Source organism: Microtus oregoni, unplaced genomic scaffold (genome assembly GCF_018167655.1).
Source record: "Microtus oregoni isolate MIOR12 unplaced genomic scaffold, Mior012 000038F_ref0000394, whole genome shotgun sequence".
NCBI lineage: Eukaryota > Metazoa > Chordata > Mammalia > Rodentia > Cricetidae > Microtus > Microtus oregoni.
Window position 1 is genome coordinate 21,531,490 of NW_024543097.1, and position 144,179 is coordinate 21,675,668.

The window sequence follows — 144,179 nt, forward strand, 5'->3', positions numbered from 1 at the left end:
AGCCACTATGTGGTTGCTGGGAATTGAACTCAGGACCTCTGGAAGAGCAGACAGTGCTTTTAACCACTGAGCCATCTCTCCAGCCCTAATAAGTCTTTCTTTATATGTTAATTGGTCATTTTCCCTTTTGCTTTTAATATTATTTTTGGTCTTTATATTTAATGTTTTGACCATTATGTGATTCTTTTTTTTTTAATTTATTTATTTATTAAGGATTTCTGCCTCGTCCCCACAACCGCTTCCCATTTCCCTCCCTCTCCCCCGATCAAGTCCCCCCCCCCCTCATCTGCTCGAAGAGCAATCAGGGTTCCCTGACCTGTGGGAAGCCCAAGGACTGCCCACCTCTATCCAGGTCTCGTAAGGTGAGCATTCAAACTGCCTAGGCTCCCACAAAGCCAGTACGTGCAGTAGGATCAAAAACCCACTGCAATTGTTCTTGAATTCTCAGTATTCCTCATTGTCCGCTATGTTCAGCTAGTCCGGATTTATCCCATGCTTTTTCAGACCTAGGCCAGCTGGCCTTGGTGAGATCCCAATAGAACATCCCCATTGTCTTAGTGTGTGGGTGCACCCCTCGTGGTCCTGAGTTCCTTGCTCGTGCTCCGTCTCCTTCTGCTCCTGATTTGGACCTTGAGATTTCTGTCCGGTGCTCCCGTGTGGGTCTCTGTCTCTGTCTCCTTTCATCGCCTGATGAAGGTTAATATTCCTGAGGATGCCTATGTGTTTGTCTTTGGATTCACCTTATTTAGCTTCTCTAGGAACATGAATTATAGGCTCAATGTCCTTTATTTATGTCTAGAAACCAAATATGAGTGAGTACATCCCATGTTCCTCTTTTTGGGTCTGGCTTACCTCACTCAGGATAGTGTTTTCTATTTCCATCCATTTGTATGCAACATTATGTGATTCTTTTCTGGTCCAGTACATTTGGTGTTTTGTATGCTTCTTTTACCTTGATAACCATTTCCTTCTTTAGATTAGGGAAATTTTCTTCTATGATAGTCTTGAAAATATTTCCTTTGCCTTGACTTGGGTTTCTCCTTTTTTTTTTCTCTATTTCTTGTACTCACAGATTTGGTCTTTCCATGGTGTCCCTGACTTCCTGGATGTATTATGTCGGAATTTTTTTAGATTTAACAATTTATTTTACCAAGGTGTCCATTTCATCTATCTTGTCTAAAATGCCTGGTATTCATTGTTTCATAAATTTTATCTCTGGGTTTGATCAGCAACAGTGCTAAATGAATGAATGAATGAATGAATAAATAAATAAATAAAATATCCCCAAGCATTAAGGAAATGAGAAAGAAAGTTACGTCATATTACCAGCAGCTAAAAACTTTATCAAATTTCTCAAATTAAAAACAGGAGAAATAGTTTTAAATGATAATACACACACACACACACACACACACACACACACTAATGACTAGATCAGTGGACACTCCTCCTCTGGTTTAGTTTACAGTCAATTACAAATTAAAAATATTCCAATTCTTTTATTTTTGGTTGTGAGCCTAGCCTTTAATGACTGAGCCATCTCTAAAAAAAACAATACCTCCATTCAGTAAATGTGCATACAATGGTGATTTGAATAAGAAGACGGGTGCATATTATATAAAATGAAAATGGAAGGCCAATATTAAACACATTTTCACTGACCACTCTGAAAAACAATAAAAAATTATTGGCAATTCCAAGCTTCTTGAAGGCGCTGTTTGAAAAAGTTCTAGAGCTTGGCCAAAATGGAATGACCTTCACTACCTTTGGTGGAATTCGCTACCCAGCTTTTGCTTGTGTCAGTCAAACTTAAATAAAGACATCTATCAAATATTTCTCTAATTGCAAGGCTTTATGACACCAATTTTAACGAAAAAGACATTGAATTAAAAAAATGGTTTTTATCATAGTTAGATTTTAGTTCTCATGAAACTTGCTATCTGCTCATTTTGTTTCTTTAATTTTGGCATGCTTACGTAATCAAAGAAAATTTTTAAAAGGTATGTACCATGAAAAGACTTTGTAATCAATGATTAAAATCTATGAGGAAATGATTTTGTGTATGAATAAACCCGTGAAAGACGCATGCATGTTGTCAGAGTAGGTCAAGCCAAACTGAGTTGTGTTTCTTCTCTATCCATCTCTCATAAAATAAAACTGAAGTATGTCCTGTGCCTGATTCTCCATTACTGCTCTTGCCCCACCTACGTCAGGCCCCGATCTCACCTGGAGCTGGCAGATTATAACATGAAAATTAACTAATCGAGGGAAGTTAAAATTTTTAAAAAGAATAATCACAGCATGCTGTGAAATAACCCTCTTGCTCATGGAGAAGATATGTTGCTCTCATTGTGAGTAAAACGCTGATAGCTAGGCAGGAGTTTGGGGGCCAGAGAGAATGCTGTGGAGAAAGGCAGAGTTGGAGGAGACACAGGAGACACAGAGCAAGCAGGATGGGAAGTGCATACATGAGGTAAATGAATCTCAGGACCGAACACAGATAACTAGAAATGGTTCAAGTTATAAGAACTAGCTAAAAATGAGCCTGAGCTATTGGCCTAGCATTTATAATTAATATTATGTCTCTGCGCCGTTATTTGGGTAGTGGCTGATGGGACAGGCTGAAGATCTCAACAGAAAATTCCATCTACAACAACATGTAGCATGGCCCATTTCATAAAGGGAAGTAATCCATTAGAATCTAACAATGGTTCTGTTATCCCAGACAAAAGCCTAAGTATTCCAATACTTCCGATAGAGATATGACCCTTATTTGGTTCTTAAAGAACTGATTATTATTTGACATGCTTAACACCATTACAAGCAAAACTCCAAGTTTTTCTTATGTTCTAATAGAAGAGAGAAACTAGGGGTTCACTGAAAATTTTTAAAAAATGTAAAGCATAATAAAAAAATCCAAGCCATCAAAATACAGATACTTCCCCTTAAAATTAAACCTTATATACTACTCTTATACAAATAATGCAAGATATTGTACTGTTAAAGTAGGGCAAAGGATGGCATGATATTAGATAGAGAGAAAAAAAACTCTTGGGCCACATATATAAGGTCTGAACAACATGGCTGCTAAATTTCAGCTGAACAAGAATGACAGCAATGGACATACCAAATAGGGTGCAGGAAAGCCCAGGAGACCCCAACCCTATAGAAAGAACAGCAGGCAATTGAGAAAAGCTATGGGTGAGAGAGGTAACCTTCCCTAGGGAAAAAATACACTATGTTCTTTCTATTCAGTGCCAAATGGCTATCCCACATGACATACAGACAAGGAAAATTATATAGAATTAGCAGGTTACACACACATATGTATAAAAGTACCTAAATGTATATAATAATAACTATATGTATGCATCAATAACAATTGTTGGAAAAAAGGGCCATGCATCTGAAGGAGAGCAGAAAAGGGTATATTGGAAGGTTGAGAGGGAGGACAGGAAAGTGAGAAATGTTGCAATTATGTTACAATCTCAAAAAAAAAATAAGATCCAATGTTAAAACAAAAACAAAACAGAAAAATATTGCAACATAAAGATAAGAAATAAAAGTGGATAAACTGTAAACAATGTGGAATGAATGTTAGGTAGAAAATACCCAACCAGAAAAAATCGATTTATACTCATTATTAACTCCAAGGGAAGAAAGTAGACTGTAAAAATATTTACAGTAGTACTGTACAACTGAAGAGAGAAAAGTTTATCCAAGTTTCCGTTCGCTAAAGGAGAAAATGCAAGGATAGTGATGGTGAGGAAATTTTAGAATATTAAAGATCAGGTAGGGATTCAAGAATTCCCAGGAGAGGAAAAAAAAAACTCCATACAAACCAAAATTAATCAAATTAACATGAAGCTAACTGCGAGACCATGAATGCTCCTACATAGCAATGAACCCTGTATGTAACAATACAATCCTGCTAGGCAACATATGCCCACTGGTGAAACTGGTGACAAAATGGATGAGGGTAACCAACATCTTCTGATTAGATTTGGGGCTTGCTTCACAGAAAATAATTTCACAACAGGGATTCCAGAACTATTCCAAAATCTGTTTCTCAAGATGTCATAGGCACCAGGGTGGCGCTTACAATGGTTATTCATCTTAATGATCATGTTGTCAAATTACTTTCCAAATACTTGTGTTTATGGTCTTAAACCAAGCTACACCCAACCTTTGTCAGAGAAGCTTCTTTTTTTTTTTTTTTTTTTTTTTTGCAGTGGGCATCAATAATTTAGAAACTCATGACTAGGCAATGTCCTGAGAATAAGTATCTGTTTATGACTCATCACTAGAAGGAAAACCTTTCTCAGTACCATTGTTCCATCTCCCAGTTCAGGGAATCTTGAATGAACATAATAGAAAATGAGGCAAAAGGAAAGAAAGTGCCAGAGGATAGGAAAAAGTGCTGTGTTTTAGATATGACCTGGCTATTCCACACATGACTTCATGTTAACACATTTACCTTCACAAATTTAAGTCAGCCAAAATCTCAGCATAGTCTGGAGAGGATCTCATGAGGCAACACTACTTCCTGAGCAGTTATAGGCAGTTAATAATATTTGGGGTTGAAAAATTATTCATCTTTGAGAGTATAGCCACTGGCATATGTCCATGCTCTGGTGGACAGACAGTATTACATGCATGTATGATCACCCCAAGAGAACATTGTTGATAATTCAAGAGAGGGGGCCATGATGTTGGGAGATAGATGTATTTGGAGCATCAAGGGACCCTTGATGCTTGATCTGAAGTTAAGTCCCTATTAAAATAATGTTATTAAAGATGATTTTCTAAGTTTAGGTATTATAGTAATAAACTAGAAAGGATTTAAGGATGGCCTTGAGATGAGGAAGATTATATAATGTAGTGCCAACACCTCTCTTCATTCTGCCTTTCTAAGACAGAGAGAACCAAGGTAAGATTGGTTACTGTTCTAATTTCTTGGTCAGAGTCATAAATCAAATTTTCATGCTTCTTTTCCAATAACGTAAGCTTTTATAACCACAAATTTTTCTTAAAATTACTTAATATTGCATAATATTTTTAAATCCATAATTATTTATCAATGAAGAGTTGTAAAATCAACTGGATATTGAAAATCAAAAATAGTTTCACATGTAACACACTTAAGAAAATTTTAGTTCCAAAAAGATTTATGTGTGTCTGTCTTTGAATATATAACAATAATTGTGTGTGAATATAGATACATTGCAATAGTTTTGCACATTTCCTGTGTGATGGCTAAATACCACGAATTAACAAATCAACCATCACACAAAAATTATTTCTTTTTAAAAAAACACTTGAAATTTACTTTTGTAGCAAGTTCTACTTAGTATTACACAAAATAGTAGTGATAAATACTCCAAATAATTCTATACCAAGTATGACATTGTTGTTCATTAGAAGAGCTTCTTTGTCCTTGAGTTACACATAAATACATTTTCAACTGCCAATATAATTACTTTTACACACAGAAATAAAATCTGATTGATTTGGAATTTGGTGAGGCATGCATTGTGATACATTATGTACTCAATTTTTTTTTTTTTTGCAAAAATTTCAACAAACTTTATGGTGTGGAGATCCTTGGATCTCCACATGTTAGAACAATACTAGCTCCAGGTCTATTCACTTGTTTTATTTTCTGCTTTCTGACTGTTTGAAGCCTTGAAAATATTCTATCTATATTTTCTTATTTGGTTCAATGACACATAAATACCTATCAGGGTTTCCGAGAGTCAAGGGTATTAGCAGGTGTTTATTTCAAGCTGGTAATACTATTCTGTGTTGCATTTGCAATGTAGCTTCATAGTCATAAATATCTTTGCGACAGCCCAAAAAAACTGTGCATTCAAGCTTGATGAGTTCTGCCATTTATAAATTGATGTAAAAAAGTTTTATCTCTAATTTTAGTCACTATGAAGAGGTAATTATGCTAATATGCACTCAGCTATATTGCAGCAAAAATCAAAACAAAAGCTAAATGTTACAGAAGTAGACTAAAAACTTTCCAGCCTCATATTGACCACCTAAACTGATTAGGGATTACACAAATGCTGGAGAACATTGATACAGTAAAGAGCAAGACATGGTACAAGACTTATTACAATCAACCAGGGAAGATACACTGCATTAAAGCACAAATGCTAATAATTGAATGGGACTGAGATGGGTCATGAAGATGAAGGCACAGGATTCAATTTCTAATAAAGTTTGGAAGAAATTCTCCTTTGGCAGAGAAAGATAAGGATTAACACAGTGTGGTGACATTTAGTCCTTCAAATTAATAATTCATGCAAAATCATTCACATTCATTGATAAGGCAGAATTTATAATAGTGATTTACTTTTCCCTTCAGGAATGAGGTAGCAGATGCATAGAAAACAGTTCTCTCCAAGAAGAACAGTTGTAACTATTGTGCAAATTACCTTGTCTCTGAAAATAAGGACCTGGTGATATAAGAATTTGTGTGCCCAGAAAAGTAATATGAAGGAAAAGATTGGAGGCAAATAGCTATTTTTATAGCATAGGCTGACTTGCTACTGCTGCTGCTGCTGCTGCTGATGATGATGATGATGATGATGATGATGATGATGATGATGAAGATAAAGTCTTTAAGTTCATAATGCTTTCTACTCTGTGAGAGAATGCATTGAATTTGAGACATGAACTTTATTTTTGAAAAATTTAGATGATGAACCAAGTGAAAAACTAAGAAAGAAAATGTATAAACCTCAACTGTACCTGTCATTCCATGGGTGAAGTATAGTTGCTGACATTTCCTAATTGAAATAATGGGAATGCCAGTCTAAATATGGATTACAGCCAGGCAATCTTTCAACATCATCTCTCTAAGGAAATAAAATATGTACATGTGTCATGAACTATTATTCTGTAGAAAAAAATCTAATTCTATTCTGTAGTTTTATGTGCTTGACATGGTTTCCAGTTTTAATGTTTTACCTAAATATGCAGTAGTTTACTACTGTGGTAAGTAGTGTGTGGTCATACAATCCTGAACACACCTGACAATCTCCTTCCTGGGACTGAAAATTACCAAATTTCAGAGGAACCAGTGAACAACCAATCAGCTTATTAACCATCAATAAACAGTTATGTTTAAGAATTCTAAAACTTTGTGAATAAGTTAAACAGCCAAAGTCAAAAGACAACATACTATTATGGGTTTGTTATTTGCCAAAATTAAATATGTACACATATGTGTCTATTTGCTAAATCATTAGTATATATTCACTATATCATATTTAATTTATATCAATATAAAATTATGTATTCCACTGATGATAGAATAAAATTTGAGTTGTTATTTTGTTGAATTGGTATAAATATAAAACAAAGCAAAAAATAAAGGAAATTCAAAGACTGTTAAATTTTACTTCAAAAAATTGAATTTTACATGCAAATTTTGTCTATATGTTTCTAGTTGTGTTAGAAAAAGATAATCACGAATGTGGTGTTCTATGGTGAATTGTAACATTTTATGGAATGTTCAACTTTTCAAAAACCAACACTCACATCTTTTATCAAGTTTCTGGAAGTTTGTCAAATAAATAATACACATTATTAAGTATCTTAAACACAAAGATTCACTGACAAACAAATAAAGACTTTTCTTCATATATTTCATCTTCAAATTTGAATTTTTGTGTTTTAAAGGGAAAGCTCCCAGCAGTTTAATAAAAGATATTAATGTGCCACAGTAAATTTTCTTCAATTAATTTTTATAGTAAACATAAATGATATAAAGATAATAGTTATTCATCCTTCTAAAATTACATAATTCAAATTTGAAATTGAAATAGGCCCAGAATGTATTTGTGACAAGTTTATAGATGTAAATATATACTATCCTCATCTTCACACACATTTTATTTCCTTCCCAAAGAGTCTGCACCTACTTTCATGAGCTTCAACCTACTTTAAAACTAGATGGAGGAAAATGTAATATATCTGTATCACAGTATGATTTGCTTTACTTAACACATTATATTCATTCCATTCATCTCCTTACAAATAAAAAATGATTTTTTTTGCTCTTCATTATGGTAAAATGGTAAGCTCCTAGGTTTATTTCAAATATAGCATTAGATTCATTTGAGTATATACTCTACACCCAGCACTGGTACCTCTGGGCATATGGTAGCTGTATGTATACGTTTTTAAGCAATATCCACACTGAGTTTTATTGTAACTGGTTTAATTTGCCTTTCCTCCAACAATGTAAGTATTCCTCTACCCTCATTTCTCATCAGTGTTTATTTATTGTTTGATTTCTTGTTGATAGCCCTTCTGATTGGGGTAAGATGGAATCTTGATGAACATCTATTTTGCATTTCTCTACTGCCTAAAAATGTTGAACTTTTTTTATTTATTGGCCATTGTACTAGCTCTCATAAAGTGTCTCTTTGATTAATTGGGTGCATACTTGTTTGAACAACTGTTGTGTGTGTGTGTGTGTGTATGTGTGCATGTGCTTAAATTTGTTCGAATATTAACCTAGTTAGGGTTTCTATTGATGTGATAAAATACCATGGCCCTAAGCAACTCGGGAAGGAAATGTTCATTTTACTTCCACATCACAGCCTATCACCACTAAAAGGAAATAAGGGCAGGAACTCCAGTAAGGTAGGGACCTGAAAACAGGAACTGATGTTGATGCCATAGAGGGATACTGCTTAGTTGCTTGCTCTACATGGCTTGCTCAGCCTTATTCTTGCACCTCCCATTACCATCTTCCAAGGAATAACACAAAGCACAGTGGACTGGGTTCTCCAACATCAATCCAGAAAATGAACACAGGTTCGTCCACGAGCCAGTTTGATGGAGACATTTTTTTCAACTTAGTTTTCTCCTTCCCAAATGACTCTAATTTGTGTCACATTGGCATAAAGCTAGCCAGCACAAATGTTAGCCTCATCACATAAACAGTTGACAAATATCTTCTCCCATTCTGTATTCTTTCTTTTCATTCTGTTTAATATAATTCTTTTATTTGGGGAATTATATTATAATTGCACCATTGTTCCAACTTCTCACTCCTAAAATTGTTTTCTTTTCTAAATTAGAGGCTTTCAAATTTGATGACAACATGCTTCTAGTCCTTGCTATTATTTCCTAACAATGGCAGGTCAAAATGTTTCCATGTAAGTAATAAATGAAGTCAAGATCATTACAGAAACCTTGAATATGATCATATTGCAATATTATTTTTATATCTGCTTAAATTGCTCACATTTCATGGTTATCCTTATACCTATAAATAAATATCTTTCACCTTCATAAAAGAAGATTCTTTTTCAGAAGACAAAAGCCATCACAAAAAGTATTTTACTTAGAAAACTTAGAGGGAAACATGTTAAATCTTTTCATTCTTTGATGTTTAATATTTAAGTTGATTTTACAAAGCCTGTTATTATCATCCCAAACTTACTTGAGAAAGATCATTACACCTTCGTCTTGAATCTTACTGTCACTGTTAATTTAGTGCTGTCAGTTGACAGTGTATTTTCTGTGGTTTATTGAATGCTATAAACAAAAAAACTGTTTTTATGCTCAACATATAATCATAAGAGTTCACAATGACAATAGATTTTGGCTTGTTTACTGTTGGAGTTGTTGAGCTTGTTGCAAGTAATTATTTTACAATTGTATAATTATATTTTAGAGCACAAAGCTGTTACAATGTAGTTTAAATTCATACACTCATGCAAAGCAAGTAAAACATTGTCTTTAAATTATCTAAGAGTTTGTTTACTGTTAAGCAAAAACAATGGAATTGAGGCATTTTGTAGGAATAAATATTTTATTTAGATGAAGAATCATTAAATATATTTAGAAGGAAATAAACATATCTAGTCACTTAATGATCAAGTCATGAAATAGAATGTGTGATTATCTGAAATGCTCATTGGAGAGGATTTGAAATTTGTTATTACTACTAGATAGTAAACATATATCATGCATTTAAAGATGTGTACCAGCTATGAATATGTTATCAAATGATAAAATAAATGTAGAAACAGTGAAAGAGAAACACTGTACTAAATCCTAAACAAGTCTGTAATTCACTTAAGAGTTAGATATCTACCTAATTAGTTGTGCAATACAGAAAATCGCTATCACATATTTTGTCTCTTTGTGCATGTACATGTATGTACCTGTGTACAGTGTATGTCCACATGCGTATGGGTACCAATGTACATGCATGAAGTCTAGAGGAGGTGTGTCTTGTTCTATCACTTCCCATGCCATTCTTTGGAGACAAAGTGTCCTATTGAACCTGGAGATAGTCTGGCAGCTAGCCAGGCTCATAGTGTTCCTGTGTACGCACGTCAAAGTGAAGAGGTTACAGACACTGGCGTGGCTACATCCTAATGTTTGTTTGCTTGTTTTACACGGTTTTTACTTCCTGAAACCATACTCAGTCCATGTTTGTGCAACTTTCACACTTACACACTGAGTCATCTTTCTGCTCCCTTGTTTGTCTTAACAGTGACTGAAAATCTTGCACAGTGAAATTCCTTCATGTGTTTATATCACATAAATGATGGTAACTGGAAGTTTCTCTCTCCCACCCACTATTTCCCAAACAACCACTCTGAGGCTTAATAACAATTGCAAACTCTTTGGCTTGTCAGCTCAGGCTACTTATTAACTAGCTCTTATGGCTTATATTAATCCATTTCTATTCATCTGTATATCGCCAAGTGCCCCATGTCTTACCAGTGATGTAGGAGATGATGTATGCTGTGAATATGTTAAATTGCCATTGGTTAATAAAGAAGCTGCTTTCAGCCAATGGCTTAACAGAGTAAAGTCAGGCTGGAAAAGATATATAGAGAGAGTAGGCAGAGTCAGTGAGAAGCCATGCAGCCACTACAAGAGAAAGATGCCTCCACCGAAGCCCATCAAAATTTTGCTGGAAGGCGTTGACCTCGTGGTGATACACAGATTAATGAAAATGGTTTAGTTTAGGATATAATAGCTAGCTAGCAATATGTTTAAGCTATTGTCCAAACAATATTGCAAATAATATAGTTTCTGTGTGGTTATCTTGAGTCTGGGCAGACAGAATGAACAAACATACCAGTAATGCTCTGATATCTTATTCCTTCAGCAGTTGCTGGTGTCTTCCGGATCTTGCCCTTTCTCTCCCTATATGTCTGTTTGGATTTTCCACCTGGTTCTAGTGTGCTCAGCTATTGGCCAACTCAACTGCTTTATTAAGCAATGGCAATAAAACATATTCACTGCATACAGAGAGACAACCCATATCAATTGATTATCAAATAATACAATAGAAATGTGTCTAACTATCTAGCTTTCTGGAAGGCAGCTGCACACCAAGTTATAGCTACTAAGAAGTGTGGAATGTCTACCAGCAATGTATGCTTGAGGATCATGGATATTTCACTGATTTCTGTCCTGACTTTTGTTTCTTTTAGTCATTTTGGTTTTTCAACATTTTGAGTTGCAGCACTGTCATGCATGTGTGACCTTTCTGGATTTTTAATGTTAGCATGCATAGCAGTAAGTTTCCCTTTGCAGAACGGTGTTCAGTATATTCCAAAAGTTTTATTGTGCTGTGTTTTCCTTTTCAATTAGTTTGAAGAAATTTATTTGTTTATCTATTGACACATTCATCATTAAGTAGTGAGCTACTTGATCTCCATAAGTTAGTGTTTTTACTAGATTTTTTTCTGCTGTCAAATTGAAGTTTTGTTGTATTGTGCTCTGATAGAATGAATGGAATTATTTCAGCATTTTTAATTTTGTAAAAAGTTGGTTATTATCTCAAGATGTGGTCTGCTCTAGAAAATATCCCTTGAGCTTCTTAGTAGAAAATATATATGGTATTTGGGGGGAATATTTTGTACATATCTATTAAATCTTCTAGATGTATGATGTCAATTAAGTCTGATGTTTCTCTGCTAATTTTTTTTACTGGTGACCTGTAGTAATAGGAGCGGCGGGGCTGCGTCCCCAGCACCCCGGCTGCCTGGCTAGCTGATGCCCCAAAATAACAACACACAAATTGTATTCATTTAAACACTGCTTGGCCCTTTAACTCTAGTCCTTACGGGCTAATTCTGATATCCCGATCAACCCATCTCTAATAATCTGTGAGCACCAGTCTTACTGGGAAGATTCTAACCTACGTCCATTCTGGGTAGGAGCTTCATCATGTGTGTCTGCCCAGGAGCGGGGCATGGCGTCTCTCAGGCGTCTGCCCCCGAGAGGAGAGCTGTCGAGTCTGAGCTCACTTCCTCTTCCTCCCAGCATTCTGTTCTGTTTACTCTACCCACCTATGTTTTAACCTATGAGGGCCAAGCAGTTTCTTTATTGCTTAACCAATGCAATCAACAGATTGATATGTGACACTCCCACATCAGTGACCTCTGTATCAGAGAAAGCGGGGTAATGAAATCACCTATTATTAACGGATTGGTATTAATCTCTCTGTCTTAAGTCTAGTAGTACATTTTTATGAAATTAGGTGCCCCAGGGGTTGATTGGTATATGTTTATGATAGTTATGCCTGTAGACCAGACTGATCTGAAATTCAGAGATCTTGTGAGTTTTTGAATTAAAGGCATGTGTCACCACTGCCCAACAGGTTTGTTTTATATTCATTTCTAAATCTGATCACACTATGGAAAGTTTTCTTTCCTCTTCAAATATGGCAATGTTTCTTTGTGTCATTCTTAAACTTCTTGAAATTTTTGATGAAGATTTTATTGTTCTTATAAATTCTTTGTTCAGGGATTCAATGGGATATTCTTATTGAAATATTTCTATAGGACTGTAAGTTTTTGAAAACAAAGATCCTAGATTAAAATTTTATACTGTTTATATAGTTTTGATAAAAATTTGGGCAAATGGATTTCTTTTGCTTGTTGTATGTCTTATATGGACAGTTCAGGTTGGGGCAGAAGGCAGGATATGTAGGCAGTTTGGACCTAGATGTCAGAAGTGGTTTGGATGGAATCAAGTCATGTGGGCAGGGGCCATTAAGCTGTTGTACATGATGTGTCTTTTGCTTCAAGCCTGCAGTGTAGAGAGAGATATGGCTGGTTGCAAAGATTTGATGCAGCACTGGAGGGGCCTGTAGGTTGGAAGATATGTAGCAAGGGTCTTGGAGGAAGCAAAGAGGTTAATTGTGGCACATCCAGCTGTGACCATACTAGGCAAAGGCACTGGCTATGGGGCCTGGGCTAGATCTGGCTGGTTGGGGAATGTCTGCATGGGGAGGTCAGGGGGAGTCACCAGGCTAGTTCCTGGAGGGGACATGGTAGGTCTGTCTGGTTGGAGAGGATCAATGTGGTGAAGAAGAGACCTGTGGGTGGTGATGAATAGGGCCTACTCTTTACTTTTCATCTCTCTTTTATCTGAGACTTTCTTTTTCTTTTAGAGTGACATTATTATCCTTTTTCTAAATTTCTCTTCATGTTTGAAATATTATTACTTGAAAGGTGATCATTTAAATGTTGCTTTATGACCAGATCCCTCAAGTGAAAAAAATCCTTCCAGTGGCCAACTCTCAACACCATTGATTATAATTTGACAAATGTATTTTTACTAAAGGGACACTGTTTATGAGCCTAGTTGAATATCTATGGAGTTTTCCTATTACATTTTATATCCCTACTTATTAGTTGGTGGCACAAAACTTCAACCTACAATTCCACAATGTTTTCTCCTATAAGACATGTTTAATTAATTATTGCTCTCCATTCCATTACCTGAGATAACTCTAATTTTAGGAGGTGGTGTCTGTTGGAAAAGAAGAGTCATAAACAATTTTATCAAGCTCTGAAGCATACAAGCTACAATAACACTGGAATGTCAAGATATGTTGGCCTGTGCAACAGTGGGGAGAAAAGGTCGTTTCTAATTTGGTTTAAGGACAGCTCCACAGGATGGAACTCATGCTTGATATGTAAACTTAGGAACACCTGAATGTGGAGAACATAGACCCTAAGTTAGATATGGGTTGCCCTTTTATATGCTACAAATAGGTGTTATTTGTATTGGTTGATGAATAAAACTGCTTTGGCCAATGGACAGACAAAAGACAACTAGGTGGGAAGTACAAACAAAGATACAGAGAAATAGAAACAGAAGATGGAGTAGTCATAGGAACAGGGAGATGCCATGTAGCCACTGAAGAAGAGAGATGCCAACAGCACCCTAAGGAGAAAGATGCCAGAACAGAGGTAACATCATGGCCATGTGCCAATTCACAGATCAGTAGAAATGATTAATTTATATAAGAGAGAGAGCTAACCAATAAGAAACCTAAATCATTGGCTAAACAATTATATTTAACATTTAACCTCTGAGTGATTATTTCATAAGTGTCTGTGGGGACCTGGTAGGCAAAGAAAAACTGGCCCAGTGGCCCCATGGGATGGAGAAGAGCCATCTCAACTACCTAAGTGTGAACGTAGTGCTATTATGTTGCTAAATTGACATAGTACCAAACTTATTCATAAATATTCACCTTTATGCCCAAAGATTAGGGTACCTCTCAAACTTTACCAGAGAAGTTTCTTTCTGTAGTGGATGTCAGTCAACACCCGAGACTTAACTTGTAATATTGCAGATAATAAGTGATTATATAGTGTTCAATCTCAATAAAATATCAATATCACAAACCCTCTCCTCAAGGAAGAACATCATGAGAAAAGGGACAGAAAGATTAAAAGACTGGACGATAAGGAAGACTGCTTAAAATTAATGTCTTCTGAATATGATAGAACTACCGTATCCATGAACTCAAAGCAGCTATATTTGTTTTCCCAAGATCAAGTCAATCATTATTCCCACATGGAAAAGTGAATGAACAGAGCCCTTAAAGCCCCAGCCCTAGATGAGAACTATTGGTGCTTAACGGCTTCTGTGAGAGAAAGAGTCAGTTTCCTTCAGGGTTCTATCCCCTAATAAGTTGTCCAAGATCCAGTGGAGAGCACTGCACCTGTTAGAAATATATTTGAGCCCCCCCTCAATAAAATGAAGTGTCTGGACAATGCATACTTTACCCTTATTCAATAGTGTGTGCTCAGGAAAAGAACTATGTTACATTTCAGAGTGCAGAGTAAAGGAACAGAAGAAAGAAAGAGACTAGACTCTGACCTCAACAAGAGACAGTTTATTTCAAATGACACTCGCCCATGGATTGGAGATTTTGAAATGGAAAAAAGCTGGCTGGTACCCCTTATGAGGCTGTGTTACGACTTAGGAATGGAAAAGTTCATGCAGTTGGGGGCTACGTGTGGGTCTGTGGTCTTTTCTTCCAGGAATTGAATCCTCAAGTAAGACAGATTATTCTGAGAGACAAGTTGACTCAGCAAACATTCCTCACTGGGTTGTGGCTGACCGATAATAGATGATTAAGGTCAGCTGTAATCTCGTAAGAAATTTGTTTTCACAATTGAAGCAATATGTCAAAGAGTATTTGACTTTTATTCTAACTCAAGTGGTGGCTGTATCTTTTCTCCATTGACTGGGGTCAACCTCACAATTTCATTCAATTGGCTATTCTGAAAAGACTTAGCACACTATGAAATGAAGAAAAAAGTGAAAAGGTTTCACTACTCCAGTCCATTAAATTCTAGAATAAAGCAGTGGAACTTTGCGTAAACAAAGGTTTTACTAGGATGGGAGTTTTAAAACATTTGCATAAAAGTCATACAAGGTGGAAGAAATATTCAGATTTTAATTCTTATCCTAAGCACAAGCTTCACAGTATTAGATAGAAAAGACTCATATTTAGTATTTTCTATATGCTCATGCACAGATGGGCGGCATCATAATCAGTGAGTTAAATAAATATATAAAATAAAGACATCAAGGTAGGAATGTGGAGAGTGGTATCTAGGAGATGTATGGTGGGGGAGAGGCAGGTAACTATAATCAAAATTCACTGTGTAAATATAAGAAATGCTCCAAGCATAAATACATTCTTGAACATTAGCTCTACCAACTTTTTAAGCTGATAGATTTCTCCTACTTTGAGCTTTTAAGATTTTATCTGGTATTTTTAAATAAGCTGATGAACTAAACCTGCTCATGCCATCAGTCTGATCTTTGTTTTGTTTTGTTTCACCTACAGGGGAGGCACAAAGGCCCTGAGACCTAAACCTCCCCACCTAATATAAGACAGGCACATGCGAAGAAGAGGAAAGACTTGGTCCTTGTTGTGCCTAACTCTAAAGCTCATTGCTTTTAACTGCTATGCATTGGCACCAGTTTGTGCATTGCTCCTTCTCAGGCTGGTCAGCACTCTTTATTCATAGCATTTAAAGAATTACCTTCCTGGATCCTTTTTGTTTCTGAGGTGACACAACAATAGAGTTCAAATTCTTGTTAGCAAGAACGCACCATTATTATCTTTGTGGGATACTCAGTTGTTTTATTGACATGTAGCAATCATTTGGAGGAGATTACTCAAATAAAGATATATGTGTGTGTGTGTGTGTGTGTGTGTGTGTGTGTAAGCATAGAGAGACATATATACAGTGTGTCTGTGTGTTTATAAATGTGTTATGTATTTGTGAGAGAGTGTGTATGTTTTCTAGTAACACACATAAAGATGAATAATTGCATTATTATGTGATTGTCATTATTTTAAAATTTAAGTATATCATGACAAAAATATATTTGGCCAAAAGCTTTTATTCTAACAAAATTGTGCACTTTATCTAGCATGTGAAACACAGTCATTCTTTAGCTCTCACGTTAGTGATCTATTCAACTTAAATTACAATCAAATAGAAATGTGGGTTAAGAAATTTTTCCCAACTGTGTTGATCTGTAGCCCTGTGACTTTCTCTGCTGACCCTTAAACAACTTATTTCCTAACCTCTCTGATACTTTCTTTGATTTCTATGTAAGTTTCCACCAATAGTTGTTGCATAACCATTTCCTCGAGAGGCCATCTGTATATTCACTAAACCCGTCTCCTTTCCATATATGTAGCTTACCAGGCAGTTAACTCAGAGCCGTTCAAATGAGCTCTGGAATGGTAACAAATTTGCCTGTGCCTGCATTTCTGGCAAGAAATCCATTTATGGCTCTCTGTCCTCTCTCATCTTCCTGCTGAGAAGCATGACAAGTAAAAAATTGCAGAGACAGAAAAGCGGAAGCCTTTCTCTTTTCTTTCTGCTGAAGAATGATGTGAGATGAGCAGGAAATACCTGCTCTGTTAAGAAACTGAGATTTGACAGCAGTATTGCAAATGCTAAGCCTATTAACAAGTTCTTCAGAAATTAACATTTAAGATTCCAATTGGTTTGCTTCTTCATGAAAACTATTACATTTCTCCTTGATCCGTTGTATTATAATGCCTTATTTCTCCTCTCTGCCTCTAACTGTAATCATGAATTCTGCTCAATTATGCTAGTTTTTCTAAATCCTTTAAATTCCTTGTCTCTCTAGCCTTCTGTTCAAATATACTCTTGTCGATAGATTACTTTGGCCTATTTTATTGTGGTTTATACTCTAAGCCTTGTCAATGAGAGATCATGATTTTTTTTCACTGCCGTCTTTGCTCTTATTATTTATCTAGTCATGCGCCAATGACTAGATAACTTATTTGGTCCCAAGCTCTCTGTTCTCAAAAACAAAATGAAACAAAACTGAGCAAACAACCCCGCCCCCCAACACACACATTCACATTTTGTCACTAGGAAAGGTTGAAATCTTTCGAATTTCAATCATCAGGGAAAACTGAATCCAAAGCTCTTTAAGTCATCTCCCATTGAATTGATCTAAGAAACAAACCCTCTTCTTCTTCACTTTAACTTATTTTATAAATAAATCTCATCTAAATGAATTCCAATTAACTTTAGTCTATGCTCACCTTACTTGTCAGCAATATAAGTGAAGACTTAATTTAATAAAAAAGTTTCAACACTATTTATACTAACTTTCTCAAATACCCCTAGGAATTAGTTATTCCAGCAAACATACTTTCTTCTTCATATCTTTTCTTCAGTCTGGAAGTGTGATGTTTACCTCAGACTTTCCTTAAACCTTTATAAAGTTTCAAAGCATCATTTCCAACCATCTCAAAAAATGTTTCTATTCTTTGAGATAATTCTGTTAGATACAATTCTTTGCCACTAATCTGAGCTAAGCACTCTGTTATCTTCACTGATGTCATTTAGAAGCAAATGGTTCAATAATACTAACAATGTTTTATACCAATATTTAATTTTTAATACATTTTAACTCAGTAAACAGCAGTTTCTCTTAATTTAGGGTTTGTCAAGTTGAAAAAGATAGTGAGGTTGATTGACCCTCCCTGTTGTGTAATGAGCTTATGGAGTCAGTCCATCAGCTGGAGGCCAGTTGGCAGGAGAAAATGCCTACCAGATCTTAGTGTTAAGCTGCCAGGCTTTTATCTCAGATCAGGAGGGTGAAGAAGAAGCCAGCCAACTTGGAAGTTTGCCACCTTTATTCCCAAGTCATGGCATCTTTCCCTGTCTGTTTGCCTATCATGAAGTCTGTCTAACTCCTAGTCTCTATATTATTAAAACTAAAGAAATCTGTACAACAAAGCTTCTACAAGGTAACAATGTAATGTTTTGTAGAAATGCCTGGTTTCTGAAATTAAAACATAGTGAGGGGACATTTATTGTGTAAGATGTAAACTAATATCCAGATATAGTGGCTGACAAAGAATCAGACCAAATATAGCTCATGAATTTTCACATACATACCCTATTTTCCTAGTGTCTACTACTATTTTATATTGATTATATTTGCAAAAAACTATTACATTGACACAACAAAGAAGTTTGCAGATTTTAAATTAAACTTCATATATTGATCTATTATGAATTTATTTAGTTTTAACTACTAAGGGTTAATTTCATCTAAATTATATCATATGTTACCATTTTTACTGGATGCACCATAGTCTACTCACAATGACATATTTTCTGACACAAAAATATTAAAGATAATGAAAAAGTGATTAAAAATTTAAAGACCTAAAACCTCAGAGCCTTACCAGCTTAATCAAGAGAATATCTCAGTTGAGTTCCAAAATTGTAAATAGAAATCTTTCAAATCAGTTGTATTCCTGCAATAGAACCCACTCTGCCACTGGAAAGTTTTTGTATTATGAACTCTGGTTCAGAGACCAGCAAATGAGTCTCAAGTCCTATAGGGTTATGAAAGTAGGAATTTATAGAGGGTTATTTCTCATCACCTGTTTTAATAGTTTATTTCTTCTTATGCTTTATTTTTAACCCCATTTCTCCATTGTGATTCATGGAGTATAATTTCAGCTGAAATTTCATTATCCTCTTATGGACTGCAAGTAAAAAGTAACCACAATACAAATAACACAATCTCCACACACATGCCTCTTCCGGTGTTCCAAATGTGGAAGTGATTCTTATGTGTACATAAAATCAATAGTATCAAGGTAACACACCCCACTGAGACATTGACCAATGGAATTGCATTGAAGACCTGGATATTAATCCACAAACCTATCAACACCTACTTTTTTACAAAGAAGCTAAAATTATACAATGAAGAAAGACAGCATCTTCAACAAATTGTGCTGGCATAACTGGATGTCAACCTGTAGAAGAATGAAAATAAATCCATATCTATCACCATGCACAAAACTCAAGTCCAAATGGAATAAAGACCTCAATATAAATTTGACTACACTGAACCTGATAGAAGAGAAAGTGGGAAGTAGACTGCAATACATGGGCACAGGAGACTATTTCCTATGTATAACCTCAGTAGCACAGATAATAAGAGCAACAATGAATAAATGGAACCTCCTGAAACTAAGAAGCTTCTGTAAAACAAACGACACAGACATTAAAACAAAAAGGCAACCTACTAAATGAGAGATCTTCACCAACCCCACATCAGATAAAGGTTTGATCTCTAAAATATATAAAGAACTCAAGAAACTAGACATTAAAATTCTAATTAACCCAATTTAAAAATGGGGCACTGAACTGAACAGAGAATTCTCAACAGAAGAACTTCAAATGGCCAAAAGATATTTAAGGACATTTTCAACTTCCTTAGCTATCAGGGAGATGCAAATCAAAACAACTCTGAGATACCATCACCTGTCAGAATGGCTAAATCAAAAACACCAATGATAGCCTATGCTGGAGAGGATGTGGAGTAAGGGGAACACTCATCATTGCTGGTAGGAATTCAAACTTGTGCAACCACTTTGTAAATCAGTATGGCAGTTTTTCAGGAAATTGGGAATCAACCTACCTCATGATCCAGCAATACCACTCTTGGGAATAAACCCAAGAGATGCCCAATGATACTACAAAAGCATTTGTTCAACTATGTTTATAGCATCATTATTTGTAATTGCCAGATCCTGGAAACAACCTAGATGACCCTCAATGGAAGAATGTATAAAGAAAGTGTGGAATATATATGCATTAGAGTACTACTCAGCGATAAAAAACAATGACATCTTGAATTTTGCATGTAAATGGATGGAAATAGAAAACACTATTCTGAGTGAGATATCCCAGACACAAAAAGATGAATATGGTATGTACTCACTCATTAGTGGATTCTAGCCATAAACAAAGGACATTGAGCCTATAGTTTGTGATCCTAGAGAAGCTAAGTAATAAGGTGAACCCAAAGAAAAACATATATAGATTCTTCTGGAAATTGGAAGCTGACAAGATCGCAAGCAAAAATTGGGAGCATGGGGGTGGGGTGGAGTGGGGGTAAAGGTAGAGCGGGAGAAAGAAAGTAGAAGGGGGGTTGAGGAGAGCTTGAGAGAGTGGGATGATTGAGATGGAGGAAGGACAGATATGGGAGAAGGGAAGGAGTTATCTTAATTGAGGGAGCCATTTTGGCGTTGGCAAAAAGTTTGGCTCTAGAGGGGTTCCCAGGAGTCCACGGGGATGACCCAAGCTAGGACCCTGGGCAGTGTAGGAGAAGGTGCCTAAACTGGCCTTTCTCCGTAGTCAGACTGATGACTATCTTGAATATCATCATAGAACCTTGGTCTGGTGACAGATGGAGATAAAGACAGAGACCCATATTGGAGTAGTAGACTGAGCTCCCAAGGTCCAGTTGAAGAGCCGAAAGAGGGAGAATATGAACAAGGAAGTCAGGACCACGAGAGGTTGGTCCACCCACTGAGACAGTGTGCTTGAGCTAATGGGAGCTCACCAAATCCAGCTGGACTGGGACTGAATGGGCATGGGGTCAAAACTGGACCCTCTGAACGTGGTTGACAATTGGGGCAGACTTAGAAGCCAATGATAATGGCACTGAGATTTGTCTCTACTGCATGTACTGGCTTTTTGGGTTTCTATTCTATTTGGATGCATACATATCTTGCTAAGCCTGGATGGAGGGGGGGCTTGGACTTCCTGCAGGGCAGGGTACCCTGCCCTCTCTTAGGATTGGGGGTGGAAGGGAAGGGGGAGTAAAGAAGGGGGTGGGAAGTGGGAGGAGGGAAGTGGAAATTTTGATTGGTATTATTTATAAAGTAATAAAAATAAATTGTTCCTCAATGAGAAAAAGAAAACAAAAAATACTATCAAGGCTGGTCGCGATATGATATCCATTGGGCCCTTATTAAAATCTGTAGTTTATATATATTGGATGACAAAAGAATCTATTTTCAATAATGAAAAATAGACTATTACTCTAATTGAGAGAACATAAGAAAAAATTCACCAAAAGGTGAGAACACTGAAAAGAGAAGTGGACACAAGACCCCATCCCTAACCCAGAAGCTATCTCTAATTGATAATCATTCATAAATGACATTCGTTTTCTCCAAAGAAGTCTCACTGGAGATACAAACAAATCTTAAGAGCATGCCCCCATGCCAGCAGTGGATGGCTGTGGAAGACCACATGTGACTCAGTTTCAGTTTGGAATCATTTCTGACTTAAAGAAGTCATTTTAGTTCAAGTTGCCTGCTCTGCCGGTTTTTCCTATAATCTTGAGGGCTATCAGAGATTTCTGAGTTAGCCTGTGAGAAAAGAACACTCTATCTAGTAGACAGTATACTGCTGACGACAAACCTCAGGAACATCAAAATAGAAAGTAAGGCTGCTTCTGAGAAGCAAGCACATGTTGGAGAGGAGGCTGCTCACTCAGGGATAGAAATGGTCTTGTGGTTAGATATTGACTGACTGTCTGTGCTGTGCTTTGTTCTGCTTCTGTATATAAGCAAGTTCTGAAATAAACTCTGGGCTGTTTGGCTGCCTCAGCATAACCAGACAGACCTCCTGATTCTATCCTGTCTTCTGTTTCTGCTGACTTTTCTTTGGCCTCAAGGATCTCCTATCCAGACACCCTAGCTGACTTTGTAGGAGAGGGCTCCTACAGACAGCCAACACCAAAGTGAACTCAATGACATCTTTGGCGGTTCTTTAACTCATTGACTCATTGACAACTTGTCAGTCTTTTCTTTCTTTCTTTTTTCTTTCTTTCTTTGTTTCTTCCTCTTTCTCTCTCTGTCTCTCTCTCTCTCTCTTTCATTCTTTCTTTCTACCTGTCAGGTCATTTCCATACATGTTGAAAATATCTTAAAACTCAGAAATTATTTAAATTAGTAAGTGAATGCAATTATTATTTCTATAAAACTTAACAGTATATATAAATGTAATATACACAATGCTAAAATGTCTGTTAAATCATTGAGAATATCAAATTCTATTTTGAAAGTATCAAATTCTTATAAATAATGTAACAAGCAGTATGTAAGCCTAACATATTTCATATGAAGTATGATTCAAATACATTGACAGTAGAAGACTGTCAATTAAGTAGAAGACTATATCATTATCTTTGAAAGAGTGATTTGCTATGTTGAAAATTTGATACCAAACTGATCCACAAGAACATAGTACTTACATAAGTACAAACCTTGATCAGAACAAAAAACACATTTTTTTTCTGTTTTTCATACTATGTAATCTCATCACAGTTTCCCTCTCCCCAAAACTATCCAGATCCTCCTGTCTTCCCCACCCACCCAACACACACATTTTTTCTCTCTTTAGAGAGCAAATAGACAAACAAAAAATAAACAAACCAGAATAAAAAATAAAACAGCAATAACAACAAGATAACAGAGAGAGCACAAAAGGAAACATGTGCATGCATGCATACACACACACACACACATACACATATCCAAAACCCATATAAATACAAAATTAAAAACTGTAACATTTAAGCAAAATAAGACAAAAAATGCCAAAATAAATTAATGTGAGACAAATATTCCACAAAACTGTCACTGAGTTCATTTTGTATTGGCATCTTCTATTGGGCATGGCCCTCGTCTTATGTGTTGTTAATATACCAAGTGAAACATCATTGGAGAAAACTAATTTTTCCTTTTCCAAGTAGATGTCAGTTGGAGGAAGTTTGTTGGTCAGATATGGAAGCTCATGTCCACTTCCCCTTTCAGCACTGTGATCCCACCTAGCTTGAACCTGTACAGGCATTCTGCCACAGTCTTTATAAGTTCATATGTGCATCATTTCTATTGTGCTTAGAAGGTACTCTCGTCCATCTATTCTGGCTTTTACACTCTATTCTGCCTCCTTTTCTGCATAGTTGTCTGAGCCATGGGAAGAGGGTTTTGATGAAGACATTCCTTTAAGGACTAGGGTATTTCTTAAAAATGTAAAATAAAAATAATTTCAGATCTACAGATTCCACAACCTACCAAAAGCATAATAAATCTCAAATAACATTAAGAAATGAATTTATTGGAAGGGACAAATTTTTGAAAACACTTTTTACAAAGAAAAGCACTAGAACGATAGTGTAAGAAGGGGTGGGCTGCATCCAGTTGCCTGGATAGCTTAGCCACAAAATAATTACACAGAAACTCTATTCATTTAAACACTGCCTGGCCCATTATTTCTAGCCTATTATTGGCTAACCCTCACATCTTGATTTAACCCATTTCTAATAATATGTGTATTACCACGAGGTTGTCGCTTACCGGAAAAGATTCAGCATGTCTGACTTGGCAGCTGGCTCCATGGCGGCAATCTCTGACCCTGCTTTCTTCCTCCCAGAATTTGGTTCTTTCTCCCCACCTACCTAAGCTGCTGCACTATCAAAAGGCCAAGGAGTTTCTTTAATAATCAATGAAAGCAACACAAATACAGAATGACCTCCTACACCATTTTCTCTTTTCGGTTTAAACAAAAAGGAAGGCTTTAACATAGTAAAATTACATATAACAGGTATCAAGCAAGAATGACAGTTACAATATTTAGATCTATTTCACCTTTTATCATAACAAAGGAAAACTATAACTATTTATCTATTCTTCAACTCCATCAAAGACTCCAGAAGGATATAATATTACCTAAGTAAACAAGAAGTACATTGTAAGCAGCTTCCAAAACTCTAGAAATGATGGAGATATCTTGCTGCCTGTACAGTCTTTTGTACTGTTGGGGCATCCATCTTCAGCCTACAGGCCCATAGTATCCATCAGAATTTTCCATGAAGCAAGAAATTTCAAAGACAGTTCAGTCACTTTCTTTTGTGTCCTGCAGAATGTCTCGCATACTCTTTCATGAAGCAGAAACCCCAAAGGATCATCTCCCTTTAGGCAAGTTCAGCAGTCCTCTCTCTGTGGGTTTTTCCTGTCCAGTTTATGCAACAGTCTAAGCAAGAGCAGTTTTTTACCCAAATGTCTGACCAATCCATAAGGAGCCCCTTCAATGCCCATCTTCCTCTTGAAGTAAATTGGTGCTGCCAGGAGCAGATGTTTCTCATGTCATGAAAAGCCCTAAGATATTAAAACATTAAATGCCATATTCTGTAGTCTTTGAAAGATGAAGAATGCCTATCTAGCTGAAATATATCTCTACATATTTAGAAAATCTAACTAACATAACTACAAACTTGACTATTATCGGTGATTATCTATTAACAACTACATTTCCTAATTATACATTACATTTTTAAATGGGCTACACAATGACAATACCTTAATCAAGATCAGAAATACATATACATATAACAAAATTGACCTTAAATTTGTATCAATAAGTCAAGATTTATACCAATGCAAATTATTCATACCTATGTCATATCCCCCTTTAAATGTAAAAATATTATTTATAAACAATATTTGGGAGTATGGGCATAGTTATTTCTCTCCAAACTACTTCATGCTGAATGGGGGTGCAGTTAATCAGGTCTTTCATGGTATATCCGATGTGCTTGGTTCATCTCAGTCAGCAGTTGAATGAAGTAATTTTCTGAAGGTGTTTAAGACAACCTTTCAGGAGGGTGTGATCTATCATACCATATTGGTCTAAAAGCAATCCACAGGGTCTCATCATCTGTGAAAACAAAAGAAGAACCTCTTTTCCAAAGCATCATATCCTTAGACCCAAATTCTGAAGTCATGCTGGCTTAGCTTAGCCCATACAATGAAATATCTCTCTGTACTTATCTCCTTTACAGTCAAAAAATTTAAAGAAAACACAATAAAACACATTATCCAGACTCTCTGTGAATTTTCCATTTTTACATGACTTATTTTTCTTTAGTCTTTTTAATCTATTAATATTTTACTGCTTGTCTCTTTAAAGACTTTACTATTTGTAAAGCATTAACTTTATTTTATGACTCTCTATACTCCTTTTCTTCTCTCCCAAGCCTACGTGAATTTATCCAACAGTGTGACCCATTTAGAGGTGGTCACTTATGTCTGAATCTGTCCTATTGCATTGTCTGTAATTCTCTACTGTCTTGAAGAGCTTTTAAAATGCGAAGCTCTTAAGAATCTAAACTACAACAATCCCAGGTCAAATACAGGTACTGCCTGCTAGCCCCACCCAATCCAACATGGCAGAGCTGCTTGTGCCTCTGAGCCATGGCGTACAAAGCCCCCCTTTCAGGCATACCATAGCACTTTACTCACAAACCCCATTTAAATGCTCTGTCTCCCACAAACAGAGGTCGCGCTGGCGGCACAGCCCAGAAACTGGTATTTCAAAACAGCCACTTTTTAGTAGACCTGATCCTGCTGCCTACCCAGACAGGGAGCATTGAGCCATGGGCATGGTCTCAGATACTTTCCTCCCAACCCTGAGTGGGCACAGAAACATCCAAGCCCACAAATGCTCCATAGCCAGAGTTTTCAGTGGTGGCAGGGCCCAGGAAGCCTTGTTTTAAAATGGTGTGGCTTTTTTTCTGCTGCTATTGCCGAGTCAGGAAATCTCTCTGTGGCACGCCCCAGCAAACAGCAAAAAGCTGTGTTCAACTCTGTTTTTTTTTTTTCTGTGTGTCTAGAATTCCTTTTCAAGCCCTCTCAGGTTTTATGTGGAGTTAGTTGACCATGTTGAGGTGCCAATCTGTAGTAGGATGAGTGGTGGGCTGTGTTCTGCCAGCTTATACCTGAAATAACCACACAGAAATTGTATTAATTAAATCACTGCCTGGCCATTAGCTCTAGCCTCTTATTGGCTAACTCTCACATTTTGATCTAACTGGGAAAGATTCAGCATGTCTAACCTGGTGGCTGATTCCATGGCGGAAATCTCTGACCCAGCTTTCTTTCTCCCAGAATTCAGTTCTGTCTCCCCACCTACCTAAGCTGCTGCCCTATCAAAACGCCAAGGCAGTTTTTAATAACCCATGAAAGCACCACAAATACAGAAGGACCTCCTACACCAGAAAGAGATATATTTTATATTGTTTATTGTAGTTAGTTTGAATTAGTGTTTGAAGCTAAATCTTCAAAATCTGTGAATACAAGCAAAATTATATTGAACACTTTATTTATATTCTTTATAAGCATGTGTGACACTAATTAAAACTAGATATTCTAAGTCCATTCACTTTTGGGTTAATTTTGTAATTTTATTTATAAATAAATATACATTTGTGTTTGTCTAACTTGTTGAAAGGGAAACAAGAAATGATGAATTCCAGATAAGGAGGAAGAGCTAAAATTAAGCAATGAATCCAAGTCATGAAAGAAGATACCAGGCTAATTGCTTTCCTAATTTTAAATCTGCTATGAATTTGGTTTTGGTGGATAAGTTCTGCAAAAGCATTTGAAAGTGAAAGAATAAAGTCAAATGTTAGGCTGTAAAAGCTCAGAATGGCTATTCAAACTGTAGAGAAGTTCCATTATACAGATAGATTTGAGTATCATTAATTTCATTGTAGTGTGCTTTTGTTTGAAAGTTCTTTATAATAAAGTTTCATTAAAACCAATAATCAAAAATAAAGACTTCTGTTTATTTTTCTTTTTATTCATTCAACACATACTCATTTTATATGTGTATAATATGTGTTTTCTTTACCAGAATCTCTGAAAAATTCTCTTTGTGTCATTTTACAGGATATGTAGATTTATATAAACAAAAAAATCAACTGTCATGTTTATTTTTTGCCAAAATTAAAATTCTAAAATTAGTAGCTCTCTGGATAGTCTAAAACTCAAAACTTCCCAAGCTTTGGAAAAACTGAAAAGTGAATACATAATACAAATCTGTAGGGATTGAAATGCAGAGGTTTTGCTAAAATAATACAAATAAAAGATATTGGGGGAAATCATGCTAACAGTTCTTTATTCCTAACCACTAACAGTATTAATTACAAATAAATTTTCTGGTTCAATAAAAAACTCCGAAGTTAACTAGCTTAGGCTAACCTGTGATGTTATTGCTGTTCCAGAAGAGATTTACTAACCATTCAAAATGTGTTTCTAGACTGCTGGTAGAAAGTTGAGTAGTTTTTATTTCAAAATAATGCAAGAATATTTTATTAAAATCCTTTATTGTTAAAATGGTCTAAAATGTCACTTTTCATGTTCTCTTTTGTTAGTTCAAGCCCACTGCAGTAGTGCTAAGCTTAGAATAAGGATATGTCAGTCATTTCTAGAGAATACATAACAAACAGTTTAAGCAAATGTTGCATCATCCCTTAAGAAACAAACTAAAAGAAGGTTGGAGAGATGGATCGGTTCATCTAGTGGTTGGTCTATAAGTAAGAGGATCTGAGTTTGTACCTCCAGAACCCAAATAAAAAGCTGTACAACTATAACCCTAGAACTGGAGCAGAAGGAAAGGGGGTGTGCAGACCTTGAAAGAACCGTACTCATACTTCATATGAAAAAGCAAAAAAACCAGAATAGCCAAAACAATCCTGTACAATAAAGGAACTTCTGGAGACATCACACTCCTTGACTTCAAACTCTGCTACAGAGCTACAGCACTGAAAACAGTCTTGTATTGGCATCAAAACAGACAAAAAGGACCAATGGAACCAAATTAAAGAACCATACATTAATTTAAACACCTACGAACACATCTGATTTTTGACAAAGAAGCAAAAAATATAAAATGGAAAAAAGAAAGCATATTTAACAAATTGTGCTGGCATAACTGGATATCAACATGTTGAAAAATGAAAATAGATCCATATCTATCACCATGCACAAAACTCAAGTCCAAATGGATCAAAGACGTCAACATAAGCCATACACACTGAGCCCCATAGAAGAGAAAGTGGGAAGTACACTTAACGCATTGGCACAGGAGACCACTTCCTAAATATAAACCCAGTAGCACAGACACTGAGAGAAACAATTAATAAATGGGACCTCCTGAAAGTGAAAAGCTTCTGCAAAGCAAAGGACACAGTCAACAAGACAAAAATTGCAGCTTACAGAAAAGATCTTCACCAACCCCACATCAGAGAGAGCACTAATCTCCAAAATATACAAAGAACTCAAGAAACTGGTTATTAAAAAAACAAATAATCCAATAAAAAATGGAGTATAGCCCTAAACAGAGATCTCTCAACAGAGGAATCTAAAATGGCTGAAAGACACTTAAGGAAATGTTCAATATCCTTAGCCATCAGAGAAACGCAAATCCAAACAACTCTAAGAATACACAATAACAAAATTACTGATGACAACTTATGCTGGACAGTTGTGAAGTAAAGGGAACACTCCTCCATTGCTGGTGGGAGTGCAAAGTGGTACAGTCCCTTTGGATATCAGTACAGCAATTTCTCAGAAAATTAGGAAACAACCCAGCAATACCACTTCTGGGTATATACCTAAAGGATGCTCAATCTTACCACAAGGGCATGTGCTCAACTATGTTCATAGCAGCATTGTTTGTCATTGCCAGAACCTGGAAACAACCTAAATGCTCCTCAACCAAAGAATGGATAAGGAAAATGTAATATATTTACACAATGGAGTATTACACAGCAGAGAAAAATAATGACATCTTGAAATTGCATCTAGAAAACATCATATAGAGTGAGGTAACTCAAACCCAGAAAGACAAATATCATATGTACTCCCTCACAATGGTTTTAGAAAGAAAAAAACAGCCTACAATCCACAACACCAGAGAACCTAGACAACAAAGAGGACCCTAAGAGAGACATACATGGAACTAAACTACATGGGAAATAGAAAAAGACAAGATCACCTGAGTAAATTGGGAGCCCATGTGAGAGGGTAGAAGGGGAGGGGAGATGAAGAGAGAGAAGCAGAGAAAAATATATAACTCAATAAAATCAATAAAAAAATTAAAAAATATTAATTTTCTACCAGACCAAAAAATGAAAAAAATAATCTGCAAAAACATTTGTGAAGAAAAACCTTGGACTTTTTCTCTGAGATATCATAGGACATGGAGAACCATATGAAATTCTAAAAAGTACAATCTAAGAATCTAAATCTTGGAGTCCCTGGATATTCTCTTAACTAGTGATGCTTCTCTTGGTTATTGTCTTGTCACAACTTCCAGTCTAGATCAGATGACCCTCTGTAAAAGCATGTGACTGTATTAAAGGAGAAACAAAAGCCCAGCTTTTCCATCAATAGTGAGCAAAAGTCAGGAGGCTAGTCGTACTTCATAGAACATAAAGTAAGTCTTATAAGTGATTTACATGAGAATCAAAATGAGGATTTCATGTATCAACACAAGAAGTTTGATGAGAAGATTCTGAACTGCATGACCAAACAGGTTCCAGTACTACCAGTACTAACAGAAGGTGAAAAGACAAAGAAAATGGAGGAGAGCAAAGCAAAGCTTTGTATGAGAGAACCTTTGTGAGCTCATGAATAAGATACAACCCAAAAGGATTGAGAAGGTGACATTTTCCAATAGGCTGTGTTTTCAACCTAGAGGTAATCGTGAATACCCTAGTATTTTAAGAAAATCTACAATAAATGAAATAATGGCTCAAAACAACACTTGGAGGTCAGCTCTGGCCTCCTTATTACGGCTGACAAAATAAACAGGCTATAGAGGCCCAGTATCAGTGGTATTAGAAGTTCCTCTTCTCTCTTCTGGCCTCAATTCTTGAGGATCTCTAGACCCATCCCAATGAAATCTATTGCATGATCAAGTTAAGCCTAGGCCCATGAAGATGAGGTGCACAGAAGCCCAGTTCTGCTTTTTCTAATGAGATCACTCTGCTTGAACTTGTTGAGAAGGCAACTGTTAATGGAAGAAATAGACTGAAGTTCCCAATAAAAAGTCTATTTCTTTAAGAAAAATACTATATACTCTGTATATAGTTTGACCATGGTTTCTGCAACAGCCTTGAATAACCTTGGACTGTTTGGTTCCCTCTGCCGATACCTAGTTGATTATTTTTTCCTTCTATCCTCTCCCTGTGTCATCTTTTTTTTTTTGAACCCAATGTTTCTCTTTTTTATTATTGATTTTTATTGAGCTCTACATTTTTCTCTGCTCCCCTCCCTGCCTCTCTCCTCCCCCCTTCAACCCTCCCCCAAGGTCACCATGCTCCCAGTTTCCTCAGGAGATCTTGTCTTTTTCTACTTCCCATGTAGATTCGATCTATGTTAGTCTCTCTTAGTGTTCTCATTTTTAAAGCAGAAAAGTTTCCCTCTGCACCTAGTAGCACAGGTAGATTCTGTGTAATAGAGTCTTTTGTTCTGTTTATTTTGTTATGGATTTTAAAATGAAACTGAAGAATATACCATTGTTTAAAAACATTTTTCCTGCTTAGAAGCTCGTCTAAACCTGTTATCTGCAGCAACATCAAAGCTTCTTCAAATGACAAGCACCCAGGAGAGTATCAGTAGTTCATAATTATAGGCATCTGTCCCACTCATTACACATGCAATAATTTAAAGTCATCTGTCTTGTAAATTTTCTTCTATAAATGCTCAGTCTGTATTTTCTATCTTCTGCAATATTAAAAGCAAAGCAGTTTTAGAGGTTGAATTGTTAAATCAACCTTTCAATAACTAGGAATTAACAGCATCTAAGTAGCCTATAAAATTTAATGAGAAAACCAAGATGTCCCAGTTCTATAGAGTTTATATCTGTAGGCTCAGAGGCTCAAAAGACCAATAAAGTGAGAAAGCAGCAAGCGAAAAATTGTGTGTAACTTTACTGGGTCCTGTTCAGAATTAACCATGATACCCTTCCTATAGTTGTAGCAGTCACCAACTCTCATTATTCCAAATTTCCTCTCCCTTCCTAGATACTTAGAAGACAAAATTTTGCAGTCCTAGAATTATTTCAGATATTATGATTCTTTCTAGTGCATGTAGTGTAGACAAAAATTCCATTGGCTGCTCATTGCTGACACATTGAAAAGCCTTTGTTTCATACTTCAGTTTACGGTAACCAAGATAGTAGCCTTGGAAGTAGCATGCTGATAATGCAAAACCACAACAAAGTGAACTTACAAATCTCTCATATGGTATTCCCTGAAGAAATAAATAAAAACCACTAATATTTCAAAGCCTACTTGATACCTAAGAGTGGCTTAACATAAAAACCACTAATATTTCAAAGCCTACTTGATACCTAAGAGTGGCTTAACATAAAAACCACTAATATTTCAAAGCCTACTTGATACCTAAGAGTGGCTTAACATTATCTGACTAATAACCCAGGCCAGATGTCATTATTAGTAGATGACACTAGAAATTATTACTTCTCGGTAGGTCACTAGTGACAAAACACACCTAAGCAACGTGACAAACTAAACCTACTTTAAATAAAATAACTCTGTTTTCCAAACTAGCTGTAAAAATGTGACCTTTATAGGAAATCACACTGGATTTCAAATTTGAAAGATTTAAAGAATATAGCTTTTTCATCCTCATTCTTATGATACTAAGCATCATGCACACCTAGTAATAAAAAGTTTTAACAATCTTCATGGACAGGATAATAAAGCCAAAATTCACAAGCAGAGTAATCCCAATAACATAAAGTTGAACCCAAACACCTATATGCTGTCACCCTTGCTTTTACATTAATTGCAAAATGCAATAGACTATTTTTCCGTGTAAACTGGCATTCAGTTATGGTCTTTATTCAATGAACTATGGTGTCACAAGGTCAAAAATGTTCACTAGACACAAAATCTTGCTTCTTCCCTATCAAGGGAGACAAAGTAACATCTCAGTCTTGTCAATCAAGTCAGAATCTTTTATGACAATTCTCAGTTGTTCAGCTGATTGGAAAATTATACTATCAAAGTTAGGGAGCTATGTAGAGGGATTTTCATCTCTGTAGTATTACTCTGACAAGGTGCCATTGGTAGTTCTTATGTCATTCAATAAAGAAGCAAATATACCAAGAGGTCTGTGGGCACAGATAACAAAGTAAACCTCAACTAAACCTCACTTGTTTCTTTTGAACTTATTTTTAACCAAATAAAGAAAAGTCATTTGGGATTAGGCTTAAAGCAACTTAGAACATTGTCAAATGTAATATAAACACATAAAGTCATCTAAAACACTGTAAATTTGCATGCACGCACACACACTTAACAATAGCATAAATGGTGAACAACTGTAAATCCTCTTCTTAACTCTTCAAAGCAATTGTTCATCTCCCTTCCTTCCCTCCACTGCTAGAACTCAGGACTGCTCTCTGTTAAGACGGTACTCTCATCTGTATCTCCCTCCCCTCATTAGATGGCCATATTGGTGCCATATCCCATTGGGTCATCTGCTTCTAGGAATCTAATTTTAGCCACATACTGATTGTTGAGTCCTGAATTTCTACTAATGTCATTTTTATCCCAAAAGCCTACTCTAGAAATAAGATCCTTATAAGTCATTTGTGTACGTGGAATTGTCTGGAATGAGGGAAGGGAACAAAATACATCTATGAACATTTATGCTTTCGTATAGATTGTATTCTTTACAAACACAGACACACATGCATATGAATCTCGTATTTTATCAAAATTATTTTAAAAGGCCATGTCATAATGAGATAATCACGCAAGCTAATTATTTTAACGTTGTAATTGCTTTTATTTTAGAACATTTTCCATCTCTGAACTCAGTTAATTATGTCAAAACTATTCCATTCCAAAACATTCTTAAATAAAGACTTCAAAGAGTATAAATTACCTAAGGTAATGTTTATGTGAATTATGGTTGACAGAGTCTTGGGCAGGAATAAGGAATAAGTCCTCTTCAGAAGACCTGTCACATATTAACTCTTGCATCATCTCTCTTGGTTTTATTTTGTTATTGACATCTGGGTAAAATATTCTATTTTATAAGCTCAAAAAAATACTCATGACATTACTGTGAAGTGACAAATTTCCAATCCTGTGCAAACCACTTATGTTACTCTTGATCTCACAGCAAGGTTGTAAATCTGATTCGCTAGAAAGCAAGTCTTTCCATTTTTTTTCAAGTATCTTCATATGAGTGTGTTTAGTGTATAATCAAGAATCATGTATCATAATGCATGATGAAGCAATGAATAGAGAGCAGAATTCAGAATTAGACTTTGTAACTTCACATTAATGTTTCAGTCATTTATTACCCATGAGATTTAAAGAATATTATTTAACTTACTTTATATCTTTAGATTATCATAGGTAAAATGAAAACAATTACTTACTAATTTAAAATGTTGTTTGTTACTATAGTAGTCTAATGTGTCAAATATGTAAATAATAACCCAATGTGACAGGGAATCTTTACATGGGTCTCAACCTGTAGATCATGACCCCATAAGGGCCAAAAGACCCTTTCACAGGGATCACCAAAACCTTTGGAAGACCAAGATATTTACATTATAATTCATAAAATATCAAAAGTACAGTTAGGAAGTTGCAAAGAAATAGTTTTATGGTTGTAAGTTGCCATAAAATGAAGAACTGAATTAAAAGGTCACAGCATTGGGAAGTTTGAGAACCACAGATATGAATTATTAGAAAGAAAATTGGTATTTTTCTATTTGACATTCTATGTGACAATGTCTATTAGAAATCCGGAAAACTGATTCTACTGACAAAATATGGGAAGTTCTAAATATAGATTTCATATGTTTGCAAATAAGAAACTATTTCATATATGCATTCATGAAGGTTTTCTGATATTGGCCACATTTTCCCTATGTTATAAATATCATTGTTATTTGATAATCAATAACATTTCTTCTGATTTTTTTAAGGTTTCAATAAATAGCTCCTAGTTATTGGATTTTATGAAACACTATAATAGCCACCTATTCCTCCATGTGTGGTGTGTGTATTTACTAAAAATAGTCAAATTTTACATGTCAAGGACTTAAGAGTCAACTTCCAAAGTTTAATTGAGTGGAAATTCTCTATTTTTAAGAAACAATAAAAAAGAAAAAAAAACAATAATTAAAAGAAATATGATCAGTTGATCATGGACTCGAAAGAGTCCCAGATTTCTTTCTCTGAAACCACATGTACACAAAACGTAGTGTGCCAATGGAATAAATAATGTGCTTCCCAAATACATACTGACTGAAAATCAGTCAGGAACATGACTTTTCTATTAGACATGAGCTCAAGGGATATTAATGATATAAGCATCTTAGCAGATAAAAAATTGTCTATAAACACATGTTTTCATCCTACCAGCTACCAATCAATAATATTCAAAGTAGTATTTTCAAATGCAAACCTCTATTTTAGTGCTCCATCTTTCCACCTACATTCTGGCTATTTTCATAGTTCCTCTCCTTACTCTGATCTTACAGTGTGACTGCTCATACACATCAGTGTCAGAATCGGATTTCTAATTTGCATGGAAGCACGCACTCTCAGAGTTTAAAAGAACCTTGAAGTCATGTATTCCAACCATCCATCAGATGCACGAATTATTCCTACTTATGTCTACATCCATTCTCGTGGTATTCTAAATATACCCTAGACATTAGCCCTATAGCCAAACATTGCGCCTGACTCTAAATGGAATTCTTAATTCATCAGCACTTTTAAAACTTCCCACTTGTAACAAGAATCTCAATTAAAGTGAACTTAACTACTATTTCCACAAGATGACTGATTCTCTGTATTATATATTGAGCAAGCTCTTCATCAGTACCAAAGTCACTCTCGTGTATAAAATTAGACGCTTAGGGAGTTGAATTAACTCTCTTTCAGACAACCACAGCATGCTTTATTGTGCTACATATAGTAACTGTAGTAAAAAACTATCCACAGATGCATGAATGCTAGATGGCAAAACAAGAAGTAAAAAATATAGAGCAATAGCCAAAAAGAACCCTGTAAGAATAGTTCTTTTTAGTACATGTCAAATATGAAAAAACAGATTATTAAATGTTGTGAGCCACCAATTCAATGGAATGTATTGGAAATTTAAATCTATATAGGCATTCACTCTCAGAAGTATCACATTAAGACAGAATTCTATTGCCTGTTATAGATCTGTTACTGACAGAAAGTTGTGATAATGGCAGTCATTAAAATAAATGCCTAGTCAGGTTTTAAGTGATTGGCATTAAATTTGTGTGGATTAACCACTAAGTTCCTTTTAGTGTTATAAATGAAAAGCACTGAAATTCCACTTTCTTCTTTGGATTCTCCTTATCATTTTCTTTTGGATCATTTTGTGCAGGCTTACAACTGATATTAACATAATCCAGAATTGGAACCCTTATTATATTTACACAGGTCTATATTTAACAATTTTGTGGGAAAAAATGAGAAACCTTGGGCTGGATAGTTTTATCCCAACATGACACAAGTTAGATTTATCTGGAAGGAGGATATCTCAATTGAGAAAATGCATAAGATTAGGTTGTAGGGCATTTTATTAATTAGTGATTAATGGAGGAGGACCCAGACCATTGTGGTTGTAGCCATCCCTGGGACTGGTGATCCTGGGTTCTAAAAGAAAGAAGACTGAGCAAGCTATAGAGAGCAAGCCAGTAAGCATCATTCTTCCATGGCCTCCACATCAGCTCCTGCCCTAGTCTCCTTCCCTGTTTGGGTTCTTATTCTGGTCCTTCAATAATGAGATAAAATGGAGAAATATAAGCAAAATGAAACCTTTCCTCCTCAACTTGCTCTTTGGTCATGGTGTTGTGTTTTGTCTCAGCAATAGAAAACTAAGTCAAATGTTCATCACAAAACCCTACCAACCATGCTTACACTTATGGCTACTGAATGCTGAATCATTCCATATCCTACCACCAGTTTATTGCTGAGAAAGAGTTGGGGAAGAACATTTCTTATACAATTGTGTAAATTTGAATTGTTCTGTTCCTTCGAAAAGTATTCTTTAAGTATGTAACACAGCAGTTTCACACAGTTTAACAGAAAATGGTGAAATAGATAAATTGCTATAGCCCTAAGAAATAAAACGAGTGTGCAAAGTTTTCACGTCACTGGTTTGCAAAACTTGTGGTCCTAAAGCACAAGATGAAAATTATTTTCCAAGTCTTTTGAATTAGTTTTTTTTTTAATTTCTGCCATTGTAAATTGCATAAAACTTTCTGGTTTACACAAGAAACATATCAGTTTTCTAAGCTAAGATTCCAGAAGTTGGTACGTCCAAATTAAGAGAAGGTAGCTAACACTGCTCTTGCTAGAGGCTCTCAGGGAAGATTGCTAGGTTAATAGCAGATGTCAGTCAGTGCAGGCTATAGCTCCAAATCTATCATTTTTTCTATTCATTGTCTCTACAGGGTCTTTCCCAGCATCTAGAGTTGCTAGATTCCCTTACTCGTGTTCTTCTTTTATTTTCAATACAAACACCATGAATTCCAAGTCTCTATTACTCTTTCAGAAATCATGCCCAGATTTCCTCCTGTAGAACTGAGTTTTTCTGCTCCTCTTGCTGTGGTATATCTCCAACTAGAGCACAACCAAGCCGTGGCCCTTCTGACTGTGGTCAGCTTAGCCCTGTGTATTCTCATATCGCCTCAGCTGAGCTTTATATTTAAACTTTTAAGACTGATGTATCAACCATAACTGGAATTTTACTAACCATTTAGAAAATAATATCCCATTCTCCAAACGGATTGAAGAAAATCTCATCACTGTAGTAGCAAAACCTAATAAAGATATTGCCAAAAAAGATTTTTAAACACACGTGCAAAACCTAAGTCAAATAGTATCTATTACAATGGGTTCCCCTGACTTTCTTTCTCAGTATAAGCTTTGGGGTTTATTTTCTTCATTTTAGCATAGAAATAAAAAAGTCTGCTGTACTCTATTTTTCTTTGTCAGACTTAATCAGTATTTCAGGGAGCTACTTTAACAAGCATGAAAAATTGACTTCTCAAATGTTGTTTTGTATTCTCATTTTGTTGTTCTTCATATGACTTTAATTTCTTCAGTAGTAAGGTCATTCTGTTTCTTTAGAAGTAGAATTGAGCCTGGTAAGCTGGCTAAGTGGAAAAGCTACTTGTCACTTAGCCTGACGACCTGAGTTCAATTCCAGGACCTAGATAGTAGAAAGACCAACTCCTGCAATCTGTCTCTGACTACACAAATGCTACCACACACCTCTGAAAACACACAGACACACACACACCTGCATGCATGCTTGCATGCATACAAAGTATAATCAAAATATTAAGAAGTAGAAATAATAAAGTAAAATATAGTAGTTCCTATTCTAGAACCTTGGTGGAGACAGAAAAGAAACAGAATCAGACTCTACTCGAGAACAATGACCTGTGCAAAGAGATTCCTACACGTTTTTACTTATTTAGGCAGTGGTTCTCATTCTACCATTGTTGATCTCTCCACTTCTGACAACAGGCAAAGATACAGACTGGGATTCCACAAGATGGTTTCTTTGGGGTTTTATATCAATTTGTTTGTTTAAGTGTTCAGTTGAGTGAGTTGCTTGGATGAATTTTTCTCCTTGAGGAAGACTTCCCCCGGAGAGCCTTCATGTTGTCTCTAACCCAGCAATCAGAAGGAGGAAGTTCCTGTTCTGGTTCCTATTCTTATGTCAGGACCTTTGAGAGAAAGAGAGGGTGGGTAAGATACACTAAAAGATGTTATTTGAGGGGTCCCTACAGTTGTCATACAGAGAAGTAGTTAAAATATCAGTGTTAGTTTTTCCAGAATTTCTTGCATTTTATAATATACACCCTCCCCCATCTCTATTGTGCTCAAGACTATTGAATAATTTTAATTAAAAAAATAGTACGTGAGTTTCAAATCATAAATCTGAAAGATGAGTTTGGTTTGTGAGAGAAACTGGGATACTGGTACATCACTGGAAAAATACTGGGATACTACTTCTTTTATAGAATGGGGGTGGAGAAACAAAGCACAATGCCTGCACATTCCCCAATCAGAAATAAGATGCAGCCTTTGCCCACTTCATCAGTATCAAATGAACTGTGAGTTCCATGCAATGCTATGCATACCTTTCCATTATCACAAACCAAGTAAATGAAGCCCTGTTACTTTCACCTTAATGTTTCATTTTGGATGGCTTCCATTATAGAAATATTACCAGTGGCACTGTCATACTCGTAGATTACCCCAGTACATTTTGGATATCACTTCTTAACTTCATTTCTAGTACATTTATTTCTATCTTTTAGTATTTGGGGGGCTTATGTAACTGCTGCCACACATCTGGAAGTCCAAATAACTTCATTTGTTTGGAAACCTTTAATAAGCACTAATTGGAATGCAGAAAGCACTTAAGGTATGTTATTAAAGTCTCATAAGTAAAGTGACAGAACCATGAGAAAGGAATAAAAAGACATGAAAAAGAGGGTAGTAGATTGTTTCAGATGTTAGGTAACTGGTAAACAAATATTCAAGGAAGATGTTAAATACAGTTTGGTGCTTTCTTTCCTTATATTTAGGTTACCATTTTAAAATAAATGTATATGTTAATTGACAAAAGTAAATAAGATACTTATATTATATATTATTATATCATATTTTATTATACATATATTATAGCAGTGGGTCATTGTCAGAAAACTGAAATTTGTGTAGTCACATTTCAGGATTCAAGTATGCCTAATATCCACCTACAAAATACAGAGAATAGAAGTTGGATAATGATTATAAGTGATTATGAAAAATCAGAGGAAAGATATGACTGATTTTCTAGTGTTTTCTAAGAGTATATCCCAAAGGAAAATGTGTAAAGATCCGCAGCTGCCTTTCGGCTCTGTGCATTTCATCGGTGACATTCTACATGTCTACCAAACAATTTCTCCTGTGGAAATAATTACAACACAGTATTAACTGTGAATTCATCCATCACAGTGTCATTTAGAAAGGCATGCTGCCTAAAGCCACAATGATAAATAAGAAATGTTTGTCAAATAAACTAGAGTGCACATATTCAATGGAGCACTTTACAATTATATTGCCACTCTAGAGAATTTATAATGATTAAAGGAGACAGATCTTTAAGTGTTTAGAATTGGCTCTGTACCTTTCATCACTGAATTAGTACCACCTAAAATAGCTTATCCTTGTTGGCAACATAAATATATGATAAACAAACAACCAAAGAATGGCCCAATCCCACTTAAATTTGTCTAACGTATTTTTACTGGTAAAATATTGATCAATGATTAACTGATGCCTATTTTTCACAACTATTTCTGCTTATTTTTATTTTACACTAAAATATTTAAGACTGCATGGCGTATTTGTTTCATTCTTGTTATGTTTATTGTTAATTGTTAAGTTGACAGAATTTTGATCACCTGGGAAATTAGTTTCTGGGCACATCTATGGAGAATTATCCTCTTTACTTGGATTGAGGGGGAAAGACCCACTAACTCTGGCTGGTACCATTTTCCATGTAGGTCATCCTGTACATGGATAATGGAGATGATAAATTGCATAAATGCATTTGTGCAAACACTGTATCCTACCACTGATGCATAATATCTGTCCATATTTTACTATTATGCTGACAATATTTTTTCATGTAGTATTTACTGGTATATAATTCATTAAATTATAGACTTAAAATGCTTTCAAATGAAGAACTAACTTGAAATTTTTATGCTTGAATACATTATAGATATATCAAAAACAGTTTTGATCTATAGAGAATCGTGTGACTTTGTTTTTGTTCTTAGTTATAAAATATTTTGAGTTCTTTCTAACTATAAATATGTAATTATTTATGTTTGTAGTCAACTTTAAAATAAATATCACTGAAAATGTATATTTAGATTAGCTGTTGCAAAGGTTTAAAGAAGAATAGTGGGACAAAAAGGTTAAATCAGGGAGAGGCAGGGAGGACAAGTACAGAAGGGGATTCAGGGAGTGAAAGCACACTAGAGACCTTTCAAAAAGTTACATGGACCTGGATGGAGGTGGGTGGTCCTTGGACTTCCCACAGGGCAGGGAACCATGATTGCTCTTTGGGCTGACGAGGGAGGGGGACTTGATTGGGGAAAGGGGAGGGAAATGGGAGGCGGTGGAGGGGAAGAGACAGAAATCTTATAAATAAATAAATAAATAAATAAAAAAGTTACATGGAAAATTACTATAGTAAAGAAGCTTTCCAAAATACATGCATATGCATGCATAAAAAGAGTTATAATGTCATTACCCTATAATGGGGGCAACAATGACTCTATTAGACATCATTATAGAATAACAAAATAAAAGCCCACCGTCAGAAATGTTATCTTCTAATGAGGTTCAATAGACTCCCAAATATTAAAGACTATTTCCAATGCTATTGGCTATCCTCTTTAACTTGAGAGTGGACCTGTTTGCTGAAGAGAGAAAAGGCAGAATGCTTAGCCCTAGATAGAACATTTATGCCATATGCCTGGAGAGTCAAGTTGGGTGCAAAGATCCACCAATAGACAGAATGTATTGCTAATTGTGTGCTGCTGCGAGAGGAAGAGATGTTTTTCTCTAAAAGCGTAGCTTCTGGTTAATTGAAACATATTTTAGTAGAAGACAATAAGTCTAAGAATATTTGAGAAGCACAAAATGGTCTTGATGGGTGCATAGGAAAGGAAAATGGGTCTGGGAGCAGCTGGAAAAGGAAATGAACATGATCAAAATACAATGTATGAAATCCTCAAAGAACCAATAAATATTATAAAAGACTATTAATGTGAAAATAAATAAAAGGGCTACAATGAGTGGAATTTTATTTCATTTGGAAAGATCTTTGTGGAAGAAGTCACAAAATGGAAAGTTGATTGATTCTTGAGTTGATCGCACGTTACCAAAGTGAACCTTTTTTTACCCTTTTCAGATGAAGCTAAAGTTTTATGAGAAGCTGAGCACACTAAAGGACAATTTCTGCGTCTCAAGCAGCTTTCTGGGACATGGTTCACTATGATTTTGTTCTCTGTCACTATGAAGTTTCACATCTGAAAATGGAACATTTTGTTCCTCAAGCATTGAAATCCCAGAGTGCAAAATTGTGATGCTCAGGAGTAGTATCTTATTGGGTAGTAATGGCACAAGCTTTTAAGCCCAACAGTCAGAAGGGAGAGAAAGGCAAATCTCTGAGTTCAAGGCCAGCTTAGTCTACAGAGCACATTCCAGGATAGCCAGGGTTACACAGAGAAATCTTGCCTCAAAAATAAAAAATAAAAAAAACAATGCCATTGTCCTTGGCTTCTCATCAGCCCTCATTGTCTGCCATGTTCAGAGAGTTCGGTTTTATCCCATGCTTAGGACAATGGCACTGGGTTTTGATCCTACTTCATGTTCTGGCTTTGTGGGAGCCTAGCCAGTTTGGAAGCTCACCTTCCTAGACCTAGATGGAGCGGGGAGGACCTTGGACTTTCCACAGGGCAGGGCACCCTGACCGCTCTTCGGACTGGAGAGAGGGGGGGAGAGAAGTGGGGGGAGGGGGAGAGGAGTGGGAGGAGGGGAAGGGAAATGGGAGGCTGGGAGGAGGCGGAAATTTTTTTTCAATAAAAAATAAATAAAAGAAGTCATTGTTTTTTACCGCAGCGTAGTACTCTAATGTGTATATATTCCATACTTTCTTCATCCATTCTTCCATTGAAGGGCATATAGGTTGTTTCCAGGTTCTGGCTATTACAAATAATACTGCTATGAACATAGTTGAACAAATGCTTTTGTCATATGATAGGGCATCTCTTGGGTATATTCCCAAGAGTAGTATTGCTGAGTCCAGGGGTAGGTTGATCCCGAATTTCCTGAGAAACCGAAACACTGATTTCCACAGTGGTTGCACAAGATTGCATGGAATATATAAACATGAGAGTCCTACGCTTCGGTAAAAATCAATGACTTCTCGAATTTCGCATGCAAATGGATGGAAATAGAAAACACTATCCTGAGTGAGGTATCCCAGATGAACATGGGATGTACTCACTCATAATTGGTTTCTAGCCATAAATAAGGATCACGGAGGCTACAATTGGTAAAGGTAAAGAAACTAAATAAGAAGGTGAACCCAAGGAAAAACATATAGTTATCCTCTTGGCTATGGGAAGTAGACAAAATTGCTGGGGAGAAAATTGGGATCTTGGGGGTGGGGTGGGATGGGGGTAAGGAGAGATGGGGAATGAAAAGTTAGAAGGGAAGGAGGGGGGGGAACTTGGGGAAACAGGAGGATTGGGATAAAGGAAGGTTGGACAGGGGAGCACGGAACAATTCTTAGTTAAGGGAGCCACTTTAGGGTTGGCAAGAGACTTGACCCTAGAGTGGCTCCCAGGAGCCCATGGTGATGTCCCCAGTTAGTCCCTTGGGCAGCTGAGGATAGGCAACCTGAAATGACCCTATCCTATAGCAATACTGACGAATATCTTGCATACCACCATAGAACCTTCATCTGGTGATGGATGGAGATAGAGACAGAGACCCACCCTGGAGCACCGGTCTGAGCTCCCAAGGTCCCAATGAGGAGCAGAAGGAGGGAGAAGATGAGCAAGGAAGTTGGGACCACGAGGGGCGCACCCACCCACTGAGACAAGGGGGCTGATTTATTGGGAACTCACCAAGGCCAGCTGGACTGTGACTGAAAAAGCATGGGATAAAACAGGACTCTCTGAACATGGCAAACAATGAGGGCTGATGAGAAGCCAAGGACAATGGCACTACTTCATGTTCTGGCTTTGTGGGAGCCTAGCCAGTTTGGTTGTTCACCTTCCTAGACATGGACGGAGGGGGGCGGACCTTGGACTTTCCACAGGGCGGGGATCCCTGACTGCTCTATGGACTGGAGAGGGAGGGGGAGAGGAGTTTGGGGGAGGGGGAGAAGGGTGGGAGGTGGGGGAGGGAAATGGGAGGCTGGGAGGAGGCGGATACTTTTTTTTCCTTTTCTCAATAAAAAAAAAAGAAAAATAAATAAATAAATAAAAGAATAAAAATAAAAAATAAGAAAAACCAAATTGCTGTATCTTTTCAAACAATAATTACTAATGAGACTATGCAGGCAGTAATAAAAAGATTCCATACTTTCATTTTTAAAATATTTATATTTCAGCTCATGATTAACCAGCTCCATTACTTTAAGCCCAAAATAGACAGGAGCTGTCCAAGATACTGTACTGGCTTACTTTGTATGTCAGTTATACAGAAGCTAGAGTCATTAGAAGAAATAGCCTCAGTTGAAGAAATACATCCAGGAGATCTATTTGTAAGGCGTTTTCACACTTAATGATCAATGGGGGAGGATATAGCCCATGGTGGGTGGTGCCATTTTTGGACTGGTGGTACTAGGTCCTTTAAGAAGCAGGCTGAACAAGCAATATAGTTGAAACCAATAAGAGACACGCCTCCACATCCTCTGCATCAGCTCCTGTCTCCAGAAACCTGCCTTATTTGAGTTCCTGTCCTGACCTTTTTCAATAATGGACAGAAATATGGATGTGTAAGCCTTATAAACCCCGTTCTCCTCAGCTTGCTTTTTGGTTATAGTGTTTGTCACAGCAACAGAAACCATAAGTAAGATAGGTACTTTTTTATTGCTATAAAGAGACACTACAATCAAGGCAACTTATAATACAAAGCATTTAACTAGAGATTTGCTAACAGTTTCAGAAGGCAAACGCATGATCATCATGGAGAAGAGTAAGGCGGCAGACAGATAGCATAGTGCTGGAGCTTACATCTTATCCATAAGCAGCAGGCAGAGAGAGATGGGTGGTAGAGGAAGGGAGAAAGAGACAGAGACAGAGGCTGTGCCTGCCTACTACATGGCATGGAATTATGAAACTTCCAAGCCCATCCTTCAAGGCCACACCTCCTAATCCTCCTAATCCTTCCTAAACAGCCCACCAATTTAGAACCAGTCACAAAGATGGGGAAACCAAGACAACAGAAGCTCAAGGCAGCTGGTCACTTTATAACTTCAGTGGGAAAGCAGAAAAATATAATTCTTTAACTTAAATCACCTACTTTTAGTACTGTCAGAATTCCAGTCAGGAACAGTTCTACTAACGATGGGTGAATTTCCCTATATCAAATAACAAAATCAATATAATCCTCTCACAGGCACGCTTTGAGATATTACAGATCTCACCAAGTTGAAAATTGAAGTTAAGCAGGACTCAAATAGTATTTAATTTTAACCATACTATCAAAAATATAAAAGAACAATCAAAAAAGTAATAAGATTATTAATATCTTTGGCCTTGAATGATGTGCATGGTTTCCAAAGTAAGGACATAATATCTACAAAATAATTGCTTATTTAATTTTAAAAATAATATATTTTATAGCACTTGAATTTTTAGAAGTTAAGGAAAATTTTCAAGGATTTATTTCTTTTCCTAAGAAAACCAGAAAGGGATACATCCTTTATGATAATCAATTTCTAATCTTCCACTGAAGGAAAACTGAGTTATCTTTATATATATGCTATGTTTGTCTTTCTGAGTTGGGATTACCTCACTCAGAATAATTTTTTTTCTAGTTCCATCCATTTGCCTACAAATTTCATGACATCATTGTTTTTTACAGCTGAGTAATACTTCATTGTGTAAATGTACCACATTTTCTTTATCCGTTCTTCAGTTGAGAGGCATCTAGGTTGTTCCCAAGCCAAAAGGGTACAATGGAAAAAGGAAAGCATCTTTAAAAAATGGTTCTGTCATAACTGGATGTCAACATGTGGAAGGTTGTAAATGGATATATATCTATGCCGTGCACAACTCAACTCTAAATGAATCAAGGACCTCAACATAAATCTAGTTACATTGAACCTGACAGAAGTGAAAATTTTTGGAGTTTTTAAGCTGTATTTTTGAAATTTTTATCTGGTGAAATCAATAGGATTTATGGAAAGTAGGATAATAAAAAGATTGCAGGGCCCTAGGCAAAAAACTAATGGAGGACAGTGCAAAGTGTTTATTGAATTCTTTAAAATAATTTTTATTTCTCTTATATAAATTCACATTCTTACATACACTTGACCAAGCTTGCTTTTATTTTTACACGTGTTTGTGTGTGTGTGTGTGTGTGTGTGTGTGTGTGTATAAAATTGTCACACAAGACATTCTGGAAAATGGGCAATATTAAATTGTCTTTAAAGAATCTTTCCAGTGGAGACTGGATTTTATTTGAAGTGTGAAATGTCTTTCTCTTCCTTCTGTTTGATGAATGTATTGAACAAGACAGTGAGATGTTGAATATAATAGCTAAACAAATTGAAAGGGATGGAAATTGCAATTTCTTTTTAACTAAGTTTTTAATAGTTAAGTTGATAGATATGAAATTAACTTTTCTTAAAGGAAAGAATTTTTTAAAACCTCAAAAATTTGATATCCTCTAACTTTATTTTTTTAGACATGGGGCAGATTTAAATATTTATATAATAAAGTAAAACAAATTGCATTTTTGAACTGAACATTGTGATGTGTATTTATAGCTCCAACCATTTTGCTTGCTGACACAGGAGAATAGCTTGAGCTTAGGACTTTCAGGCCAAACTGGGCAACATAAATGGCATTATCTCAAAACAACAATGATAAAAAAAAAGTTGCATCTGTTCATATATTGAATGAGAATTTAGAATTCTATTTGAAAAGAACTTAATGCCATTACTGAATAGGGTTCTAGCTGGCTACTAACCAGGTAAAAAAAAAAAACTGTATTTCATGAGCTAATTTAAATTTCATTGAGCAATTTGTGCAAGGATGTAGTGACTTGGAAAGTACTTCCTTGTAAAAAAGACCCTATGAAGGAGAACTTGCTGCGACTTGACTTGAGGGCGCTAATGATTCATTCACTGGAGCAGGAGTACAACACCATTTCACATATTACCTTTTTCATTTATACACAGGAATTAAACGTGAGGTGACTCTCACCCATTTCCATTAAGTTGTAAAGAAACGCGCACGATGTCATTTACTGATACTTAAGACAACCAAGGAGCAATTTTCACACCTCATTGCTACAGGTAAATGAGAGGTAAAATGAAATGAGAGACATGTAATCAGAGCCCGTTAGGCTCTCTGGTTACTAATGCTATGGCTTTTCTCCCTTTAGCATCACACTGGTACCCTGCTTTATACCCCAGAACAAAAAACAGGCATTATCAGAAAACTGGTAACCTCTTTGAAACAGAATCAAATGTTTTTCATTACACAATGTTTAAAATATCATAATTCCCTCATCGGTTATTTCTTTTGAATGTTGATGAAGCCAATAGAAAGAAAGACAGACAGGAAGGAAGGAAGGAAGGAAGGAAGGAAGGAAGGAAGGAAGGAAGATATGTATAGACATATACATATATATTTGTACTATGACTAGGGTGTTGATTAATCAATATGTATTTATCTGCATTAGAAATAACAGTTCAGCCTTATCTAAATAACTATCTTCAATTAAAAATAAGTTAGGGTATTATATATATATATGTATATATATATATATGAATCATTTCTACTTTGTACTAGTAGAGTGAAATATATTTGTAATGTTTGATAAAATTATCTAGTATAAATTCAATTCTTAACATGCTTTTTAGTCCCTGACATTAATTGGAAGTGTGTGGTAGTTACAAATTCTATAATAAATTATAACTTTTCACATTTTGTGGACATTAAGATAAAACAAGCAAGTTTCTGGGGCCACTCTCAACTTGTGCTTGATCTGCAGTGATTTACTATCTCCCTGAGCTTCCATTTGGTTATACAAACACATGAATCCCAGCAACTCTCTCACAGAGTTGTATCATTAGAGCAGATAAAAGAAACGGCAGCCTTCACTGAGTTCCTAATATATGAGCAATAATATTAGACTTTCCTTTTATTATTTATATTAAAACATATCATATTACACATACAATGGAACTTTTAAGAAGAAAGACTATTGTCTATATTTGGTAGCATCAATGACAAACAAATAAGCAGATAAGTATTCTTGAAATATTGACTTTCTAAGCATATATAATTTCATAATATATATTATGCATTAGAGCAATGTTTGGTATGCTAATAATAATTATTTAAGCAAGTTGTCTGGTTGTTAACAGTTATTGTCATCAGACTCTAGTACAGTATTTTTATATTAATTACAGAAATATATATCAAATGTAAAAATATTCTGAATTTTTCATGGAATGTATTAATCTCTCAGTTAACAATTGTGAAAAATGACAACTGACCAATTGTAAATATAAACTTCCCATCTAAGTATAGGAATTCTTAAATTTTTCCCAGGAGATTTCTTCCTCCTTGCCTGGTATGCTCTGCATGTCTGTGGCTAACCTCCTGTTTTCTTCTGTTTTGTAACATTCATCTCAAATTAAAATAGCAGTAGCAGTTTCTTAAAGTCATTCAAGTGAACAAAACTCTTTGATACCTCAAAGAGACCAAAGGAGCACCAAGAAGAACTGGGTTTTGTTTAGTGGTAGAGTTGTGCTACTGTGTGCCTTTGTTCAAGATGAGTTCAAAAACTCTTTCAAGACTCTCCTATATTCCTTCCATCGTACATATATTTTCATTCATCATTATTAAGTATTTGGATGGACATCTTAGCTCTCAAATGCATTCCAATTAAGTTGTGATGTAAGATTTGTTTTTTTTTAAGTAAGCAGCAAAAACAAAATGTCATCAGAAGAGAAGGTGTATTTGAAATTTGACATTAAAAAGTGTATATTAAAGTTGACTGAGAGGTCTCTAAGGGGAAGAATTAGGGGATGCTACATTCTGACCAGACTTAATAGCAAAATGCTCCAGTCTAACACTTGGTAACTACAATATTTTTAATTTGGGGTTTTTAATTTGAAACTGTTATAAAAAACAAAATCAGACCTCCAGGAAGCCAAAAACCACTGGGAAAGCTGGAAAACTCAGTTTCACTACAGTGATGGCTCAGCCTTGCATAACTCTACTTCCTTTCACACTGTGAGCCAGCAAGCCAAAGTGATGAGGAACTGGGCCATGATCTTACATTTATGCACTGTACAGCATCTTTCTAAACTTTTTTTGTTATCTATGAATTAATGGTTTGAATTTTAGCCTACATGACAAAGGACCATAAGTAAGCATGTTTAGAATAGTTATTTCTGTTTCTCCAGATGAGGGTTGTTGAGACTAGAAGGAAGCAAGACCACAGAAGCAGAACACAGCATATACTCCTCTCAGTCGTAAATGTAGTAAAAAAGTAACTTTCTAATTCTCTTCAAGGCAAGGTGGATTTAGGTGCCTGAAACACATCAGGGATTCTTTGGCCTGAAAGACTTGTTGCACCATTGTATGACATTTTTAAAAAAAGGTAAAGTCCTGGGAAATGATGTGTTCCTAGACCCAACTGAAGAAGATAAGCATATTTACTGTTTAAAATATGCAGGCTCACACCAAAGAATGATCTTGCCCCGCCAAGTCCAACATGGCAGAGCCACTTGTGCCTCTGAGCTGTGTGCATTGCACCGCTAGGTTGGAGGAGCTGCGTGTGCCTCTGAGTCACTTGACCTTCTGATCCGCGGGTGCAATGCCTCCCTTTTAGGCCCACAGCGAGTCCAGTTGCCATCAAACAAACCGTGGCACTTTAGTTACAAACCCCATTGAAATGCTCTGTCTCCTTCAAGAGACAGAGGTCATGCTGGTGCACAGCCCAGAACTGTATTACCAGCTGGAGTAACTCAGAACTGTCTTGTCATCTGGAGTAGCTGAGAACTGTCTTATTATCTGGAGTAGCCGAGAACTCTCTTATCATCTGGAGTAGCTGAGAACTGTCTTATTATCTGGAGTAGCCGAGAACTCTCTTATCATCTGGAGTAGCTCAGAACTCTCTTATCATCTGGAGTAGCTCAGAACTGTCTTATCATCTGGAGTAGCTCAGAACTGTCTTACCATCTGGAGTAACTGAGAACTGTCTTACCATCTGGAGTAACTGAGAACTGTCTTACCATCTGGAGTAACTGAGAACTGTCTTACCATCTGGAGTAACTGAGAAATGTTTATCATCTTGAGTGTAGCTCTCGTACAGTGACTTTAAGATTTTTTAACTAGAAAGTGCTTTTATCTTTCCTAATTGGAGACACTTCTTTAATAGTTTTTGGATGGATTGAAAATTCAACTAAAAGTGACTGCAGCTGTTTCTCTGCTGCAGCTTTGAGTCGGAGCCTTGAGTAAGTTACTTATCTGCTTTGTTCTCTTACGACAGGTAAGCAAAGTTGATCATTTTTACCTCAGAGGTGTTCGGAACTGATATAAACAGATCACTTATCAAGGGTGACTGATCAGTTAGTTTAAAGAAATGGAATTATTAAACTTTCTTCTATTAATATCAATTAGATGAACATTTTATTTGGTTATTAATATTATATAACTATTAAATACTTTGGTTGACATCCAACAGCATTCAAAGCAGTTATTCTTGAAGTGTCAATTCTCCATAAAAATTTTTTTTAGAGAAAGAAAAGTCAACTCTGAAAATGACAGAGAACTTTGATATTTTGAGCTTGTTTTGTTCCTTAAAGGAGATGGTATGCAAATTAACAATATAAATTCTAACAAAAATATATATCTGCTAATATTGAGCATGTTAGTAAACCATACATAGACAAAGGACGACTCTGCCTCAGCAGTGCTAATAACTTCTGCATCCTCTTAGAATGGTCCTCCATCTGCAAGAGGAGAGGCAGGAGTGCATGAAGTGTCTGTCTCAGCAATCATAAACAATGCCTAGTCCTATTCTAAACTAAAATGACATTAACAAATTTAGGAAAATTGAAATAGTTTGTTGATGAAAACAAAATGTATGACACTGTTAACCTTTACCCCAGAATTTACTAGCAGAATTTAAATAAAATTTAAATTATTATTGTACAACAAATTGTGACAAAAAGTGAAACAAAGAAATACTTAATGAAATAGCAAAAGATTTTTAGTGATGTTGTTTTAAATAGTAAAGCTTGTGAAAACATGAAAAATCATCATACTACTATTTGAAATGTTTAAGATATGAGAATATGGTATATAAAGTAATTAGTTCAGAAATTTTACTAGCCTAAAATTGATACATTATATGCTATAGTTTATTAAATTTCACAAAATAATTCTTCATAGAAAGCATTATATATATGCACATATATATAATTTTGAGATGTTGATTTAATTAAGAAGAGCTATTAAACAGTTTTCTGTTAGGTAGCATCTGTTAATGGTGAAAACTGTTCACCTTGGTATTTTGTCAAAATTTCTATCAAATAAAGCTGACAATAGAAAACACACACAAAATCTCATATATATTCATGTAATAAGACTTTTTAAATTATGTACAGTACATACACAAGTATATACATTTGCATGTATCATAACAATACATCTGGAATTTACAAATTATTTTTTAGGAAAAAATATTGAGCAGAATTGAGGCTTCTTAAAGAAAAACAAAATAAATATATTCATTTTAAATATTGTATTTTTGACTGTTGTAATTTCAAGAAGATCTAATAACCCAAATTCTTTCTATCTTACTCACACCTTATAAATGCCTTCTTTTTCAGAATTTATAATGGTTCTCTGTCTGTAGCCAACACAGCATGGCAGAAATACTGGTGTATCACTTCTGAATTAGTGATAAGCTACAACTTAATTTTCACTCCTAACTCCCTCATCATGACTTTGGAAAAACCCATTTATTGTAACTCTATGAGACCCATGTACTGAGGAACCAGAACCTTCCAAGGACAACCACATGAGTGATCTGGAAATTGGACTCTTTCCTCTTCAACTATTCAGATGCTGCAGGCTTGACTGGCATCTTATTAATAATTCCATAAGAGACAGAATTAGAACCACAGAAAGTGTGAGGTAATGAATTTCTATTGTTTTAAAATACTAAATTTTGTGACATCTGTGACTGTGACATTGTTGTAGACACCATCACACAGGGATGATTAGTTGAAGATGAAAGGCGAAAAATAAGGTCCAACTATTGCTTGTGTTTTTAAATTGCAGTAGTAACAATGCTGAAAAGTTTTATAAATCTTCTAGTTGATTTCTCATATAGAAATTTGCTTTCTCAGCCAGAGGTGAATATTCTTGCTGTCAGTTTCAATGGTATTTTTCCATGGTTCAAGTAATTACGCACCCACATTTTCATCCATCGAATCCCTCAAATGACATTTACCTCTTCAGAGGTGTTTAACTCTGATTTCCTTCTCTTTTATAAAAATTGTGATTTATGAGGTACATTTTTAGGAGATTTGTACACTTGTGAATAAAGAGTAATCTACCCACACACAAATTCTATCATACCAAGGATATTAAAACATCCAATCAACTCACACACCCACAGAGACAAAGAATTATAAACACAAACAAAGGTTAGGAAGAAACATACAGTAAGTTTTGTTTTAAAACCTTCTTTTATCTAGAAAACATTTAGGTAATAGAAACCAAAGCTCACAGTTCATACTGTATGTGTGTGTACATATATACATGCATGCATATATATATATGCCTAAATATATACAAAAATAGTATAAAATCTCAAAATTTATTTATCATATACTTTCAATAATATTTGCACTGATACATTTGTAAGAATACCCTTCTGCAACATGCTTCAGCTATATTTTTAGAAGCTAGTATTTTGTGAACTTGTAGCAGCAAGAGGCCAAAAGTTACATCTGAGCAAAAGGTCAGATCTGACAATTTTTGAAAATAACAAAATATTCGAACAATGGAAGGTCCACTTGTAAGACAAGTGACCTTTTTCGAAATGATGGCATGAAGCTTTCTTTTTGTACCAAAATTACAATATACAAGGTTAAATTGTTAAATGAGTTGTACATTGTATTAGTTGTATTAGAATATTTATAACAAAATTTAATACTTAAGGTTGGTATGAAACAGAGTGTACATATTTTGTCAAAATTTATATAATGCATTTAAGGAAACATCGCTTTTATTTTTGTTTTCTTCGGGGTTGTTGTTGTTGTTTTTGCCCTAGTTCTCAACTGTCTTAATGTTGCAACCCTTTAATACAGTTCTTTATGTCATGATGACTCCCATAAAATTATTTTCATTGCTACTTCATAACTGTAATTTTGCTGCTGTTATAAATTGTAATGTGAAGATTTTTGGAGATGGAGTTTTGCCAAAGAGGTCACAACCCACAGGTTGAAAACCAGTGCCCTAAAGGTTTTCTAATTTAAAAAAGCATCTGAGGCAGGATAAGCACCTCAGTAGTGAGTGCTTGCTGACTCTGAGAAGGCTTAGTTAGTATCCGGTACCCATGTCAGGAAGCTCACAGTTCATACTGTGTGTGTACATACATAGATACATACGTAGATACATACATACATACATACATACATACATACATACATATATACACACACACACACATATATACATATACTTGTGAGTATATAATTAATTAATCTAAAGGAAAGATTTGTTCTCTACCCTTGAACTGAGATACAGTATGAAAGATACTTCCTCCGAAACTAACCCCTCTCATACCACATGTACACATAGATTAATCAGGGCATACAATGTGCTCTATCTTGAATGTAGTAGATTTATAAAATAAGGCAGAGAAGTTTTGCTTATGTGCGAATATGAGCATAAGATAATGGCATCATTCAAGTATATATGTGTGGGTTTTATATATTTTTTTCCTATATTATGAACTATGATTACTAGTACACAAACCTATTTCTCTCCCTAAGTGAAATTTACTTCATAGCATTTATATAATATATGATTATTAGTCCTTAAGTTTTTTTCTGTAATCTTCTTATAAGTAGTCTTAGAAGTGATAAAATATGATTATGACTGCAGACTGTGAGGCCACTGGCAGTGGCACCAGGATTTATCCCTCCCGACTGTTTATACTGGTTTTTGGAACCCATTCTCTTTGTATGGATGCCTTGCTCAGCATGGATATAGTGGGGAAGGCCATTGTCTTCCTTGGAGAAATGTCCCTTTCCCTCTCTGGAGAGTGGTTGTGGGTAGGTGGGAAGAAGGTGGAGGGAATGAGAGAAGAGGGAGTAGGAACTGGGATTGATATGTAAAATGAAAAAAGATAGCTTGTTTTCTTTTTTAAAACATAAAATAAAGAGAAAAAATATAAATATATTAAAGTTTTTGTTTATCTTGTAGTTGTATTCAAGTTCACCATCATGTTAAAAGATTATCTGAAGATGCCTAAGGTAGCAATTACAGAGAGCTGCTCACACCATGACTTTCGGGCATATTAGCTTCATTTGACAATTCAGAAATGCATAAGAAAGGATCTTAATTGAAATCTGGAATGAAAGATTCACCCATCCGAACTTTGCCTGAATTACTAACTAACAATAATGTGATGGTTCGGTGTTTGAAGCTCTGTGGAAGTTTGTTACATACTAATGACAAACAGAAAGATTTCATGCCTAGAAGTGAATATTTCAAAAGCCTATAATGTTTCACAGTAGCTTTTATGCTGAGCAGTAGACATGATGTGGAAAAGCCTCTAGCTGATGGTTAGAGCTGGATATGCCAGGATAAACCTGTGATTCTATTGCTCAGGAATAACATTGGCTTGCCTGTATATTGAGACTGTCTTCAAACAAAAAATAGCAGAACCTGAGAGATGCTTCAGTAGAGGATGAAGGACACAGATTCTCTGGATTCACTGGAATGCCCTTGCTAGACAACGGAAGAAAGTTTGGCAGTCTTTATTCTTAAAGTAATATGGAAGCAGAAAGGCTATCTATCAATGATGGATAAGACCATAGAGAACAGTGTATAAGTTGTGTTATGTTCCCCGAATCTATACACATTTTATGATGGATAAGAAATTAAATAAGTGTTAAGGATGGAAAAAAATTATATTTTTATTGTAAGATATTTTGGTTATAAACTTTTCAGTTTGTGGATAAGACACTAGACATATCACAGTAAAAGTGTAGGAGTGTCTGGTTTCTTCTTTATCACTGATAAAATACTAAATAAGAACAGAGAATCGCATAAATAATTAAGCATCTGAGAGGAGTTAACACAAACTTAGAAAGTATTTTCTATACTAAAAAAATTGGTTGGTTTTTCTTGATTGGGTTCTTTTCACAAAGTTTTATCAATTTAATAAATGCCTTCAGGGAGAAGAAAAAAACCACATGAGGGGCTGTAAGGTATACCTCTGCTGGTGTTTCAGCAAGCCTGAGGATTATGTTTGACTCTAAGATATTATCCATATGCCATGACACTCACCGTTTTAAGTGTATCTGACAAATTTTAATAAGTCTGTGTTTTCCAGTCATCTTTCATCACCAGCACAGATGAAGCCTGGACCCCAGATGAAGCCTGCACCCTGGAACGTCCTTCTACTTTCCCGAAACATCAGTTCTCTTTGCTTCCAAGTAGATATGCTTGTCTTGGGCTTTTCACATAAACTAAGTAATATCACTGTGTTCTAACCAAAGATGAATAATAACTCTGATTACAAGATTATAGTATTTGGCCATTTTCTCTTCCACAGTGCTCCCAGTATCTGTCACTACATTAACCTGCCTAAGAACATTTTTTTATTAATGAAAACATGTTTTCATTGTGATATATTTTATTTATGTACTGTCTCCATTACAGTATCTATTGCTGTGATAAAATAACATGACTAAAGCAACCTGGGGAGAAAAGGAAGCATCTCACCTTGTAACTTATGCTCCATCAGGAATGGATATTCAGGGCAGGAACCTGGAGTTGGGAACTGAAACAGGCCATGGAAGAATTCAATTTACTGACTTGCCCCTTAGTACTGGTTCAGCCTTCTTTCTCATATCATCAAAGACCACCTGCCCATAGGTGCCACTGCTCACAATAATCTGGGCCCTTCCACCCAACATCAATCACTAATTAAGATAAAGATAATGTCCTTTGGAATTACCTATAGGCCAAACTATGAAGGAATTTTCTCAAATGTAGTTCCCTCTTCTCACACAGGTCCAGCTTGTATCAAGTACACACACACTACACACCACGTACACACACACAAACACACAAATGTGAATACACATGCACACACACAAATCAAAAAATAAAAATAGGGCATGCACTTATAAGTTGAGGGTCATTGTAATATTTTTGTCTTATTGTTATAAATTGTACATCTAAGAAAATTCTTGTAGAAATTTTTACATTGTGTATATTTTACACTTTCTAGATACTTAGAAATGAAATTTATCAAAAATTCTCCCAAATTATATAAAATATTTAAACATTTCTCACCATATTCTATGAAGCAAATATTACCTGTATACCAAAACTACACAAAATAAAACAAGAAACTACAAACCAATATTTTTTTAACTTTTATTCTTTCCTCATACATTGTGTAACACCATTTACTCCTCCAATCCCTTCTTCCACCTCCCCTCTCTCCCATATTAACTCCTCCTCCATTTCTCTCTCCAGAGAGACAGAGACAGAGAGAGAGATGAGAGAGAGAGAGAGAGAGAGAGAGAGAGAGAGAGAGAGAGAAAAGAAGACCTCCTAGGGATATTCACTGAGCATGTACTAACAAGATACAGGAAGACTTGTGTGTGTATGTGTGTGTGTCTGTGTGTGTCTGTGTGTGCCTGTGTGTGTCTGTGTTATACTTCTTGTTTTGTTTCACAAGTTTCTTTCCTTAATGTATTTGTGGATTCCATAACCCTTGTGTGTGACCTCTAAATCTGTGATTTAGTGGTCAATTTATTGACCACAGACTTCTTTAAATTCCCTTGTCATTGTTGAAGGGTTTTGAATACAGAAGGAATATACTTTTAACACATAGTCAGGCAGTTTGAATCTCTGATTGAATCTTCTCTTACTGGTGCCTATAGTGATAAGAGGTAAGAATTCAAGACCCTTTCAAATCTCTGTTGATTATACTTACTGCTCGGGTTATTTGTACTCATGTGGCTTGCCAGATTCCCAGAACTGCAGTAGAGGTTTTCCAAGTCCCTGTGGATGTTTACTTCCTTTCAAACATGGTTAATAATTCATATGCCCAGTTCTTTATCCATTGCTCTAAGGGGTCATAAAGTAAACAACTCATTTAACAATATATTTGACTTCAATAAATGCCTATTGGGGATGAAACTTTTCTACGTGTGTGAGAGCTAACTCAGGCTAATGCAAACAACCTTGTAGGCGCAGGTGAAAGAGTTTCCACTGCTCTGACAAGACTTCAGAGACTTATATTAAAGGAACTTTACTTAGGATGCTATATTGAGAGCTTTCAGCCTATGCTGAGCTTGGATGTTCATCTCTGACCTGGGCGAGGCAGATCACAGTGGAAGAGTGTAGAGTACTAAGTTGCTCACCACAGGGCATCTAAGAAGCAGAGAAAAACTAGTTAAAAGGCCAGAAACAGGGCAGGAACTCCATAGGCATTATGCTATGTATCATCTATATCTCTAACCTGACCCCATATTATAAGTGTTCAATCCCTTGAAGCGTAGTACCACAAACTAGAGACCAATTCTTCACAGGAACCTGTGTGGAATAGTTCATATTCATGACATACCAGTAAAGTTTGTCTGAAAACCGGCCCTTCATATGTTGAGGAGGGCTATGGTTATTAAGTCATCAGGACCATATCAAAACTGTATTAACTTGAGCATAATAGTACATAAATATCCAGATATTACCCTCAGGTCCACACTAAACTCTTTCTGTTCATTTCTAAATAAAGAGCTTTCTGTTTTATCTATTACATACTCCTTCATTTTCATCAACCACTTGAGGTTTATAAAATGTGTTACATCAATTTCTAATTAAAATGTAGCCCCTAATTTAGGAACGCCACACATCGAAACAATCAAACCGCAAGGGAAAATGGGGAGCAAGTTGAGGTGCTAGGTAGGACAGAGTCATAGAGCTCTGTCGTTAGTCTTAGAAGTGAGTCAGTAAATGGATTCCATTTGCTACCGAATTCTTTTGGACATTTTAGAACACTTTGAGTGGTGAGCTCTGAGCTGCCCCTTGTATACCTGTCTTTGTATGTGCTGTCACTCATTCCTGGGGTCACTTTCACTTCTACCCTCAGTAATAACATGAAGAACATGACAAGCACACTTCAAAGGGTCCAAAATCTTGCCTCTGTATCAAGACTCTTCTGAAAGCAAATCCCCAGTGATCTTTGCTGAGTCCAATTTTGCCTTATGCCCAAAGGCTGAAGTCAGTGAATCTAGTCAGAAATGTGACTGAAGTCAGCTGACAGTCAGGTCGTGAGGGCCAAGGGTCTTTCAGTGCTACTTTGTTTTTTTCTCAGCTTCCCACCGTATTCAGTATCTCTTTCAGGTGACCTTGCAAAGGAGATCTAACAGAGTGGAAATGAAGCTCAACAAAACTGACAGGATTCTCCTGTCTTGAGACTCCCTGCTGAGTATCTCTGTCACTAAAATATGGTAACTTATTTCCCACAACTTGTATTTTCCAGTTGACATAATCTTCCATAACAGCACACGGGGCCAACTTCGCAGTCCTGCCAGCAACATTTGAAAGTCCTCTCCATATCACACAGTGACAAATTGTCCTGCTCACTTTTTTCTATAGAAACAATGCCCATAAAGTCATCAATCCAAGTCGACTTACTCCCGCTGCTTCTGAATTCAGAAAACGCTTCACTAGATTGTGATGAAAGAAGGCGAAATTAAATACCGTGTGTGAAGAAAGCAAAAAATATGCACTAAAAGCCACTTCACAAAAATCCATGTAATGTCAGACTGAATATTTTATGGCTTTGTAATGTGAACTATGGGTTGCATAAGGAGGAGACCACTTTGCTATTGACATATCTGATGAGTGTGGGATTTAATGTTCTCACTTCAGTCGTATTCTTAATAAAACAAATCCCTCTTGTACTTGCAGAGTTCTTTGTGCATAATTGTCCTACATAACAGTACTTGGGCAATGCAATAATTCTACTCAGCATGGCTAATTGAAACGAGCCAGCATCCCCTCCACTTACACAAACTCCACCAAAAGATCAAGTACCGGCAGCAGAGCTCGGGGACACATTTCACTTGCAATTTTTTAAATGTAAATGATTATAAGCCAGGCGTTCTCTGTCCTTCACGTGCCCTCCAAGTTTCATGGGTGATGACACAGGAGTGGATTCTTCTTCCACTGTGAGAATTCTTCACTGCTGGCTACTAATCCCAAGCCTTTGGCAGAGTAGTTCTGTTGCCCGAGGCCGCTCTTTCATTCCCTGTCACTCTGACCTGAAATAATCACTCAGAAACTATATAATTTGCAATACTGTTTGTCCAATAGCTTAAGCATATTGCTAACTGGCTCTTATATTCTAAATTAACCCATCTCCATTAATCTGTGCATCACCATGAGGTTGTGGCCTACTGGCAAAGATTCTGCAGGCTCCAGTGGAGGCATCTATCTCCACTGGTGACTACATGGTTTCTCTTTGACTCTGACTACTCTGTCTTTATATCTTTTCCAGCCTGGCTATATTCTGTTAAGTGATTGGCTGGAAGCAGCATCTTTATTAACCAATGGTATTCACAGCATACAGAAGGGAATCCCACATCACACCTCAGTCCTGCTAGTCACACAGTTGTTAAAAAAAAAAAAAGATTCACTGCTGATTTCAGATTTCACATTTCCCTCCACTACTTTTACAATCAGTTTGTCTTCCTAGGAGGGTAAATTGTACACCCTGTTCCAACATTTTCCATTTGAAGTCATAGCACTCTAATAAAACACACTTTAAAAATCTAATCAGTAAAAATAGAAAATCTTATCAGTGTAGATATTTAGAATGAATGAGTCATTGAATAAAGAAGGAGTCACTTTAAGAAGTACCATTGTCATGACTGAGATGTACAGAAACCTCCATCTTATAACCCTAATATTTATATGTCTTATACTTAACATCCAAATTTCTGAGTTTTTGGTATTTTTCTGACTCAGCTAAATAGGAATCCTTTTCCCTGCCTCCATCCTTACTTTTTTCACTGTTCCTCTTAGTTTCCTTTGGGTGACAAAAGTATTTCTATTAGTCAGTCACATGAAAAGTAACAATTTATTTTAGGAGGGTCACATGAAAACCCCTACATTGGGAGATATTAGGAAGCTGACAATAACCATGTATTTATTATAGGCTATGTCAACAACTTTAATTTGTACCTGTAACCTTAACATAAGTCATTAGGGTTATAAGTAGCTATTTCCTCATAGAAAAGGATGTCGTATCTATGAATGCCCAACAACATGGTCACCTGCATAAGACTGACACAAGACTAACTAGTCAGCATACCAATTTTGGTGGGGACAATTTGCATAAAGCTACCATACTAGATGAATATCTATTGGCAATCACAATCAATGGGTACTAAGGGAGGGAGATTCGGTTTTGCCCAGAGTCTATCTCCTTGATAGACTTCCCAGTCCTAAGTAGTGGATTCCAAAAACATGTACACAGAAACAACACCAATTGGATTCAGGAGAACATATATAATACATTTCAAAATTATAGGTCATGAATTTGAGAGAGGGTAATGGGACATGAGAAGAGTTAGAGGGGAGAAAGGGAGACATGAAAATTACATAAATGGTGATTTATGGAATTATGAAAAGTGTATTTATATGATACTATAAAAATTTTTAAATTACAAATAAGAAGTATATCTTGTGTGATAGCAGAACAATGGAACAACATAATCTTCAATGGTTATCTCACAGACATAAACATCTACTTGAGACCAGTTGCAACTATTTTTTTTTAAATTATCCGCAGAGACGTGGTCCTCACACAAATAGTCTACTTTGAGACTTCAAGACAGAAAAGATGTGTTAGGGATCTACCATCTCATTACGAAACTGCCTTCCACAAAGGACCCTATTCTTAATTCTGTCAGTGTCCATATGTACATTTTCCTCTTTGGAGGTGAAGTTTTTACCAGAGTGAACATTAAGTGCCAGAGAATAAAGAATATCTTTTGTTAAGCTATCTGCTTTGTTTTTTGCTTTCTTTCTATTTGAAATTCCTTAGGAGGATTTCCTATAGATCGATGGTTCTCTACCTTTCTTGGGCTGCAACCCTTTAATACAGCTCCTCTTGTTGTGTGGCCCCCCAACCATAACATTATTTTCATTGCTACTTCCTAACTGTAATTTGGCTACTGTTATGAATTGCAGTGTAAATATCTGTGTTTCCCAATAGTCTTTGGCAACCCTTTAGAAAAGGTTGTTTAACCCCAGAGGGGTTGCAACCCACAGCTTGAGAACTGTTGTTTTTCCTACATCAAATATTCCTACCATTTAGGCTTTTTCTCCTGTGTGCATAAAAACTGTGTGGTGGACTGAAAGGTTTTGTGCATAAAGTTAAGGTAAACTGTCAAAAGCAGGTTTGTGTAAGTCAGTGTTCCTCTCCGTTAGCCCACATTATCCCTGTTTGGTATCATAGCCTCATGGTCTCTTTTAGTAATCATAAAGTGTTTCCTCTTTCTAATCTACTTTAGCATTAAGATTGGCCATTTTAGTCCTACGTATTCTTATCATTTTTCAAATTTCTGTCAATTTGTAGAGTAAAACATGAGTGGGATTGGTCTATAGTTTTCTCTTTCCTGTCATGTCTTGCCTAAGATAGGTGTCTTCAGTATTTTCTTTCAAAGCATTAGTTCATTGATGAGTATTTTTAAATTTGTCAGATATTTTATTGTTGGTGGTGGTAGTGTGTGAGTGTGTTAGTGAGTTTACAAATATATTAGCATTTTTCTTTAAATACTTGATAAAATTTATCATTGAATCTTATTCATTCTCTCTTCATTCTCCCCCTTCCTGGACACCCTGAAATTCTAATACATTAGAGCATGGTATCGCCTTTTCAAGCAGTGATTATGCCTAATGACCACCTGTCCATTTCTCTGCTCTCCCTCTGAACACTCTAATTACCCTCCTGGTAATACTTATGAAATTGTATTATAATTTTTAGCTTTCTTTTAATTTGTTTTCATATTTCATTTTGGATACTTTGATATCCCAGTATTACCAATCTTCTCTTCTGTAGTTTCTTGCTAGTCTATCATTAATAACATCCTTTGTACTTTTGCATTAAATTAATTCTGCTCTTATTTTACAAATATCTAAATATATCTTTTTAACATTTAAAATCACTATACTACATAGTGATAATGAATGTATAAAAGTTCTCAGCTTTCAATTCTAGTGTCGTTTCAACTCTGGACTACTTTTATTGTTTATTTTTCTTTTTGCAAACTTGTTTTCTTTGTATGCCTGGGAAGATCCATTCTTTACACTACAAGTCACTCATACTCAAATATTCTAAAAATCTGGAAAGAAATACCTATAATTTAAATCTTTTCTGTCTCCAACAAGTTGGGCTAAGAACTGCAGGCAATTACTAAGAGGGGGTGCAAGAAAGTTCTCCTCATAGAAAAACACACCTCTGGTTATCCCCATAAAATGGCCAACCCTGAAAACCCACCGACATAACACAATACAGGCTAAGAAGGCAATATTTAGGAACATATATGTACTTAATATATGAATGTGCAAGTAACAACAATTAATAAAAATGAGCCCTTGAATTTTAAAGAAAGCAAGAAGGGATATATGGGAGAGTGTGGGGATAGGAAAGTAAAGCAAAAATTGATGTAAAAAATATATTAATCCAATCAAAATTCTTATTTTTTTCCTAATTTAAAAAAGTAAAATCCCACCAGCAATTCAGGAGTGTTCCCTTTCCCCCACAACCTCTCTAGCATAAGTTGTCATCAGTGATTTTGTTCTTAGCCATTCTTACAGGTGTAAGATGGAATCTCAGAGTTGTTTTGATTTGCATTTCTCAAATGGCTAAGGAGGTTGAACATTTCCTTAAGTGTCTTTCATCCATTTTAGATTCCTCTGTTGAGAGTTCGTTGATTAGTTCCGTACTCCATTTTTATTGGATTATTTGTTCTTTTGATGACCAATTTCTTGAGTTCTTTGTATATTTCGGAGATTAGGCCTCTGTCTGATATGAGGTTGGTGAAGACCTTTTCCCATTCTGTAGGCTGCCATTTTGTCTTGTTGACCATGTTCTTTGCTTTACAGAAGCTTCTTAGTTTCAGAAGGTACCATTTATTAATTGTTTCTCTCAATGTATACACTACTGGGGTTATATTTAGGAAGTGGTCTCCTGTGCCAGCACATTCAAATGTACTTCTCACTTTCTCTTCTATGACGTTCTGTGTGTCTGGCTTTATGTTGAGGTCTTTGATCCATTTGGACTTGAGTTTTGTGTATGGTAATAGATATGGATCTATTTTCATTTTTCTACATGTTGATATCCAGTTATGCCAGCACCATTTGTTAAATATACTCTCTTTTTCCATTTTATATTTTTTTGCTTCTTTGTCAAAAATCAGGTGTTTATAGGTGTGTGGATTAATATCTGGGTCTTTTGGATATCAGTATGATGATATCTCAGAAAAATAGGAAACAACCTTCCTCAAGACCCAGTAATACCACTTTTGCGTATATACCCAAAGAATAGTATATCATACCACAAGGACATTTGCTCAACTATGTTCATAGCAGCATTGTCATTGCCAGAACCTGGAAACAACCTAAATGCCCCTCGACCAAAGAATGGATAAGGAAAATGTGATACATTTACCCAATGGAGTACTACACAACAGAAAAAGAAATAATGACATCTTGAAATTTGCAGGCAAACATTGTATTGAAACATCATATTGAGTGAGATAATCTAGACCCAGAAAGACAAATATATGTACTCACTCATAAGTTATTTTTAGACATAAAGCAAAGAAAACCAGCCTACAACTCACAATCCCAGCGAACCTAGACCACAATGAGGACCCTAAGAGAGGCATGCATAGATCTAATCTACATGGGATGTAGGAAAAGACAAGATCTCCTGAGTAAATTGGACATGGGGACCTTGAGAATGAGGGGAAAGACAGGGAAAGAAACAGAGAAAATTGTATAGCTCAATAAAATCAATAAAAAAGGTATGATCCATGTGAGCCTAGCACCAACAGTTACATCTACAATACAACCCCCACACTTAGAGCCTAGGGAATATTGAGGAACATAGAGCAGAAATATTGTAAAAGCCAGAGGATCAGGGAGTTTGTTGTGAGTTGTATCTCACAGGAATGTCAGAGGCCACACACATAGAGTCTCATCAAGACCTGCCTAACCATGAGCTAAGCAAGGATGACAGCTATAGACAAGCTATTAGAGAAGAGGGGAGGCCTAGACGGCTTCAGTCATGGACAAAGGACTACAGGCATCATTGGGCTAAGAACAGAAGCATTCTTTCCCTGGGAAGAGCACACCATTTGCTTATCAAATAACAAATTATCAGTCCTGAAAACCAGCATATTCATAACACACAAACTGTGCAGCTTCTATTTATGTATTTAAGAATATACATGTATATTAAAGAAAAAGAAAGCTCTGAGTTGAAAAGAGAGCAAGGAGATCTATATAAGAGGGTTAGAAGGAGGAAAGAGAAGGGGATAGTGATATATTATAATATCAAGAGAAAAATGAGAACACTTTTAACGTTTTAAAATAATGTAATTCACCTACAATTAAGAAAACAAATTTAATACGGTTTATGTTCATAAGGAAAACTTAGTAGCATTGCAAACAAAACAAAAACTGTGATTATTATGTTGATTAAGTAGACAAAAAACAAATTATTTATAGACTCTATTGATGATAAGCACATTCCCCATAGCAATTTTGATCATCATTATGAATTGAATTATATAAATAGGACATCTTTTAAAAACTATAAGGGCTCAAGAAACAGTAAACTGTGTAGAACAAATGCATTTGCTGGTTGGTTATTTAAAAAATCACTAGTATATTAAGAAGGAGAAATGGAGTTCCTGGAAGCTGGAAAGAACTAGAGTGAAAAGAGCAGAAAGGGCAAGAGAACTCTTTTAAATCCCATTTGCATGGATTGATATCAGTAAATAGGAGACACTGGAGCCAGAAATCCTCCAATGTTTGCTTTTTACCCATTGGGAAAACTCTGGAAACATCTCTTGTTCACAGGTGAAAAACCTGAACACTTGAGAGATTAAGACACACTTTACTGTGACACCCTCACCTGCTCCCCTGGTTTCTTTATAGAAAATCCAGTGATGTTTAAATTTTAGATATTGAGAAAGAAGATTAAATGATATTTCTAAAGAAAATATTCTTGTTAATTGTAGAGAAGAAAATAAGCAAGGTATAAACAGTTCCTAATAATAGAGAAGAAAAATGTTTATTTAGAGTAGCCAAGTTAATATAAAGCAAGTACATTCCATTGCTCTTACGGTTAAACGAAACATTAAGTACTTATAAGTATATCATGTTTTTATATAAAATCTGCTTCGTGTAAATGTCTTTCTCATACACACACACATGTGTGTATATATAAAATGTACCTTTGTGTATGTGTATATACACACACACACACACACACACACACACACACATAAACACTTCTGTCAAAAGACCTAGCTCCAATAACTGACCCATATATCAAATGTTCCATGTATATGACTATTCATTTCTGAAGATAATCTTTCTAAAATGTCACATAGTATGATTAATTGAATTAACTTTGGTCAGCTGTCATAACATACACAGAAAATAGGCACAACTCTTACTCTTGATTTTTCTTGGGTATTCAACGGTACACTCATAAAATGAATTATCAGTCCAAAGAGAAAATTTTACAAAATTCAATGTGTTTTGAACAACTGTGCTAAAAGCATAGCAGCTCCAAACTAGGCCACTCTTTTTGAATCTTTGAAACAGTTCAGGCACAAGGAAATATTGTCCGAGTAAATTAAGTGTGGTGTGCATTTTCTTTTTTTTTCATTTTTTGAGACTAGTAAATACATATTTTGCTCAAATACATATATTTGATTTCTGATTAGCAAAAATAATACTTGGAATTTGTTTATGACCGTTTGTTCTGGGATTTAGGTTTTTACATTTTGCATATGATTGAGTGGTGCATAATTATGTTTTCATGGCAATCTGACATGTGCAGGCAGGTTGAACTCTCCTTATGATACAACATTTTAATTATTAGTATAAAATACTTGCTAGGACAAAACATTCTTGCAACCTTATTCTCTCACGTGACATTCTCTGCAACAAGACTTTCAGTAATGTTCTGCTCCAATCTTCAATGCCAGGAATTATTTGAAACAGGCTTTTCTTCATTCTACAAGAAATGATCATTATGTTAAATATATGTCACTAAAAACTAGTGACCCGAGGAAAACTTATCTTTGCTCTAAAAGCAAACATTAGAAAGCATTAGAAGAAAGCACCACAGCAACCAAAAAAGGCTTAGTTTTCTTAAAATTTGGAAGTAGAGCTTACAGCCTTTTGCTATCAGCCCTTGAGTGACAATGGTTCAGATAGAGGTGGGGGATGTAGGCAGACACGAGCATTTGACAAGCTAAGTGGAGAGAAAGTTGTGCCTGAGTGTAAATCAGGGAAGAGAAAATATTTCTCAGCACTTTCCACTTCCTGAGGCTAATGGTCTCTCCTAAGAGCACCCTTCAGGTACCTGTTTCTCTCCCAGTGTGACTTCTCTGCCTCCCAAATAGAAATAGATGCTATAAAAGCAAATTGAGATCTATTTTCAGTGGTTCTTTTGACTTCTATAAGCATTAGATGTATTTTGCCTTTCATAGGGCATAAAATGATTTCCATCATGTAAAAGTCGCATTTATTGAAACTTCAGGGGAAAGAACAGTATTATATTAAAAGGCCGTAATGAGAACCTTGCATTGGTTCAATGAGAGAGGTCATGAAAGTATTTACACTAGTCTCTATGGTCAAAACTTTCATATTATACAAATACAATAAAGGCAACAGCTACAAATGACAGTTATGGGAAAGGAAACATGGTGTGCCAGAGATTCTCAAAGACAAAAGGATTTAATGTTGCTTCACCCCTCTTTCACTTAATTAGGAGGGCATTTAAGAAGCATTCCACAAAGATGTCATTTTTATGTTCAGATAACTCTTATTTGAAACGAATACGTCTCTTGGTAATTTTTCTTCGAATGGTATACATACAAGATGGGAAACAAATATGAATTCACACAGCTGTATAAATACATATACACACACATACACACATGAATGTTAGGTCTCTACACATATACTATACATTTATTTTTTTCCATTATATTCCATACATCTTTCATGTTGACCTGTTTGGAATCCTGAGTGTTGCAAGTTCTACTAATAGAACACAATATTCCTTGTCTGTTTTTCCTTTCTGTCTACTTAAATTTTGTCTGTTAATATTTCTTCAGAAGAATCTTAATACAGAAGACACTTTTATTTCTACTTTTTAGTGAGTAAATTGGAGGAGACAGATAAGCATATGGAAGAGTCTGAATTAAGGTCAAGGTTGACAATGGTACTTGGACAAAGATAAAAATAGTATAAGGGAGATAATTATAAATAGGGTATTATTGTTCACCTAAGATTATTCAATTTTCATCAAAAGGTAAACATTTAGAAAAAATTAAAATGTCCATATTATAATGAACATTTTGTGAAGTATTTTAATATTTATTTGAAAATCAGTACCAATAGTGAGGTGATCTAGGGATAGGGGTTACTGTCTGGAAAACATATTTCTAGGGCCTTCTCTCTGAATTTGCTATTTTACCAAACTTCACAGCAAGTGTATTATCGTTTTTAATATTTTTAATACTTTAATTTTTTTGTTTTTAATATTTTTCAAATGGAAGTGAAAAACTACATTGTATGACCAGTTACACTAAATCACATAATTCTGAGACACTAAGCACCTGTTTTTGAGGCACAGTTATTACTACAATCAATATATGCTATATAATATAAACACTCAACTTCAGAGATTACAATAAAATTAATGTAAAAATAATTGAAAATGTTTTACTGAATGCAATGCAACAAATATATGCATCTGAAGGCCACAAATGTATAACAAAGTATGTGGCAAGATTCAAAGCCTTGCAAGATTTAAAACCTGAATATTCCATGGGAATCCAGCTGATGCCAATTCTCAATGATTCACAATATATAAAAACATCATCCATTATATAAAAAAGTTATGTAAACAGGAAGAAAGTGGAAGCAGTCTCAGAAATCTAAGAGAAAGGAGAAATGGAGAGGAGTTCTAATTTATGGTTTGATATATGAAGAAAAGATAATAGTATCAATATATATAACATATATAATATGTATATAAAACATATATATTTGTTAAAATGTAACTTCCATCATTGATCCAAATATACTCATTCATAGAACTTACAGTCAACATCTTACAACATAAATGAACAAATGTCCTATTATTTCAAAACTTTTATCCACCCTCTAATAAGTTGCAGTCTTTGATGAACAGTATCACATAATTTTTTTCAAATCTAAGTAAATACTATGCTTCCTTTGTTTATTAGTGTCAATACACCCATCCTCAATTTCTTGGAATTATGAACAGTGGATGGCACATATTTTATGTTGTTTTCTCAAAGTTGCATTGGCCACCTTATTTGGATTTTGCTATCTTGCAAGGGGTTTGATGGTCTGTAGTCTGTTGGTGTCTGTTGCAAAGAACAAATTCTAGCTTTTTGCTCTCAATTCAGAATAATTTTGAAAATTCAATTAATTCCAATGTGTTCATTCAACTAGTTGAAACTTCACTTACAACCACATTGTGATACAGATTGATTTTGTTGTCAGTCTTAATAATCTCTATTCCTTACATGTATATTGTTCAAAAATATCCATCAATAAAACTTATGGAACAGTTTCCAACTCAAGGTTTGCTTCTGAACAATGTAGCTTAAAGCAACTATCAAAGCAGTTCTAGGCAGTATAGTCTAGTATGGCCTTTTGACAATAGATAACTTGCCAAATGGTTCCCAGTAAGAAGTCATGATTGGTAGTAAAACAGCGATACATAGTTTTTAGCATACTATAGCAATATATTATTTGTTTGGTTCATTGGTTGGTATTTTAATATAATATCGCTGGGTCAAAATGGAATATCAGTGGAAGGGTATGTTGCAGTTGATATAATATCATGTTCAAAAGGAGTACTGTAGCACGGTTAATGAAAACTCAGTGACAAACATTGGAGTTCAACCTGAAGACCACAAAAGCAAAGCAGTTACCCACTGACTCTAACCTCGACCTCAGTCCAAAAATGGTGATCCAACTACCACTAAATCTCAGAATGAGACTGTGATTGAGAGCTGTCTCCTCCCATTTTATAATACTCTCTAGTTCTGAGATTAAGGGCATGTACAACTACCACCTGGTTTCTATGGCAAGGTAGTGTGGCTAGTGGGATTAAAGGTGTATGTCATTATGACCACTAGAATTAAAGGTTTCTGTCATTGCTACCTGGTCTGTAAGGCTGACCAGTGTGGCTATTTTACTGTTCCTCAGGCAAGCTTTATTTATTAAAATACAAATAAAATGCCACTATATTTCCCCTTTTGTCTAGACCATTTGAGTTTAACAAATTCAGAAAATATACTCCATATATATATATATATATATATATATATATATATATATATATATATATATATCTTGGTGAGTCCAAAGTCTTGTACCTAATTTACTTTCCATCATAATTTGTTTCCTGTATAAGGAAAACTGTAATTATAACTATCTAGTTTTCAACTCCCTCAGAAACTAGGAAAGGAAATAATATTAACTGAATAAACAGGAAGTGTAAACAAGTAACTTCCAAAGACTTTGAGTAATGACAGAAATAACTGGCTGCCTGGACAGTCACCAAAAGTTGCTCTGCAACATTGGGGCCTCTATCTTTAGCCTACAGGCCTAGCATATCCAATAGACTTTTCTTGAAGCAGGATATTCTGAAGGGCTGTCCCTTATTGTCTTGACAATTTTTGGAAGTAACTTTCTTTTGTGTCCTGCTTGTCTAATTAGGACAGCATACTATCAGCAGTCAAGGCAAGAGTATTTTCTTACCCAGTGGCTTACTTTTGCCAAAAGGAAAGTAAACTCCATGTGGAGATTTTTTCATGCCCATTATCTTCTTTAAAGTAGATTGGTGTTACCAGGAGCAGAAATGTCTCAATGTCATAAAAAAAACATAGGTTATTAAAACACTTTAAATGGCATATTCTGTAAATCTCTGAAATGTTTGGAGATGACCTGTCTATTTAAAATATATCTTTGTTTGATCTTGGAAACAAACTTAACGTGACTACAAGTTCAATTATGATAGATGACTAATTACTAACTCTGTATTTCCTTAGTATCCTAAGCAGTTGGTAATAGTAATTTTCAAGAACTAGAAATTTTCATTGCATTTTTAAATGAGTTATATTAGTATAATACCTTCAACAAGAGTAGAAATATATGTACAGTATGTTCTACCATAATTCATCTCAAATTTGTATCAATTTACAAAATTTATATACAATATACAAAAGTCTAATCAAATATAAAACATTTAAAATTAGTAGTTGTTTTTAAAAAGTAGATTCAATGATCTACCTTTTTATCTAATTAAAGCTATATCCTCCCTTTTCTCTTTTCAGAGTAGATTCAATAATCTACCCTTTTATACTATCATATCTATATCCCCATTTTTTTCAAAACAAGGTCATATCTATATCCTCCTTATTTTCTTTTTAGAGCAGATAAAATAATCTATCCTTTTATTACATCATTTCTATATCTTCCATTTTTTATTTTTAAATTTCATTTTATTTTGCCATTAGCATAATAAGTGACATGTTTCCTTATGACATTTTAATACATACATAAAACTATTTTTATGATTTTAAAACAGGCTTCTTTAGCCATATTTTTCTAGTGGGATATATTTTAAAGAAAATAGAATGGAAACTGTTTTCAGTAATTATGTAGTAGGTGATAGTGTTGGCATAATTATTTAAGATGGTTCAATGTGTACTTTTCAGATGAAGCAAATGAGCTATTGTACATGTCACTGGACAAATGACGCAAAAAAATAAATTAAAAAAAGAAGAGAAAGTGGGAAATACACTTGAACACATTGGCATAGGAGACCACTTCCTAAATATAACCCAAGTAGCACAGATACTGAAAGAAACAATTAATAAATGGAACCTCCCAAAACTGAAAAGCTTCTGTAAAATAAAGGACATGATCAACAAGACAAAACAGCAGCCTACAGAATGAGAAAAGATCTTCACCATTTTTCTTTTCAAAACAATAATCTTGAATCTAATTTCCTTTGTTTAGCTTTTTCATAATCATTATCCATAACAACTTGCAAACAACACACTAAACAAAGATAAACATCCATAATTCATATGTGGGTGGAATGTGGGCATAGTTTTTAAAGCTACTTTCTGGTGATTTGGGGTGCTGATAATCTTATGGGGACCTAAAGAACTTAGGGTTATGGTCAAATCCTGACTGCAGTATTCTGTGAGGCAGAATCATCTCAGTCAGCAGTTGTAAAGCAGTTCTGTTTGTAGAACTCAGAGGAAACTGCAACAGAGGTGCTCTAAAACATCGGATAGGGCCATCCATTTTTATCAGAGATTTGTTAAGTATTATTTCTTGATCAAACATTATTTTTCTTAACTCAGAATGAATCCACAGCCTCTCACTTCTGTGGAAACAAAAGCAAAATCTCTTCTCCAAAGGAACATATCTTTTGACTTAAATTTTGAAGTCAAGACACTTTCAAAATATACAGGTTAGATTAATCCAGCAGCATTTATAATCAAACGTCTTTTAGCCGTTGTTCCTTCCTCAGCAGTCAAACAATTCAAAGACAACATGATAACATAGAGTATCCGGATTCTCTGTGTATTTTCCATCTTGACATGGAATCTAAGTTGAGGCAGATGGGCACTGGGAGAGCTAGATTTTACCGCAAACCCAAGTGGCTAGGTTTGGGTCTACCTCTGGCCTCTTCCAGTGAGTAAAAAGCTTCAGGCAAATGGCCTTTTTGTAAATTTCTGGACCAAAATTTGAGAGCCAAAATGAGTACAACAAAATGAAAAAACAAATTCCTGGAATTGGGTATGTGCTGCTGGCCTCCACTACTTTGGGAAGATGTGTAATTACAAGGTTAGAATGATTGGTCATCGGCCCCCATGCAATGTAGGCTTCAGAGGAGCTCCTTGACAACATCTGGGTTAAACATGGATCTTTTATATAAGAAAGCTACATAGACCAGATAAACTGACTGTAGACTCAGTCAGAGCAGAGTAGCTTCATTTGTGAGAATCACAATACCTTTAATTAGAGTCAAGTCTGCAATAAGAAAATGAGACCTCTTACTAAAATGAGATTGCTTGAGATTCATTAATTCCAGAAGTAGCCAAGTTGAAACCAAGATTAGCCATTACAAGCCTGCAGTAAAGTATAAAGAAAATAAAATGACTTTTTATTTTTTTAAATTAAAATATAAGTACATTATTTTCCCATTTCCCTTTCCTTCTATCAACCTCTTCCATAACCTTCCCTGTTGTAAGGAGAGTGGATCCTTCTTTTTGTCCCGTCTGGCTAGCTTACAAACAAAATAACCACACAGAAACTGTATTAAATAAATTTCTGCCTGGTCCATTACCTTTAGCCTCTTATTAGTTAACTCTCACATCTTGATTAACCCATTTTTATTAAATCTGTGTATCTCTATGTGACTGTGGCTTACCGGCAAGATTCTAACCTATTTATTTCCGTCTCAGGCTGGAGAGTCATGGTATCTGCCTGACTCTGTTCTTTTTCCAATCATTCTGTTCTGTCTTCCCACGTATCTAAGTACTGCCTTATCAACAGGCCAAGGCAGTTTCTTTATTTAACCAATGAGTGCAACACAAATACAGAAGGACCTCCTACACCAACCACTTCTCTACCCTCTCATATTCATTGCCTTTTTCATATTTTTCTTTAATATGTGTCTATATATAAAACATTACTCTTTCTTTCTAAGTATATAAATATAATACTAGTACATATAATGTTATTCATATTCCTATGACTTAAGGGATGACCACTTGTTATTAGCAAAAAAGAATAAAATACAAGATTTATAAACATTTTTATGATTATGTTCATGTTAAATCTCCAGAATAGGCAAACTCATATATACAGAAAGCTCAGTAGTGGTTTCCAGAGTTTGAGAATGGTAGCTGTGAGTGACTGCTCCCAATGGGTAAGAGATTTATTATTGTCTGATTTAAAAAAATGATCTGGAATTCACATTGGGTGAACAGTATTGTGTATCGATAAAAGAAAAGCACTCAATTTTGCCCTTGATTAAAAAGAGGAAAGAACGTGAAAGAATAATGTCTCCCACCCTTGGTCTCCCCCATTTTCTAACTTAATAATGAAAAAGTTGCCAGTGGCTCACTCTTTCCTAAAGTGAATGTGAACCAACATATCCTTATTCAGGCAGATAAGGTCATTCCTACCCAATATTTCCATTGAAGGAAAAGCTAGCCAAAGTTGCCATATTTCCCTGGTACTGAAAACCCTGGAAGCATAGCATTTTGCAGGCAAGTTCAGAATGTAAATCATTCATTGACTCCTAAGACAATTACCACTAGTGTAATGAATTTATATGCACATGAAGTGCTCATACTCAAGAGCAAACTCTATAGGAAGGAAATGAGAGAATCATAATAAGCTATGATATTTAATATTGGATCCATAAGAAAATGATGACATCATAATGCATATCATGAAATGTTTAATTGTTGACCTCTATTCATTTGGAGTCAAACTTGATATCTTGATATCAACAGCATTGAGTTTAATTTTTTTTTTTTTTTTTTTTTTTTGGTTTTTCGAAACAGGGTTTCTCTGTGGCTTTGGAGCCTGTCCTGGAACTAGCTCTGTAGACCAGACTGGTCTCGAACTCACAGAGATCCGCCTGCCTCTGCCTCCCGAGTGCTGGGATTAAAGGCGTGTGCCACCATCGCCCGGCTGAATTTAATTTTTCTAATACAATAGGTACTCAGGGAAAATAGCTTAAAGGAATACATGATAATATAAAAGTTTAAAGCTAATAAATGTGTTTATTTTTTGTCTCAACTTTATCTGTTTTATATTATGGAAACATTTATTTTCATATAAATCATTGTCAACAGAATGTTATCTTATGAAAAACCATAACTCATACCTTATCAAGTTCCTTATCATAATATAATTCAATACGTTTAAAAGCAATGTTTATTGAGTTTTTATTTTTAAATGATTAATATGAGATGTAAGTGGAAAACCAAAATGCTGTGCAATATATTTTAATCATTTAATTTATCTACTATTATTCTTCATTATTCTTCAAGTAGAGAAATGTGTTTGTTTAGACTTTATTATACTTTAAATTTTTATTATACATAGAATCTTATAAAATTTTTACTATCAAATACACTTTAACAGTTTTACAACCTAATCTCAAAGCTATTTCTTATGATTTATATTTGGAACATCCTTCTTCCATTTAGTCTAGAAATTTTTCTCCTCCTCAGTAATAAAATATAAATAACAAAATCCTTGGTTCTTCAAGAGATTGAAGTTAAATTTTGTAGTTGGTCATCTTCTATCCTGACTATATTTTTGGCACAGATATCACCTTTGCTTCAACATGAACCATCTTCTTTTAGCTCTAATGATTTATTATACAAAGCATCCAGATCTATTATTTACTTCAATGACTATGAATAAAAGCAAAGGATAGAGAATCAATATTGTCTTTCCTCTAAGTATCATCTCTTTCGTAAATATTAAGATTAGTGTTCAGTGTGGTATCTATAAACCTTGCACTTTGGAGGTGTAAACAGGAGAATCAGAAACTCAAGGACATCCTCAGTTACATAATGAATTCAAGGTCAGCCTGGGCTATATAAGATTGCCTATCAAAAAACAAGATGAATAAAAAGTAGCAAATACATAAGTTAAATGTTAAAATGGTAAATTTTAATCAATAAAGATATCCCAGGAAAGATATATTAAATTTAGGATTCTAAACTAATTCATGATGTACTAACTTTGACCTGCTTAATTACAAATAGGAGAACAATTGACAAATGCATGAATAAATTTGACAATTAATGAATGGAAGTTATGCAGTGTCACCAAAGTCTTTAACAATTTTTTTTTATTCTCATGGTGTTTTACAACAGTGCTAAAATTTCTTTTCTACTAACACATTTGTAATGTTAGCCCATAAAAGCCTGATACATTTCAGCACTTTATGAAACTTATACTTTCCCTGTTTACCGTAAGTATTCTGAGTATTTAATTTTGCCTCAGAGTTACAGGATTCTATTGTGGAGTCAACTGTTAAAATTTACAATTTTATTTTTGCTTTGAAGTGATTGTGTATGTCCACAATTTGCAGGATGAAATATAATCGCCAGTGTGATAGCACTTTGAACTTAGGCATTTGAGGGTTGTATAGATCATGAAGGAAGAACCCATATAGACATGATTGTCACCTTAATGAATATGTCAGAGTGTACCCTCAGCCCTTCTGTAACATGAGGATAAAATAAGATGATGTAAGTCTAAGCTAGGAAGTCATCCCTGATAAAATCCTTTAAATTAAGACATCCTGGACTCTAGATCTAAGAGAAGTCATTTTCTATTAGCTGAACCATGCACAATAGGGCAATTTGTTACAGTAATCTGAACGGACAAAGGTAACACCTGGTACCGAAAGTGAAAGTGCAGCTGCAGCAAATGCCCAAAAATCTAGAAGTGGGTGTAGAATTAGATGATGAGATATTGTGTGGGATACAATAAATACATTGTGCTAACTGAGCAAATCGAAAAGTTCTAACAAGGTTCACAAAGAAAATAGAGTGAGTGGAGTTTTCATGTCAGAAGAAACTGAAGGACATTGTTATAGACTATTTATGTCATCTCTATCTTAACATTCGTATGTGAAATATGTGAAAACATGGTTTCCAGAACTGTGTTATTGGATAAAAGGCCTCTGGTAAGTTAATAGGCAGAATGGCTCCTCACAAATTGAATTAGTATTTCTGTAGCAGAGATCCTAAAGTCCTTTTCCACTCTTACCATGGTGAGAGGACACAGACAGGAGATGAAAACGCATGAACCTTAAGCAGGTTCTTAGCCAATAACAAATCTTCGAATTCCTGCCTCCGGAAATGTGTGAAATGAAATTCTGTTAGTTATTGCAGTAATTTGTTAGACTGAGACAATCTGCTGCTGCTGAGAACATCCATCCTTCTACAGAATTGTTCTGTTTCTCCTTTACTCAGGTGGAAACAGTTTCCTCTAGCTTTTCCTCATAAGAGACCTGGGAACAGAGTTTTGTATCCAAATGTTGGATATATTAAAAGGCACATCCTAGATTATGTCTGTAGATGAACTCAGAAAGAACTATGACATAATATCAAAACTGTGTAAATTATTTCATAATAGGGTTTAAAAGATGAAAATTAAGTTGTTAGTTGTCAGCCATAATACTTAATGTCCACCAATGAAAATGATGTTGCACAGTATTACAAAAAATTAAATTGTTTTGTACTTGTTCTCAAGAATAGTACAGGAGGACATTTTCTGTACTTTCAGTTTCTCCAATCTTCTGCAACTGGACTAAATAAATTGTAAGGGAAATTATACACAAAGGCTTGTGGCTATTTTGTTTCATTTTACACTTCCAGGCTACGTAGAACAGGAAGACAAACAAGAACGAGGATGAAGACAATGCTGTCTCTTCCACCACATCATCCTACTAACTTTAGATCTGCTCTTTGTTGGCAATAGAACCTAACGATGGTATCTAATTATTATTTAACATTGCATCTCTACAAAAGTCCATTCAAAACATACAGTATTCATGCAAGACTCACATGTGTATATAAATACATTCCTTAAAACTGGGGTCAACTGGTTTTCTGCCAAATATGTTTATAAATGAAAGAATCAAAGCTGCTAAGAAAAGAATATCTGTATAAAATTGAAAAAAAATGTGTTGGAAAGAAAATATATAAAATAAAATGAGAGTGTTTTCAGCGACACTGGGTCAGGTGGTGTCCATAAAGAAAACAAAACTATATTTTCACCTCTACTTACACCAGCTGTGAAAAACCACAGGCAGCTTGGAGATCTAACTGGGTGATAAACAAAACAATTGAGTTTCAGAAGCAAATATAGAAGAAATAAATATAAAACATAAATATGAAAGAACCAAGCAGAGTTTTCTTAAATATAACACAAAGGAAACATAGCATAAAAAATATAAATTCATGAAATTAAAGTAAAAAAATTGGAATGTATTTCAAGGATGGGCATTTGCTAAAGAAAGATGGCACTGATAATGAGAAAGACAGTGAGCTTGATGAAAGTTTTTCAATATGTGACTAATTGACTCATGTCCAAAAATATTTTGAAGATAAATAAATTGGCAAAGGAGGATGCAGTTAATAAGAGAAAGTATAGAAATGTAGTGTGAGGGGAGTGGGCTGTGTCCCACCACCCGGCTAGCTTAACCCCTGAAATGACCACACAGAAATTTTATTTATTAACTAACTTCCTGGCCCATTATCTCCAACCCCTTATTGGCTAACTCTCACATATTAATTAAACCCATCAACATTAATGTGTATCGCCACTTGACTGTGGCTTACCAGCATGAGTCTAACCACTGTCCATCTTGGGCAGGAGAATCATGGTGTCTGCCACACTGTCCTTCTTCCCACAGAACAATTCTGTTCTGCCTACTCCGCCCACCATCATCATCCTCATCCTCCCTCCTATACACAGTGAGATAAAGAAGCTCGTCTGCCAATGTTCTTACATGATGATGATCAGTCCAAACACTTGAAGCCAAATAAATACAAACTGAATCCTATGAAACTATAAACCAAAATAAATCTGTTCTTCCTTAAACCATTTATGTTAGGTGTTTTTGTAATCATACCAAAGATGTAACTAATACAGTCATATATATGAAAATGGTATGTAATATTTTTCAGAACCAAGCTTTCCTTTTGAGACGTTAATCATACCATTAAGAAAGAAATAATGATACATTCATTCTTTGCTTCTGATACTGCACAAAGATCAATCTACTCTGAAGAATTGAGCAAGAGACTGTCAGTATGTTAAAGGAAAAAGATATACTCAACATATCTCAGAATCTCGCTATACTTTCTTTGCAGTGCCAAAAGTCTCATTATGGTTCCCTTATCAACTGCATTTCTATAAAAAGAAGAGAATTTATACAATCCATGCATATATACATGACCCTGAGATTAAGAGTCATAATTGTAAGATTAAGAGTCTTATAATATTTCTGTCTGGGCAATTTCTCCGTGCGTGTCTTTCTCTCACACCCACTCTCTCTCTTTGAGACTTATAGATCTTTTGCTGATCCATGCTGGCTTCTGACTCTGTTTTTATGGCTGTCTGCATGTGGGAATGTATATGTCTCAATGTCTGTACGTGTTTCTTGTGCTTTTATTCTTTTTCATCTGTTTCTTTTGTCCTATTCAGGTTTGTTTGTTTTTATTTTACCTTATTTTTTTATTCTTTTAGATGCCTGTCTTTTTTTTCCTAATGAGAGAGTAAAGAGGTGTTGATTTGTACAGGGGGGCCAAGGATCGGGAGAGGATCTAGGAGGAAAGGGGGAGGGAAACCACAATCACAATATCCCTTATGAAAAAATACTATTTTCAATAAAAAAGAAATACTACTAACTTACTCTATTTTAACAAGTTTTATTTACTTGATTTCCCATTATTTATTGAGTCAACATGGAAATGAAACCCAAGTTCTACAGAAACTTAGAAACAAAGATAACAGTTATACCCAAATTAATTATCATTACTGAGGACATTTGGCCCTAATATTATGTTTTATATTATGATTTCTGAACTATTTGTGATTAAACATACTATTCAGTAAAATGAAATTAATAATAATAGACTAATGAAAAATTAATATTTTGGAGTCTAATACAGGCTCCACAGAAGACCTTATTTTTAGGACTCATAGCCATATATAGCATCTGCCCCCTGGGCTGTATTGCCCTATTCTGCATTTAGCCTGTATTTCAGTGTTTGATAATAAACACCTGAACAATTCACTGTGGCTTCTGTTTTTTTTTTTTTTTGTTTGTTTGTTTGTTTGTTTTTTTAGAAACACTATTCTGGTCTTTGCCAAAGAAAAGTTGTTCTACCAAATGGAATTTAAAATGAAAGAAATTTTGTGTAGGATTATTGCAGTTGGAGTGAGAGACTGAACTCTTTCATGTACAATATGTACAAGTAGATGGCTTACATCTCAAAGGCAAAGCAATGGAGTCAACAGGAAAGTAAGTGCTTGACAATCACCACTGTGTATCCAAGGCTTGGCAGAGGAAAGAATTCAGCCTCAGAGCAAACATTGGTCAAGGAGGGAGTCCTTGTCAAGTTTTTGGTTTGCTTTACTTGATTAATTGGTTTTCCCAACACACCCCACCCAGTAAAACAAAACTAGAGATCAGAGTGTCCACACGCAGTAAAGGCTGGAATTTTCTGTTCACTGGTTTGTGACTACATGGTATATTAGTATTTATGAGCTTCACTTTCTTTATATGCATAATAAAAATAACAAGATACCAAAGAATTAAAGCATTTTGAAGTGTTTTAGTGTCTAATACAGCTAATCTTTAAAGTAATGCTTAGTGCCGGGCGCTGGTGGCGCACGCCTTTAATCCCAGCACTCGGGAGGCAGAGGCAGGCGGATCTCTGTGAGCTCGAGACCTGCCTGGTATACAGAGCTAGTTCCAGGACAGGCTCCAAAGCCACAGAGAAACCCTGTCTCGAAAAAAAAATAAAGTAATGCTTAGTAAATGTTTAGTCATTTGCTGCAAACATATTCATATAAATCAGAGGTCCTCAACCTTCCTAATGCTGCAACCTTTAAATACAGTTCACCATATTGTGATGACCCTAGTCATAAAATTATTTTCATTGCTATTTAATAACTATAAATTTGCTACTATTGTGAATTATAATGTAATTATCTATATATTTCGATGGTCTTAAGCAATCCCTGTGAAAGGGTTGATCATCATCCTAAGGGGTCACTACTCACAGGTTGAGAACCTATGCCAGTTTCAGACATAATAAATACTTGATGAGTATTTCTGAATAGATGAATGAACTAATTAAGGAATAAATAGCAGAGCCTTCTGCCATAATTTAATAAGATACTTTATTTCTCTTTTCTTTTTTTTCCGTTTATTTATTTATTAAAGATTTCTGTCTCTTCCCCACCACCGCCTCCCATTTCTCTCCCCCTCCCCCAATCAAGTTCCCCTCCCTTGTCAGCCCATAGAGCTATCAGGGTTCTCTGCCCTGTGGGAAGTCCAAGAACCAACCACCTCCATCCAGGTCTAGTAAGGTGAGCATCCAAACTGCCTAGGCTCCCACAAAGCCAGTATGTGCAGTAGGATCAAAAACCCACTGCCATTGTTCTTGAGTTCTCAGTAGTCCTCATTGTCCGCTATGTTCAGCGAGTCCGGTTTTATCCCAGGTTTTTTCAGACCCAGGCCAGCTGGCCTTGGTGAGTTCCCGATAGAACATCCCCATAGTCTCAGTGTGTGGGTGCACCCCTCGCGGTCTCTTTTCTTATTGTGTGGTAATACTCAAAAGACTAAAAAAGAACAGTTTCTCTGCCATTGACCACAGTTTGTACCTCAGTTGGGACAGATAATAAAGCATTTATGAGATACAAGATGTTAGAACCAACAAAGGCACCAAAGAGCACCTAGCCAGATTTACCTAGTCCACTCAACTAAGGTGAGTTTAAAATGATTAGCATGACATTCTGTGGGACTCAGTCTTTTTAATTGAATACCACCTGTTCTGAAAACCGTTAAGGAAAGATGGAAATTTATTTAAGGATCTATATTTCGGCATTAAAGCATTTTCTAGTATACATCGACTACATTAAGAATGTAATAACGGAATTAGGAAGATTGAGAGTCATGTATTTGAAGCACACATGTGATAACTCTGAGGCAAGATGGGTAGAAAGAATGAAATGGTTTTTTTTTTTTTTTTTTTTTTTTTTTGATTTTTCGGGACAGGGTTTCTCCGTAGCTTTTGGTTCCTGTCCTGGAACTAGCTCTTGTAGACCAGGCTGGCCTCGAACTCACAGAGATCCGCCTGCCTCTGCCTCCCTAGTGCTGGGATTAAAGGCATGCGCCACCACCGCCCGGCTATGAAATGGGTTTTAAAGAATTCTAATTTTCTTAGAGTCTGACTAAATTGCAAACAAAGTAGGGTTAGTTTCTTTCACCCAGATCCCGTCCCTGCTATCTGTGTCTTTCTACCTTTGAACTACGGAGCCTTATAAAAATGATTCATTAGCTGTAATGAGGTTGATTAAAGCATCCCTCTTCAGATCCTCATTTCTTTATTTGATATGTAATTATACTTTACTGCAAACCTTTTAAATTAGGGAAAATTTTAGAGATATATTTCTGTACCAACAGAGTAACCTCTCCTGAGTAAACCTGAAACATTTATTGAGACTTGGTGTGAGATATACATCTCTGCTAATGAAGGCAATTAATCTATTACCACAGATGGATTCACACTAAGTATCTTTCCTGAGCAGACATCACCTTCTTCTTTCTTGCCACATTTAAATCTTCATGACCTCATTTTTCATCCATGAATAGCAATTTGTTATTTACTGACTGCTTTAAGGGCCAATCCACCATCCACCCTCTAGATTAGGATTTATGCTTAAGTCTCCTTGCTGTGCCAGAGACTGACACAATTGAAGAGCTGTCGATGCTACCCATCACGGAGCTGACAGTTATAACTCTGTACCAGCATTTCAGAGAAGTTGAATTAGGAATCTGATTTTCTCGCTGTATGAACATCATCACATTGAGGAAAAATGACTTTCCTTGTTTACACATGTGTAATACTCTGGTTAAAGAAACTTTTATTATATTCATAAAATAATGGTGCTTGACTTTTTAAATGAAAAACATTTGATTTTTCAGGAGATGGGATTTGATTTTTTGCACATATCTCCTTTCTGGTTTTTTCTCTATCTGGTAACCATGATTCTGATTTATCATTTCATGTGCCCGAGCTATTAGACAACCTATTATTTAACTAATCTCAACTCTCAGCAAAGTATATGGGCCTATGAGTCAGTTATATTTTGAAGGAAAAATAAAACAAATTGTGTTGAAGCACAAAATACATATGAGCCTCCCGAGTGCAATTACTTGCTCTGTGCTAATGCTTGCATAGCTAGTACATGGGGTTTACCTCTTCATTATGAAGTTTCAAAGCCAACACCTAAGTGATATTGACATTACATTTGAAAAAATGATAAACTGAAGTCTCTAAAAGTGTGGAATTTCAATAGTAAAATAACACTTAACTATGTTTTACTGGGTGTTCTTTCTTGATACTACTAATTGTAAAATTGTTCATGGATTACTTTTCATGGATAAGTTTTAAAGGCATTCATGTGGTCAGAGTTGTAAGTGAAGACTGCTCTCTTGTCCTGGCCACCCAGACCTGAATAATCAAACAAAGACGATATTAAATACAACACGGCTTGGCCAATGGCTTAGACATATTCCTAGCTAGCTCTTGCACCTTAAATTAACCCATTTCTATTATTTTATATTTTACCATGAGGTTTGTGGTTTACCTGTAACATTTTGGTGTCTTTCTCCCTCGGCAGTTGAATGGCGTCTCCCTGACTCTGCCTTCTTTCTCCATGCATTCAGTTTAGCTTGACTGCCTAGCTCTATTCTGCTCTGCCATAGGCCAAATCATCTTCTTTATTAACCAATGGTAATAAAACACATATTCACCAAATACAAAGGGGAATCCCACACCATCTCCCCTTTTTTTGTCTAAATAAAAAGGAAGATTTTAACTTTAACACAGTGAAATTAAGTATGCAAAACAGTTATCAAGCAAGAATTATTATTATAATATTTACTCTGTTTACATTTCCAAATTAAGAAAAACACTTTATCATCTATCCTATCTTAGTGAGTCTAAAATTTTATATCTAATTTATCTTTCATTATAACTAGGAAACTATTGCTATAACTATAACTACCTTTCTTAAACTGCATCAAAGATCCCAGAAGGATATGATATTACCTAAATAAATAGGAAGTGAAATGTTAGCAAATTCCAAAACTCTAGAATTGATTGAGACATCTCACTGCCTGGACAGTTACCAAAAGTTTTTCTGTCTTGTTGAGGCATCCATCTTCAGCTTACAGGCACAAAGTTTCTTGTAGACTTTTCCATTAAGCAGGAATTTTGAAGATTTATTATGCCTTGTACTGGCAAAGTTTATCAGTTGCTTTCTCCTGTGTCCTGTAGAATGTCTGGCAGACTCTTTCATGAAGCAGAAATTCTAAAGGGCTATCTCACCTTCTTTAGAAAAGTTCAGCAGTCATTTTTCTGTGGGCCCTGCATGTCCAATTCATACAGCATAACATCAAATAGTCCAGACAAGAGGAGTTTCTTGTCCATATGACTAAAAACCTCCATAAAGAGCCTCTTTGTTACCCAGCATCCTCTTGAAGTAGGTTCACTGAGAGCTTTTGGGGTCTTGGTCCATCAAACTACATTAGCCTGGAAGGAATTAGCAGTTTCTCATCTTTTGTAGACACAAAAGCAGAACCTCTTCTTCAAAATAACATATCCATAGACTCAAATTTTGAAGTCAAGATACGTTTAAAATATATATGTTGGTTTATCTTAGCAATCTGAACAAGAAAATGTCTCTGTGTATTTTCCGTATTTATGTGGCTTTTATTACTTTACTACTTTTTAATGTTTATTTTATTATCTTTACTCCTTTAATCTATGACTGTCTGTACTCTTTCTTCTCTCTCAAGCCAATGTACATTTAATCAACACTATGACCCATTCAGAGGTCTTTTTCATCTGAATCTGTCTTATTGTGCATCTGTAATCATTTTCTAACCAGGAGAGGTTTTTATTTTTTGTTAAGTGGGCATGGTAGAACTAATACTGAGTCTTTACCTGTTGATTCTACCCTGTCCAACATGGAAGAGGTGTGTTCATCACCTCTGATAGCCACATCACCATCGCAGCTCCAAGAATACCATAGGTCTACATCACCATTAAGCAACTTGTAGCACTCTGCTCACAAACCCTAAGTGCTCCATAGCAGGACCTCCAAAAGAGCCAGAATTGTTCATGCAGGTAGCATGAACAAGAAAGCCATTTCTCAGAGGAGCCATGCCTCTGATAGCAGCCAGCAAACAGAGCCTATCTGAAAATATGCGGCTACCAAGAAGCTGTAATTGACTCCTATTTTTGTATATCTGGAGACCCTTTTTACAAAAAGATTTCTTATGCTTTATGTGAATGTTCTTGCCAAACATTTGAGTATCATTATGTAAATGAAGATTGTTCTTTTGTCCTAGCCACCCAGACCAAATAATCACACAGAAACTATATTAGTTACAACACTCTTAGCCAATGTCTTAGTTATATTCCTAGCTAGCTCATACATCATAAATTAACTTATTTCTATTATTTTATATTTTGCCATAAGACTCGCGGTTTACCAGTAAGGTTCTGGCATCTTTCTCCTTTGGCAGATACATGACATTTCCCTGACTCCAACTTCTTTTGATTTGATTGACTGCTTAGAGTCATGGCCTTGACAGGCCATGGGCCAAATCAGTTTCTTTATTGACCAATGGTAATAAAACATATTCACAGCATACAGAGAGGACTCCCACATCACAGAAATGCATCAAATAAAGCTTTTTTTCTTTGCATTTTTTATAGTCAAACCCAGGAATTTTCCAAAGATTCTTCAGTTTTTAAATGCAAGAAAATAGTTTCAGAACATTTAGAAATAACTTTGAAGATTTGAAAAATTCATCCTATGTGAGGTATCCCAGACCCAGAAAGACAAATATTGTATGCATTTGCCTATATGTGGACATTTGTTGTTAAGTCAATGATAACCAGGGTGCAATTCATTGAGTTACAGAGGTTAAATATAGAATAAAAGACTGAGGAAAGAGGACCAAATAGACTTCCTTAGAAAAAAAAGGAGATATAAAAGATAGTTATAAATGATAGGGTTTGTGGAATAGGAGGATAAAGCGGAAATGAGGTGAGGTATGGAAGACAAGGATTAGAATATGAGGAGAGAGAACTAAAATTAAGTATTACCTGTGTACCATGGAAACCTAACACAGTAGAAACTTTCTAAATTATATACATATATGAAGTCATTCTAAATGAAAATGCCAAATAATTAGGGAGAAAAGAGCCCCCAAATGGTCAAAGGAAACATCATAAACTTCAAAAGGATTATACATCTATTGGGCTCCTCTTCACTCTTTATGATGTCTCATTTTGGCATTTTAATTCTTGTTGTTTTTTAAATATGCAAATCTGAATGTGAATATTTTTAGCAATTATGCTTCCAGCACTATGTTTTTCTTTCACAATATACTAGATTAGATATTTGTCATTGGAATTTTATCCATGCTAATACTTTCCTCTTTTTACCTCCAAAATTACTTTCCATTTAAAATTATAATTTTCCTGCTGCTATGTGAAAACATATACCCCCACTACATTCATGGACTTCTGCTTCCAGTGTCCAAGCTTCCTCTCTGTTATTCACCCAATATCTTCCATGAAAGTGACTTTGCCACAACAGAATATATAAAACCATCACCCATCTGCTTGAAGGCAATCAATGGCTTGCCATTAATTACAGAATGAAACCCTCATTAGTCAAGAACAAAGCACCTTTGATGAACAGCTAACTCCACAAATCTCCAGATTCAGCTCCAATCCTCTGTCCCCCTAAATTCTTAATCCAACCATAATTATTGTTAGCTGTTCATGCTTATACTGCATCTATAGGAATGGGAAAAGATACCTCTTTCTATTCTACTTGGCTGAATTTATATGTGCTTTGCATCTTTTCCCTACTTCCGCTGGGAAGTCATCCACCTCCCCAATAAAAGCATAATATACTTACTAGACCAATTCTGTATCTTGTATTTATATCTCTATCATTGGATACTTAACAATTATTATTAACTCTCTTTTTAAAAAGCATTGTTTTCCTGCCTTGGTCTATTAAGAAGGCCTACTAAATGTGATACACACACACACACACACACACACACACACACACACACACACACACACTGCCTGGAACAGAAAATTTAGTGACAAAGAATTCATGTATAGAATAGAGGAAATGATATTTTGAAATGCCTTTTCAAAAAGTGAGTCTGTAATTAACAACATTTCTTACTGTGAGATTCATCCTAGAAAACAGATTCAAATTTTATTCCTCTGAAATCTGTAGTCTTGAGGGGAGAAATTAGAAAGTCTGCAGCAGAGGCTGTATTAACAGCTGAATCCCTCATTAAGCTTCCTTGGGATGTAAATATATTCCTAAGGACAGACCTCCCAAACTCCGGAATGCAGCGAGTTGGTGTCTACCCTCTAATCAGCATCAATGTGGTGCAGGGTAAGTCAGCACTTTTCTAACGAAGCAGCTGTTCATAAATAGCTGCGTGTTTATATCAGCTCACATTGCAAAAAATTTCAAAACGTCTCTACTGAGAGAATCAGCTACTATTTACTTACAACATAGCAATACATTGACAGTGTGGCGTACCTAAGCACCCTTTACTGCTCAGATCTGTCTACCTACATTAACATTTGCTCTTCTAATGTGGTTAGATTCGGATAGTCTGGCTTAAAGTAATTGCCTTCTCTTGCATTTTTAAAATTCATGTGAAAGAACAGGACCACACCATGTTTTATGAAGGTGAGAACAGACTCTCCCTTCTACAGCTGTGTCACCTAGATAAAGAATGACAGAACAGTCTGGGTTTGGAGTTATTGCGGTGTTTCGTGACCTTATACTCATCTTTCATGACCCAACATTTCAATTTTATAGCTATATCAATTTCTAAACTCTTAATGTCAAGTCAAAGTAATATGATTTATCAAAGAACCACTATGTCCAAGAATGTGAAAGTAGTCTGGTATGCTGAGGACGATGAAACAAAAGAATCATACGTTTGAGACAACCTAGGGTTCCATGGTAAGAGCCTGTCTCAGGTAAAAGTCTTACATTCCTTCTCAAGCATTATAACAAGAAATTCCTAAATCAAATTCTCTTAGTTATATACCTAACAACATTCTGACTCACATTCTTTGCTTCAAGCTTGCCATTCTGTTTTTCTACAGGCTGAAAATATTCTTGACCTGGTTAAATTTCTTGATGCTTCTACCCTACGGTATTTCAATATCCTTCAGAAACCCTGATAAATTCATGCTAGGGGGTTTGGCAAAAAACTCTTGCCATTAACATCCCTATACATGACATTTACCATATTTGTGTACATGCATGCATGTGCATGTGGGCATGCATGTGTGTGTGTGTGTGTGTGTGTGTGTGTGTGTGTGTGTGTGTGAGAGAGAGAGAGAGAGAGAGAATGTTTTGCTGGGACTCAAATTCAATGCCTTATATATAAGTGCTCTACTACTGAAACACCTCACTATCCCTGGTCCTGATATTCTAAACCCATCTCCTGCTACTGACCTATCTTAGTTGTCAATGGGTGTCAAACATAAGAAAAAAATTGTACTAAAAGATAAAAATGGTATACCTATGTAAAATTCTAATGATCTTTCCTGGTAATAGTGGAAATTTAAGCTGGGTGCAGTGTCTTATATATATGCAGTCACAGAACATGGGAGGCTGAGATAGGATGACTTTTAATCCTAGACCACCTTGAGCTGCTTAGTGAAACTGTCAAGAAACACATAATAAATAATGTTGAGAATATACATATATATATAATTTACATAAATACTCCTCTGAAAAACAATATCTGATAACTTTCAAACTACTAGTTCTTTTAACTACCCCACCCTTTTAGTGAATATTAATTTTATGAACGATGTATTTCACATTACATTTTTATATATGTATGTATAAACATATACATCTTATTTAATGTACACATACACACATACATACATATATACATAAATACCCACACAAGATGTTTCATTGGATTCACCAATTTAACCACACCTATTTAACCCTTTTCTTACACTGATCTTTTTCCTATCTCTAATAGTGTTTATTCTTTCATGAGGAAAAAAGTATGATATAATTGCATTTTTATATTTATAATTGCTTATTTCACTTAACATATGATCTCCAATTCTATTTCCCTGCTATTGACATTATTTTCACTCTTTTTTATTTACTTTAATTTGAAGTTGTGTATATGTGGGAAAAGTATGTGCACTTGAATGCAAGTGCCTGCAGAAGCGATAGGGTTGGTGTCCCTCTGTAGCTAGTTATAGGCAGTTGTAAGCTGCCAGACATGGTTACCTGGAATCAAATGTGGGTGCTCTAAAAGAAACAGTGCCTGTTTGTAACAGAACTGCCCTTTCAGTGCCAATTTCATTCTTCTTAATGTCTGAATAATACGCCAATGGATAAAGACAATGTGGCATTAATATCAAACACTCAAAGATGAGTGTTACTCATCTCCTTACTTTTGTCAAATATGCATTCCACTGGCTGTATTCTCTTGATAAATTCCTTCTGTGCTGAGCTATAATATATTTAAGACATTTCACACATTAGTCAAAAACAATTACTTCTAAGTACTGGTTCTCAAATGTTTACTCTTGTATTTACTGTATGGAAGAGATATTTATGTTTATAACAATTTCTTCTCACCACAGGAACAAGATTCATTCTTGTTGAATCATTTTAATTTCCTGATTAAGATATCCAAACAACTGGAATAATGTTCTGAGGAATATAGTCCTGAGTGTTTTTGAGTAAGATTGAACATAGAGTGGAGATGGGGAACCTAAGGAAAAATCTGTAACAAATGTAGCTGATTGCTAAACAGTGCTACAAAAAAAGTTGGATAAATTACTTATGAAATAGAATATATAAGCATAAATCATTTTACACCCCTGTTAGAAAGACTATGTTCAACAAATTAAAGATGACAAGCATAGCTTGCAATGTAGTAAAAATAAATTACTTGAACAGTGTTAATACTATTTTAAAGTAGTATAACTATTAGAAAACAGTAGGAGAGATTCTTCAGAAAATTAAAAACAAGACAACAATATCATCCAGGAATCACAATATCTATAGATATGTGAATCGCTTCCACTACTTGACTATTGTAAATAATGTTGCAATGAGTATAGGTCTGCTAATAGTTCAAGATAGTTCTTTGATTCTTATAAAGATAAAACTGAGAGCAGGACACTAATAATCCAGTATTAACAAATGCAGATGTTTGGTTGTCAATAAAGCAATCTCTTTTCTTGACTTAGACCAAGTGAAAAGTGGTAATCTCATGAAGGATTCCATTTCACCCTCCCAGAACTCACTATATTTCCATTCCTCAGCACTCATGGAGAGAAACCAGGAACCCAAGGACCTCTCACATTCTGTCTTCTTCCAAGGCCATTGTGGTTTAATCACAGATCTATAGTTTCATGAAGGCTTAATAATATTTCACTAAATCACCTGTAATATGTTTTAATTGATATGCAATATGACATGTATGTGTTTATATTGAGAAATGGCAGCTTTAAATACTTAATTATCTCTATAGATTTCCTTAGATCAATCTCGTTCACTCGCAAGTGAAAACCCATCAAATATAGGGGTCAGTCTTTCTACATGTGGGAAATAATTTAGTACCCTACCATCCTAAATTTGAAGTCCTGTGCAAAAGTTATTGAGCATTAGTGAATAAGTTAGAATGGCTACTAAGCTCACAGTGATTTCCTATTTATGGTGAAAAGCTCATAATGTAGGAGGTGTTTGAGATTATTTGTCCTGAAAGCAAAAAAAAAAGCTATATGCATACAAATATTTAGTTTTGATAGCTAATATGATCATAGGGTAAGTTATACTTACATTCAAAGTAAGTGGGCTTTATTTGGACTCTAGACTGAGAGCTAGGGAGCCTGGATGGGCCCGACCTAGAGTCTCTGAATGTGAGTTGCATCTGTATAGCTTGGTCTATTTGGGGAGCACCTAGAAGTGGGACCAGGACCAGTCCATGGCACATAAGCTGACTTTTTGGAACCCGTTCCCTATGGTGGGATGCCTCTCTAAACTTTGATGGGGGGGGCAGGAGGAGCTTGATCTTGCATTCATTATGTTTTAAATACTGATTTGAAAGTGTTCAGTAGATAATGGTAGATTTTCTGCGCCTGCAAATCAATAATGATTTTTTAAAATATAGTTTTAAATACAATTCTAGAATATTAGAATTTGTTTATAAGAAATTCAAAGTAGACTTGAAGATTTAGGCCAGACTCACAGGTGTTAACTTCTAGACCTCTGAGACAGCAGAGTCCTGAACGTTGGTGGAAGGCTTACATTTTGGTTGCATCCTTACCAGCCTTTGTGAGAACCTTGTCCACCTAGTTGCTTTCCCTGAGCCTACACAGATGTCTTAAGCTTTTAGATTTGAAGGCAATGAAAATTACTGTCAGCCTTTGATGGCCAAGGTACTGTTCCCGTTACCTATTATTAACTTTACACAACAGAGCTGTCCCAACGTTAGTGCTCTCATGAAATGCTTAACCAGTTTGGGAATGGAGAAAAGACATTCATCCAAGTATGACAGACACATGGTTCAGCTGCCTCACTGCCAGTTATGACATGCTCCCAGGTAACTCCCAGAAACATTCAAATCTTTGTGGCTGAGAGATTCAGATGTGACTCACACTAGTGACAGACTTTAACCAATCTGTTAAAGCACCACATGGAACAAGAGTTTATTTTCTAATAATTGTTAACTAAGTTCATTCAGAACTTTTCTTTGAAACATGGGAAAACACTGAGAAGATCCTAATAGTACCCATTCCTGGTCAGGTGGTTTCAAATGACACCTCTGAGATATCACTGGTTCAGACGGAGGCACACACCCTATTCTATTGGACTTCAGTCCTGTATCACTCATGGCTTAGGATAGACCAAGTTTTAGTAGTCCATTCCAGTGTGGGTGTAGGTCATATCTGAGTACTCTTGTTGGACTTAGTTACCTCTAGACTCGAAGTATGACTTAGATTAGGCTTTGTTGGCCATAGGCATGTTAAAAGAGCCTGGGATGGTTAGTTTATTTAAATCTATGCTGAATTCCTCAGTAGCAGGCTAGTGACTGGACAGATATTAAGTCAAGTTCAACCCCACAAAACATTACCATTTTTATCATCCCACCTTCTCATGACGTACAAGTCATTAACTGGATTTTGAACATGCTTAGGCTTAAGTAGGAAAATAAGATTTAAAAAAATAGGCTATAAATTAAGTAATTTGGAGATTGAGAAAGACTGCTTCTTTACTGCAAAAGTTACAAAAACAGATATTATTTAAATAGTTTAAATATTATGTGTTATAACTAACAGAAAGTATGTGAAATCTATTAATTTTATTTTTTATCATCTTACCCATGGGTGATTTTTATGCTTTCTGTATAGGATACATTTTAATAAGGGGAAAATATTAGGTAAAGTTCTTATAAAGAATTTGTAACATAAAGAGAAAATGCAAATTCATGAAAGAAAAGAACATAAGGTCATATTGATTCAGTGTAAGATGAGTTAGCAGACAGAGATAGAAGCATTTGCAAGTACTCAGTCTTTCAACTAAACTGAAAAAAAAATAAAAGTTTCTCTGTATGCTTACTGAAAGCTATAGTTATAGCAACAGTTTAGGGTAAATGTGTTTTCTAAGAATGAATTCCACTACACTCATTTGTCTTTTACAATCTTTTTTCTTTTTTTTTTTTACTTTTTAAAAATAAGAAAACAAACTATCTTTTTTCATTTTACATACCAGTCCCAGTTCCCACAACCTCCCCTACCATTCTCTCCACCTTACTCCCAACCCTCAGAGAGGGCAATGCACATTGCTTTGGGAAGGTCCAAGGCCCTCCCTACTATATCTAGCCAGAGCAAGGTATCCATCCAAAGAGAATGGGTTCCAAAAAGCCAGCAAAAGCAGTAGGGATAAATCCCGGTGCTACTGTCAGTGGCCCTGCAGATGCCCAGCCATATAACTGTCACCTGCAGTCAGTGGGTAGAGTTTGGTCCTATGCTGGTTACTTCCCTGTCCGGCTGGAGTTGGTGAACTCCCGTTAGCTCAGGTAAACTATTTAAGTGGGTGTCCCCATCATGGTCTTGACATCTTCGCTCGTATTCTCATTCCTCCCAGTCTTCATCTGGACTTTGGGAGCTCATCCCAGTGCTTCACTGCAGGTCTCTGCCTCTATTTCCATCAGTTTTTAAATGGAGGTTCTATAGTGACATTTAAGTTATTCATCAATCTGAATACAGGGAAAGGCCAGTTCAGACACCCTTTCCTCTATTACTTAGGGTTTTAGCTGGGGGTCATCCTTGTGGATTCCTGGTAATTTCTCTTGTGCCAGGTTTTTTTTCTTTTTTTGCTAGACCCATAATGGCTTCCTCAATCAAAATATTTCTTTCCTTGCTCCCATTTCTGTCCTTCCTCCATCTTGACTATCCCATTCCCTCAAGTTCTCCTCCCTCCTTCCCTTCTCCTCTTCTCTTCCCCTTCCTCCATGCTTCCAATTTTGTCAGACGATCTTGCCTATTTCCCCTTTTCAGGTGGATCTATGTATGTTTTTCTTAGGGTTCAACTTGTTACTTAGCTTTTCTAGAGTCATGGACTATAGGCTCATTATCCTTTCCTTTATACCTAGTAAACACTTAGGAGTGAGTACATACTATTTTTATCTTTCTCGGTCTGGGTTAGCTCACTCAGGATGGTTTTCTCTAGTTCCATCCATTTGCATGTAAATTTCAAGATGTACTGAGTAGTACTCCATTGTGTAAATATATCACATTTTCTTTATCCATTCTTCAACTGAGTGGCATTTAGGTTATTTCCAGTTTCTGGCTACTACAAATAATTCTTCAATAAACATAGTTGAACAAGTGTCCTTACATAGTATGATTGAACATCCTTTGGGTATACACCCACGAGTGGTATTGCTGGGTCTTGAGGTAGGTTGATTCCCAATTTTCTGAGAAACAGCCATCCTGATTTCAAGAGTGGTTGTACAAGTCTGCATTCCCACCAGCAATGGAGGAGTGTTTCCCTTACTCCACATTCTCTCCAGCATAAGTGATCATTGGTGTTTTTGACCTTAGCCATTCTGACTAGTGAAAGATGGTATCTCAGAGTCATTTCGATTTGCATTTCCCTGATGGCTAAAGATGTAGAACATTCCCTTAAGTGTCTTTTGGCCATTTGAAATTCATCTGTTGAGAATTCTTTGGTTAGATCTATACCCCATTTTTTTAATTTTATTATTTGAGATTTTGATGTCTAATTTCTTGAGTTCTTCATATATTTTAGATATCAGTCCTTTATCTGATATGAGGCTGGTGAAGATCTTTGCCCATTCAGTAGGCTGCCTTTTTCTATTATTGACTATGTCCTTTGCTTTCACAAGCTTCTCAGTTTCAGGAGGTCCCATTTATTTTTCATTATTCTCAGTGTCTGTGCTACTGGTGTTATATTTAGGAAATGGTCTTCCGTGCCCGTGTATTGAAGTCTACTTCCCACTTTCTGTTCTATCAGGTTCCGTGTGGTAGGATTATATTGAGGTATTTAATCCATTTGGTCTTGAATTTTTTACATGGTGATATAGATATGGATCTATTTGCATTCTTCTACATATTGATACTCAGTTATGCCAGCACCATTTGTTGAAGATGTTTCTTTTTCCATTGTATAATTTTAGCTTCTTTGTCAATAAAAAAAAAAACAGGCATTCATAGGTGTGTGGATTAGTATCTGGGTCTCTGATTTTATTTCATTGGTCAACCTCCCTGTTTTTATGCCAATACCCAGCTGTTTTCATTACTGTAGCTTTATAATAGAGTTTATGTCAGAAATAATGATGCCTCTGAAAGTTCCATTATTATACAGGGTTGTTTTGGCTACCCTGAGTTTTTTGTTTTTCCATATGAAGTTGATTATTGTTCTTTCAAGGCCTGTGAAGAATTATATTGGGATTTTGATGGGGATTGCATTGAATCTATAGATTGCTTTTGGTAGGATTACAATTTTCTTATGTTGATCCTACTTCCCAAGAACATGGGAAATATTTTTATTTTCTGGTATCTTCTTCAATTTTTTTTCTTTAAAGACTCAAAGTTTTGGTTTAACAGGTCTTTCACTTCTTTGATTACCATTACCCCAAGATATTTTAGGTTATTTGTAGCTATTGTGAAAGGTGATGTTTCTCTGATTTCTTTCTCAGCTTCTTTATCATTTGTATATAAGAGGGCTACTGATTTTTTTTTTTTTGAGTTGGTCTTGTATACTGCCACAGTACTAAAGGTATTCATCAGCTGTAGGTGTTAGGTGTTGCCTGGTACTTATTTACACTCCCATATCATCTAAAAAGAGCGAAAGTTTTACTTCTTTCTTTCCAATTTTAATCCCCTTGATCTCCTTTTTTTGTCTTAATCTCTAGCCATAACTTTAAGAACTATGTTGAATAGATATGGAGAGAGGTCTCTCTTGACCCACTCTCCTGACCTCCTTTCTTGATCATGCTTTCTTGGTTCACTCTGTTGGTCCATTCTGTAAAGTCACAGCCTGTCCTTCAAAGTTTCTCTCTTGGATCTCTCTGTGTAGTTGCGTCTTGTGTTTCAGAGTTCCTCTGAGGTTGCAAGGGTTTTGGGGCAGAATGGGACTTGAAGCTTGCAGGGTCCAATCAATGGGGTGGTGGTATTGGAGCAGCCTACCTGTAGAAAGCTTGCCTGTTTGCTGGCTAGAGAAACTGAGGCAGGTGGGGGAGGGGCCTGGGGTTTTACCTCAGTATGGAGGACCTAGACAGTGGGGTGCCCTGCTGGGTGGGTGGTCACTCACCTCTTGGTCCTCTCTGCCAATTTTCGTGTTTTACCTTCTTAATGACTGGGAAATGAATTACTGCAACTCATTATCAGTTCTGCTGCCTGGATGTGTTTGTTTTATTCTTGATTTGATATGCACAACAGTAAGTTAATCGCATTATGAAAAGAATCCTGTGCATAAGAAGCATGCAATCCCATTGTAGTGTGATGCTGAGCTACCCTGAGTCCACCACCGTGGTCCTTTGTGGAAGAGAAAAGCTGATTCTATAAAATGCTTGAATAATTCAGGTAAAGATAGGAGAGTCACGCAGGATAGTCGGGGCTTATTAAATCTCTGAGAAGCCACTTACCCTCAATTAATAATCAGACTCTTTTCTTTTCCGTATTGCTAAGGAACTACAGATGGTAGCAGGTTGGATTTTTTTTCCCCAGATATGTCTCTGAGGCAAAAAGCAGAAGGGGAAACTGTGGCTTTGTTCACCAAGCTCAAGAACCCATTTCATTTGTATAAATACTGAAGTCGCAAGCCAAGTTATAAAATACTGCTACTTAAAGTTTCACCAGTGGTTCACAAATGCCTGCTGAACGGCTTTTCTTGCCAAAGTTGGCCACATTTCATATCTCAGAAGGAATAGATAGACAAGCTGAATTTCCTTTCTCTTACTAACAATGGTGGATGAAAACGTAAGTAGAATTTTGAAATGTTTTGATTTGGCAAGAATCAAGAAAAGCTGGTAGGTGCCCTGCATATACAAAAGGGATGTTTTTCTAGCAAGGCCGAAATCTTCCTGTAATTTTCTGCAGCAAAAGAATTGTATAAGCTTGAAAAATGAAAGCCAGCTTATTTACAAATACCTGTTAATACCGTTTCAACTAAATCCAGAGCCAGAAATAGTAACAGGGCTGAAATACAGAGCTCAGCAGGGAACCACTTGTCTAACATGTGCATTGCTCTAGACTTGATCTGCAATATTTTAATAAAGCCTTCTGCAGCAAACAGTACCTCACCTCATCTGTACATTATTAACAGAACGACTCAAACACTTTCCATAGGGGCACAACCCTAAAAGACAGTGACTTGTTATGGCTTGTTTCACCTAAGAGGAAAAGATATAGAATCGATTCTGCTTCATGAAATGATTTTAAAGAGTACATATTTCTGTTTTCCCTGGGAGTGAAGGAAACAGGTACATTATATCCTGCAAATTAGGCTATTGGGGTCCTGCTCATATCTCTTCCCCTACCCTCAAGTGCCACACAGAGACACTTAGAAGCATTCCTCTCCATGAAACTGGCCAGACAAATCAAAGTTATGCCCCAAACAGCTTTCACACAGAGTGTAGGTCCTAAATGTAAGTGAGTCATCCCCCAGTGGAGCACTTTTGAAATACTTTCTATACATTCAGTCCAAAATTTCAAAGAAAAATTGATCATCAGCCTCTCCCTCAGTACTATTTTCTCACTATTCTTTCTGCCACTGCCTCACAGTGGTTCCTTAGACTGCTTCCCAGTAGGTGGCTTTTATTTCGACCATTGCATCAGATATAATATCACTGAATCAACCTAGCCCATACCAATACTCATTAAAAAAATCTCATGGAGAGCCATGTTTACCACCCCAAATCTTGGAAGCAGTTGGCCATGCTGATACCAAGTAACTTGCAGCATGCTGCCCACAAACCCCATTGAAGTGCTCAGTCTCCTGAAAGAGCCAGAGCTATTCGTACCACCAGCATGAATCAGGAAGCTGTCTCTCAATGAAGCTGTGCAGTTTTTGCTATTAATGCTGAGTCAGAAAGCCTTCTCTTAAAGGAGCCACACCTCTGCTCACTGCCAGCAAGCAGAGCCTATCTGAAAAAAAAAAAAAAAAAACCTGCAGCTACCAAGGAGCTCCAATTGAACCCCACTTTTGTGGGTCTAGAAGCCCTTTTTTTTCTTTTTAGTTTTCTTAGGCTTTTTGTGGAAATTCTTGCCCCAGGTTGGTGTCATTTGTAGACAGAAATTGCTCATTCATTTCCCAGCTGCCAAGATCCAAATAATCAGACAAAAACTATGTTAATTACAGCACTGTCTGACAAATGGCTTACATGTGTTCCTAGCTAGCTCTTACATCTGAAATTAACCCATTTCTATTCATCTTTGTATCACCATGAGGCTGTGGTTTACTGGTAAGAACCAGCATCTTTCTCCTTTGGCAGCTACATGGCATCTGCCTGATCTTACCTTCTTTCTCTCTACACTCAGTTTAGTTTTCCCACCACGCTCTATTCTGCCCTGACATAGGCCAAATAACCCTCTTTATTAACCAATGGTAATAAAACATATTCACAACATAACAGAGGGAAATTCCACATCAACTCACTATTAGTCCCACTTATCAAGAAATTCACGCTTTCATTTGGGATTTATTTCTGCAACTGGGCAATACATATCCAGTATCTACAACTATGGAAACATAATACCAACTCTTCTCAAATTCTAATATTGTTTTATGTAATAATAAATTATAAAGATATCTTTTATATCTTTTTACTGTTTGGCTTGAGGTAAAATTTACAAACATAATATACAAGGCATAAATAATTTGGGTGGGTTTTGAAGACTGCCCTATGAACAGACATCTAAACTTAAGGTATATACAGTCCTGTCTCCCTGTAACCTTCCTTCATGACTTTCTCTAATCATTCCCTGGCCCTCAAGAGGAAAGACATTGTGTGTTTTGTTTGTTTTTTAATAGTGTGTATCCATCTGAGCAACACAAATGCTTTTGATATTCAGTCAGTGTGTATTGACTGAGTTAGCAGCTGCTTTCTTTCTCTAAATAATCATTTATTCCCTGAATTAACACAGTCTGCTCATCCATTTTCCTTTTAATGGATTTTGTTTTTTTTTCCATATTGGACTTCTATAAATAAAGCTTGTGTTAATATTCTTGTGAAATTCATTTTGGATATTCAGGACTTTGTATTTAAGAGTATTACCGAGAAGTGAAAATTCATGATATTATAAAAAAAAATAGTCAAACATCATTTCAACAAATAGATTTTACAACTTACATTGCCACCAGTCATCAATAAATGTTTCAAACACTCCAAAATGTTCCCTGCCTTTGATAATGTTTTTAACTAGAGTCGTGTGTGTGTGTGTGTGTATGTGTGTGTGTGTGTGTATCTGAGTTCTGATTTAAAGGGACTGTGTTCTTCCTCTTGAAATCTTACTTCAGTATCTCTTCTTCCTTTTTAGTAGAGTTGAACCCACCATCAGAGTCCAACATGCAGTTCTTCATTACTGTCCCACCTCCAAATATTATTGCATTATTGATTAGGTTCGCAGCTCATTCCACTTCACTTAGAATCTTCTATATCTTTTGACTTCCTAAGTAAATTCAAAATAGCCAGCTCATATAGTTCAGACTTAGCTATTTAAAATAGCGTTTTTGTTAAATCTAAATAGTAATTTAGAAAGAAATAATCTAAGTAAAGTTCTGAGTTTTCCACATGATACATTATAAACTATTTCACTTTTTAATTAATCTCTGCATGATTTTGTCATTTTCATGATCTGATACACATACACACACATATATGTGAGAAGATATATATTTGGCATTATGGTGTTATTCCAAAATTTTTATTTTTCTACTTCAGCATCCAACATTCCACTCCTGATACATAGAAATGCAATTTTTATCTTATTTCTGCACCTGACCTTTACTCTACAGTGTTGTCCATTGTTACTTGTTAATTTTTCAAGCAGTTTATACATACAAAGTGTTGTGTACAAGTAGAGTTTGGATTTCTTTTATAATAATTTTTATATTTTCACTGTGTTTCTGCAAACAGTATTAATTTCCGTGGAAAATATCAAAAAAAAAAAAACAGTGCGACTGATACTATCTTTTTATTAAAGTCTGTTCTTGCTTAGCTTAACTAAGGTATCATTTGTTATTTTTCAGGAGACATTCTCTATCAGATTAAAGATTTTTTTTTCTTTCCCTTTGTTGAGTTGAGGTTGTTTGTTTGCTTGTTTGATGAATGATTGTTTAACTTTGCCAAATGTGTTTTCTGGGTCTACTGAGATCATTTTCTGTTAAACTGATATACTCTGTTGATTATTTTAAGTGTAAAAACAACTACACTTTCATGGGATAAAACCTACCTTTTAAGATGTGTTAGTCTTCCACGTTTTGAGACTGAATATGCAATGTTTTGTTAGACTGTTGCTGTCTCTAACTGAAAGTGAGCTGTTTTCACAATTTACTTTTCTTATAAATATAAATCTTTAAAGAAAAACAAGATTCAGCTGACTGCAACAGGAAATGGAAATCATTCTTTTCCTCCATTGCTGACCAAGGTTTCTGTCCTGCTCAGTCCTGCAGTCGTTCCCAAAGAAATACACAGAGGTCTACATTAATCATAAACTGGTTAGCCTATTAGCTCAAGTTTCTTATTAATTAATTCCTACATCTTAAATTATCCCCTTTTTCTTGTCTATGTTAGCTACATGGCTTGGTACTTTTTTATATTTTTGGTTGTGAGCCTAGCCTTTAACGGCTGAGCCATCTCTCCAGCCCGGCTTGGTACTTTTTTTCAGGGAGGCATTGTCATCTTGCTTACTCTGTGTCTGGATGATGACTGCAGACTGAATCTTTCCTCTTCCCAGAATTCTCCTGTTCTCATTGCCCCACCTCTACTTCCTGCCTGGTAACCCTGCCTATACTTCCTGCCAGACTACTGGCCAGTCAGCATTTTATTAAACAAATGTAAGAAACAAATCTTTACAGGGTAAAACCATTATCCCACAGCACTCCATGTTTAATTATTTTTATAAAACTGATTTTATTGACATGGCAATTTTCTGTTAAGCTTTCAAAAGAGAAGACTTAATCTATAGACATATATTTATTAAGTCAGTCAGTCACAAACCAATAGATTTATATAACTATAGATGGTTATATGTGATATCTATATTACTGAACCCTTAATGTTTTATGCACAATAATCCCTGATAAGGAATTTAAATTTTTCTGTGGTTTATTTTTATGTTTTTAAGTCAGTTTCATGTAATTTTGGATTAATATTTTTGCAAAGGCTGGCCTTGACTCCTGATCATTCTCCCAAGTGTTTGGATTAAGGCACAGACCACTATGCCCAGGTAAAATAAAGCTTGTTTTTTTTTCTTTTCTTTTCTTTTGTTAGTTGGCTAATTTATTGCAGTACCAGTATCAAACCTAGAGCTTTGTATAAGCTAGCTAAGTTTTCTGCTACTGAACCATATCACTGGTGCTAAAAAATAGGTTTGTCTAAGATGTATGAGGAAAAATGCAATTGCCAACATAAGCCTAGGAATGAGTAACATTTAAAAGTGCCCTGCAATTTGAAAAAAAAAAAAAAAAAAGAGGAGCATGGAAAGAAACTCTGAGCACAGTTAAGGTTATAGACCAGGATGCTCGGAGGACCTAATATGCACAGGTTTCACCTGGAAAACAATGGCAGAGAACTCTATAAAAGATATCTTTATGATATGCATTTCCAGAAGTCCTGTAGTTGTTATAAAATGAGTGCATGTAAATCATCTCTTCACTCATTAAAATAACAGGAGGAAGTGTAAAAAATATTTTCTTCCTTAATGGATGCCTCACAATCATTTCTATACTCTTCTTTAACTCTGGCATTAGAAAATAACACTGAGACTATACAATCACTAAAAATGTTTGATTTGAACCTAAATCACCCATATTAATGAACTGAAGTGTTCATTTAATTATTCTTTATCAATAAAATCTCAGGAGTCAGAATCCAGGGTAAGAACCTGAATGATAAAAGAAGTGGTAGAAAAAAAAAAGTTACCAGTGACCTCCTCTTTCTCTTTCACTCCTTCCTTGATCCAAAATGGTCAACAATTTTTATAAGCCTCACCCTACTACTTCCTGTTTCTCTATGTGTCCTCAGTCCTCCAAAACCTCTATGACGAATTTTGGTCAGCTAGTAGCCAACTCCACACTCTGATTCAAAGTAAACATTATTATCAGTCTTGGGAGTGCCAGAGTGCAATTAAAATATCCCATAAACAATCAAATTTGATGACCCATTTTTCAGGGAAAAAATAGGCTTTCATTCCTTAATTCTAATCCTACTTTCTCAACACTTCAAAGAATAAACAATGCGCAGGATAGAAAGAGTCAAATTATTTATTTCTTTCTCACTGAATTTGTTTCTTCACTGTCAACTGATTTGTGAGTTTGTGTGTGTGTGCGTGTGTGCTCCATGAATCCTATCTCATACCACAAACCATATGCATTCTGACAATGGATTCTGTCTTGGCTAATGATGCACAAGGAGCTGGGGAAATAGTAAATTAATACTCTCATCTTTCAACCCTATTCATCTTAAATGCTATGCCTTTCACATGGGTAAATAGTGGACATCAGTGTGACAGTCTACATATGTGACTCGCTTGTTTTATATTGGAAGTTATATGTATTATGAAGCCTGTTGAACTACACCTTGTGTGTTTATACAATTTAAAAAATTAGTGTTAAAATATAGAAAATCAAAGTGCACTTTATTTTTAAGACTATAGAGCATAGAAAAACTTTGAACATTGAATATTCATGACTCAATGAAACTTTAAGCACATGTTATACGTGTGTTGAATAAAGATTAAGCAAATAAAATTAACTTTCCTTTAACACTGATGAGGCAATATACTCTTTACACATTTTAAACAAGAATGTAAAATTGCTCTCAAAAGTGCTTCCCAGAATTTATCTATATCTAGAGGATAATTTAGAAACTTAATCCACTACTTCAAAACTCGTCATCTTTTTAATATTCCATGTTTCTAAATTGAAGTATATAGTTTCAATGACAAAATATAGATAAAGAATGAGAGAGAGAGAATAGTTTGTGTGCATCATTTAGAAGAAAGACATTGAAACCTGTCTCATGAAGATCCAAATGTCTCCACATAATGAAGCTTCTTAATATTATTTGAAAGGAATTCTCACTACATCTATATTTCTAACTCAGTTATTTTCAGATATTAATTAGAATGTAAAAATATAGTATCAAAAATGTGTTGTTCAAAGAAAGTTGGTGTCTAACTCAATTATCACAGAAAGTAAAGGGAACAAAAGTCTTAATTCTCTTTAACATAGCAAACTAACAGTTGAAAACTCACACCATCTAGCTTCTAAGGTAATGCACACTGTCTCACATCGCAATGAAATAAGTGGATCTTGCATACATGTCTGTATCTGAGATTTTACTTTTTTTGCACCTGGCTTATTATAAGTCTAAATAAGAGATAATACTACAAATGCTTGGATGCTGATGAAATACAACTGGAGAAGAAAAGTGTTCAAATACAAATATCTAAAGGGAGAATAAAAGTATACACATTGCAGTTGTTAAATCAAAACTCACACTAATAAAGAATGGGTAAAAAATATTGCCAACAAGATGTTACTAAGAATGATATTTTTGATTGATACTAGGATATGATCTAATCCAACTGACTATCTTTACCCACTAATTTCCCAGGGAATTCAATTTTTAGATTCAAAGATGTGGAAATAATAAATACTGCAAATTAAAACTTGTAGAAGAAGCTGTCATGCTGACAAAGTAATAATCCTAAAATCTAGGGAATTTATAGTCTGTTAACTTAATTCAGTGTCTTGAATTAATATAACCCTTTCACCAATATACAGAAAAATTACTCACATTCTTGACATTAACAAAAATAATTATATCCTCAGGTCGAACAGATTTTTATGAAATTTATTAAAAATGTCAAATATTGTCACATAATTTTGGCTCTTGGAAAGTATTTCACACATAATAACTAATTCTTTGTCTAAGGAATAATGATCATAAAAATTTGAATGCATATAAACATATTAACTACTTGATAGCCAGATTTTACACTTTAAATATGCAATACTTTGACACAACAGTGGTATTTGGTAAAGTAAACTGAAGCTCATAAAAGATAACAAATACGGAGACAGATAGAATACAGACTCAAGAGATTTTGATTGTATAATATGTATTTTTTTTTTTGGTTTTTCGAGACAGGGTTTCTCTGTGGTTTTGGAGCCTGTCCTGGAACTAGCTCTTGTAGACCAGGCTGGTCTCGAACTCACAGAGATCCGCCTGCCTCTGCCACCCAAGTGCTGGGATTAAAGGCATGCGCCACCATCGCCCAACTATAATATGTATTTAATTACCATGTCATAGTGTCGTAGACATGTGGAAATTAAATATGAACAGTGTATGCCTTGCTTGTGTTCATGTGGTAAACTAGAGACAGCATAAAAAGGAAAAACAAAGTATAAGTATCATTTTTTCCCATCAAGCCAGGCTGATTCTAGCAGCATTTCCCAGACATCCAGAAGGGAATTGACACCCTCTAGGTTTTCTCGGGTTGTTGGCAGATCATTTATATAATTGATGTCACATGCTATTCTTGCCTATTACTGGGAACTCATAGCCCCTAGAGACTCACCACATCTGATTACAGTCCTCTATCATCTGACCTTCCTTTTACTGTTGAAAACTCGGGCATTTTAGTAATAACATTTATGAAAATGAACTCCTCTAGAAATCTTAATGAGCTTGAAAGTAGATCATTAATCCCAAGTAAGACTGAAATTCACCTCAACATTGGTTATACGTTTTGTCATATGTGTGTATACATAATATATAAATGCATATATATTATGTATATTTATATATTATGTATACATGTAAGTTTTTACTATGTGGCTATTTCTATAGACCTTTCAAAACATGGAATATTCCTTCTTCAAATCAGGCAGTGGAGAGTTTCTCCACCAGTTGTGATGCAACAGTATTATGTATACATACACACACATGAATGGTGGAGAAAATCTCCATTGCCTGATTTGAAGAAGGAATATTCCATGTTTTAAAAGGTCTATAGAAATGGCCACATAGTAAAAACTTACATGTAGTTTGTGGATACTGAGAGCAATATCTAACAACTAACAGCCCACAAGTAAACATGAAACCTTTATGCTACAGCCACAGAGATGAATCATCCCAACAGTCTGAGGGAACTTGGATGCTGGTCAATTTGTAATCAAGCTTCTGATAATTCCACAGCCCAAGCCAAATTCTGGATTCTAGCTTTTACCTCAAAATGAAAAGCTAGCCAAGTGCTTCCCAGACCCCTTGGCCTCAAAACTGTGGAATAATGACACTAATCTGCTATTAACACTATTAATTCAGGGTTATGCTTGATTTTCAAGGTTTGAACTGTGTTCTAGACCCGGATTCATTTGTTACTCACTTACATTACACAGGTTTTGTATCATTATTATCTTTTTTTGGTGTCATCCATTCATACACTCATTTTGTATTTCAGAAAACCAAAAACTGATTATGGAATATTCCAAGTATTCACAGGTTACAAAGAAATTTAACAGTAACCAAATATGCATGCATTGAAAAAAAAAACCTAAAGCCTGCACTACCGATAGATACAGGTGAAGCGGACATATGATGTGAGATATTCCATATGAACGGCACGGATAAAGAGGATTTCATATCTTTGCAGAGGAAATATTCTTGGGAAGGAGTGTCCACTGAGAAAAGAGTTTAGGGATTATATAAAGTTCTACCAAACTTATTCACAATTGAAGACAATAGAGCAAATGTCAGACAAAATGTATCTATTCTGATGGTTAAGGTGGTTTATCTATCAAAAGAGACTTTACATGATTATTTTCCTATTTTGGTGACTTCAGAGCAATCAACAGAATTCCCAGCCATCTTCCTCAAATGCAGACTGGAACAGAGTCTACACTGTGCATATCTGGAAATGGCCTTAATTTTTCTGAAGGACCTTGGCTTTAATTCATATCCCTTGATATCACAAATAAAAGGATTCCACTGATGAGCTCAGCATGATAGAGATACTTTTCAGTACACGAGCTTTGCCAGTTCTGCAGAACCCCTACTACAGGTGAGGACTCATCTGCAGAGAGTCACCGGGAAATTACATAGGCTTCAGTCATGATTTTTCCAATACATAATACCATTTGATGCTCGGTTTTGTAATTTTTATTAAAAATACCTCAAGCCTAATAATCAAAGCAATTCAGCCATGAGCGTCTCTGTTTTCCAAAATGTACTACTCTTGCATCTCCCACATGTAATTATGTAGCTATCACATTCATATTCAATTTTTAAATTATATATTCGCTCCTGAGACAAATGGGTCTCTCTTAGACAAACAAAAATGTGTTGGTGTTAGCAGAAACTAAAATAAAACCATGAAAGGCATGCCTTTTGGCTCCACTGGGAACTAAGGTTCCTGGAAAGCAGCCTCATCTACGTTTTGCTTTTGCATAAAAGCTGATTGACTGGTGCAAATGTCAATGCTTGTAGAGAAGTTAGGCTGCTACAAGTCCAGTGCAAAATTGTCCTGTGTTATCTTGGCCTCTTGAATATTCATTTATTGTCCACCCCTGGGCGTGAACTAACACTGTGTAAGCATTTGTAAATCCTGTGGAATTCATAAATTCATAAGTGAAAAACACATCAGCTTTCACAAACTCAAAAGCTAAATACCATCAGACATTACCTGAGGCCTGTAAGAGATATGTCCAATCTATACAGAGAGCTGCCTGCGTGAGACACCCATCAATGTATCTGAAAGGGCTTTGATCTATAACTTCCTTTGTTCTGTTGCTGTAAAATGTGGTGTAACTTTAATCTGTATTCCCAAACCATGGCTTCTGATATTTTGGCGCCAGAATAAATTCTATCTCATTCTGCTTGAGGAAAGAACTGTGTCCTTTACGTTGCCATGACTGAAATAAATACTTCTAAAATACACTAAATTTCGAAAAGAGACAGTAGAGAGCAATAAGCATCAACTTGGGTCTTAAGGTCAGACTCCTTTGCGTTTCATTTCTGGCTCTAAGTTTTTAATGCCGTGACCTTGCACCAGGTGCCAACCTTTGGATTTCCACAATTTTAAGTAGGATATTGATATTCTCACTGACAAGGTTGCATGAAAGCCAACATCAAATTCCAAGAACATGGTGAGATCTTGTTTTTCTCAAAGTGAAAGAAACCTAAAAGTAATTTTGTTTTGTCTTCTCTTTCCTGTATCTTCCATCAGTTACAAACAAGAAAAATAAATTGCCGAAGAGTCACAGCTAGGGAAACTGATTTACAATTCACAACTAGCACAGCATTTCCCTCACCTTTCCAAGTAACAAAACCCTTCTTTGTATTCACTACTTCACTTAATCTAATGTCCTTGGAAAGAACTGGCGTTTTCTCCCAGACTGAACTTTCTAAATTCTAACAAGCTGTTACTAAACTTAAGTTCGTTTTCTGACATTTTTACCTGGACCATCATATGTCACAACTTACATGTACATAGTATTCTTACCATCACAATGTTTTACATAAAACAGCTTGAATTGTAGGATATGTGTTCCTTTAAGTTATATATGACTGGGGAAATGCAATCCTTGGAAAGGGTAAAACATGCATCAGAAAGCAATCCTATATAATTGCCTGCTTTCCTGCTGCTCTTGTGTGCTTGTGGTTGTTTGTTTGGTTTTTAATTTAAAAAAGAAAAAAGAAACAGCCAAGGTGTGAGACTATTTTTCTATTGGTGCTAAAATTGTAGATTGATTCAATGAATATCTAAAGATTAAACGACTTTGAAGCATATTTGTCTGAAACCCTGAAATACTGATCATCAATAATCCTGAAGAATCTAACTGCTCCCTGCTGTTTGTTTTGTCCCTCTCCTTTCCACCCTTTTTCCACACATCACTAACGGAATAGAGCAAACGATAGTCTTCAACTGCAGTCCAGGGAGCGTGGAGCTTAAAAGTCATTTTTACAGCAGTAATGGAACAGGGCGACAAAACCGCTGTATTGAATTTCAAAAGTGTGTATGTGAGTTATGTCTCGAGTGAACCGCAAAGAGTCCTGTAGATTTTCTTTGTTAATACTGCCCTAACTGGAAACTTTCTCTGAAAGCCTCAGGCATTCTGTATCCAAAAAATGGTTCTCAACATGACACTCCCAGGGAAACAGAAGACCTATAAATCTGGCAGGAGCTGTGAAGGTGAGATTATGAGCAGTTAAGTAGATTGTCCCAGGTAACAGCCAGTGTATCTGAACACTCAGCCCAGCAGAGTCTAAATCTGCCCTACATACACTGTGATCTAAGCCTGCCAGTACCAACTTTAAACCTTCCACAAGCTACAAATACAAAGCACATTGTCCAAGGGGTACTAACAGTGTTCAAAATCCTGTTGCCAAATTTATGATTATGGAAGAAATGAGGAAGTGCTGTTTCTAATCAATCTGCTCATGTAGCAGAAAGTCATAACGAACGATTTTGCCAAATCCATATTTATTTACCCTCTATAAATGTCCTACAGGGAATACAGTGCTCCCTGAAGTGAAGCTGTAAATAGGAATGTCTAATTTTAATGAGACAATGGACACTTTACAGCCCTGACATTGACCTAGAATACCTCAGTTTGCCTTTGTTTGACTAAATGCATGGACATCTTCCTGATGATAAGTCCTTGACCTCTTCTTTCCTAGCATTTCCTCTGCAAGCCTTATCTGCAAATTCTGTCTCTGGCCATTTGAATGATAGATGAATATACTAGCTGCTTAATTTCATAATCTAGAAGAGTCTTTTCAAGGTCCTAAATGTAATCCTTTAAAAAGATAATGCTCCTAAAATCCCACCCCTAATCAACAAGCTATTTTCAATTGATAGTTGCTGGAAGAGGGAAAATTGGTTTATTTCAGTGAAGTACCTAGTATATATAAACCGCATAGTACAGGAGGCTGAATGCTCAGGACAATGCAAAATGGATTCCATGTTTATGGTTTTTCACTTTATTGTTGGTGTTTTGTATATGTACTTTTTGTTTGGGTTTTGTGGGATTTGTTCATTGAGTTTGTTTGTTTGTTTGTTTGTTTGAGAGAGAAAGAATATGAAGTTGAGGAATAGTAAAAATATAAAGAATAGTAAGAAAGTTGGGTGGTCTGGTAGCTTGGGATTGAGAAAGAATATGGTCAAAATATACTGTGTGAAAAAGTAGTTTTAAATGAGTTTTTTAAAAAGAAGAAAGCATCCCATCTCCCTGAGACAGTAAAATTCTAATTCACCAGTGTTTTTAATTACTGACAAGTAAATACAATGGTCTAATATACAGAAAGACTATATACACAAGCCTATGATCCCAGCACTTGAGAGATGAAAGAATGACCATCACTGGTTTTCCTACTAGGGTTGGTATTGCTGTGATGAAACACCATGCCCAAAAGCAAGATGCAGAAAAATAGGTTTATTTGGCTTTCACTTCCACATCACTGTTCATCACTGAAAAAATTCAGGACAGGAACTCACATAATGCAGCAAGCTGCAGGCAGGAGCTGATACAGAGGCCGAGAACTGCCACTTACTAGCTTGCTCATCCTGCTTTCTTATAAACCCAGGACCAGCAGCTCTACAGGTTTGCCTACAGTTCAGTCTTACAGAGGAATTAATTGAGGTTTCCTCCTTTCAGTGACTATTGCTGTGTCAACTTTACATAAAAATAGCCAGCAGAGGAGTTAAAAGGTCATCCTTTACTCTACACAAACACACAAACACATGCTTACACATACATACACACACGTACATATATATTAGGCAGTTATAATATTTAAAATATTTGTATTATTTGAAAAGATTATGTGACAGAGAAAAGATATACATACAATTACAAATACATATCTACACACAGACTTACACATACAAGCACATGTGCATATATACACATACAGATCCACACATATGTGCATGTATATACAGAGACACAAACATTATAACAGAAACACATTTTTCTATGAATCTGAATCTCTTAATATGTTTTCCTTGTTGCTCAATGTAAATAGTAAAACAGGAAAAGAGACATTTAAAATGAGAATAGGTGGACTATAGGCTCAAAATTAAATGATATTAGCTGATGTGTTTTAAATAAATTCATTCACTCGACAGAGGATGCACTTTTAAAACCAGTCAGTTTAAGATTAGTACAAGTACGACATTTTTAGGCTGAAGTATTCTAATTGCATCATCATACTGTTTTTTTTCCCAAAATAAAGAATTTTTTTTAACTTTTTAGCTTTAACTGAACATAATAATGTATAAATGAGTGTTATTCTTCATTGATGCCTATGAGTAAAGTGACTCTTCAGAGCTAATACCATATCCTATAATTTAACAAATATTAAGGGTTAAAAAATGCAGAAGAGCAGCACTGCAATTTTCTGGCTATATCTCTGTTGTCATATTCCAGCTCATCTTTATTTTGCAAGGGCAATGAAGAAAATTGGAAGTATATTTCCTTTGCTGAGCAATTTAGAATATTTAACTTGAATAACACTATCGTTTATTTGGCATCAATATTAATGATTTGGAATGGGAGCAAAATTACAGTAATGAAATTCATATCCGTGCTAAGTCTTCAGCTGCTAGAACTGCAAAAGAGAATAAATATGTAAAATGATGCATCATTTAGAACCCTGGTTTAGAAACAGCAATGGGGACCCCATTAATCAGACTCGTTAATCAAAAAGTCCCATTGTGCCCCCAATTGGTCCCACCTATCCCCAGTGACCTCAGAGGAACTCTGAAGTACAGGCTGTGTCTGACCAGAGCAGAACAAGAGGTAAGTGATCAGCCACCCAGATAGACACACAACTCTCTAGAACCTCAGTATCAGGGCAAACCACAGGGCCTTCCACCACCTGTATCTGCTTTTCTAGCCAGCCAGCAGGCAAGCTTCCTGCAGGAAGGCTGCTTCAACACCCCCACATTGATCAGACCCTGTAAGCTACAAGTTCCACTCTGCTCCCAAGCCCTCCTCTTCCCCGTGACCTCAGAGGAACTCTAAAGCACAGGCTGCAACTGCACAGAGCAGACAAAGAGATCTCAGAAGAACTCTCAAGTACAGGCTATGACTGTACAGAGCAGACCAAGATAGTAAATGTACAGGGTGGGCCAGGGGACCTCAGCAGCTCCATGAGACATAGACAGCAACAGTACAGAACAGACCAAGAACAGCTTTCAAAGACAAAGACACCAACTGCAAGGATTGAACCAAAAGGCAAAGACACTCTGGCACCCATTAGAAGAAGAAATGGGTAGGCAAGAATTCATTCAAAAGGCTAAGAAGCAACATGGTAAAACCAGAACCCAGTGTCAAACAATAGGAAGACTCGATCATCCTAACCCAGAAGAAAATGATTTTAAATGTAACTTTATGAGGAAGATGGAGATCTTTAAAGAGGAAATGAAAAATTTCTTTAAGGAAATGAGAAGAAGGACAAACAAAAAATTGGAAGGAATCAATAAATCTCTTTTAAAAAAAACAAAATGAAGAAAAAGCAATCAAACAGGTGAAGCAAAGAGTTCAAGACTTGAAAACCAAAGTAGAGGCAATAAAGAAAACACAAACTGAGGAGAATTCTGGAAACAAAAAAAAATCTGAGTAAATGAATGGGAACTACAGATGTAAGCATAACTAAGAGAATGTAAGAGAGGGAAGAGGGAATCTTGGGTGCTGAAGATACTATAGAGGAAATAAATTCATTGGTCAAAGAAATCATTAAATCCAAATTCTTAACACCAAACATCCAGGAAATCTGGGACACTATGAAAAGACCAAACCTAAAAATAATAGGGATAGAATAAGGAGAACTCCAGCTCAAAGGCACAGAAAATATGTTCAACAAAATCATAGAAGAAAACTTTCCCAACCTAAATAAAGATTTAAACAATACTTATCCACAAATCCAGCCCTATAGAAAGGACTAGAAGGAAAACTCTAACCCAAAAAAGTAACTGTTCCTACAAAAACTCAGGCAACACTACCACTAAAAAATAAGAGGAATTAGCAATCAGTGGTCATTAATATCTCTCAATATCAATGAACTCAATTCACTTATAAAAAGACACAGGCTAACAGGATGGCTACTAAAGCTAGATCCATCCTTCTACTGTATACAAGAAACACATCTTAACCTCAAAGACAGACATTATCTCAGAGTAAAGGGTTGGGAAAAGATTTTCCAATCAAATGGACCTAAGAAACAAGTGGGTGTAGCTATCCTAATATCTAACAAAATAGACTTCAAATAAAATCAATCAGAAGAGGCCGGGTGATGGTGGCACACACCTTTAAACCCAGCACTCGGGAGGCAGAGGCAGGTGGATCTCTGTGAGTTCGAGACCAGCCTAGTCTACAGAGCTAGTTCCAGGACAGGCTCCAAAGCCACAGAGAAACCCTGTCTCAAAAAAACCCAAAAAAAAAATCAATCAGAAGAGATGGAGGACACTTTTTACTCATCATAGAAAAAATCCTCCTGGATATTGGAAGATTGCCAGACAGGGGTTGGGAGCATGGGGGTGGGGATAAGGGGAGATGGGGAGAGAGAAGGGAGAAGGGGAGGATGGGGAGAGCTTGAGGGAATGGGATGGTTGGGATGGAGGAGGGGTGGATAAGGGAGCAGGGAAGTAGATATCTTAATTAAGGGAGCCATTTAAAGTTGGCAAGAGACTTGACTCTGTAGGGGTTCCCAGGTGTCCAAGGAGATGTCCCCAGCTTGTTCCTTGGGCAGCAGAGGAGAGGGTACCTTAACTGGCCTTTTCCTGTAGCCACACTGATGATTATCTTGTATATCACCATAGAACCTTCATCTGGCAATGGATGGAGATAGAGACAGAGACCCACATTGGAGCACTGGACTGAGCTCCCGAGGTCCATATGAAGAGCAGAAGGAAGGAGAACATGAGCAAGGAAGTCAGGACCACAAGGGGTGTGTCCACCCACTGAGACAGTGGGACTGATCTAATGGGAGATCACCAAGGCCAGTTGGACTGGAACTGATGGAGCATGTGTTCAAACCAGACTCTCTGAACATGGCTGATGGTGGAGGCTGACAGAAAAGCCAAGGACAATGGCACTGGGTTTTGATTCTACTGCGTGAACGGGCTTTGTGGGAACCTAGTCTGTTTGGATGCTTACTTTCCTGGACCTGGGGGGTGCAGGGAGGACCTTGGACTTCCCACAGAGCAGGGAACCCTGACTGCTCTTTGGACTGGAGAGGGAGGGGGAGGGGGAATGGAGGGAGGGAAGGAAAGTGGGAGGAGGGAAGAAGGTAGAAATTTTCAATAAAAAATAAATTAATTTTAAAAAAGAACAAGGAAAGAGGTATCTTGATTGAGGGAGCCATTTCGGGGCTAACAAGAAACCTAGAGAAATTCCCAGGAATCTACAAGGATGACCCCAGCTATGACCCTAAGCAATAGTGGATAGGTTGCCTGAACTGGCCTTGCTCTGTGGTCACACTGATGATGATCACAAATGTCACTATAGAACCTGCATCCAGCAACTGATGAAAGCAGAGGCAGAGATCCACAGCAGAGTTGAGCTCCCAAAGTCCAGTTGAAAGTGAGAGGAGTGAGAATATGAGCAGAGATCTCAATACCATGTTAGGAATACCCACTGAAACAGCTAAATTGAGCTAATAGGAGCTCACCAACTCTGGCCAGACAGAGAAAGAACCAGCAGAGGAACAAACTATGCCCTCTGAAGTGGTGGACAACCTTGTATGGCTGGGGCAGACTGTGGGGCATTAGGACCAAGATTTATCCCTACTGTTTGTACTGGCTTTTGGAATCCATTCTCTTTGTGGGGATATCTTGCTCAACCTACATATAGTAAGGAGGGTCTTGGTCCTTTCTAAACACAGTGTGCCTTACCCTCTCTGAGGAGTGAATGAGGGGTGGGGTGGTCTTGTTGAAAGCCACTTGTTTGTCTCCCAGCCACCCAGAACTAAAATAATCACACAGCAACTGTATTATTATAACACTGCTTGGCCATTTAGCACACATTTCTTATTGGCTAGCCCTTATATCTTAAATTAATCCATTTTTATTCACCTGTTTATTGCCGCATGGTTGTGACCTACTGGTAAGGTATTGTTTGGCATCTGGCATCTGTCTCCTATGGCAGCTACATGGCTTCTCCCTGACTCTGCCTTCTTTCTCCCAGAATTCAGGTTATTTTTCCCCACATAGCTCTATTCTATCCTGGCACAGGCCAAAGTAGCTTCTATATTCATTAACCAATAAAAGCAAAACATATATAGAAGGACTTCCTACACCAGGGTGGGGGGAGGTGGGAGGGAATGGGAGGAGGGGAGGAAGTTGGAACTGGGATTGGCATGTAAAATAAAAAAGATAGTTTTTAAAAAAAATTTTAAAAATAATATATATATATATATATATATATATATACATATAATAAGCAGCAATGGGGGTTTTAACAGGTGTTTAGCTTTGGGGAATAAGTATTAGACAATTTTAGCTAAGAATAAAGCCAATATATCAGGCAAAGGAAGTTTCACTGAGACTTATTCACTATTCAATTAAATAATGTCTTATTGTATACACATGCTTAGTAGAGAATTACACATGAACCTTTCAAATACAACTTTCTCACAAGGGAAAGTGTCACCTCTGATATTGTCCCCACCAACTTTATTTCATTTCCTTCAAACATTACATTTCCTTTACAAATAAGAATTGCGGAATAATGATAACTCAAACAAAAGAATCACTTTTTAACGCTCTGTTATAACTTCTACTGTTTGTCATCGGTAGTAGTAGTGACAGTGGATGGCTAGAATGTTAAGATAATAGTATTCGGAAGGACTCTGGGATCCATCTCTGAGGTGGTATTGCTGTGTTAGTTATTTTTCATATCACTGGGACCAAACAGCTGACAGAAGCAATTCAAGGAAGGAAGGGTCCATTTCACAGTGGTGAAGCCATTATGTTGAAGAACCTATGGCAGGAACAGCTCCATTTAGGCAGCAAGAACATGAGGTGTTATGTTGTTCAGCTCCCAACAGATCCACAAGTGGATATAGCCTCATATGCCCAGGGAGCCTTTTTTGTTTGCTGGCTCAGTGTTATAAATTCCACAATCTCTTAAACCAGTGTTACCAGGACTGAATATTGGAACATTTGAGCCTATGGGTGGCAGTTGATTCAGGATTTAGTAATAGTACTGGGCCTCACAGAGACAAGTTACAATCAAGGAGTCTGTGCGGGTCTGAGCCAGGTGCTCTGCATACATGCTGTGGTTGTACAGCTTGGTGTTCTAATCAGTGGAAGTCAGGGTTCCCCAACTCTTTTGCCTGCTTCTAGGACCCCCTTTCTTCTTACTGCGTTGCTTTGTCCAGTGCTGATATGAGGTTTTCTGCCTAGTCTTATTATAATATGTTATGCCAAGTTTGATTGATATCCTGGAGAGGCCTGTTCTTTTCTGAAGAGAAACAGAGAAAAAGTGAATCTGGGAGAAAGGGGAAGCCTAGGGAGGGGCTGGAAGAAGTGAGGGAAGGAAACTGCAGTCAGGATGTAACATATGAGAGAAAAACATTTTAAAAAAAAAATGAGAAACAATGGTATATTTTACATCCCAGCCTCAAGCAGACTCTTAAAATCCAAAGATCAGCCTCCTACTCAGCCTCCATACACACACCATAATCTATTTGTACTCTCCTGGTTTCTGAGATTAGTCCAGGCTATGCATTCACATCTGAAATTTTGAAGTTAGGAACTACAGATGAGGAAGAGCAAGTGACATTTGTCTTTAAGATTCAAACAATGATAATGCTAACAGATATGCTAATGTTAAAAGAAGAAAACTAGAGTAGTCCAGCCCTAAAGGTAAATTGAGGACAAAGAATGACTGTTGCCCCATAACTGGCTATCTAATACAAAGTGGTCAGCCCTAAGATCACATGTATACACACAACACTAAATGGACTCACAAGGTTGTGTTTCTATATTTAAGCATACATATGTAACTATACTAAGGGGAAGAAGTAGGAGGAGAAGAGCTCAAGAGTTTGAGTAGGAAAAGTGGAAAAGGGACATGGGCAGTATTGGAGGGAAGAAAGAAATGGAGGAAATGATGTATGCATGTTTTTATTAAAATACAATGAATTTTTAAGACAGAAAAAGGTCTTGAAGAAAAACATCTTTTTCTCAGAAGAAATTTTGCCTGTAGACCAGAGTGTCAGTTGCTGTTCAAGGGTTTACAACCTCCTGGAAATTCAAGCAAACACATATATCCATTTCTTAAAATAAATTTCAATATCCCTCTGGGAAAACAACAACCGAGTAAAGTAACCCACCATCGAAAATTGCCAGTGTAGATACAATATGTTACGAATGATTAGTTACAAAGAAATAGTATCAAGTAATACACTGTGTAGTTGGTATTTAACAGAAAAAAAAATAAAGAAATCCCTTTAAAATAATTGAGATATGTTTTTAAAAATCCTCAAAATTATAAAGAAAATTATTTTCTGTGGTTAAGACTTGATTTAAAGAAACAAATTGTACAAAAAATGTAAATGGATAATCAGCACTGATTTTCCGTAACAGGAACTACTATAAGCTGAGTCAACTATGTGCCAGGAATTGTAGCAGTTATTTTGTCTATATGTTACTATTTTTGTAAATATCACAATTCTATAAATTTATATTATTTCATTTACCTTAGAATAAAATATGACTCAGAAGATATCTCAGTGCTTGACATTCCCCTTCAGTATATAACTTACCTACACAGAACAGGACAATCAGCTGCATTTCCCTCTCTAAATGGAAGGATGAAGCTAGAACTAAACCCCTTAAAGTAATATTCATTTTCCTGTGTCTTACCACTGCCTATTAAGGAAGAACTGAAAATTTTAACAGACTTCTACTGAAATATTTATAGCCTTACATATAATTAGGCATAGGTTGCCTTAGTGAAATATTAAGAGTAATTTTAAGTCCACTCTTTGTTTATTCTTGGGTTTTCTTTCTGAAGTATAGTAAAAAAAAAATCCTTCTGGAAATCTGCATGGCTTTTGCTATCAGCCACAGCCCCAATAAAAATGTAAAATGATGTGATAAAAAGTTGTTCCTTAAGTGATAATGGTAATGCAATGGTACATAAAACAAATCTGGTTTGAGGGAGTCTTGTTTGGGAAATAATGCAAAAAACCAATTAAGCTATTAGAAAACAGAGTAAGGAACTAAAATTTCATTCCTTAAATTATAGATTATTGAGACTAACTTTAGGATAAATAAATGGCCATTCTTATTGTCAGTCTTGAATTTGCAATGTTAATTAAAAGGAAAACATAAGAATATCACATGTAAAGTAAATATTTTGTGGCTTACGTACAATTACATTTTTTGTGTCATCCTTAAAAGGTGAGATGTATGCCTGAGAAAATTGGCAGTGGGGGGAAAAGACTGTGGAGGGGGAGGGGAGAAGGAGAGAGAGGAGGAGAATATGAGGGAACAGGATACTCAAGAAGGGGGAAGGACAGAGAGGGAGAGAATGGAAAGAGATATCTTGATTGAGGGAGCCATTGAAGGGCTAGTGAGAAACATGGCACGAGGAAAATTCCCAGGAATCCACAGGATTACTCCAACTAAGACTCTAAGCAAGAGTGGAGAGGATGCCTAACCTGGCCTTCCCCTATAACCAGATTGATGACTATCTTAATTGTCATCATAGAACCTTTCTTCTTAATAAAATACTGTCAACCCAGAAAACATATGCATACAAGCAACATTTATGCAAACCAATCAGGTTTTTTATGTATTTAGAAACAGAAAGAGAGAGAGAGAGAGAGAGAGAGAGAGAGAGAGAGAGAGATCCACCCATGATATGTATGTAACAACAATTAATGAATAGGGAGACATAAATTTAAAAAAAAAAACAAGGAGGGTAATATGGGAGGGTGTAAAAGAAAGAGAAACAATGAAGTGTTATAATTATAGTTTCTCAAACAAATAAAGAATAAAAACTACTTGATTTATTTTTGAACTATTTTAAACCATTTTTGGTATCTGATTTGCCCATTTTTTTTTCTTTTAAGGATATTATGATCAACAATAACATCAAAATTTATCACCTTGTATTTCAAGGAAAAATATTTCAGTAGCTTCAGACTTCAAAATGAAAGCACAAACATTTAATTTCTCTGTATGATATACCAAGAGTTGGCTACTATGTACACCAAGAATTGAATGGATGATAAAATACTTTCTATAAATCATTTTGTGGTGATGGACTTGTTTGGGTTTCTTAAGGACATTCATTATTCCCCAAAACTGCATTGCTAGAGCAGAGATGGTACCATAGTGGAAGAAAATCTCATTTTGTCCTCTAAAGAAGATTGTAAGGTAGCACTAATTTTAAACTCACCAAAAAATGAATTTCAGAGGATGACTTTATTACATAAATGCTGATCATGTGCTAGATAGAAAATGAAAAAGAAAAGTACATGCTTTGTGAAAAGATGAAACTGTTGACAGCTTATCGGGCACAGCATTAGAAAACAAACATGTTTAAGATGTTAATGAGTTAAATCATGTGCACCCATAGTGATGCATTTGAAGCAAACAGAAGGAACTAGGAAATGGGTCAATGCAGAGGGGGCAAGTGTTTTCCTCTTCCTGGTGAAAAGGTTTTAGAAAAATAATGAGAATATTGCAGACCTGATGTTCAATGATATGAAAAATTGATGAAGGGCTTCAGGTGGAGATGGATGGGTCAGCATGACAGATGAAGAAGCCAACTCTGACAATAATAGCTAGACACAAGGAACATACTCCATCCTGTAAATGGGAAATCAAGTGAAAATGAGATAGTTGCAGCCGAGCTAAAGAATAATCATGTCTATTTTACAGTCAGAGGGACAAAAGAAAGTACAAGAATGGGAACTAAAAGAGAGAAATAACTATAATACTTCTTGGGAAAATAGGATACAATGTAAGTGATCTACAGATTTTTTTTTGTTACAGGCTTACGTTTTTTTAAAAAAATATTTATTTATGTATTTTATCTATATGAGTATTATGTCTGCATGTACATCAGCATACCAGAAGACGGAATCAGATCTTATTAGACTGCGGTTATAGCCTGTTTTGGGATGCCATATGGTTGTTGGGAATTGAACTCCTCTAGAATAATCTCCAGTGCTCTTTACCACTGAGTCATCCTTTTAGCCTTAAAAATGTTACTTGAATAAAGTAAATAGTGATTTATTAACTGATGAGACGTTTAATTCAATGCACATAGAGTAAGTCACATAATGTGTCATGAATTAATATTGATGGGCAGCAAAAATGATATCGAGGTTTTTTTTTATTTGCTACACTAAAGAGATGACAACATTGCTAACTAAATGTAAGTTACATTTTTACCTCTGTGCATCCAATTATGGTTTTACTGACACTTAATTCTAATGTCATAGACTGCCTGACAAAAAAGTTATTGTTGAGTGCCAAAAAAGGCATCTTCAAGTACAAATTCAAACCTCTCAAACTTGCTGGAAAACTGAATGTTAAAGTCAGCAGACTTTGCCTTTATGAAGATTCATAGACAGAAGTGAATTTTTCAGGATATTTGTATCTCAATCCCTAGAAAATGTGTAAAATGAAACATTAAACTGAGCCAGCAACCCAGCTCCTCTGTCATTAATGACACCTGATTCTGTACTGTACAAAGTTAGTGTATAGTGTCAGAAAGCAATTGGTAGATGGCTGGAGGAAATATTAAATGATGCTGTTATTCACATACAAATGTCAGCAGAAAATACAGCATTACTTGCTTCTAGATTTGTGTACTTCTCCAACATGCATTATATGAACTGGGAAAAATGTGTCACACTGTATTCTAGGCATTGTTTCCCACAGGCTTCTAACAACATAGCTTCCCCTACCACTTGGAAATTATACTATGGATTACATCTATAATGAGTCCTTCTAAAGGAAGTATATCTCTTGAGAGCTACATTGCTTGTCTATATTATTAGAGATTAAAAAGCTACTGTCTCTAATAAGAAATAATTATGCTTTTCCTATCTGACATAGGTTTCTTATAGTAGTTTTTATATTGGACCTTGTCAAAACTAAAAAGTCATAGCCATACTTGCTATCTATAAACACCATAGTTTTGACATTGGTATAAGAAAATAAAGAATAAACTTTTAAAAGCCACCACATTCCATCAGTTATGGGATGTGCTTTTGTACAATCTGGAATCTCTAAAATGTTTAGGAAACTTTTTTTTCCAACTTCTGGGTTATTCACAAAATGCAATGTCTTAAAATAGTTAAAATTTGATAAGACTAATTATAACATCTAGTAAATTTCTAATCTATCTTGGAATTTGTGACCTAAAGAAGAACTTAATGTAATATTCAAAAAAAAGTTAAAAACTCTTTATAACATCTGAAAAGAGGATTCTGTGGGAAATGGCATTTGCTGCCAAACCTGATGATGTAAGTTCAGTCCCTTGGACCCACACTGCAGAAAAGAAGAATGACTCCTGCAAGTTGTCCTATCTGCCATGTATGCACACACACACGTGCGCATACATGCATGTGTGTGCACACACACATACACACTCATACCCTAAATAAAAATAATTAAGCTAGCATATTCACAAAACGAATTCTATAGCATCTATAAAACTTTTATTTAGTATGTGAGGCACACATGATGAACAGCAGGATTTTTAGTCAGTGAGTTTTTTGCTTAACTAGTAACTCATTTGAAATGACTACTTTCACCTTCACGTGGAGGCAAACTTTAATTCCTAAGAGACGGGTATGGCTTCTCAGGTAATTAAACAGTTTGTTTCATTTAATGTTGGAGGGAAAAATAAATGCCCGACAGTGTGAAAGCAGCAACCTTGATTACCATTTCTAGAGCTACTACAAATCACGTGTGTGTGCATTCTATCTTAATTATAGAGCAGGACAGAATGCTCGCTGTAAAACCTGACATATGGGGTGATAATATAGTACAGCGAGAAGCTTACTAGGGGAAAAAGCCCCAGCTTGGGGATCCAGAAACTATTTCTGTTTGATTTTTCTCATTCATTGCCTCACACAGCCAACACTCTCAGCTATAAAATAGAAATGGCTAATTTTTCAATGTCTATTAAATAATAAGCAACGAAATTATTAAAAACTATAGAAATACTCATAAGGAAAAGATCGCTGTACGTTTACAAAAACAGCATGACAAATATATCACAGCTATTAGTTGATAGGACAAACAGCAATTTGATTTAGGATAATTCATGATAGGATGAATGATATTTTCTGTCAGTTAAGAACATCCGGAGAGTAGCCACACTGGACTCAAATAGGTGATTTCCCCTCTCTGTCCTGTCCTCCACTACAGCCTCTCCCGTGTCATCCCCAGTCCTGTAACAGATGTTTACAGGAACCTCACCTCCCTAGCTACCTCTGTTCTCTGAGGACTTTACTAATCCTTGAAGAAAACCCTGCTCTCCCGCCTCACCCCATCTCCTTGAATCGAAGCATTTTCTACGTGGGATCCTCAGTGGACACACTGATCTTGGAGCGGGGGAGTGTGGTGCTCTCCACTCCTCTTCCTGTCCTCCACTATTATGTCTACATTCTCATCCCCGAGTCCTGAGGCAGGCTGTTGCAGGGTCTCAACCCTCCTTTCCTCCATTCCCTGGATACCACCAAACCTTACTGCAAACACAACTCCCACCCCATCTTTTTTTTGTCGGTTTCCAACACCTAGAAACTCTCTCTATACAGGACTCAGGTAAGTGAATCATGCCATCCTTCCTGTCCTGGTCTGGGATTTTTCCATTCTCACCCTCAGCTGGGCAGCAAGTTCCTTAAAGATGCCTCTCCTGACACCTCAACTCCATTCACTGGTGATTCCAGCTCTTGATTCAGCTCCAGGGTCTCCATAGCCCTTTCATCCATGTCTCTCAAGGCCTTACTGCAAATTACTGACAGGGCACCTACAGCTACACTTCCAGCCACACCTACAACTACCTGAGGATTATACTTCTAGGTGGGAAGAGGATCTCCTCAACTCTCTCCTGAAGCTCTCTGCAGCTCTTCTTCTAGCCCACCTCTCTACTCCTTTCTGCTACCCAGAGACCTACCTACAAAGCAAATCCTACCAGGAGACCCACAACCATCACACTTTCCTAAGATTGAGATGGCAACAGAAACCAAGAATGGTTATGCCCACCCAATAAAGACAATGCCAGAAATCAGTACCTATTATCATCCCAATCATCACAACCTCAGATGACTAGTCAACAGAACAAAAACACAATTATTGATACGCAGGATAATATGATGCTAAGAGAGCTCAGTAACCCTACTATAGTAGTAGGCCCTGACAAATTTAGTATAACTGAAGAACAAGACAACAACTTGAACCTAGCAATTGTAACATGCACAAGGACCCTAGAGAGGCCATGGATAAACCCCTTAATGACTCTGGAGAAACGGAAACAAATGGGGAAATGGCATAGTGAATACAATCAAGGCATGAAAACTGACATAGAATCACTAAAGAAAACCCAAACTTGATAAAGGTAGTAATCAAAAATTTAGGAAGCCAAAAACCCCAGAGGTAAGACTCATCAACAGTATAAGTTATGGAAGAGAGAACCTCAGGCATTGAAGACAAGGCAGAAAAAAAATGGATAACTTAGTCAAAGGAAGTGTTCAATCTAAAATTCCAGGCATGAGACATCCAGGAAATTCCAGATACTATGAAAGGATATAATCTATGAATAATAGGAATAGCAAAAGAAGAAACCCAGATTAGAAGCACAGAAAATATTTTCAACAAGCTCATAGAAGAAAACAACCATAATATAAAAGTGAAATTTCCTGTCAAGGTACAAGAAGCATAGCGAACACCAAATAGATGGGACCAACAAAGAAATTCCCGACAACACATAATAATCCCATCACTAAACAGAGCAGAGCATTTGAAACTGTACTATAAATAGAAATGCTTTCACTGTGTGCTATTCCATCTCAAACACCATGCTTAATGTTTTACATTTGTACTGATACATTCATATTTAATACAGAGTTTCTTGTTTATTTACTAGTTCCTTTGCTAATCTTACCAAGCTTCAAGATGCTATCATAAAAGCACATTAAATTAAGTGATAGAATGTCATTCTTAGAGTGACAAACGTTTTCACTACCTGAAGTTATAATGTTGTCCCCTACCAACAAGGATGTTGTGAGGATTAAGGAGATGTTTAGAAAGCATTTTATGCATAAAGAGAAAAGAGCTTCATAACCGCATAAAATAAATAACAGTAGCTTATTGCCCCACCAAGAGACCAAAGCCTGTATAACCAGACTGGGCTAGTGCATTCTCAAAGTTTAGAAATCATTACCTGTGTTAGCCATAATCTTGGATAAAATGTTTTAGGGGTGGGGGGAGCACAGAGCTAGAAAAAGTCTTATTTCTAAGCAGTTATTTAGGGTGACCAAGACTCTTGTTTGATTGGCACTAAGCTGTTAAGATTTTCTGTGTGACAACAGGACCTATCCAGAAAAAAAGAAAAGTTGGTGTCCCTATATGCATACGTTTCCTTTAAAACAATATCACTTTCTAATATTGTAACTTAAACTTTGTGTCAGTCTACTAAAATGAAGGCATGTTTGGGACAAATATTTGAACAAAAATGTAATACATCAAATTCAGTGGATTCCTTGTTTCCCAAATCATTGCCTCAGAGCCTCCAGCTCTGAAGATATTCAGATATAGGAAGGGAACTGCATGTTGAGGTTTCAGCCAATACTTTCCTTTACTGACCAATTGCCAGCATATTTCTGGTCTACCCAGCATAAGAGGCTCATCCCAATTTTCAGCATGATGACTTAAATTATTGAGGTTCCTTCCAGTTCCTTCCACTGGTCTGTGCTCTTTAAGTCCTAACAGACTGACTCTCTAAGGTAGCATAACTTTTGAGGTCATTGTGAACTGAGAAATCCTGAACAATGATCCAGTGTTTTCTCCCCTCTCCCCTTTCCTACATCTCCCTCTTGCCCTTTGTCCACCTCTCTGGAGTGAGCATATCAACTCAAACTAAACTGTTGATAAAATACTACTTAGGATTAGGCAATTGAGACAACAGCACCAATGGGAAGGAAGCATGCTTCAGCAAGTCACAAGCCACTGGATCACTTCAGTGGGAAAACTAGCCAGATGAACTCTGGGAAATTCATAGTAAAAGAGACAAAAGGCTGTTGTACAGAAATTTTCACATTTTCCCAATAATAATATAAAGCAGATCTTTACTTTCCCCGCCGTTCAGAAGGTGGAGAGGAATTCCAGGAGGTCAATGCCAACCTTCCCAACAGAGTGAAGTTGAGACTCTCCTGGAATATGTAAAACCTTGTATCAGTCCCATGTCCCCAGAAAAACAATGATATCTTAAAAAGGAATATAGAAATATTATTGCTAATCATACAAAAATGATAAGATAAAATAACATTGATTGTTATAATATTGACACAGACCATGAGCACTTGTCAGATTTATATGTATTTTATTTTTAATTGATTATTTCAGAGAAAAACATGAATATGTATGTTTTCATTGCAGTGTGACATGGAATTTACATTTATGTGAAGAAATGTCCAGTTCAATTAGTAATCGATTATAAAAACTATCTCATATTTATAGAAGAGCCAGCTTATTTTATACTTACATATTTCTTAGTTCTTCGAGTCTATTAAAAAGAAAATCAATACAAGATTGAGGAAACAAATTTTGAATAATGGCAATCTGAAAGGATTTGATAGAGAAAGTTAATTTTAAGATAGTATAAAGAATTTTGCTATAAGAAGAATAAGTAAATGGGGAAATATTGGCTATAAAAATTCTTTTATCAGTATTTATTTTAAACATTCAACCAATGACTGAATTCAAAGGCTTTTTATCTGGGGAAAAGTATGATTGCAAACAGTCATTTATATAACCACAGAGCATGAAAGATATGAAAAGAAAATTAAATTTTCAGTAAAGCAATTGCCAGACACTTTTGGCATTTAAAAGAAACTGAACTAGCTGGTGGAAAATACTTTTATTTTTCATTTTGTCCTTCAGAAGTCAGACTATTTGTTGATAAGCAGAATATAAGAAGATGAAAAACACCAATAATAATCTGTTTATCAAACTATTCAAAATGTAGTCAAACTACTTAGTTTTTTCTGAACATATCATTAATATTTTTATTTATTTTTCAAACTTTTAAAGTCTTATATTTTACAAGAAAGATTTGATTGGCTCACAATCATTTAATTCATATTAATTACCGACCATGAGAAGAAAATAACACTGGCATTTTATTTTCATTAAAATATGTTGCTTATTTACCTCCAAAAACTGTGGTAGTGACTGTTACTATCCCAAGATGAGAGGAATCCTTTATAAGAATCCCTCTTATCATTAATTGTATATAATTCTTAAAAAAGCACATGCAAGTGTCATTTCTGTGTTAAGTCGTTGACATTTGATGGTTTCACTCTATATTTATAACAACCTTATAGCAAAGATACCATAACTTTTCCTAGTCCGTAGATAATGACAATACATGGGAAGTTTAAACAACGTGTTCATTCTCATACAGCTAACAAGAGACAACCTAAAGAACTGACCCAGATTCTACCTGAAAGCTCCCTCATTGAAGACTAGCCTTCATGTTAACAGAAGGCACCATGCAAGCTTCTAAGGGAGAGGAACCAATAGTCCACCCAGTTATGATGTCTATGAACTCCAATAACGACCAGCATGGCATGATAACCCTAAGGATGCAATAGGTACATGCATACTTGGAGATAAACAACAGCCCTCTAATTTGACTTAAGACACACTAACAAGAGGAAAATCATGACTGGTACTGGAAGCACAGCTGACTATACAGGGTTAGAGAAGTCAGGGATCTTGGCAGAGAACCTACATTCACCACTTTACTAACCCAGTATAATAAGCCCTAAGATGTTCCGAAGGCTTATCATTATACCTACAGATAAGTGTAGTTCTCACCCCTCATTGGGGAAACATTATTTGCGACAGAAAAAGACCACTACAGAAAGCCACAACAGATCCAAATGCAGAGTGGTAGAACCCAGTCTCAACAGATACATCTGCAGTACAGCTCCTGCACCTAAGTCTCAGGAAATCTAAGAAGAGGGAATAGACAGAGTGGAAGAGTTAGAGAAACAGAAATTTTGCTATGAAATTGTGTGTCTCAGAAATATCAGAAAAACTACACCTACCAAGTCACATCAACACGGCTACCTAAACATGATCAGAACAAGGATAGCACAAATAGGTGTGCAATAGTGGAAGAAATAAAGTTTATGGGTCCTCAATCCTAGATAAAACCTACAGGAATTCTGAGAGTGGGAGAAATAATCTTCTCTGTGGAATAACACACCAAATGGTTGTCTAATAATACTAAGTGTCCAACCTTGAAAACATAAACATACAAGCAACATCGTGCAAAAACTGAGCAAGTTGCATTTAAATATTTGGGAATATGTATATGTGTGATAAGTTTAAACTGTGTGCAATCACACATTTTTTTAACATAGAAAGGCCTTTGGGTTTGGTCATCATTTATACTTTTAAAGTAAATTCTGACAATATAATTTTTATGAGCAATATTTTCCACTTTTACTTATTCTTGTTGAATTCTTGAAAAATTCTTTATGCGATTCTAAATTCAACAGGCATACACACAATAACCACAACAACATTTAAAGAAAAAGAGATCCCATCGTTCCACCTATCCTCCACTCTTTGGGAACTTTACAGAACCTGGTTGCAAACTCAGCTCTCCCCGATCCTGTGGGCCCTCAAAGCCCTCCCTTCTATCCCATTCCCATTCCTTTGCATGAGCCGCCTATTCCTAGAGACACTATCTGCCTGGGAACCCAGTGGCTACACTGGACCTGGACTCTTGTAGAAGGAGCAGAGGCTGCGTTCCTATCACCCAGCTCCCAGCTGCCTGGCTAGCTTATGCCCCAAAATAATTACATGGAAACTGTATTCTTTTAAGCACTGCTTAGCCCATTTCTATTAATGTGTGTAGCACCACAAGATGGGATTTACCAGGAAGATTCTAGCCTACGTCCATCTTGGGTCAGAGCTTCATCACATCTGGCTCAGAGAGGAGAGGTATGGCATCTGCCTAACTTCCCTTCTTCCCAGCATTCTGTTCTGTTTACTCCACCCACCTATGTTCTAACCTATCAGGCCAAGCAGTTTCTTTATTAATTAACCAATGAAATCAACAGATTGATATATGACACTCCCACATCATTTCCCCTTTTTCTGTTTAAACAAAAAAAGAAGGCTTTAACTTTAACATAGCAAAATTACATATAAGAAAACAGTTATCAAGTAAGAATTACAGTTACAATATTTATATCTATTTTATCTTTTACCATAACAAAATAAAACTATAACTATAACTAACCATTCTTCAATTCCATCAAAGACTCCAGAAGGATATAATATTACCTAAGTAAACAAGAAGTAAGAAACTTCCAAAACTCTAGAAGTGACAGAGGCATCTCGCTGCCTGGGCAGTCACCCAAGTACTTCTGGGGCATCCATCTTTGGCCTTCAGGCCCATAGTTTCCAGCAGACATTTCCAAGAAGCAGGAAATTTCAAAGGCAGTTCAGTCACTATCTGTTGTATCCTGTAGAATATCTCGCAGACTCTTTCATGAATCAGGAACTCCGAAAGATCATCTCACCTTAGGCAAGTTCAGTAGTCCTCTCTCTGAGGGTTCTCTCTGTCCAGTTTATGCAACAGTCCAGGCAAGAGCAGTTTCTTGCCCAAATGGCTATCAAACTCCATAAGGAGCCTCTTTGATGCCCATCTTTTTCTTGAAGTAGATTGGTGCTGCCAGGAGCGGAGTGTCTCATTGTCATGAAAAGTCCTAAGTTATTAAAACATTAAATGTCATATTCTGTAGTCTTTGAAAGATATGAAGAATGTCTATCTAAAATATATCTATGCACATCTAGAAAATCTAACTAACATGACTACAAGCTTGACTATTGATGATTATCCATTAACAACCTATATACCTTACATTTTTAAATAAACTACACAATCACAGTACCTTAATCAATATTAGAAATACATATACATATATATACATATAACAAAATTGACCTTAAATTTATATTAACTAAGCAAAATTTATATCAATGTAAATTATTCATATCTATATCATATCCCCCTTTAAATGTAAAAGAACATTTATAAGAAATATTTGGGAATATGGACGTAGTTATTTCTCTCCAAACTGCTTCCTGATGTATGGGGGCGCCGTTATTCATGTCTTTCATGGTATAACCTGTGTGCTAGATTAATCTCAGTCTGCAGTTGAGTGAAGTAATTTTTGAGGGTATTCACAGCAACCTTTCAGGAGGGTGTGGTCTATCATACCATATTGGGATAGAAGCAATCCACAGGGTCTCATCCTCTGTGAAAACAAAAGAAGGACTTTTCCAAAGCACCTTAGATCCAAATTCTGAAGTCAAGGTATTTTTCAAAATCTTGGATTAGTTCAGTAGCATTTATAAACAAATATCTTTTAGCAGCTGTTGCTCCTTCCTCAGCATTCACACAAATCAAAGAGAGTAGAACAGCATACAGTATCAAGATTCTCTGTGTTTCCCATCTTTGTGTGGCTTTGTTTTAACCTCTATTTCTTTTATTTTTACTTTTACTTTTTTGAGACACGTTCTCTATATATCTTTGTCCTGGAGTAACTCTGTAGACCAGGCTGTCCTTGAACTCTCAGAGATCCATCTGTCTCTGCCTCCCCAGTCCTGGGATTAAAGGTGTATGCTACCAGACCTTGAACTCACAGAGATCTGTCTGTCTCTGCCTCCCAGGCACTGGGGTTAAAGGTGTGTCATGCCATACCTTTAGGTAACAGAGAGGTCAATCTAACTCTGCCTCCCAAGTGTTGGGATTAAAGGTGTGTACTACCACTCTTTCTTTCTTTACTTTAAGAACTTTAACTTTTTGCCTGAATATATTTTTAACATACTGTAAATCATTTAAACATTTTCTGTGTTTTTGAATCTCTCTTTACTGTATCTCTCTTTCTTTTTCTAACCACATGAGCCTTTAAATTACTGAGCAATATGGGTAGGATTAAAGCCGTGGCTTTGCCAGCTAGATCCAGCCCATTCCTTTCCAGCCTTGTGGCAGAGGTACTCATGGGGCCATTTTTATCGCCACAACTCTGTGGTGGTTCAAAGTCCCCAAGCAAGCAAGTTGCAGCATTCTGCTCACAGATCACACTCATTTGGACTGACTACCTGAAAGAGTCAGTTTGCCCTGGCAGGACAGACCAGAAAGCCAGCATTTTAAATAAAACAGCACAACTTTTTTCCTGCTACAGCTGAAAACAAACAAGCATGCAGTCAGCTTTTATCAACACCATTTAAGTGTTTCGTGGTAGGACCTCTTAATGAGCTGCAGGGTTTTGCAGCTAAAGCTGAGTCAGGAAGCCTCTCTTCGATGAGAGCACTTGCTTGCCTCTGGCAAGCAGAGCAGACCCGAAAAAAAAATGTTGCTACCAAGAAAACATGCTTTACTCTATTCTTTCCCAAGCTTTTTCAGGTTATCTGTGGATTCAGCTATCCACGTCTGGGTGCCATTCTGTAGTGGGGAGCAGTGGGCTATGTTCCTGCCACCCGGGTCCCAGTTGCCTGGCTAGCTTATGCCCCAAAATAATTACACAAAAACTGTATTCTTTTAAACACTGCTTGGCCCATTTTTATTAATGTGTGTAGCACCACAAGATGGTGACTTACCAAAAAGATTCTAGCCTATGTCCATGTTGGGTTGGAGCTTTATCACGTCTGGTTCAGAGAGGAGAGGTATGGCGTTTGCCTAACTTCCCTTCTTCCCAGCATTCTGTTCTGTTTACTCCACCCACCTATGTTCTAACCTATCAGGCCAAGTAGTTTCTTTATTAATTAAGCAATGAAATCAACAGATTGCTATATGACACTCCCACATCAGACTATGCTGGATTTTCACTTTCCTTCCTGTTCTCCTCTGTGATCGCTCCAGTCTTTCCCAGCCCTGAAACGGTTATTTGCCTCTTTGCACATCAACTCCATTCACTAGAGATTCCAACTCATGAAAGCCAGTGAACCCCTGGCCCTTTCATTCCTGTCTCTCTCAGGCTTGCTGCAAGGTCAAAATGGGACTAGGGGATAGAGAAACTCTCTCAAAAAAGGGGAGGTAAAACATAAAGTTATGAAGACACTGTGGGCAGACTAGACCAGGAAGATGAAATTGGGATAGGGTGGAAGAGGGAGGTAAGGGACAGGTTATGTGAGTCAACAACTAACACTAAGAGCCATTTGAGGGGTCACAGAGAAATATACTCTTGTAGATTCTTAATTTATAGACATATAAGAAAGAAATCTGAATGGAGTCACCAAATGACCAGGCAGACAATGCCCCAGTGAGACATTTTCAGACACTAAATGAAACCTTCAGTACTAGGAATGGTTCACATCTAATTGAGCTGCTGTCCGAAGTGCCACCATGGAAATCTGAAAACAACTCAAGCTATTGCCAAGACTATGAATTGCTTTCCATAACTTAGTATCAATGTTGTATTGCTAAAGGCAATACTGGAATATCTCATTTGGCATAGAAAAGTCAAGCTGATGCCTAACTAGAGTCTTCACCTCTACTAATCAGTGTTTCTGGCATGATACAATACTCTTCATACTACTGTTGGAAAAAACTAACCACTAACCCTGTGAAGGTAACCCAGCTGCAAGATGCACTGGTGCAATAGTAGCACAAGTGTTGTGGGAATAACCAAATACTATCTAATTGGATTAAGGCCAGTCTTTGAGATGCCTGACACTGCTCAGGTGGCCAAGAACTTGAGACTAAATAGACCATAGACCTAGGAGAAATCCAAAGACTATTGTTCTGCTATAGAAAAACAGCAAATAAATAGCATTCTAATGAGATACTTTCTCATTCAGCCATCATCAGAGAAGCTTCCTCTTGCAGTAGATGGGAACTATTAGAGATTCCCCAACTGGTCAATGTGCAGAAAGTGGTAGACTCTGGAACACTCTATCCTAAATAAAAAGTCATCATCAAACCCCTACCCTCTGGACTCAGGGAGATATGCAAATGAGTCAGAATAATTGCCAGAGCCAGAGCAGATGGATGACACCAAGCAAAACATGTCTCCCAGACCCAACAGATCTGATGCACTCACAGAAACTGTGGCAGCATGCACAAGTCCTGCACATTTTCAAACAAGACATGATCCCCCAACCCTTGCCAAGAAATATTTTAATTAACAAATATTTGCAAATGGAAATCAGTCTTATCTAATGGAGTTTCACTAGGTATATGAACCATACCTAACACTGGGCTCTATGGCCAACACAACTGTAGTGGCATCTCAATTGTATTTTAATAAATAAAACTTGCCTCAAGATCAGAAAGTCAAACAAGCCCCACTGGCCAGCCTTATAGACCAGGCAGTCTTTAAACCCAGTAGCCAAACTAGTTGCTATAGAAACCGGGTGGTGCATACCTTTAATTCCAGTGATGCACTCCTTTAATCCCTTTAATTTCAGTGATGCATGCCTTTAATCCCAGAACTATATAGGATTATAAAACTGGAAGAGACAGCTCTGAGTCAGTCTCATTCTGAGATTCCTGGAAGCAGGATTGCCATTTTTTCCTGAGGTCAAGGTAAGAGCCAGTGGCTGGCTGCTTTGCTTTCTGAATTTTAGGTTGAATTTCTCTGGCTGAGTTTTTATTAACTATGCTACACACAATCCAAACTCAATGGATTTTTGTCTCATATTCTTTATTTTGATTTTCTGTTTCACAGATGGTCTTCACTATCCTTCTTAATTATATCTGAGCAGTCAGTCCCTCTTCAATTAACTCTGTCTAGATAGTCTACCCACCATGAATTAACTATAACTCAGATACAATTGGAAAGGATAGTGAAGACCATCTGCGAAACAGAAAAACTATGGAGTGAGTCAGGTAACTAAGGCACAAAGATAATAGGAATATATGAATTCAAAATACATCTTGTGCAAGTAGAGATTTTATATATACATAAATTTTATTGAAAAAATTTCCACTTCCTCCCCGCCTCCCATTTCCCTCCCCCCACTCTTCTCCCCCTCCCCCCATTTCTCTCCCTCTCCCTCTCCAGTCCAAAGAGCAGTCAGGGTCTGCCATGTTCAGAGAGTCCAGTTTTATCCCATGGTTTTTCAGCACCAGTCAAGCTGGCCTTGGTGAGCTCCCAACAGATCAGCCCCACTGTCTCAGTGGGTGGGTGCATCAATCGCAGTCCTGACTTCCTTGCTCATGTTCTCCCGCCTTCTGCTCCTCATTTGGACCTTGGGAGCTCAGTCCAGTGCTCCAATGTGGGTCTCTGTCTAGTAGAGATCTTTTTTTAATGAAGATTCTTACAAACCTAAGGACTTAGCTTCATAAGACTCTGAATGTGACCGGTGAATATGCAAAGGCTATATTGAACCCTCTTGTCCCTTAAATGTAGGAAAATATTCTTTGGGGATCTCCCCCTGTGAATTTGGCCTTTTGTTGAATATGCATATGAGCATCAGAGTGTGGTAGTACAAATGAACTTAGGCATTGATATAATTCTGTTGGTTTAAATTTTCAGATACTGGCAATTACCATAACTGGAAAGGTATCTCAACAATTGAGACAGATTTGAACAAATTGTCCAGCTCTTTCTCCACTGTTTAGGCAGATTGAAAGCTGGTGGAACAGGCTTCATCCTGGCCAGGTGTATTCAAGACAGACAATATAGCACGTAGTAAATGTGTGTGGGCAAGAAGAACAAAGAGGCAGAAAGAGAGATCATACAGAAAACAGAAAAACATCACATGTTAAGCTGAAAGGATGATAATGAAATAATGCAGGTAAATGATCATGACCTGCAAATTCACAAACACTAAGATAAAAGCACTTTGTTGAACATAACAGAGGATATAAAATTTGATTTTTTTCCTGAAAGTACCTAACCAGATGTCATCACTATAAGATTATTTTTTTGTCTTCAAAATTGTTTCTGGATGTGTCATGGCTATAACCAATATAGTTATCTATTTTACCCACTATACAGACTATCTCTAAATTCCTAAAGTTCATAATTATATTTTGTCTATTTATTTTAAATTTTTAAGAAGTGCTGATTTTGATGGACATGGGTAGACCTGTAGTTAACATACACCCCCATTCTTTCATATTTCTGTGGTCTCAATTCATTATCTTGCAAATTTTCAACTAAATCTTAGCAGTAACAGCTATGTTCTGCCTGACCTTAATTATGCCCCTTTCAACCTTGTCTCCTGATTATCCCCAGAAAAAAATCTTGTGAAAACATAAACATGCTACTATTAAGTCCCAGGCATAGTTCAACTCCGTAGAATAACAGAAAAACATCATCATTTTCTTGTCTCTGCTCTGACCTCAATCACATCCAACCTTTCATCTTACTAATGATACCCAGGAAGAGGCATTTCAGATTCTCATCACTAAGTTCATCCTGGTTTCAGCTCACTCCTTTCTCTTGTGTCTGTGTCTGTGTCCATCACCCTTTAGTTTTATAGGACTCATTTTCTGTGACAAGCTTTACCTAGGCAATCACTCTTGTATGTCTTCACAGCAAGCTCTTTTGGTGGGTCTTAATAAACACTTTCACAGTCTTTTATTCTAAGAGTTTCCACAAAGTATAATTACTATTTATTGTCTATTTTCTCTTATGTAGTTATCAAACATCAATCTCACAGTCACAGGGAATTTATCCTGTTTGTGCTTGCCATATATGTCTCTTGAAATTTTGATAAAAGAATACATAGGATATTTCGTTTGGATAAATATCAACCATCTGAACAAGTTGACAGGCTGCAAATTATATTTGACAGAGAAGTTTAAAAGTAACAAAAAGCTGCCTCTCTGGGCATAGCTTGAATGCAAAAACAAGCTCGGGTTAGACAAGAAGTAATTATAGGAAACAGCAGTGAGTGACACCTTGTTTGCTTTTAGTTAATGACAACAATGTACCTGCTAAGGGCAAAGTTAGCAATGAGAAGTGAAGAGATGGAAAACAACATTAGGGAAATCTCTAAAATCAAGTCCTGACAGAATCATGGCAAACTGACTTTAACAAGACAAAAATTTGTCTAAAAAATGTAGGATGCTCTAGGAAATGTCATAGGCAAAGGAGAAAAGTTCAAAAGATAAAAATGAGAGAAGATGCAATAGCTATAATTTTAAAACACCTTAAGGTAATGTGTGCATGTGTGTGTGTGTGTGTGTGTGTGTGTGTGTGTGTGTGTGTGTGTTTGTCTGTGTGTCTCTGTGTGTGTGCATGTGCACATGTTTCAATCCAGACTTCAGACTTACGGGATAATTACTAAAAATTATAAGAAAGACATAATGCAGGGGATGTATGATTCTAGTCATGACTTGAAATTAGGATACTGAATGTTAAAACAGATCTTATGGATAAATTTAAATTTTCAAAACTTGTTGATTGAGAAAGTATTATTTTAGAAAAAAAGAGAAGCATATATATACCTCAATTCACATTGATATTTAATAGATTAATATTCACGCATATATGTATATATCAGAGTTCCTTGGTTTTTCCCTGTTCTTACTCTTACTCAGATGCCATCCACTATACCACAATACACTGAGCTGTGCTGTATTCTTAGTTGCTTCTTTATTCCTTCCCCCTCCCCACTTATTCTTAGTTATTGGTCATATTAAATTTTAAGACAAATATGACAAATATTTTGTATAATGTTATTTGATTATAGTTAGTTTATATGTTTTATTAGTAGACTCAGATTGTAGATTGGGAACTTAAAAGCAAAAGATATCAAATATGATTCAAACACATCATGCCAAGGATACATACTATAAACCATAATATCATGATTTATCCCAAATGTTTACTTGCCTAGAGTATTTTATCAAAAATTTTAAATTAAAATATAACTACATTACTTTTCCCATTTCCTGTTCTCCCTTCAACTCCTCCTATGTTTTCTCCTCACATTCCTCCCAAACCCTCTTAAACGACTCTCTTTTTAAAACTTTTCATCATAGAACTTTCATCTGGTGATGGATGGAGATAGAGACAGGGACCCACACTGGAGCACTGGACTGAGCTCCCAAGGTCCCAATGAGGAGCAGAAGGAGGGAGAACATGAGCAAAGAAGTCGGGACCATGAGGGGTGCACCCACCCACTAAGACAGTGGAGCTGATCTATTGGGAGCTCACCAAGGCCAGCTGGACTGTGACTGAAAAAGCATGGGATAAAACTGGACTCTCTGAGCATGGCGAACAATGAGGGCTGATGAGAAGCCAAGGACAATGGCACGGGGTTTTGAACCTACGTAATGTGCTGGCTTTGTAGGAGCCTAGCCAGTTTGGATGTTCACCTTCCTAGAAATGGACGGAGGGGGGAGGACCTAGGACTTACCACAGGGCAGGGAACCCTGACTGCTCTTTGGACTGGAGAGGGAGGGGGAGAGGAGTAGGGGGAGGGGGAAAAGGGTGGGAGGAGGGGGAGAAGGGTGAGAGGAGGGGGAGGGAAATGGGAGGCTGGGAGGAGGTGGAAACTTGTTTTTTTTTCTCCTTTTCTCAATAAAAAAAAAGTTAAAAAAAAACTTTTCTGACTAAAGGAAAATTTTAAAAAAAAGCTCCTTCCTCCATTCTTTTGTGTAACATATTTCTTAATCTGAAAAGGAGTGAGGGAAAGTTTCCTGTGCTAACATGGAACTAGGAAATAAAAGGGTTTATTTCAACACAATAATATTTGAGTGTTAGTATTACATTATCCTGAATATTCTTCTTCTTAAAAATAATCATTCAGTTTTTTTCTTTGTTTACTAACATCATTCCTCTCTTTCCTTTCCCTCCACCAAATCATGTGTATCTCCATTATTCTTTTATAAATTCAAGGCCTGCTTTTTTATGAATCTTTAATATAATCACATACATATTTACACAAATATGCATATCTACACCTACACATTCATCTCTAAATATAGTTTGCCCAGTTTGCATAATGTTTTCACATGTATATGTTTTCATTTGGTATTAACTATCCAGTTAATGATTCTTTCTTCAGAAAGACTAATTTAACCATACTTTACAATCCATAGTAATTAAACAATATGAGTCTTTGAGGCTTGATGAAGCATCATTTGGTATTTTTTGTCCATTCTCCCTCTCATTCCTTCTGTATTGACTCATCTCCCACTCTCCCAATCATTCCCATTTACTCCTTATTATCACTTGAACTCAAGTATTTTTATCTCTAGCTCCTTTCCATGGTCCCTTTACTTTCCTGGTTTCTGCATTTACTCTGAGGGTTTGGTGCTGAGAGCCACAAGCAAAAGACCTTGTGGCGTTTGTTGTTCTAGTTCTGGGTCACCTCACTCAATATAACCTTTCTAGTTTCATTGGGTTTTGAGGCTTCACAACTACAAGTTTTTGTTCCGCTTTCAATACAATATTCTTTGGAAGAAAGCTGCTAAATGTACATACATTTAAACAGTTAAGGATTATGATGCATTTTTCTGGATGGGTATAGCTACATATTTCAGAATGGTTCTGCATGAGGAATTTTATCTCTATGTTTTTATATACTTAATTTGTCATATTCTCATTGGGCTTTGTGAGTTCTATTACTTGGCCTCTATATTTCTCTAACTGTGTTCATTGTTTATTTAACTTCTTCCCTTATTATTAGTTCTAAAACGTATGACAGACTTGTCTTATGATGTTCTCACTTCGACACTAGAGTCAGTCATTTCAGAGGACCAGTTATTCTTAATGAACAATGATATTGTAAAATTCCATCGCTGATATTCTTTTCAGTTCTAGGCTTTTATTGCTTCCTAGGCCTTCTAAGGAGACAGAGCTACAATCTACAGGTATCTGTACTAGCCTATATAAATAGATAAAAATCATTAAATAGTATGCTTTTACCCATCAGCTTGTATATTACATTAAACACTTGCTAATGGTATTATCTCTGAAGCTAAATGGTATCAACATATGCTATTCTAGATTTATCGTTTATTAGAAATATTTTAATCTAAAGCTGGGAACACAACCTATTTGTAGAGACGTCGACAAATGTTTGACTAATCCTTGGTTTGATACTAAGTATCATGGGAAAATAACAACAATGATCTCTCTCACCAGGCATTGCTTCCGTAACCCTTGCTTATTTGTTTTTAAGTGCATCATTGTCCTGACTCAGAGATTTGTTTTCCCTATAGGTAAGAACATGAACACTCTACTGTTTAAGTGATGCTTCATTTCCCTTCATTCTACATGTTCTTTGTTGCTAGAGTACTAAAGTAATGAAGCACCTAAATCATCCAAATAAAGTTATTGTGATTATGTCTAGCTGCTAGCTTCATGGGTTGCAAGTTTGTATGAGAACTTTACCTTCTTTAAAGGGATGACAAAGTAGCCTTCTAGAATTTTGATTATTGAGAGCTAGTCATATTTAACCAAAAGACTATATTTGTGTAGATACATATATATATATGTGTGTGTGTGTGTGTGTGTGTGTGTGTGTGTGTCAGTTTTCAGTAAAATGCACAACTAAAATGAAACAAAAGGTAATTCTAAATTTCCAAGTATATCAATAAAACTAAAATTGATTTCAAAATTATATTTATAATTAATAGGAGACACTGAAAAAAATCTTCCTTTCATTCAGGTATAGAAGACCTTGGGAGACGGTTGAAGGGGAGGGGAGAGGCAGGGAGGAGAGCAGAGAAAAATGTAGAGCTCAATAAAAATCAATAAAAAAATTATTAAAAAAGAAATTTAAAAGGTAATGGCATAGACCTATTGATTTTTTACAAATCAATTTTTCAAATTGCATTTGAACATATATTCTTTCTTTTCAGGGTATAACCCATGTTTGGTCATCACCATAAGAATTGACAGTATGGAGACATCTCTTAGGAAGTCCACACCCACCCTAAGATATAAAAAAAAAAACAGTTCTTTATCATATTGCCCTGTTTTCCCCTTCTCTTGATTCCCATGACTGAATCTATATTAAGAACATGTCTTATTAAATTACAACTTTGCTTTATAGTGACTCACCTGGAAATTCTTTTCTGTAGCCTAAGTCAAAAATTTAATCTGTGTAGGTGTTCACTGCTGTCACTGCCTTTTTCATAATGATATCTGAGGGGAAATATGAGGATTGTCCCCAGAACAACCTAAGACTAAGGCCAGTTATACCTGAAGACTTCAAAAAGACTTAGTAGTTCTCTTCAAACAGGAGGAAAAGACATTGTGACTTCCTGCAGCAGAGTCCAAAGGATATAAATTTTAAATGTATAGGTTAAATAATAAGAACAACCATTCAGGGAAATCAGATAATCTTTGATATTTTGACTGTAGGCAAGGGAACCTACATAGTTGAATGCTACATCTGTATATAGATAAGAACACTTGGGCAATGTATGCTTAAGTTTTCTAAGATTTACTTATCTAAATTAATTTTAGAGTCCCAGTGAATATTGATTTTCTGATATCCAAGCTCAGAACTTCTCTTGTTCCCCTTAGATCAGGCAAGTCAGTATTTTTCATCTCTGCCTAGGCAGAATTTACAAAAATATTGAGCATGAAGAACCTTCAAAGTGGAAATTCTACCATAATCAACCCTTAGTATCAAGTACTAATGCATACAAGGGTAGTAGTTGAGGCAAAATAGAAAACTAAAGGAATTTGGCAAAGAAAAAGAAGACCTTGCTTCATATCCTGGCTACTTTTATGTCAACTTCAACTAGAGTCATTTTGGAAGAGAAAACATCAGTTGAGAAAATGTCCCCACCAGAATGGCTTGTGGGCAAGCCTATGATAATTTTTTTTTTGGTTGATGATTGATATAGGCTTGCATAGCTTACTGTGTGTGATGTTATCCCTGGGCTGGTGGTGCTAAATGAAGGCAAGATGAACAAATAATGAAAATCAGTTCAATAAGCAATGCTCCTCCATTGTCTCTACATCAGTTCCTGCCTTCAGGTTCCTGTCTGAGTTCTTGCCCTGACTTTCCCAGGGGATAGACTATAATCTACACAATCAATTAAATAAACCTCTTCCTCCCCAAATTGTTTGGGGTTCATAGTGCTTTATGACAGATAACAAATTCTACAGCCTATACTGATTTGTTAGTCTTTGGGACCACCCTGACCCACAACTAAAAGTGAGACATCCTTAGAATTGGTAATGAGATTTCTGCTTAATAGCATATGGTATCTGAATGCAGCACATCTCCCTGTTTAGAGTACTTCCATTAAAACTTATTATTATCATCATTATTACTATCATTATTATTATACTTTAGCGAACTTATAAAACAGTAGGTTTCCATATGCCTTTAGAAACATCCTTGCTGTTACCCTCTACCAACACCTCTTCTGATTATTGTCCCATCCCCCTCAACGTTTAAACTATTAATCCCCTTCCTTCTCCATACCCTCTGTGTTCTATTCCTTTCCCTTAATATCTTTCTCCCTCACACATTCATGGCTTCTATTGGTATTCAAAGATAAAATCACAACTAAAAGGATCTGAAGTGAGGATTCACATATGAGAAAGAACAGGTAACATTTGTCTTTCTGTGTGTAGGATGGCTCCCTCAGAAATTTTTCCAGTTCCATGTGTTTACTTGAAAATTTTTATTATTTTTTCTTTACATCTGAATAAAGTTCCATTGTGTGTATATATAGCATTTTTATTATTTAGCATTTTTTCAAGGCTAATTTCTTTTCCTATATATTTGTAACAAGAAGGCACCTGCTTGTTGGGGTTTATGTCCTTCTCAGTTTCCCACAGCTGGCAAGCCCCAAAGAAAATCACACAGAGATCTCCATAAGCTATAAAACTGATTGGCCCATTAGCCCAGGCTACTTATTAGCTCTTGTAGCTTATATTAACCCATTATTCTTATCTATGATAGTCACATGGCTTGGTACCTTTTTCAGAGGGGTAGCTCACATCTTGTTTCTTCGGTGGTCTGGGCAGAACTGTGGAGGGAGCTTCCTGTTTCCCAGAATACTCCTGTTCTCATCACCCCACCTCTACTTCCTGTCTGGTTAACCCACCTATACTTCCTGCCTGGCCAATCAGTGTTTATTTAAAACATGATTGACAGAATACAGACAATTCTCCCACACCATATATTGTGAATAGAACAGCAAAAACATGAGAGGACAAATAGTTCAGTAATAAGATATAGGATCCTTCTGATATTTGATGAGGAGTGGTTTAGCTTGGTCATAGGGTAGCTGTATTTCTAACTTTATGAGGAACTATCAAACTGATATGATAGTGACTTCATCAGTCTTTGTTCCTACTAACAAAGAATAAGAATTTCCCTTCCCATAACTGGGTTTTATATCAGATAGCTCTGTATCACTAAAGCTCAGAGAACATCATGGCAAAAAGGGCAAAATATCTGAAGAACCAGAGATCTTGGAGGTCTGCTGTGATTTGGTGCCTTCTGGCTATGTCAGGGCCATTGCCCTTCTAAACCAAAGCAACTGTGGTCACCTGCTCAAGATTAAGACAGACACCTTTCCAGTATGGGTGAGGAGTGGCACACACCCCACCACTTACAGAGGGACTGTTTCCAGGTACAACCCCTGGTAGTTTGCTCATGCTCCAGTAGTTATCCCCATACCCAGACACAGAGAGGTAGCATTAACTGGATTCAATGAATTTTTTTAAAAAGTCATAAAGTTGGAAGGTGCACATATTGGGAGTGACATAGATTATGGATTACTTGGAGTAAATAAGTAGGGCTGTAGATAATTGTAATTCATTGTATACATCTAAAAACTTCAAAGTATTGTATTTTTTTAAAATTGAGTGAAAGTAAGTGCTCAGAGGTAAAACATTGAAAGCACATGCTACTCCTACAGAGAACAAAAATTTGGTCCCCAGCACCCATATGCTAGCCAACAAAAACTTGTAACAACAGCTGCAAGCTATCCACCTCTTGTGGTCTCCTTAGGAAACTGCATTCTTATGGTACATACCCACAAGCTGAAACACCTAAGAGAGAAACACGAATAGAATAATAAATTTAAAACCATCAATTTTTTCAATGATATTTGTGTTTAACTCACTCTGGTAAAGACATCTAAATGTATATACACATAAAACAGAGAGAAATTAGTCAATAAGTTATAAATCATATACTTTTATGCATATTTTTACCTACCAGTTGCAAATCAAAATATTATTTTAAGTTAATACTCAATGCCAAAGAAAATGGAAATGAATTTTCTTCTAGTATTATGATGGAACTCTCAACTTAGGAAACTTTTCTGTTAAAAGACATAATGCTAAAATAAAAGTTTTTAAATTTCTAGGTAATTTTATCCCAAAATTCAGCTCCAATTTAAGTACCTTAATGAAACACAGAAACATAAAAAGGATTATAGATTATGGCTGAGCTGCAACAAAAAATTAGAAAACAATACAGATTATACATTATATCACATGATGCAGTGTTGTCCAGTAATTAAACTTACTTTCTAAAACAGCATGAAAACCTATATGAAAAATATTAGAATAAAGTATTATTCAATATATAATAAGGGTAAGTGGGGCAAACCAAATTCCATACTTAATTTGTTTACTTGTTTGTTTGTTTTGTTTTGTTTACTCAAGGAAAGTTTTAGTTGAATAATGCTAACAGTACATGAAGACAAATAAAGGGACCAGTCTTTTTCCTCCCTTCCTTCTAGAAGGATCCAGTGTGCACACAGTACAAAATCTGTCCTCTTATAAATAAAAAGGTTAAAACACCAAGGTTAAATGATTTGCTTGGAGTTTCCTAACTCATCTATGATATCCCAACACTTTCTATTCTACCCTGGTCATAATCTTATTGTAGAAGTGTTATTCTTTAGTCCACAACCAAGAGGTAGTGAGATATTATAGCTGAAATTCAGTCATGGCCCCTTAAGGAGGGGGCCAACTTCAAAAGAATCAATTAATGTTGAAAAATAATGATATTCTATTTTTAAAATATTGGAAGAAGAATAGACCGAGATCTAGAAGCCGAAAAGGGTTCTTACCCCTGCTGTCAGCTCATCGTTGTGGACTACTGGAAATGAATAGCCTTGATGCAGAAAGGAAAGGGATCAATTTTGCTACGTTTTATGTCCAAGGGTGACAGTAAATTTGTGAAGTGCTTACCAGAAGAGTGGGGAGGGGTTCCTAGTGGTCTGGCAACAGAGCGAGGCAACTTGCTGGTGTAGACTCACTGTTCTTCAGGGGTCCTTTATTCATTATTCATTTATGAAACCTGTCTAAGTGAAAGAAGAGTGTTTAAGCTGTGCAGAAAGAAAATTGAAAACAGGAACTGTAAGTTCCAAAAAGTTCTAAAACGATTTTCTCACACCATGTGAGCATGGGTTCCTGGGTGGGAGGTGCGTTCAGCTATTATGGTTTTTATATCTTGAACTTTTGAGAGCGATGTTGTCTTTAGCTGGATTGGTAAAATAATTAATAGCCTGCATCACAAAAACTGATTTCAGGGAGTATCTTATAGTATTTTCAAGACTTTCTTCAGCTTTAGCTACAGTATCAAAAATGAGTAAAACAAAAACAAAGAAAATGAATGAATGACTTATTTGCAATTTTCTTTGAGAAATCAACTCACTATTATGCCCAGACACCTACCCACTATGAATTATCTCCCTTAATCTATATCTGACCATAGACAAGGTATTTGAAATGCTAATAATTCTTGCCTTCTCCTCCCTCACGCCTCTTTCCCAGTAACCAGTCAAAGACTTCACTTACTCTCTGGGTCTGATAGTTATATGAATAAAGTCCTGGTGTTATCCTGAGGTCTTTTAATAAACATGCTATGGACAACTTGAGCTAGTGGTGGTCTGGGTTGCTGCGGAGCTCATTCCACGGGACAGAGAATGATCTAGACACCATGGAAAGAAGCCCCAAGCAGCCCAGAGAGTATGTGACAGATGAAAAGTGGGGGACCACTGACAGCATGTGTGAGAGAGCTGAGCCCGGCATGTGAAAGCTGCAGCCAGAAGCCATGGGTCCCTGATGGAAAGTAACAGATACAGGTCTGAGGCATAGAGCCCCCACACCCCAAAAAAGTCTGGTACCAAAGCCCAGAAAGTGAAAGATCGTGCCGGTCCCATACACAAGGTTGCAGATTGGTGGGAACAGAGGAACACCAGCCACAGAGAGAAAAAGAAAATAACAAACACAGAAAACTTTATTAGAACCAACAACTCCCATAAAGCGAATGGGAAGACTTCAACGGGGGTCTTGGCATCAGACATTTTATAGGCTTCTGGAATTGGATCTCCCTCAGTATTGCTCTCCTTTCTGACTGGTGCCACCCAGGACACCCTCTTTTCCCTTGTACCTATCCTGTAACAGTCCCAGTGTCCGGGGGGGAGTGGGGCGGATGGGACGTCCACCTTTAGTGAGTAGCAGACCTTCTTAAAGGTGTCAGTTCCAATCCTTGGATCCGCCTAAAGTGCCCTGACCCTACTATAAGCCCATGGAAGAGCTAGCCAAACTGCCACACCTAATGTCCCCGTTCATTTGGAAGAAACCAGATAGGCCATTCCCTGATATTATGCCAATGTGTGACCCTTTGAGAGGTGGGAATAATGATAACTGGATTTAGAAGTTCGCTAGACACTATAGGTAGAAGGTCTAAAAGAAGTCAGTTTCTTTCCTGGTTAAAGAATAAAATTGTTCTCGAGCCTCTTGGCAGCCTCATCATTGCCAGAAGCCTGTATCACCAGAAGATTGGGGGACTCTGATACATTATCCAGATCCAAAGTGATTTTAGAATTACCTCTTCAGAGAGGCATTAAGAAGCAATAAAGACAGACTAAGGAAAACCCATTCTGATCATGAGAATAGAATGTCTGAGTCTTACATTCCTTTTTACTGACTTAAAATTATAAAAACAAAAATGGATTTAATCATCACATAGTCACACATATTTCATATGTATTTATTTAAGTCCATAATCTGTTGTCCATGCCTACACCATTGTACTTCCTCTCTGCCTCTTTTCTTTACCCTTAAATAACCTTTCTTTCTTATTTCACGTCACATGCATTGTTTCCCTCCCTTTTTACCATTCTCCTTACATCTTACCCCTTTATAGTCTCTCTTTACTCTCATGTCTTAGGCACACACTATTAATGTACACTTTTATGTATATTCATACTTATAATCCATATGAAAGAAAATATACAGTGTTTGTCTAAAGTTAGCTTCTTTTGTTTAACATGATCATCTTTGCCCCAATTACCTACAAATATGTTCATTTTATTTTTTATAGCTGATGGCATTCTATTGTGTGTGTATTAAATATTTTCTTTATTCACCTATTGATTGATAGCTATGTTGATTCCATAACTTGGCTATTATGAACAGTGAGCAATAAAAATGAATGTTTAAGAAAAGCTCTGGTATAATGACTGAAGATTCTTTTAGGCATATAGCCATGGTTAGTAAAGCTGGATTATACGATGTTAGTTCGAGTTGTTATTTTCTGAAGGTCCTTCACATTGATTTCTACAGTGGCTATGGGAGCTTACACTCCCACCAGCAGTGTATAAGGGTACCAGTTTCTCCACATCACTTTCAGCATTTAGCAAAGGCTGTTTCCTTTGCAGTCTTTCTGACTTGGGTGGGATGGATTCAAAACACTGTAAATTTAATATTCCTGATGATAAAGGAAGTTGAACCTGTTTTTAGGGTCTTTCTTTTTTAAATGATCTATTAGCCTATAGAAATTATAAATAATGATGGATTTTGTTATAATAATTCAAAACATTAGAACCCAAGTTCAGAGGATTGTGTTAACCGCATTGGACCAGTCCTCATATAGTAATTAACACAATTAAGGTAACCCCTCACAGACACTAGGAAGAGCCCTTGCTACCAGTTAATTGCAGATTATGTCAAGCTGTGAATAAGAAGTAACCAACTGAATAAATAGAGGAATGAAAGGCTTTCCTACAGGCTGAGTTATCTCCTTATAAATTGATTGCACTGGGAACATTAAATTTTTGAAAGACTCTTGCTTCCTTGTTTTCTTAAGCACTTTTGTTTTATTTTGCTCATATATTGGGATAGATACCATCTCCAGTTTTTATTTATTCCCCCTTTTGTTTTATTTGTTATTTGCTTCATTTCTTTTTATTTTATTTTATTTATTTATTTATTTATTTTTTTTTTTGGTTTTTCGAGACAGGGTTTCTCTGTGGTTTTTGGAGCCTGTCCTGAAACTAGCTCTTGTAGACCAGGCTGGTCTCGAACTCACAGAGATCCGCCTGCCTCTGCCTCCCGAGTGCTGGGATTAAAGGCATGTGCCACCACCGCCTGGC